Here is a 124,036-nt window from a genome sequence, read left to right as displayed (position 1 = left end):
ACAGCAGTAAGCCGTGAGAGCTGGGTTACCTGCTGTGTCAGAGTCTGATTCTTTTCTTGTACGTCAGTCAGAGCAAGTATTAATGCAGTTACTTGTTGTGTTAATTGTGTCACTTGAGTGGGTAATTCTGCTGAATCCATTTTTATGGTTCGTTCAATCTGTAACGCTCCTGCGTTTTTAGTATAGGCTGGATTTACAGCTGCAAAACCTCCACTCAGTAGTCATGTAGAGATGTGTTGAATACCAGATCCAACTCTCCAGGACTCATCACTGTGGGCCTGTCAGCTTCAACATACAGATATATACACACTCAATGAGATGTTCCTGGAGTGATAGGATGTATATGATAGTATGAAGGTGATGTGCTGAAGGGACAGGTATGAACAGTGACAAGGATGGTAATCACTTGATAGGTTTGTATAGGAGAGTTCAAGATGGTATTTAGGAATGCAGATAGGTTAGTATCGAGTATGCTAACAGGTGGTGAGGACAGCAGATGACAAATACAGGATAGAGTAACCCAGTGCAAGGATAGATAGTAGTAGACAGGAGAGCTAGCAATCTATGCAGCAGTGCAGATGATAGATGGTAGTAGGCTCAAGAGCTAGCAATCTATGTAACAGTGCAGATGATAGGATAGTATGGATAGGTAGTAACAGTCCTTAATGTGCATAGGTAGATAGTGCAATAAGGTTATGGAGGGTTCCCCTGCGGGGTACTTATCACTTGTAATGTTAGTAGTTTAGAGAAGTCCAGTAGATGAGGAATGGTCCGGTAGCGAGTTACAGGGATCAGTAGCGAGGTTCCGGTCTGCTCCAGGTAAAGGGAATAGCTGGAGGTTCCGATCGGGAGACAGGCTTGAAAGCATGTGGATAACAAGGCAGGTTGAACAAACAGTGTGAGTGAGACCGCCGGCGGTTGAAATAGCCGCTCTGCGGCGCTCAGCAGTGACATCATCGTTCTTAAAGTTATATGCGTACCACCTGAAGAGAAAGGTGGGACGCATTACAGAGAAAAGTGGTGATTAAGGGTACCGGAGGTACCGGAATCTTACATTAGCACGGTGTAGAGAAGTTGGGGCGGGGCTATGTTTAGCACGGTGTAGAGAAGTTGGGGCGGGGCTATGTTTAGCACGGTGTAGAGAAGTTGGGGTGAGGTCATGTTTAGCACAGTGTAGAGAAGTTGGGGCGGGGCCATGGTTAGCATGGTGTAGAGAAGTTGGGGCGGGGCTATGTTTAGCACGGTGTAGAGAAGTTGGGGCGGGGTCATGTGTAGCACGGTGTAACCTCCCATCTTCTATAACACTCTGTAAAGGTCGGGAAACTGAGGAGACCGGTTGGTGGAGTTTTGGGACAGGAATGTTGCCCCATTCTTGCCTGATATTAGCAGTCCTGAGTCCTCTTAGTTCTATTTTTGTATTTTCAGTTGGTGAAAGGTCTGGACTTCAGGTTGACCAGTGAGGCCCCAGGACTCTTCTATTAGGAAGCCATGTTGGTGTCACAGATGCAGTATGGGGGTTTAGCATTGTCCTGCTGAAATAAACGTAGTCTGGATGGAAGGATTTGCTGCTCCAACACCAGAATGGATAGAATGATACCGTCACTTTAAGGCGAATAATCTGACTGATTGATGTTTAATGTTCTCTATAGGGTGTAAAATCCATGAATTAGAGGAGCCTCTTACCCATGCAGGTGATTCTGCACAGTGACTGTGCTTTGCCTGTTTATCAGCCTGTCCAGTCGTACAGAATCCCATAGAACATGTGGCCTATCATGTTATTGGTTTTGTCTCAGCAGGGTTACTGGCTACAGATAGCCATAGATTGGCAGGTTTCTCCCTGATGTAGGAAGAGACCTCTGTCCGTCCTTTGTAGTGTTGGGGAGACCTCTGTCCATCCTCTGTAGTGTCAGTGAGACCTCTGTCCATCCTCTGTAGTGTTGGAGAGACCTCTGTCCATCCTCAGTAGTGTTGGGGAGACCTCTGTCCATCCTCTGTAGTGTCAGTGAGACCTCTGTCCACCCTCTGTAGTGTCAGTGAGACCTCTGTCCATCCTCTGTAGTGTTGGGGAGTTCTCTGTCCATCCTCTGTAGTGTAAGGGAGACCAATGTCTAGTCTCTGTACTTTTGGAGAGACCTAAGCCTGCCCTCTGTAGTGTCAAAGAGACCCTTTGTGTGTTTTCTGTGGTGTTGGAAAGACCTCTGTCCGTCCTTTGTAGTGTCAGTGAGACCTCTGTCCATCTTCTGTAGTGTTGGAGAGACTTCTGTCCATCCTCAGTAGTGTTGGGAGACCTCTGTCCATCCTCAGTAGTGTTGGGAGACCTCTGTCCATCCTCTGTAGTGTTGGAGAGACTTCTGTCCATCCTCTGTAGTGTTGGGAGACTTCTGTCCATCCTCTGTAGTGTTGGAGAGACCTCTGTCCATCCTCTGTAGTGTTGGGAGACCTCTGTCCATCTTCTGTAGTGTTGAAGAGACTTCTGTCCATCCTCTGTAGTGTTGGGAGACCTCTGTCCATCTTCTGTAGTGTTGAAGAGACTTCTGTCCATCCTCTGTAGTGTCATAAAGACCATCTGTCTGTCCTCTGTAGTGTTGGGGAGACCTCTGTCCTTCCTCTGTAGTGTCGGAGAGACTCTTTGTGTGTCCTCTTGGGGAGACCTCTGTCCATCCATTGTAGTGTTAGAGAGACCTCTATCCATCCTCTGTCGTGTTGGGGAGAGCTATGTCCGATCTCTGTAGTGTTGGGGAGACCTCTGTCCATCCTATGTTATGTTGGGGAGACCTATGTCCGATCTCTGTAGTGTTGGGGAGACCTATGTCCGATCTCTGTAGTGTTGGGGAGACCTATGTCCGATCTCTGTCGTGTTGTGGAGACCTATGTCCGATCTCTGTAGTGTTGGGGAGACCTATGTCCGATCTCTGTCGTGTTGGGGAGACCTATGTCCGATCTCTGTAGTGTTGGGGAGACCTCTGTCCATCCTATGTTATGTTGGGGAGACCTATGTCCGATCTCTGTCGTGTTGGGGAGACCTATGTCCGATCTCTGTCATGTTGGGGAGACCTATGTCCGATCTCTGTCGTGTTGGGGAGACCTATGTCCGATCTCTGTCGTGTTGGGGAGACCTATGTCCGATCTCTGTCGTGTTGGGGAGACCTATGTCCTATCTCTGTCGTGTTGGGGAGACCTATGTCCTATCTCTGTTGTGTTGGGGAGACCTATGTCCGATCTCTGTCGCGTTGGAGAGACCTATGTCCTATCTCTGTCGTGTTGGGGAGACCTATGTCCTATCTCTGTCGTGTTGGGGAGACCTATGTCCGATCTCTGTATTGTTGGGGAGACCTATGTCCGATCTCTGTCATGTTGGGGAGACCTATGTCCGATCTCTGTCGTGTTGGGAAGACCTATGTCCGATCTCTGTAGTGTTGGGGAGACCTATGTCCGATCTCTGTCGTGTTGGGGAGACCTATGTCCGATCTCTGTTATGTTGGGGAGACCTCTGTCCATCCTCTGTTATGTTGGGGAGACCTATGTCCTATCTGTTGTGTTGGGGAGACCTATGTACGAACTCTGTCGTGTTGGGGAGACCTATGTCCGATCTCTGTATTGTTGGGGAGACCTATGTCCGATCTCTGTCATGTTGTGGAGACCTATGTCCGATCTCTGTCGTGTTGGGGAGACCTATGTCCGATCTCTGTCGTGTTGGGGAGACCTATGTCCGATCTCTGTTATGTTGGGGAGACCTCTGTCCATCCTCTGTTATGTTGGGAGACCTCTGTCCATCTTCTGTAGTGTTGAAGAGACTTCTGTCCATCCTCTGTAGTGTCATAAAGACCATCTGTCTGTCCTCTGTAGTGTTGGGGAGACCTCTGTCCTTCCTCTGTAGTGTCGGAGAGACTCTTTGTGTGTCCTCTTGGGGAGACCTCTGTCCATCCATTGTAGTGTTAGAGAGACCTCTATCCATCCTCTGTCGTGTTGAGGAGAGCTATGTCCGATCTCTGTAGTGTTGGGGAGACCTCTGTCCATCCTATGTTATGTTGGGGAGACCTATGTCCGATCTCTGTAGTGTTGGGGAGACCTCTGTCCATCCTATGTTATGTTGTGGAGACCTATGTCCGATCTCTGTCGTGTTGTGGAGACCTATGTCCGATCTCTGTCGTGTTGTGGAGACCTATGTCCGATCTCTGTAGTGTTGGGGAGACCTATGTCCGATCTCTGTCGTGTTGGGGAGACCTATGTCCGATCTCTGTCGTGTTGGGGAGACCTATGTCCGATCTCTGTCATGTTGGGGAGACCTATGTCTGATCTCTGTCATGTTGGGGAGACCTATGTCCGATCTCTGTCGTGTTGGGGAGACCTATGTCCGATCTCTGTCGTGTTGGGGAGACCTATGTCCGATCTCTGTCATGTTGGGGAGACCTATGTCCGATCTCTGTCATGTTGGGGAGACCTATGTCCGATCTCTGTTATGTTGGGGAGACCTCTGTCCATCCTCTGTTATGTTGGGGAGACCTCTGTCCATCCTCTGTAGTGTTGGGGAGACCTCTGTCCATCCTCTGTTATGTTGGGGCTTGCTGCAGTTTCTTGTGCTGTCCCCCTGATAGACGAAGCCATGTCAATACATCCTTGGGTCCTTCTTGGAGAGAAAAATCTGATTCAATGCATGAAAATCTTCCACCAAGCTGGAAGACTCATGCGTGGAATTCCGCTGCTCTCATATCCGTGCTCAGTATTGTCCCCTGATGTTACCGCGTGCCATCAAATTGAGGATGGGATTGGGCTGTCTATGGCCCCTAATATGCTGATGTCAGTAGGCACCTTTAGGGGGAATATACGAGTCTGTATATAAAATATGATCTAACGGCAAGTGTTTCAAAGTAAAAAAATTCCTTTAAAGTTTATCTAAACACAAGAACAAATCTAGAGGTTTCTCCAGTCCTTCGATGTAGTGGCTGAATTAGTCGACCTTTTCAGGTTTTCTCCATTATTCTCACCTGGTGATCCTGCCAGTAACCCGCTTTCTGTCCTAGGGTGACAACGACCACTGGACTGTATTAATGGAGCTTTGTCACCCTAGGGCAGGACTACAGGGTGTTCTATAGTTCAGAGGTGAATTGGGTAAGACTAAAACAGTGCAAAGTTCTCAGAAACTTGGCAGCTCACGGGATTTCTGGCAGGATCAGCAGGCATTTATTTCACTTTACCAACAGAACACTTTGAATGAGATCCGGAGCATGAAACTAAGCGAATAGGAGGAGTTCATTCACTGTAAGGTAAATGTAATGAGGATTCCTCTTGTGATCTCTGCCAGTGGAAAGTCGATTGTTCAGAATTCTTTGATCCTGTGTGATGGTTTTAGGGGGAAGGGGACTTTGCACCCAGTTTGTACTAACGACCATTGTGCATGCCGCCATCTTTGATTTTCTGTTTCCATCTTGCAGTTCCCACTCGTCTTATTTCTTCATTTTGTTTTTTTTTTCCCATTTTTTTTCTTTCTTCTTTTTAGTTTCCACCCTTCAGATAAATGTGTCCTCCTCTCCTTCCCAGTCTCCTCCTCCTGACTATAGTAACTATGGAGCTGCTTCTGCCTCTGGTGTCTTCCCGCCACCCTCATATGCCAAAGTCATCTCTACGGCTTCTCCCGCTGCTCCCGGAGCTACTTATAAACCCGTTCCAATGCCCCCCAGTGGTGACTCCTCCGAATTCCCGCCCGGAATCGAGCCTTTCCAAGGTTCCGCTTTTTCTCCAGTACGGCCAAGCAATGGGACTCTGTCACGAAGCGTCAAACAGATCTCCTTGTCCCCGCCCCCTGTTTCCGGCACCCATTCCCCATTGACCTCTCATCAGACTGTCAGATCTCCATCTGTGACCTATTCCTCCCGCTCTTCCTCCCCCGCTGTCTCACTGGTGTCACCGGGATTCAACAAAAGTGTGTCTCCGATTCCGACAACGCTTCCTCTGACTCCTGATCCCCAGAATGTCAGGATGAAGGGAGGCTCCGACAAAACAGTCCAAAAACCCTACCTACCTCAACTAGACCTAGATGACCGAGAAGAAGAGCCACAAGCCCCTCAGAATCCAGTGAGCGCCCCAAGACCCCACCTTAGAACCGCTGAGCGTTCCTTTCTATCCTGCTTAGAAACGGTGCCTCTAGCTCAAATGCCCGTCATCGCCACCCCTACCGGAACCCTGACCTCCATCCAACCTTTCCATCCGTCCTCCCTTGCTCCGCACCTCTCCTCACACATTGTCTCACTACCTCCTCCTTACGCTGCTGTATCTGACATCCATTTGTCCAAGAGGACCCCGCATTGCTTGACCTCATCTGCTATTTCCCACTTAAGTAAGTACATGTGTTTCCGTACGTGTTACCACAGCATGCCATGTTTTCTTGGCCTCCTATATAATAGTATAACAAAAACCTATAAGCCTTTGTGTGTCCAGCCAGGCTGATGATATTCTGGAAAAGGACTGAGTGCTTTGAGGAACCTCGGGCATTGGTTTATCATTTATCTGTTGTAAGTACAGTATCTCACAAAAGTAAGTACACCCTCCCATTTTATTCTATCTTTTCATGTGACAACACTGAAGAAATTACAATTTGCTACAATGTAAAGTAGTGAGTGTACAGCTTGTATAACAGTGTAAATTTACTGTCCCCTCAAAATAACTCAACACACAGCCATTAATGTCTAAACCGCTGGCAACAAAAGTCAGTACACCCTAAGTGAAAATGTCCAAATTGGGCCCAATTAGCCATTTTCCCTCCCCTGTGTCATGTGACTCGTTAGTGTTACAAGGTCTCAGGTGTGAATGGGGGAGGTGTGTTCAATTTGGTGTTATCGCTCTCACTCTCTCATACTGGTCACTGGAAGTTCAGCATGGCACCTCATGGCAAAGAACTCTCTGAGGATCTGAAAAAAGAATTGTTGCTCTACATAAAGATGGCCGAGGCCAGTGATGGCGACCTTTTGGCACCCCAGATGTTTTGGAACTCCATTTCCCATGATGGTAAACCACACTGCAGAGTACAGGAGTATCATGTGAAATATAGTCACAACATCTGGGGTACCAAGGTTCACCATCACTGGCCTAGGCTATAAGATTGCCAAGACCCTGAAACTGAGCTGCAGCACGGTGGCCAAGACCATACAGGACAGGTTCCACTCAGAACAGGCCTCACCATGGTCCACCAAAGAAGTTGAGTGCTGTGCTCAGCGTCATATCCTGAGGTTGTCTTTGGAAAATAGACGTATGAGTGCTGCCAGCATTGCTGCAGAGGTTGAAGGGGTGGGGGAGGGGTCAGCCTGTCAGTGCTCAGACCATACGCCGCACACTGCATCAAATTGGTCTGCATGGCTGTCATCCCAGAAGGAAGCCTCTTCTAAAGATGATGCACAAGAAAGCCTGCAAACAGTTTGCTGAAGACAAGCAGACTAAGGACATGGATTACTGGAACCATCTCCTGTGCTCTGATGAGACCAAGATAAACTTATTTGGTGTCAGATGGTGTCAGGCGTGTGTGGGGGCAACCAGGTGAGGAGTACAAAGACAAGTGTGTCTTCCTACAGTCAGGCATGGTGGTGGGAGTGTCATGGTCTGGGGCTGCATGAGTGCTGCCAGCACTGGGGAGCTACAGTTCATTGAGGGAACCATGAATGCCAACATGTACTGTGACATACTGAAGCAGAGCATAATCCCCTCCCTTCAGAGGCTGGGGGGCAGGGCAGTATTCCAACATAACGACCCCAAACACCTCCAAGACCACCACTGCCTTGCTAAAGAAGCTGAGGGTAAAGGTGATGGACTGGCCAAGCATGTCTCCAGATCTAAACCCTATTGATCATCTGTGGGGATCCTCAAACAGAAGGTGGAGGAGCGCAAGGTCTCTAACATCCACCAGCTCTGTGATGTCATCATGGAGGAGGGGAAGAGGACTCCAGTGACAACCTGTGAAGCTCTGGTGAACTCCATGCCCAAGAGGGTTAAGGCAGTGCTGGAAAATAATGGCGGCCACACAAAATATTGACACTTTGGGCCCAATTTGGAGATTGTAACTTAGGGGTGTACTCACTTTTGTTGCCAGCGGTTTAGACATTAATGGCTGTGTGTTGAGTTATTTTGAGGGGACAGTAAATTTACACTGTTATACAAGCTGTACACTCACTACTTTACATTGTAGCAAAGTCTCATTTCTTCAGTGTTGTCACATGAAAAGATAGAATAAAATGTGAGGGGTGTACTTACTTTTGTGAGACACTGTAATTTGGTAGAACTTCTAGATCCGTTTACGTCTCACACCTTTCTATATCTTTTAAAGTCCTTTTCCACCCGCCTGGTAATAATGATTTCTGCAAGGAAATTCCTTAAAATACATTTTTTGCTCATTGGAAATGCTTCTTCCTGCTCTCCCTCTCCAGTGCTCTGTGCTGGCAGAGCTGAGTAGCAGCCACACCCCTCATCACAAGTGTCCTCACTCAGAGAAGGGAAGGGGGCGGGTCTGGCACTGACTAAAGGCCCGTACACACGTACCGATCGTCGGCATACAAACGTCGGTGGACGAAGGATCTGCCGATTGTACGCGTGTTAGTATGGTGCCTCCGACAGATGTCTGCGCACAATCCGCGGACAAAAGTCTTTCGTGCAAACATGAAAATATTTGTATGCCGACACCAGAACGGACGATTGTTCGCCAGTCAGTACACAATTCGGCCGACAGACCGCAGATTTGCAAGACTGGGCATGCTCAGAAAATAGAAAACACAGGGAAAGTTAACCATTACATGACATCACTTCTGCAGTCGGCGGACAAAATTCTTGTGCTGTCCTTGTGCTGTCTTTGCACTTTTCAGCAGACACCGACATCCCGGGGAGAAAAGAGGAACATTTGTAAGCCGACCATCGGTACGTGTGTACGGGCCTTAACTCTGGTAGGACCATCATATTTAGCTGCTGTAACAGGAAAGAGGAGGTGAGACTGAATGGGAGTGGTCTAATTTCATCTCTCTTTTCATTTGGGCTTTAAAATGTATTTTAGTTATCGTTGATGTAAAAGTTTGGCTTCGTTTTTTTGGGCAGAGTAAGGAAAGGGTTAAGTGCTAAGAAGTTATTGCTGGCTGTGCTTCCATTGGAGAGATTTCCCCCCACTTCCTGTCCCAATGACCACAGAGGACCTCAATGAGTAATAAAACTCCAATGAAAAACATTTCCGTAACTTCGAAAACGAAAGATAAAGATCTACTTTTATCCCCACAAATGGTGGCTCTCCGCCGGAGAATGTTCAGACAACACCACCAGGGAAATGTATGCAACACACATCCACTAAAAAGGCTAAAGAGACAGCCCATGATTCAGTGAGTAATAAGAAAGTCCAGCATTGTCCCACATGATCTAGTGATTAATAAGAAAGTCCAGCATTGTCCCACATGATCTAGTGATTAATAAGAAAGTCCAGCATTGTCCTCCATGATCTAGAGATTAATAAGAAAGCCCAGCATTGTCCCCCATGATCTAGTGATTAATAAGAAAGCCCAGCATTGTCCCCCATGATCTAGTGATTAATAAGAAAGCCCAGCATTGTCCCCCATGATCTAGTGATTAATAAGAAAGTCCAGCATTGTCCTCCATGATCTAGTGAGTAATAAGAAAGCCCAGCATTGTCCTCCATGATCTAGTGATTAATAAGAAAGCCCAGCATTGTCCCCCATGATCTAGAGATTAATAAGAAAGCCCAGCATTGTCCTCTATGATCTAGAGATTAATAAGAAAGCCCAGCATTGTCCTCCGTGATCTAGTGAGTAATAAGAAAGTCCAGCATTGTCCCCCATGATCTAGTGAGTAATAGGAAAGCCCAGCATTGTCCCCCATGATCTAGTGATTAATAAGAAAGCCCAGCATTGTCCCCCATGATCTAGTGATTAATAAGAAAGCCCAGCATTGTCCCCCATGATCTAGTGATTAATAGGAAAGCCCAGCATTGTCCTCTATGATCTAGAGATTAATAAGAAAGCCCAGCATCGTCCTCTATGATCTAGAGATTAATAAGAAAGCCCAGCATTGTCCTCCGTGATCTAGTGATTAATAGGAAAGTCCAGCATTGTCCTCCATGATCTAGAGATTAATAAGAAAGTCCAGCATTGTCCCCCATGATCTAGAGATTAATAAGAAAGTCCAGCATTGTCCTCCATGATCTAGAGATTAATAGGAAAGTCCAGCATTGTCCCCCATGATCTAGAGATTAATAAGAAAGTCCAGCATTGTCCTCCATGATCTAGAGATTAATAGGAAAGTCCAGCATTGTCCTCCATGATCTAGAGATTAATAAGAAAGTCCAGCATTGTCCCCCATGATCTAGAGATTAATAAGAAAGTCCAGCATTGTCCTCCATGATCTAGAGATTAATAAGAAAGTCCAGCATTGTCCCCCATGATCTAGTGAGTAATAAGAATGTCCAGCATTGTCCCCCATGATCTAGTGATTAATAAGAAAGTCCAACATTGTCCCCCATGATCTAGTGATTAATAAGAAAGCCCAGCATTGTCCTCCATGATCTAGTGAGTAATAAGAATGTCCAGCATTGTCCCCCATGATCTAGTGATTAATAAGAAAGTCCAGCATTGTCCCCCATGATCTAGTGATTAATAAGAAAGTCCAGCATTGTCCTCCATGATCTAGTGATTAATAAGAAAGCCCAGCATTGTCTTCCATGATCTAGTGATTAATAAGAAAGCCCAGCATTGTCCCCCATGATCTAGTGATTAATAAGAAAGTCCAGCATTGTCCCCCATGATCTAGTGATTAATAAGAAAGCCCAGCATTGTCCCCCATGATCTAGTGATTAATAAGAAAGCCCAGCATTGTCCTCCGTGATCTAGTGATTATTAAGAAAGCCCAGCATTGTCCTCCATGATCCAGAGATTAATAAGAAAGTCCAGCATTGTCCTCCTTGATCTAGTGATTAATAAGAAAGTCCAGCATTGTCCTCCATGATCTAGTGATTAATAAGAAAGTCCAGCATTGTCCCCCATGATCTAGTGATTAATAAGAAAGCCCAGCATTGTCCTCCATGATCTAGTGAGTAATAAGAATGTCCAGCATTGTCCCCCATGATCTAGTGATTAATAAGAAAGTCCAGCATTGTCCTCCATGATCTAGTGATTAATAAGAAAGCCCAGCATTGTCCTCCATGATCTAGTGATTAATAAGAAAGCCCAGCATTGTCCCCCATGATCTAGTGATTAATAAGAAAGCCCAGCATTGTCCCCCATGATCTAGTGATTAATAAGAAAGCCCAGCATTGTCCTCCGTGATCTAGTGATTAATAAGAAAGCCCAGCATTGTCCTCCATGATCCAGAGATTAATAAGAAAGTCCAGCATTGTCCTCCATGATCTAGTGATTAATAAGAAAGCCCAGCATTGTCCCCCATGATCTAGTGATTAATAAGAAAGCCCAGCATTGTCCCCCATGATCTAGTGATTAATAAGAAAGTCCAGCATTGTCCTCCATGATCTAGTGATTAATAGGAAAGCCCAGCATTGTCCTCCATGATCTAGAGATTAATAAGAAAGCCCAGCATTGTCCCCCATGATCTAGTGATTAATAAGAAAGCCCAGCATTGTCCCCCATGATCTAGTGATTAATAGGAAAGCCCAGCATTGTCCTCCATGATCTAGTGATTAATAGGAAAGCCCAGCATTGTCCTCCATGATCTAGAGATTAATAAGAAAGCCCAGCATTGTCCTCCGTGATCTAGTGATTAATAAGAAAGCCCAGCATTGTCCCCCATGATCTAGTGATTAATAAGAAAGCCCAGCATTGTCCCCCATGATCTAGAGATTAATAAGAAAGCCCAGCATTGTCCTCTATGATCTAGAGATTAATAAGAAAGCCCAGCATTGTCCTCCGTGATCTAGTGAGTAATAAGAAAGTCCAGCATTGTCCCCCATGATCTAGTGAGTAATAGGAAAGCCCAGCATTGTCCCCCATGATCTAGTGATTAATAAGAAAGCCCAGCATTGTCCCCCATGATCTAGTGATTAATAAGAAAGCCCAGCATTGTCCCCCATGATCTAGTGATTAATAGGAAAGCCCAGCATTGTCCTCTATGATCTAGAGATTAATAAGAAAGCCCAGCATCGTCCTCTATGATCTAGAGATTAATAAGAAAGCCCAGCATTGTCCTCCGTGATCTAGTGATTAATAGGAAAGTCCAGCATTGTCCTCCATGATCTAGAGATTAATAAGAAAGTCCAGCATTGTCCCCCATGATCTAGAGATTAATAAGAAAGTCCAGCATTGTCCTCCATGATCTAGAGATTAATAGGAAAGTCCAGCATTGTCCCCCATGATCTAGAGATTAATAAGAAAGTCCAGCATTGTCCTCCATGATCTAGAGATTAATAGGAAAGTCCAGCATTGTCCTCCATGATCTAGAGATTAATAAGAAAGTCCAGCATTGTCCCCCATGATCTAGAGATTAATAAGAAAGTCCAGCATTGTCCTCCATGATCTAGAGATTAATAAGAAAGTCCAGCATTGTCCCCCATGATCTAGTGAGTAATAAGAATGTCCAGCATTGTCCCCCATGATCTAGTGATTAATAAGAAAGTCCAACATTGTCCCCCATGATCTAGTGATTAATAAGAAAGCCCAGCATTGTCTTCCATGATCTAGTGAGTAATAAGAATGTCCAGCATTGTCCCCCATGATCTAGTGATTAATAAGAAAGCCCAGCATTGTCCCCCATGATCTAGTGATTAATAAGAAAGCCCAGCATTGTCCTCCGTGATCTAGTGATTAATAAGAAAGCCCAGCATTGTCCTCCATGATCCAGAGATTAATAAGAAAGTCCAGCATTGTCCTCCATGATCTAGTGATTAATAAGAAAGTCCAGCATTGTCCTCCATGATCTAGTGATTAATAAGAAAGTCCAGCATTGTCCCCCATGATCTAGTGATTAATAAGAAAGCCCAGCATTGTCCTCCATGATCTAGTGAGTAATAAGAATGTCCAGCATTGTCCCCCATGATCTAGTGATTAATAAGAAAGCCCAGCATTGTCCTCCATGATCTAGTGATTAATAAGAAAGCCCAGCATTGTCCCCCATGATCTAGTGATTAATAAGAAAGCCCAGCATTGTCCCCCATGATCTAGTGATTAATAAGAAAGCCCAGCATTGTCCTCCGTGATCTAGTGATTAATAAGAAAGCCCAGCATTGTCCCCCATGATCTAGTGATTAATAAGAAAGCCCAGCATTGTCCCCCATGATCTAGTGATTAATAAGAAAGTCCAGCATTGTCCTCCATGATCTAGTGATTAATAGGAAAGCCCAGCATTGTCCTCCATGATCTAGAGATTAATAAGAAAGCCCAGCATTGTCCCCCATGATCTAGTGATTAATAAGAAAGCCCAGCATTGTCCCCCATGATCTAGTGATTAATAAGAAAGCCCAGCATTGTCCCCCATGATCTAGTGATTAATAAGAAAGCCCAGCATTGTCCCCCATGATCTAGTGATTAATAGGAAAGCCCAGCATTGTCCTCCATGATCTAGTGATTAATAGGAAAGCCCAGCATTGTCCTCCATGATCTAGAGATTAATAAGAAAGCCCAGCATTGTCCTCCGTGATCTAGTGATTAATAAGAAAGCCCAGCATTGTCCCCCATGATCTAGTGATTAATAAGAAAGCCCAGCATTGTCCCCCATGATCTAGTGATTAATAGGAAAGCCCAGCATTGTCCTCCATGATCTAGTGATTAATAGGAAAGCCCAGCATTGTCCTCCATGATCTACTGAGTAATAAGAAAGCCCAGCATTGTCCCCCATGATCTAGTGATTAATAAGAAAGCCCAGCATTGTCCTCCATGATCTAGTGATTAATAAGAAAGCCCAGCATTGTCCTCCATGATCTAGTGATTAATAAGAAAGCCCAGCATTGTCCTCCATGATCTAGTGATTAATAGGAAAGTCCATCCAATAAATGCTGTGGGAGACATGAGATGGCACCCACTAAATCATGGGGTGCTGCTGGAAGCATGACCACAACTCACAGCCAGGCCAATCCACTTTGGGGGATGGCCAGCCCTGGCTGTGAGGTTTAGTTATGTTTGTGGTGGACTTCCCTTTCTTCTTATGTCTCCCACAGCATTTAATCGATTACTTATCGTTCATCTTTGAGAAGCCTCTAAAGGAAGTTGGGTTCCCCCAATAAAACCAATCAGGATGTTTCAGCGGCCATTCTTCTTCATCCAGCTGTGATGTCTCCTAAGTCTGGGGATGGAATCTTCCTCACAGATGAGGTTTTGGGGCAGCGAGGGACTTATTTTAGGATCCTTCTCTATGGGTTCCAGAAAATGGGCGGTCCCTTTATACTGCATCTTGCTGGTCCCTGTGGCCGTCTTGGTGGATTTGGGTTTGATGCAAAACATTACAGGAGAAATACTGAGATTTGTCAGCATTTGGAGTTTCAATTACTCCTAAGAGACTTTATATACCTTCAAACATCCGATTTATCCATCCTGATATATGAAACCCCAGAAAACCTTTGGTGGTGATCAACGTCTGGAAGATCTACACTACAGCTAAATTAATAGTTTCCTTCATGATGTCCTCACTACCCAGGGGAGGACTGGGCCAGGGGGCAGGGGGGCAATTGCCCCCTGGACCGCTCTGATGTCCTGTAAAGAGGCTGCACCACTTCTGCCACAGACATGCCTAATGGAGTCCTGGTGAAGAGAAGTAAAAAGTCCCCATCACTGACCTACTGAGTACAGAATGAAGACAAGGTCAGAGCGTAGGTCAGAGCGTAGGTCAGAGCGTAGGTCGGAGCGTAGGACGGAGCGTAGGACGGAGCGTAGGACGGAGCGTAGGACGGAGCGTAGGACAGAACGTAGGTCAGAGCGTAGGACAGAGCGTAGGTCGGAGCGTAGGACAGAGCGTAGGACAGAGGAGCGTAGGTCAGAGCGTAGGACGGAGCGTAGGACGGAGCGTAGGACAGAGCGTAGGTCGGAGCGTAGGACAGAGGAGCGTAGGACGGAGCGTAGGACAGAGCATAGGACAGAGGAGCGTAGGACAGAGGAGCGTAGGACAGAGGAGCGTAGGACAGAGGAGCGTAGGACAGAGGAGCGTAGGACAGAGGAGCGTAGGACAGAGGAGCGTAGGACAGAGGAGCGTAGGACAGAGGAGCGTAGGACAGAGGAGCGTAGGACAGGGCGTAGGACAGAGCGTAGGACAGAACGTAGGACAGAGCGTAGGACAGAGCGTAGGTCAGAGCGTAGGACAGAACGTAGGACGGAGCGTAGGTCGGAGCGTAGGACAGAGGAGCGTAGGACAGAGGAGCGTAGGACAGAGGAGCGTAGGACAGAGGAGCGTAGGACAGAGGAGCGTAGGACGGAGCGTAGGACAGAGCGTAGGTCAGGGCGTAGGACAGGGCATAGGACAGAGCGTAGGTCAGAGCGTAGGACAGAACGTAGGTCAGAGCGTAGGACAGAGCGTAGGACAGAGCGTAGGTCAGAGCGTAGGACAGAACGTAGGACAGAGCGTAGGTCGGAGCGTAGGACAGAGCGTAGGACAGAGGAGCGTAGGTCAGAGCGTAGGACGGAGCGTAGGACAGAGCGTAGGTCGGAGCGTAGGACAGAGCGTAGGTCGGAGCGTAGGACAGGGCGTAGGACAGAGGAGCGTAGGTCAGAGCGTAGGACGGAGCGTAGGACAGAGGAGCGTAGGTCGGAGCGTAGGACAGAGCGTAGGTCGGAGCGTAGGACAGAGGAGCGTAGGACAGAGGAGCGTAGGACAGAGGAGCGTAGGACAGAGGAGCGTAGGACAGAGGAGCGTAGGACAGAGGAGCGTAGGACAGAGCGTAGGTCAGGGCGTAGGTCAGGGCGTAGGACAGGGCGTAGGACAGAGGAGCGTAGGACAGAGGAGCGTAGGACAGAGGAGCGTAGGACAGAGCGTAGGTCGGAGCGTAGGACAGAGCGTAGGTCGGAGCGTAGGACAGAGCGTAGGACAGAGGAGCGTAGGTCAGAGCGTAGGACGGAGCGTAGGACAGAGCGTAGGTCGGAGCGTAGGACAGAGCGTAGGTCGGAGCGTAGGACAGGGCGTAGGACAGAGGAGCGTAGGTCAGAGCGTAGGACGGAGCGTAGGACAGAGGAGCGTAGGTCGGAGCGTAGGACAGAGCGTAGGTCGGAGCGTAGGACAGAGGAGCGTAGGACAGAGGAGCGTAGGACAGAGGAGCGTAGGACAGAGGAGCGTAGGACAGAGGAGCGTAGGTCAGGGCGTAGGTCAGGGCGTAGGACAGGGCGTAGGACAGGGCGTAGGACAGAGGAGCGTAGGACAGAGGAGCGTAGGTCAGAGCGTAGGTCAGAGCGTAGGACAGAGCGTAGGTCAGAGCGTAGGTCAGAGCGTAGGTCGGAGCGTAGGACAGAGCGTAGGACAGAGCGTAGGACAGAGGAGCGTAGGTCGGAGCGTAGGTCGGAGCGTAGGACAGAGCGTAGGACAGAGCGTAGGACAGGGCGTAGGACAGAGCGTAGGACAGAGCGTAGGACAGAGGAGCGTAGGACAGAGCGTAGGACAGAGGAGCGTAGGACAGAGTTTAGCGTAGGTCAGAGCGTATGTCAGAGCGTAGGACAGAGGAGCGTAGGACAGAGCGTAGGTCAGAGCGTAGGACAGAGGAGCGTAGGACAGAGGAGCGTAGGACAGAGGAGCGTAGGACAGAGGAGCGTAGGTCAGAGCGTAGGACAGAACGTAGGACAGAGCGTAGGTCGGAGCGTAGGACAGAGCGTAGGACAGAGGAGCGTAGGTCGGAGCGTAGGACAGAGCGTAGGTCGGAGCGTAGGACAGGGCGTAGGACAGAGGAGCGTAGGTCAGAGCGTAGGTCGGAGCGTAGGACGGAGCGTAGGACAGAGGAGCGTAGGTCGGAGCATAGGACAGAGGAGCGTAGGACAGAGGAGCGTAGGACAGAGGAGCGTAGGACAGAGCGTAGGTCAGGGCGTAGGTCAGGGCGTAGGACAGGGCGTAGGACAGAGCGTAGGACAGAGGAGCGTAGGACAGAGCGTAGGTCGGAGCGTAGGACAGAGCGTAGGTCGGAGCGTAGGACAGAGCGTAGGACAGAGGAGCGTAGGTCAGAGCGTAGGACGGAGCGTAGGACAGAGCGTAGGTCGGAGCGTAGGACAGAGCGTAGGTCGGAGCGTAGGACAGGGCGTAGGACAGAGGAGCGTAGGTCAGAGCGTAGGACGGAGCGTAGGACAGAGGAGCGTAGGTCGGAGCGTAGGACAGAGCGTAGGTCGGAGCGTAGGACAGAGGAGCGTAGGACAGAGGAGCGTAGGACAGAGGAGCGTAGGACAGAGGAGCGTAGGACAGAGGAGCGTAGGTCAGGGCGTAGGACAGGGCGTAGGACAGGGCGTAGGACAGAGGAGCGTAGGACAGAGGAGCGTAGGACAGAGGAGCGTAGGTCAGAGCGTAGGACAGAGCGTAGGACAGAGCGTAGGTCAGAGCGTAGGTCAGAGCGTAGGACAGAGCGTAGGACAGTGCGTAGGACAGGGCGTAGGACAGAGCGTAGGACAGAGGAGCGTAGGACAGAGGAGCGTAGGTCGGAGCGTAGGTCGGAGCGTAGGACAGAGCGTAGGACAGGGCGTAGGACAGGGCGTAGGACAGAGCGTAGGACAGAGCGTAGGACAGAGGAGCGTAGGACAGAGCGTAGGACAGAGGAGCGTAGGACAGAGTTTAGCGTAGGTCAGAGCGTATGTCAGAGCGTAGGACAGAGGAGCGTAGGACAGAGCGTAGGTCAGAGCGTAGGACAGAGCGTAGGACAGAGGAGCGTAGGACAGAGGAGCGTAGGTCAGAGCGTAGGACAGAACGTAGGACAGAGCGTAGGACAGAGCGTAGGACAGAGGAGCGTAGGACGGAGCGTAGGTCGGAGCGTAGGACAGAGCGTAGGTCGGAGCGTAGGTCAGAGCGTAGGTCGGAGCGTAGGACGGAGCGTAGGACAGAGGAGCGTAGGTCGGAGCGTAGGACAGAGCGTAGGTCAGAGGAGTGTAGGACAGAGGAGCGTAGGACAGAGGAGCGTAGGTCAGGGCGTAGGTCAGGGCGTAGGACAGGGCGTAGGACAGAGCGTAGGACAGAGGAGCGTAGGACAGAGCGTAGGTCGGAGCGTAGGTCGGAGCGTAGGACAGTGCGTAGGACAGAGCGTAGGACAGAGCGTAGGACAGAGCGTAGGTCAGAGCGTAGGACAGTGCGTAGGACAGGGCGTAGGACAGAGGAGCGTAGGACAGAGCGTAGGTCGGAGCGTAGGTCGGAGCGTAGGTCGGAGCGTAGGACAGAGCGTAGGACAGAGCGTAGGACAGAGCGTAGGTCAGAGCGTAGGACAGAGGAGCGTAGGACAGTGCGTAGGACAGAGGAGCGTAGGACAGTGCGTAGGACAGAGGAGCGTAGGACAGTGCGTAGGACAGAGGAGCGTAGGACAGTGCGTAGGACAGAGGAGCGTAGGACAGAGCGTAGGACAGAGCGTAGGACAGAGGAGCGTAGGACAGAGCGTAGGACAGAGGAGCGTAGGACAGAGCGTAGGACAGAGGAGCGTAGGACAGAGCGTAGGACAGAGGAGCGTAGGACAGAGCGTAGGACAGAGTTTAGCGTAGGTCAGAGCGTATGTCAGAGCGTAGGACAGAGGAGCGTAGGTCAGAGCGTAGGACAGAGGAGCGTAGGACAGAGGAGCGTAGGACAGAGGAGCGTAGGACAGAGTGTAGGTCTCCTCCCCAGCATGGATGGTGTGAACTGTCTGAGCAGAAGCCGGTTCCATGCCCCAACTGGGCTGTCCCAGTTCCCCCCAACTGCCCCCCTGCTGGCCAAGTTGGGAATCTGAATTCAGCCGGTGAGTAGAGATTACCTGGAGCAGAGCTTCAGCCTGGAATGGGGGTCAGGAAGTGGGGGGAGAAGATGGAGAGTGGGAGGGGCCGAGTCTCTGCACCATGGGCCTCTGGTTTGTACTGGGCTGAAAGTTGCCAGTCGGCCCCTGTCACTACCTGTGGTCCCATAAATGGTGGTCCCTGATGAATGTCAGTCTAATACCCTTCATGGGAAGTTTGGTGTCGGTGATCTTACATGGATTAGCGGTGTCCTGGAAGAAGACTCTGGAAACGCCTCGTTGTACACCGTCCCCCCTTCTTATGGATTCCCCGCACCCCACTATAGAGATCCCCTTCTTATGGATTCCCCGCACCCCACTATAGAGACCCCCTTCTTATGGATTCCCCGCACCCCACTATAGAGATCCCCTTCTTATGGATTCCCCGCACCCCACTATAGAGATCCCCTTCCTATGGATTCCCCGCACCCCACTATAGAGATCCCCTTCTTATGGATTCCCCGCACCCCACTATAGAGATCCCCTTCTTATGGATTCCCCGCACCCCACTATAGAGATCCCCTTCTTATGGATTCCCCGCACCCCACTATAGAGATCCCCTTCTTATGGATTCCCCGCACCCCACTATAGAGACCCCCTTCTTATGGATTCCCCGCACCCCACTATAGAGATCCCCTTCTTATGGATTCCCCGCACCCCACTATAGAGATCCCCTTCCTATGGATTCCCCGCACCCCACTATAGAGATCCCCTTCTTATGGATTCCCCGCACCCCACTATAGAGATCCCCTTCCTATGGATTCCCCGCACCCCACTATAGAGATCCCCTTCTTATGGATTCCCCGCACCCCACTATAGAGATCCCCTTCTTATGGATTCCCCGCACCCCACTATAGAGATCCCCTTCTTATGGATTCCCCGCACCCCACTATAGAGATCCCCTTCTTATGGATTCCCCGCACCCCACTATAGAGATCCCCTTCCTATGGATTCCCCGCACCCCACTATAGAGACCCCCTTCTTATGGATTCCCCGCACCCCACTATAGAGATCCCCTTCTTATGGATTCCCCGCACCCCACTATAGAGATCCCCTTCTTATGGATTCCCCGCACCCCACTATAGAGACCCCCTTCTTATGGATTCCCCGCACCCCACTATAGAGATCCCCTTCTTATGGATTCCCCGCACCCCACTATAGAGATCCCCTTCTTATGGATTCCCCGCACCCCACTATAGAGATCCCCTTCTTATGGATTCCCCGCACCCCACTATAGAGATCCCCTTCTTATGGATTCCCCGCACCCCACTATAGAGATCCCCTTCTTATGGATTCCCCGCACCCCACTATAGAGATCCCCTTCTTATGGATTCCCCGCACCCCACTATAGAGATCCCCTTCTTATGGATTCCCCGCACCCCACTATAGAGATCCCCTTCTTATGGATTCCCCGCACCCCACTATAGAGATCCCCTTCTTATGGATTCCCCGCACCCCACTATAGAGATCCCCTTCTTATGGATTCCCCGCACCCCACTATAGAGATCCCCTTCTTATGGATTCCCCGCACCCCACTATAGAGATCCCCTTCTTATGGATTCCCCGCACCCCACTATAGAGATCCCCTTCTTATGGATTCCCCGCACCCCACTATAGAGATCCCCTTCTTATGGATTCCCCGCACCCCACTATAGAGATCCCCTTCTTATGGATTCCCCGCACCCCACTATAGAGATCCCCTTCTTATGGATTCCCCGCACCCCACTATAGAGATCCCCTTCTTATGGATTCCCCGCACCCCACTATAGAGATCCCCTTCTTATGGATTCCCCGCACCCCACTATAGAGATCCCCTTCTTATGGATTCCCCGCACCCCACTATAGAGATCCCCTTCTTATGGATTCCCCGCACCCCACTATAGAGATCCCCTTCTTATGGATTCCCCGCACCCCACTATAGAGATCCCCTTCTTATGGATTCCCCGCACCCCACTATAGAGATCCCCTTCTTATGGATTCCCCGCACCCCACTATAGAGATCCCCTTCTTATGGATTCCCCGCACCCCACTATAGAGATCCCCTTCTTATGGATTCCCCGCACCCCACTATAGAGACCCCCTTCTTATGGATTCCCCGCACCCCACTATAGAGATCCCCTTCTTATGGATTCCCCGCACCCCACTATAGAGATCCCCTTCTTATGGATTCCCCGCACCCCACTATAGAGATCCCCTTCTTATGGATTCCCCGCACCCCACTATAGAGATCCCCTTCTTATGGATTCCCCGCACCCCACTATAGAGATCCCCTTCTTATGGATTCCCCGCACCCCACTATAGAGATCCCCTTCTTATGGATTCCCCGCACCCCACTATAGAGATCCCCTTCTTATGGATTCCCCGCACCCCACTATAGAGATCCCCTTCTTATGGATTCCCCGCACCCCACTATAGAGATCCCCTTCTTATGGATTCCCCGCACCCCACTATAGAGATCCCCTTCTTATGGATTCCCCGCACCCCACTATAGAGATCCCCTTCTTATGGATTCCCCGCACCCCACTATAGAGATCCCCTTCTTATGGATTCCCCGCACCCCACTATAGAGATCCCCTTCTTATGGATTCCCCGCACCCCACTATAGAGATCCCCTTCTTATGGATTCCCCGCACCCCACTATAGAGATCCCCTTCTTATGGATTCCCCGCACCCCACTATAGAGATCCCCTTCTTATGGATTCCCCGCACCCCACTATAGAGATCCCCTTCTTATGGATTCCCCGCACCCCACTATAGAGATCCCCTTCTTATGGATTCCCCGCACCCCACTATAGAGATCCCCTTCTTATGGATTCCCCGCACCCCACTATAGAGATCCCCTTCTTATGGATTCCCCGCACCCCACTATAGAGATCCCCTTCTTATGGATTCCCCGCACCCCACTATAGAGATCCCCTTCTTATGGATTCCCCGCACCCCACTATAGAGATCCCCTTCTTATGGATTCCCCGCACCCCACTATAGAGATCCCCTTCTTATGGATTCCCCGCACCCCACTATAGAGATCCCCTTCTTATGGATTCCCCGCACCCCACTATAGAGATCCCCTTCTTATGGATTCCCCGCACCCCACTATAGAGATCCCCTTCTTATGGATTCCCCGCACCCCACTATAGAGATCCCCTTCTTATGGATTCCCCGCACCCCACTATAGAGATCCCCTTCTTATGGATTCCCCGCACCCCACTATAGAGACCCCCTTCTTATGGATTCCCCGCACCCCACTATAGAGATCCCCTTCTCAGCCTCGTATTGAGGGGAGTTCTTCGATCTCCATGGGGATCATCTCTAGGAGGTGACGCTTTCTATACCAGATATTCCGAATACAGGGAGGTCCCTAATAATCAATATCCAATCAATATCCAATACTTCACTGCTAGGTTTATCAGATGAGACTTTCCTGTATATTATTTAGGAATGGCTCAGCTGTGCATTATATTACCAAAAGTATTGGGACGCCGGCCTTTACACACACATGACCTTTAATGACCCCCAGTCTTAGTCCGTAGGGTTCAATATTGAGTTGGCTCCGCCCTTTGCAGCTATAACAGCTTCAACTCTTCTGGGAAGGCCGTCCACAAGGTTTAGGAGTGTCTATGGTAATGTTTGACCATTCTTCCAGAAGTGCATTTGTGAGGTCAGGTACTGATGTTGGATGAGAAGGCCTGGCTTGCAGTCTCCAGTCCAATTCATCCAAAGGTGTTCTATGGAGTTGAGGTCAGGACTCTGTGCAGGCAGTCATGTTCCTCCACCCCAAACTCACTCCTCCATGTCTTTATGGACCTTGCTTTGTACACTGGTCCAAATCATTTTTGGTGCAGCGGGGATTATGGTGTGGGGGGAGGGGGATTATGGTGTGGAGGGGGGATTATGGTGTGGGGGAGGGGGATTATGGTGTGGGGGAGGGGGGATTATGGTGTGGGGGAGGGGGGATTATGGTGTGGAGGAGGGGGGATTATGGTGTGGAGGGGGGGATTACGGTGTGGGGGAGGGGGATTATGGTGTGGGGGAGGGGGGATTACGGTGTGGGGGAGGGGGATTATGGTGTGGGGGAGGGGGGATTATGGTGTGGTGGAGGGGGATTATGGTGTGGGGGGAGGGAGGATTATGGTGTGGGGGAGGGGGAATTATGGTGTGGGGGAGGGGGGATTATGGTGTGGTGGAGGGGGGATTATGGTGTGGAGGGGGGATTATGGTGTGGGGGAGGGAGGATTATGGTGTGGAGGGGGGATTATGGTGTGGGGGAGGGGGATTATGGTGTGGGGGAGGGGGGATTATGGTATGGTGGAGGGGGATTATGGTGTGGGGGAGGGGGGATTATGGTGTGGAGGAGGGGGGATTATGGTGTGGGGGAGGGGGATTATGGTGTGGAGGGGGGGATTATGGTGTGGGGGAGGGGGGATTATGGTGTGGAGGAGGGGGATTATGGTGTGGAGGGGGGGATTATGGTGTGGGGGAGGGGGATTATGGTGTGGAGGGGGGGATTATGGTGTGGGGGAGGGGGGATTATGGTGTGGGGGAGGGGGGATTATGGTGTGGAGGAGGGGGATTATGGTGTGGAGGGGGGGATTATGGTGTGGGGGAGGGGGATTATGGTGTGGGGGAGGGGGGATTATGGTGTGGGGGAGGGGGGATTATGGTGTGGAGGAGGGGGGATTATGGTGTGGAGGGGGGGATTACGGTGTGGGGGAGGGGGATTATGGTGTGGGGGAGGGGGGATTACGGTGTGGGGGAGGGGGATTATGGTGTGGGGGAGGGGGGATTATGGTGTGGTGGAGGGGGATTATGGTGTGGGGGGAGGGAGGATTATGGTGTGGGGGAGGGGGAATTATGGTGTGGGGGAGGGGGGATTATGGTGTGGTGGAGGGGGGATTATGGTGTGGAGGGGGGGATTATGGTATGGTGGAGGGGGGATTATGGTGTGGGGGAGGGGGATTATGGTGTGGGGGAGGGGGGATTATGGTGTGGGGGAGGGGGGATTATGGTGTGGTGGAGGGGGATTATGGTGTGGAGGGGGGATTATGGTGTGGGGGTGTTTTTCAGGGGTTGGGCTTGGCCCCTTAGTTCCAGTGAAGTGAGAAAGGTGTAAAGGGTGCGCTGATAAAAGTAAATTTGCTGCAACCAAAGATCCAAATATTGATTGGAAATGAAATATAACTTAAACAATCCGCTGCATACATGCCCCCAATGTAGTGACCAGCATACATGCCCCCAATGCAGTGACCAGCGTACATGCCCCCAATGCAGTGACCAGCGTACATGCCCCCAATGCAGTGACCAGCGTACATGCCCCCAATGCAGTGACCAGCGTACATGCCCCCAATGCAGTGACCAGCATACATGCCCCCAATGCAGTGACCAGCGTACATGCCCCCAATGTAGTGACCAGCATACATGCCCCCAATGCAGTGACCAGCGTACATGCCCCCAATGCAGTGACCAGCGTACATGCCCCCAATGCAGTGACCAGCGTACATGCCCCCAATGCAGTGACCAGCGTACATGCCCCCAATGTAGTGACCAGCGTACATGCCCCCAATGTAGTGACCAGCATACATGCCCCCAATGCAGTGACCAGCGTACATGCCCCCAATGCAGTGACCAGCGTACATGCCCCCAATGCAGTGACCAGCGTACCATTCCCCCAATGCAGTGACCAGCATACATGCCCCCAATGCAGTGACCAGCATACATGCCCCCAATGCAGTGACCAGCGTACATGCCCCCAATGCAGTGACCAGCGTACATGCCCCCAATGTAGTGACCAGCGTACATGCCCCCAATGTAGTGACCAGCGTACATGCCCCCAATGCAGTGACCAGCATACATGCCCCCAATGCAGTGACCAGCGTGCCTGCCCCCAATGTAGTGACCAGCGTTCATGCCCCCAATGCAGTGACCAGCGTACATGCCCCCAATGCAGTGCCAGCATACATGCCCCCAATGCAGTGACCAGCGTACATGCCCCCAATGTAGTGACCAGCGTACATGCCCCCAATGTAGTGACCAGCGTTCATGCCCCCAATGCAGTGACCAGCATACATGCCCCCAATGCAGTGACCAGCGTACATGCCCCCAATGCAGTGACCAGCGTACATGCCCCCAATGCAGTGACCAGCGTACATGCCCCCAATGCAGTGACCAGCGTACATGCCCCCAATGCAGTGACCAGCGTACCATGCCCCCAATGCAGTGACCAGCGTACCATTCCCCCAATGTAGTGACCAGCGTACCATTCCCCCAATGCAGTGACCAGCATACATGCCCCCAATGCAGTGACCAGCGTACATGCCCCCAATGCAGTGACCAGCGTACCATTCCCCCAATGCAGTGACCAGCATACATGCCCCCAATGCAGTGACCAGCATACATGCCCCCAATGCAGTGACCAGCGTACATGCCCCCAATGCAGTGACCAGCGTACATGCCCCCAATGTAGTGACCAGCGTGCCTGCCCCCAATGTAGTGACCAGCGTACATGCCCCCAATGCAGAGATCAGCGTGCGTGCCCCCACGTCACACAATGGGTGGGCTCAGGACACACTGCTCTGCGCCCCGGGTCCACCCTTTGCATCGCCCTATTAGAGCCTCTGGCTATAATCAGGTGATGCCCAAAAAAAAAACCCCATTGAACTCCATGCGTCCGGCGCCCTGCATGTAGATTAGGGGGCCGGACGCATGGATGGGGGGGCGGCGCCCCTAACGAACCGGCCACCACTGGTGTAATCTTCCATAGTCCTTATAGTTCCGTCAGTTGATGGTGTAATCTTCCATAGTCCTTATAGTTTGGTCAGTTGATGGTGTAATCTTCTATAGTCCTTATAGTTGGGTCAGTTGATGGTGTAATCTTCTATAGTCCTTATAGTTGGGTCAGTTGATGGTGTAATCTTCTATAGTCCTTATAGTTGGGTCAGTTGATGGTGTAATCTTCCATAGTCCTTATAGTTCAGTCAGTTGATGGTGTAATCTTCTATAGTCCTTATAGTTGGGTCAGTTGATGGTGTAATCTTCCATAGTCCTTATAGTTTGGTCAGTTGATGGTGTAATCTTCTATAGTCCTTATAGTTGGGTCAGTTGATGGTGTAATCTTCCATAGTCCTTATAGTTCAGTCAGTTGATGGTGTAATCTTCTATAGTCCTTATAGTTTGGTCAGTTGATGGTGTAATCTTCCATAGTCCTTATAGTTCAGTCAGTTGATGGTGTAATCTTCTATAGTCCTTATAGTTTGGTCAGTTGATGGTGTAATCTTCTATAGTCCTTATAGTTGGGTCAGTTGATGGTGTAATCTTCTATAGTCCTTATAGTTCAGTCAGTTGATGGTGTAATCTTCTATAGTCCTTATAGTTCAGTCAGTTGATGGTGTAATCTTCTATAGTCCTTATAGTTGGGTCAGTTGATGGTGTAATCTTCTATAGTCCTTATAGTTGGGTCAGTTAATGGTGTAATCTTCTATAGTCCTTATAGTTTGGTCAGTTGATGGTGTAATCTTCCATAGTCCTCATAGTTTGGTCAGTTGATGGTGTAATCTTCCATAGTCCTTATAGTTCAGTCAGTTGATGGTGTAATCTTCTATAGTCCTTATAGTTTGGTCAGTTGATGGTGTAATCTTCTATAGTCCTTATAGTTTGGTCAGTTGATGGTGTAATCTTCCATAGTCCTTATAGTTCAGTCAGTTGATGGTGTAATCTTCTATAGTCCTTATAGTTGGGTCAGTTGATGGTGTAATCTTCCATAGTCCTTATAGTTTGGTCAGTTGATGGTGTAATCTTCCATAGTCCTTATAGTTTGGTCAGTTGATGGTGTAATCTTCTATAGTCCTCATAGTTTGGTCAGTTGATGGTGTAATCTTCTATAGTCCTTATAGTTGGGTCAGTTGATGGTGTAATCTTCTATAGTCCTTATAGTTGGGTCAGTTGATGGTGTAATCTTCCATAGTCCTCATAGTTTGGTCAGTTGATGGTGTAATCTTCTATAGTCCTTATAGTTTGGTCAGTTGATGGTGTAATCTTCCATAGTCCTTATAGTTCCGTCAGTTGATGGTGTAATCTTCTATACTCATTATAGTTGGGCCAGTTGATGGTGTAATCTTCCATAGTCCTTATAGTTGGGCCAGTTGATGGTGTAATCTTCCATAGTCCTTATAGTTCAGTCAGTTGATGGTGTAATCTTCCATAGTCCTTATAGTTCAGTCAGTTGATGGTGTAATCTTCTATAGTCCTTATAGTTTGGTCAGTTGATGGTGTAATCTTCTATAGTCCTCATAGTTGGGTCAGTTGATGGTGTAATCTTCCATAGTCCTTATAGTTTGGTCAGTTGATGGTGTAATCTTCCATAGTCCTTATAGTTTGGTCAGTTGATGGTGTAATCTTCTATAGTCCTTATAGTTTGGTCAGTTGATGGTGTAATCTTCTATAGTCCTCATAGTTTGGTCAGTTGATGGTGTAATCTTCCATAGTCCTTATAGTTGGGTCAGTTGATGGTGTAATCTTCCATAGTCCTTATAGTTGGGTCAGTTGATGGTGTAATCTTCTATAGTCCCTATAGTTTGGTCAGTTGATGGTGTAATCTTCTATAGTCCTCATAGTTTGGTCAGTTGATGGTGTAATCTTCTATAGTCCTTATAGTTTGGTCAGTTGATGGTGTAATCTTCCATAGTCCTTATAGTTGGGTCAGTTGATGGTGTAATCTTCTATAGTCCTTATAGTTCAGTCAGTTGATGGTTTAATCTTCTATAGTCCTTATAGTTGGGTCAGTTGATGGTGTAATCTTCCATAGTCCTTATAGTTGGGTCAGTTGATGGTGTAATCTTCCATAGTCCTTATAGTTGGGTCAGTTGATGGTGTAATCTTCTATAGTCCTTATAGTTTGGTCAGTTGATGGTGTAATCTTCTATAGTCCTTATAGTTTGGTCAGTTGATGGTGTAATCTTCTATAGTCCTTATAGTTTGGTCAGTTGATGGTGTAATCTTCCATAGTCCTCATAGTTTGGTCAGTTGATGGTGTAATCTTCTATAGTCCTTAGAGTTTGGTCAGTTGATGGTGTAATCTTCCATAGTCCTTATAGTTTGGTCAGTTGATGGTGTAATCTTCTATAGTCCTCATAGTTTGGTCAGTTGATGGTGTAATCTTCCATAGTCCTTATAGTTCAGTCAGTTGATGGTGTAATCTTCTATAGTCCTTATAGTTGGGTCAGTTGATGGTGTAATCTTCTATAGTCCTTATAGTTTGGTCAGTTGATGGTGTAATCTTCTATAGTCCTTATAGTTGGGTCAGTTGATGGTGTAATCTTCTATAGTCCTTATAGTTGGGTCAGTTGATGGTGTAATCTTCCATAGTCCTTATAGTTGGGTCAGTTGATGGTGTAATCTTCTATAGTCCTCATAGTTTGGTCAGTTGATGGTGTAATCTTCCATAGTCCTTATAGTTTGGTCAGTTGATGGTGTAATCTTCTATAGTCCTTATAGTTTGGTCAGTTGATGGTGTAATCTTCCATAGTCCTTATAGTTCAGTCAGTTGATGGTGTAATCTTCTATAGTCCTTATAGTTGGGTCAGTTGATGGTGTAATCTTCTATGGTCCTCATAGTTTGGTCAGTTGATGGTGTAATGTTCTATAGTCCTTATAGTTCAGTCAGTTGATGGTTTAATCTTCCATAGTCCTTATAGTTGGGTCAGTTGATGGTGTAATCTTCTATAGTCCTTATAGTTGGGTCAGTTGATGGTGTAATCTTCCATAGTCCTTATAGTTGGGTCAGTTGATGGTGTAATCTTCTATAGTCCTTATAGTTGGGTCAGTTGATGGTGTAATCTTCTATAGTCCTCATAGTTTGGTCAGTTGATGGTGTAATCTTCTATAGTCCTCATAGTTTGGTCAGTTGATGGTGTAATCTTCTATGGTCCTCATAGTTTGGTCAGTTGATGGTGTAATCTTCTATAGTCCTTATAGTTGGGTCAGTTGATGGTGTAATCTTCCATAGTCCTTATAGTTGGGTCAGTTGATGGTGTAATCTTCCATAGTCCTTATAGTTTGGTCAGTTGATGGTGTAATCTTCCATAGTCCTTATAGTTTGGTCAGTTGATGGTGTAATCTTCCATAGTCCTTATAGTTCAGTCAGTCGATGGTGTAATCTTCTATAGTCCTTATAGTTGGGTCAGTTGATGGTGTAATCTTCTATAGTCCTCATAGTTTGGTCAGTTGATGGTGTAATCTTCCATAGTCCTTATAGTTTGGTCAGTTGATGGTGTAATCTTCTATAGTCCTCATAGTTTGGTCAGTTGATGGTGTAATCTTCTATAGTCCTTATAGTTTGGTCAGTTGATGGTGTAATCTTCTATAGTCCTCATAGTTTGGTCAGTTGATGGTGTAATCTTCTATAGTCCTTATAGTTAGGTCAGTTGATGGTGTAATCTTCCATAGTCCTTATAGTTTGGTCAGTTGATGGTGTAATCTTCTATGGTCCTCATAGTTTGGTCAGTTGATGGTGTAATCTTCCATAGTCCTTATAGTTTGGTCAGTTGATGGTGTAATCTTCTATAGTCCTTATAGTTTGGTCAGTTGATGGTGTAATCTTCTATAGTCCTCATAGTTTGGTCAGTTGATGGTGTAATCTTCTATAGTCCTTATAGTTGGGTCAGTTGATGGTGTAATCTTCTATAGTCCTTATAGTTGGGTCAGTTGATGGTGTAATCTTCTATAGTCCTTATAGTTGGGTCAGTTGATGGTGTAATCTTCTATAGTCCTTAGAGTTCAGTCAGTTGATGGTGTAATCTTCTATAGTCCTCATAGTTTGGTCAGTTGATGGTGTAATCTTCTATAGTCCTTAGAGTTCAGTCAGTTGATGGTGTAATCTTCTATAGTCCTTATAGTTGGGGCAGTTGATGGTGTAATCTTCTATAGTCCTTATAGTTGGGTCAGTTGATGGTGTAATCTTCTATAGTCCTTATAGTTGGGTCAGTTGATGGTGTAATTTTCTATAGTCCTCATAGTTTGGTCAGTTGATGGTGTAATCTTCTATAGTCCTTATAGTTGGGTCAGTTGATGGTGTAATCTTCTATAGTCCTTATAGTTTGGTCAGTTGATGGTGTAATCTTCTATAGTCCTTATAGTTTGGTCAGTTGATGGTGTAATCTTCTATAGTCCTCATAGTTGGGTCAGTTGATGGTGTAATCTTCTATAGTCCTTATAGTTTGGTCAGTTGATGGTGTAATCTTCTATAGTCCTTATAGTTGGGTCAGTTGATGGTGTAATCTTCCATAGTCCTTATAGTTGGGTCAGTTGATGGTGTAATCTTCCATAGTCCTTATAGTTTGGTCAGTTGATGGTGTAATCTTCTATAGTCCTCATAGTTGGGTCAGTTGATGGTGTAATCTTCCATAGTCCTTATAGTTTGGTCAGTTGATGGTGTAATCTTCTATAGTCCTCATAGTTTGGTCAGTTGATGGTGTAATCTTCTATAGTCCTTATAGTTGGGTCAGTTGATGGTGTAATCTTCCATAGTCCTTATAGTTGGGTCAGTTGATGGTGTAATCTTCCATAGTCCTTATAGTTTGGTCAGTTGATGGTGTAATCTTCTATAGTCCTCATAGTTTGGTCAGTTGATGGTGTAATCTTCCATAGTCCTTATAGTTCAGTCAGTTGATGGTGTAATCTTCTATAGTCCTTATAGTTGGGTCAGTTGATGGTGTAATCTTCTATAGTCCTCATAGTTTGGTCAGTTGATGGTGTAATCTTCTATAGTCCTTATAGTTGGGTCAGTTGATGGTGTAATCTTCTATAGTCCTCATAGTTTGGTCAGTTGATGGTGTAATCTTCCATAGTCCTTATAGTTTGGTCAGTTGATGGTGTAATCTTCTATAGTCCTTATAGTTGGGTCAGTTGATGGTGTAATCTTCTATAGTCCTTATAGTTTGGTCAGTTGATGGTGTAATCTTCTATAGTCCTTATAGTTGGGTCAGTTGATGGTGTAATCTTCTATAGTCCTTATAGTTGGGTCAGTTGATGGTGTAATCTTCTATAGTCCTTATAGTTTGGTCAGTTGATGGTGTAATCTTCTATAGTCCTTATAGTTGGGTCAGTTGATGGTGTAATCTTCTATAGTCCTTATAGTTTGGTCAGTTGATGGTGTAATCTTCTATAGTCCTTATAGTTGGGTCAGTTGATGGTGTAATCTTCTATAGTCCCTATAGTTGGGTCAGTTGATGGTGTAATCTTCCATAGTCCTTATAGTTTGGTCAGTTGATGGTGTAATCTTCTATGGTCCTCATAGTTTGGTCAGTTGATGGTGTAATCTTCTATAGTCCTTATAGTTCGGTCAGTTGATGGTTTAATCTTCCATAGTCCTTATAGTTGGGTCAGTTGATGGTGTAATCTTCTATAGTCCTTATAGTTGGGTCAGTTGATGGTGTAATCTTCTATAGTCCTCATAGTTTGGTCAGTTGATGGTGTAATCTTCTATAGTCCTTATAGTTGGGTCAGTTGATGGTGTAATCTTCCATAGTCCTTATAGTTGGGTCAGTTGAAGGTGTAATCTTCTATAGTCCTTATAGTTGGGTCAGTTGATGGTGTAATCTTCTATAGTCCTCATAGTTTGGTCAGTTGATGGTGTAATCTTCTATAGTCCTTATAGTTTGGTCAGTTGATGGTGTAATCTTCCATAGTCCTTATAGTTCAGTCAGTTGATGGTGTAATCTTCTATAGTCCTTATAGTTTGGTCAGTTGATGGTGTAATCTTCTATAGTCCTTATAGTTGGGTCAGTTGATGGTGTAATCTTCCATAGTCCTTATAGTTTGGTCAGTTGATGGTGTAATCTTCTATAGTCCTCATAGTTTGGTCAGTTGATGGTGTAATCTTCTATAGTCCTCATAGTTTGGTCAGTTGATGGTGTAATCTTCCATAGTCCTTATAGTTCAGTCAGTTGATGGTGTAATCTTCTATAGTCCTTATAGTTTGGTCAGTTGATGGTGTAATCTTCTATAGTCCTCATAGTTTGGTCAGTTGATGGTGTAATCTTCTATAGTCCTTATAGTTTGGTCAGTTGATGGTGTAATCTTCTATAGTCCTTATAGTTGGGTCAGTTGATGGTGTAATCTTCTATAGTCCTTATAGTTGGGTCAGTTGATGGTGTAATCTTCTATAGTCCTCATAGTTTGGTCAGTTGATGGTGTAATCTTCCATAGTCCTTATAGTTTGGTCAGTTGATGGTGTAATCTTCTATGGTCCTCATAGTTTGGTCAGTTGATGGTGTAATCTTCCATAGTCCTTATAGTTTGGTCAGTTGATGGTGTAATCTTCTATAGTCCTTATAGTTTGGTCAGTTGATGGTGTAATCTTCTATAGTCCTCATAGTTTGGTCAGTTGATGGTGTAATCTTCTATAGTCCTTATAGTTGGGTCAGTTGATGGTGTAATCTTCTATAGTCCTTATAGTTGGGTCAGTTGATGGTGTAATCTTCTATAGTCCTTATAGTTGGGTCAGTTGATGGTGTAATCTTCCATAGTCCTTATAGTTGGGTCAGTTGATGGTGTAATCTTCCATAGTCCTTATAGTTGGGTCAGTTGATGGTGTAATCTTCTATAGTCCTTATAGTTGGGTCAGTTGATGGTGTAATCTTCTATAGTCCTTATAGTTGGGTCAGTTGATGGTGTAATCTTCTATAGTCCTTATAGTTGGGTCAGTTGATGGTGTAATCTTCCATAGTCCTTATAGTTTGGTCAGTTGATGGTGTAATCTTCCATAGTCCTTATAGTTTGGTCAGTTGATGGTGTAATGTTCTCCGGTCCTCGTACTGAAGAGGTCCTATAACGGTTCCTGTTTTTCTGCTCTTCTTTCCTAAGGTCCCATGGTTCCTCCTGGTCACCCTGCATCAACTGCTATGGTAGCTTCCATCGGGGTAGCACCTCCACCAGCTAGTGGTCCCCCGCCTCCACCGCCACCGGGTCCTCCACCACCAACGGGAGCCACCCCGCCACCTGCCCCTCCCCTCCCAGCCGGAGGAAGCCAAAGCGGGGTGGTGTACGAGGATAGCCCCGCCTCTGGGCTGGCTGCGGCTCTGGCCAGTGCCAAGCTGAGGAAAGTACAACGGGTGAGAATTTCCTCCTTCTTCCATCATTCTGATATGAAATGTAGAATGGCCTGCAGAACCCCATTCCATATCTAGGGGGCGACCTCAGGCAGATCCAGCCAATCAGCAGCTCTGCCTGAGCTATGATCCTCCCCCTAATCTGAGATCACATGATGATGAGGAAGTCATAGAGGTTTGTTGTTTGTCTCCCCTTTTATTATATGCTGGGCAGAGTGACGGGGGGATGGGGATGGGGGGATGGGGGAGGAAATGATCTTATATCTCATTATTTATAACGTTGTTGCTAATAATAAAGTGAGAAACGTAATCCGATTAAATAGATAAAATATTACATATAAATATTTTGTATTTACTAATTGCAGCCAGCAGGGGGGAGGTGCAGGATTACTCAGAGGGACACGCCCCCTTCAGGTGTAGTCAGTTTACACAGTCTGCCACAAAGCATGCATGCAGTGTTCTCTCTATATTTGGAATAAAGTTTTTTAAACTTCTCTTTAACAAGAATGAATCCTGAATGTATCAGATTATAGAACTGGGAGAGGATGGGTTTGTAGTCACTTGTTGGGAGTTGTTGTTCTGGAATCATTCTTGTTGGGAGTTGTTGTTCTGGAATCACGGTTCCTCTTCTTCTATCATCCTTTCTATGTGAAGCCAGAAGACGTTTCCGGCACTTCCAGTCCCTGCGGGGCCAACAAAACCGATGCCAACCGAACAAGCAGCGGGGGAGGGGGAGGAGGACTCATGGAGGAGATGAACAAACTGCTAGCCAGGAGGTGAGTCCAAATCACAGATCATTAAACCATTCTAGATATCATTTACCATGACAGTATAATGAGGCATGAGGTACAGACAATGCTGGGCTTTCTTATAATTCACTATAATATGGAGGACAATGCTGGACTTTCCTATTACTCAGTAGATCATGGAGGACAATGCTGGACTTTCCTATTACTCAGTAGATCATGGAGGGCAATGCTGGACTTTCCTATTACTCAGTAGATCATGGAGGGCAATGCTGGACTTTCTTATTACTCAGTAGATCATGGAGGACAATGCTGGGCTTTCTTATTACTCAGTAGATCATGGAGGACAATGCTGGGCTTTCTTATTACTCAGTAGATCATGGAGGACAATGCTGGGCTTTCTTATTACTCAGTAGATCATGGAGGACAATGCTGGGCTTTCTTATTACTCAGTAGATCATGGAGGACAATGCTGGACTTTCCTATTACTCAGTAGATCATGGAGGACAATGCTGGGCTTTCTTGTTACTCAGTAGATCATGGAGGACAATGCTGGGCTTTCTTATTACTCAGTAGATCATGGAGGACAATACTGGGCTTTCTTATTACTCAGTAGATCATGGAGGACAATGCTGGGCTTTCTTATTACTCAGTAGATCATGGAGGACAATGCTGGGCTTTCTTATTACTCAGTAGATCATGGAGGACAATTCTGGGCTTTCTTATTACTCAGTAGATCATGGAGGACAATGCTGGGCTTTCTTATTACTCAGTAGATCATGGAGGACAATGCTGGGCTTTCTTGTTACTCAGTAGATCATGGAGGACAATGCTGGGCTTTCTTATTACTCAGTAGATCATGGAGGACAATGCTGGGCTTTCTTATTACTCAGTAGATCATGGAGGACAATGCTGGGCTTTCTTATTACTCAGTAGATCATGGAGGAAAATGCTGGGCTTTCTTGTTACTCAGTAGATCATGGAGGACAATGCTGGGCTTTCTTATTACTCAGTAGATCATGGAGGACAATGCTGGGCTTTCTTATTACTCAGTAGATCATGGAGGACAATGCTGGGCTTTCTTAGTACTCAGTAGATCATGGAGGACAATGCTGGGCTTTCTTAGTACTCAGTAGATCATGGAGGACAATGCTGGGCTTTCTTATTACTCAGTAGATCATAGAGGACAATGCTGGACTTTCTTATTACTCAGTAGATCATGGAGGACAATGCTGGGCTTTCTTATTACTCAGTAGATCATGGAGGACAATGCTGAGCTTTCTTATTACTCAGTAGATCAGGGAGGACAATGCTGGACTTTCCTATTACTCAGTAGATCATGGAGGACAATGCTGGGCTTTCTTGTTACTCAGTAGATCATGGAGGACAATGCTGGGCTTTCTTATTACTCAGTAGATCATGGAGGACAATGTTGGGCTTTCCTATTACTCAGTAGATCATGGGGGACAATGCTGGACTTTCCTATTACTGAGTAGATCATGGAGGACAATGCTGTGCTTTCTTATTACTCAGTAGATCATGGAGGACAATGCTGGGCTTTCTTATTACTCAGTAGATCATGGAGGACAATGCTGGGCTTTCTTATTGCTCAGTAGATCATGGAGGACAATGCTGGGCTTTCTTATTACTCAGTAGATCATGGAGGACAATGCTGGACTTTCCTATTACTCAGTAGATCATGGAGGACAATGCTGGGCTTTCTTGTTACTCCGTAGATCATGGAGGACAATGCTGGGCTTTCTTGTTACTCAGTAGATCATGGAGGACAATGCTGGGCTTTATTATTACTCAGTAGATCAGGGAGGACAATGCTGGACTTTCCTATTACTCAGTAGATCATGGAGGACAATGCTGGGCTTTCTTATTACTCAGTAGATCATGGAGGACAATGCTGGGCTTTCTTATTACTCAGTAGATCATGGAGGACAATGCTGGGCTTTCTTATTACTCAGTAGATCATGGAGGACAATGCTGGGCTTTCTTAGTACTCAGTAGATCATGGAGGACAATGCTGGGCTTTCTTATTACTCAGTAGATCATGGAGGACAATGCTGGACTTTCTTATTATTCAGTAGATCATGGAGGACAATGCTGGGCTTTCTTATTACTCAGTAGATCATGGAGGACAATGCTGGGCTTTCTTATTACTCAGTAGATCATGGAGGACAATGCTGGGCTTTCTTAGTACTCAGTAGATCATGGAGGACAATGCTGGGCTTTCTTAGTACTCAGTAGATCATGGAGGACAATGCTGGGCTTTAGTAACATTGAGAATATTGGAAGAATTCCTGATAAAGTCTAACATTCATTGCAGCTTCTGCTCCTTAGATGTGGTGGCTGCAGTGGAATTTATAGTTAATACTTTGGTTGAAGGCCTCGTGTATCGGATGTAGAGGCTGAGACGTCCCGTAGTGTGAGGTCCCCAATGCCATGTCAGTGAATGGCTGTTGGCAGTTGTAAGCTTATCTGTGCATGCGCCTACAGTGAGTTTCTGTGAATACACTTCTCACAGTATGCATTTGAAGCTCTTGGATGTGCAGCATCATCTAGCTCTTTCCTCCCCAGCCTGACTGCCCCTGACCCCACCCCTTTCATTCATTGGACTTCAGTTTAATGTTTGCATTACTCCTCCTAGTGACCACTGAGGGCTCTTGGGAGGAGTACTGAGGTGGGGGCTGGGATGTTTTTAGGAAGCCCCTCCCACCAGCCATGATCTTCCTGCATTGCACTGAGAAGCACAGAGACCCGGTGATGATGTCACTGAGTCTAAAATAAGATATGAAAAAAAAGGGAAAGGTTTGATTTATAAATGTGATTATCGCACGCCAGTGCCTGGCTGGAATACTCCCAACTGCGCCTTTCCATTTCTGCTAATGCCCCCACTGCTGCCCTGACCTGACCCGACCTCTCAGACCAATGCACCCCCCTATCCCACATATACCAAAACCTACTAAAAATTGTCCTACCACAAGACCCTCCATTTATGGCTAAATGGGAACAAGGACTCAATTGTTCTAATAGCGACTTCAACTGGGATAAAATCCCGACATTTCCCATAAGACCTCCATTTCTTCTAGAGCGCCACTATAAGATCCTTGCCAGATGGCATCGATGCCCAACTACTTTACTCACCCCGAATACGTGCTGGAGGTTCCGTGTCACATATCTGATATCCCCGTTCTGGGACAAAATATTTCCACTCTATTATGAATTAATCAGGGACACAATTGATAATTCCCCACTGATCACAATGCTCTCCATGTTACCTACAAAGGGCCGCCTTCCATACTTTTTGACGGCAACATTGAACGGTCATTGCTAGGGCTTGGCGGAAAACGCAGCCCCCGTCCTTCTTGGATTGGGCCAGCAAAATGGACTCCATAGGCCGTATGGAGAGATTTATTTCTTGGGACGCAGGCAAAGATGAGGAAAATACGGTGTCCTGGTCACCTGGTCAGTCTGGAATCACTTTCCGCATTCCCCTGAATTGACTTCCTATCTATGACCTTTTTTGGTACAATAATTAATCCTACTCTCCTTCTTTTCAGACTACGCAGAATACTCCCCATTATTAACGCCTGGGTCTCATACTCCCTTTCACTCTTCTTTTCCCCCCCCCTTTTTTTTTTTTTTTTAATTCTTCCTTTTCCTTACTCCCCTCTTTTGATGCTTACCTTTCTGCGGTCTCAATGCCCGGGACATCAACGTTCTGTTATATATTTACTATAAGGTGCTTAATAGAATTGACTGCTATACCATCCACTTGCTTAAATGGACTCAGGCCTTGGTCGCCTGCATATAAGAAACGCACAGAACCCCATGTCGTTCTAAAGTATTATATCCAATCAGTGGCGGCTGGTGTTGAATATCTTTGGGGGGGGCGCAAACAGAAAAATGTAATAGGTATTGCTTTGCGGCAAAAAACGCTGTAAACAATTACGTGACTTTGAGGTCACAAAAGTGTGAAAGGGGCCTTCAGTAATCAAGGTATAGTGTGCCCCCTTCAATGCAGAGTGACCAGCGTGCCCCCTTCAATGCAGAGTGACCAGCGTGCCCCCTTTCAATGCAGAGAGACCAGCGTGCCCCCTTTCAATGCAGAGTCTGCAGCGTGGCCCCTTTCAATGCAGAGAGACCAGCGTGCCCCCTTTCAATGCAGAGCGACCAGCGTGCCCCCTTTCAATGCAGAGTGACCAGCGTGCCCCCTTTCAATGCAGAGTGACCAGCGTGCCCCCTTTCAATGCAGAGTGACCAGCGTGCCCCCTTTCAATGCAGAGTGACCAGCGTGCCCCCTTTCAATGCAGAGTGACCAGCGTGCCCCCTTTCAATGCAGAGTGACCAGCATGCCCTCTTTCAATTCAATGCAGAGAGACCAGCATGCCCCCTTTCAATGCACAGTATCCAGCGTGCCCCCTTTCAATGCAGAGAGACCATCGTGCCCCCTTTCAATGCAGAGTGTCCAGCGTGCCCCCTTTCAATGCAGAGTGTCCATTGTGCCCCCTTTCAATGCAGAGTGTCCAGCGTGCCCCCTTTCAATCCAGAGTGTCCAGCGTGCCCCCTTTCAATGCAGAGTGTCCAGCGTGCCCCCTTTCAATGCAGAGTGTCCAGCGTGCCCCCTTTCAATGCAGAGTGTCCAGCGTGCCCTCTTTCAATGCAGAGTGTCCAGCGTGCCCCCTTTCAGTTCAATGCAGAGAGACCAGCATGCCCCCTTTCAATGCAGAGTCTCCAGCGTGGTCTTTTTCAATGCAGAGAGACCAGCGTGCCCCCTTTCAATGCAGAGTGACCACAGTATGCTCCCTTTCAATCCAGAAAGACCAGTGTGCCGCCTTTCAATGCAGAGTGACCAGCGTGCCCCCTTTAATGCTGAATGACCAGCGTGCTACCTTTCAATGCAGAGAGACCATTGTGCCCCCTTTCAATGCAGAGTGACCAGCATGCCCCCTTTCAATGCTGAATGACCAGCGTGCTACCTTTCAATGCAGAGAGACCATTGTGCCCCCTTTCAATGCAGAGTGACCAGCGTGCCCCCTTTCAATGCAGAGTGACCAGCATGCCCCCTTTCAATGCAGAGAGACCAGCATGCCCCATTTCAATGCAGAGTGTCCAGCGTGCCCCCTTTCAATGCAGAGTGACCAGCGTGCCCCTTTTAATGCAGAGAGACCATTGTGCCCCCTTTCAATGCAGAGTGACCAGCATGCCCCCTTTCAATGCAGAGAGACCAGCGTGCCCCCTTACAATGCAGAGAGACCAGAGTGCCCCCTTTCAATGCAGAGTGTCCAGCGTGCCCCCTTTCAATGCAGAGTGTCCAGCGTGCCGTGACCCCCCCCCCCCTGGGACCAGTGCGCTTATCTGCAGCGGCAGCTTCTCCTCAGTCCCCCGCGTCTCCTCGAGTCCTCCCGACGACTCCTCGGCCAATGGCATGGGTTTGCCTTTCGGCCAATCAGGAAGCGGGTCTCGGACTGGCCAGGAGGAGGATCCATGTGACAATAGCAAATTTTCATTCGCTATCGTCACACAATGGGTGGGCTCCGGGCGCACTGCTCTGCGCCCCCGGGTCCACCCTTTTATGAAGCCTATTCGAGCCTCTGGCTCTAATCAGGTCATTCAGAAAAAAAAAAACCCCCATTAAACTCCATGCTTCCGGCGCCCCACATGTAGATTAGAGGGCCGGACGCATGGATAGGGGGGGCGGCGCCCCTGCACCCCCAACGTATCAGCCGCCACTGTATCCAATACCGATGACCTATTGTTATTATTGCTATATTTTGTACTGATCACGATTTCTTCCCTTGTTTTTGTTCTACGCACTTTTACATTTCAATAAAAACAGAATAAACATAAAAATTTTCAGATTGCTGATGGGGGAGGGGGGCCGGAGACGGTAAAAGATTTATGTTTTTGTGTTGTGTTCTCGTTGTAGAAGAAAAGCAGCTTCACAATCCGAAAAACCCGGAGACAAAAAAGAAGAGGAATGCCAAAATGTGAGTGAATGAATGGATGAGATCTCGCTGGATGTTGTCACCAGAGCCAATCAAATCAGAGCACTCAATTCAGGCACCGGATTGGTGGCTGCAGAGACATTGAGCCTGGGTTCACACTGATGGGGTGCGGGACACCCCAAGAATCGCAGCACATGCACACCAATCTCGTGCAGGATCCTTTTTTTATGTCGGCAGAGGAATCGGATCGCGTGGCTGTTCACACCCCACACCGCATTTTACAAACCGATTCCGGGGTCTCCCTAATTTGAATAGAATTCTAGGCAAAACCTTTTTTATTTTGGATGGAGTAATGGGGGGTTAGAACCCCCAGTCAGATTTTTTTTCACCATCTGTGTCCCCATTGGGGAGATTTCTCTTCACTTCCTGTCCTATAGCCAAACAGGAAGTTAGAGGAAGTCCCTGCAAATTAAGAGAATTCCTTGGGGACCCCCCATGTCACCAGAACTAGTGTCCCTATTGGAAGATGTCTGGGGGAAACCTAAAATTTGGGATTTTTTTTACTTTCAATGATAATGGTAACCTGGAGAAATAAAGAGGATGAATCTCCCTGTTGGGGACGCAGACAGCAATAAAAACTGACAGAGGGTCTCCCCCCTCCATCCCCTCCATCCCCCTCCATCCAACACTAAAATAAAAGTTTTGCCTTTCGTTACGCTTTAACCACTTCCCTCCCAATCCAATTCTGACACTTTCTACAAATCATCTTTTTTTTTTGTCAGAAAACTCCTCAGAACCCCCAAACATTATATATATATTTTAGCGGAGAAAAAACAGTTTCATGGTTTAAAAAAATGTGAAAGATAAAGTTACGCCGAGTAAATAAATACCAAACATGTCACCCTTTACACCTGCGCACACTCCTGGAATGGCGACAAACTACGGTACTAAAAAATCTCCATAGGCGACGCTTTAACATTTTTTCAGGTTAACATTTTAGAGTTACAGAGAAGGTCCAGGGATAGAATTATTACCCTCACTCTCGCTCTAATCGCAGTCGTGGCGTGATGCAGAGGAAGTGGCGTGACACGGGAGAAGTGGCGTGACACGGTGGAAGTGGCGTGATGCTTGGGGAAGTGGTGTGACGCGGCACAAGTGGCGTGAAGGGGGGGGAAGTGGCGCGGCGGGGGGGGGCAAGTGGTATGATGCGGCAGAAGTGGCGTGACAGGGGGAAAGTGGTGTAACGGAAGGGAAGTGGCGTGACCCAGGGGGAAGTTGCATGACGCAGGGGGAAGTGGCGTGACGGGGGGAAGTAGCGTGACGGGGGGAAGTGGCGTGATGGGGGGGAAGTGGCGTGACGCGGGAGAAGTGGCATGACACGGGGGAAATGGCATGATGGTGGGGAAGTGGCATGACGTAGGGGGAAGTGACGTGACACAGGGGAAGTGAAGTGATGGGGGAAGTGGCGTGATGCGGGAGAAGTGGTGTGGCGGGGGGATGTGGCATTACGCGGCGGAAGTGGCGTGACGCGGGAGAAGTGGCGTGACGGGGAGAAGTGGCGTGGCGGGGGAAGTGGTATGATGTGGGGGAAGTGGCGTGACGGGGGGGGGGAAGTGGTGTGACGGGGGAAGTGGCGTGACGGGGGAAGTGGCGTGACCGGGGGGAAGTGGCGTGACGGGGGGGAAGTGGCGTGACACGGGAGAAGTGGCGTGACACGGGGGAAATGGCATGATGGTGGGGAAGTGGCATGACGTAGGAGGAAGTGACGTGACACAGGGGAAGTGAAGTGACGGGAGAAGTGGCGTGACGGGGGGGGAAGTGACATGACGCAGGAGAAGTGGCGTGACGGGGGGAAGTGGCGTGACGCGTGGGGAAGTGACGAGACGGGGGGGAAGTGGCGTGACACGGGGGGGAAATGGCGTGACGGTGGGGAAGTGGCGTGACACAGGGGAAATGGCGTGATGCCTGGGGAAGTGGCGTGATGTGGAGAAAGTGGCGTGACACGGGGGGAAGTGCTTAGCATAGAGCGGCACGTTTCTGGATAAAATGAGGGTTTTTTGCTTGGAATAACGATGACGATTCTCGGCTGTAAATCTTCTTTCACATTATACAAAAAATTGTCTAACTTTCCGTTTTTTTGTTTTTTATTTATTGGCGAGTTTTTTTTCCCAAATTATTGCGTTTGAAGGACCGCTACGTAAATAGCGTGTGACATGAAATAAAATGTCTCCTGTAACTCTGCAATCGGTGGGGATTTTGATGCAGAATCCGCAGCGAGTTCGGAGTGATTCCAGCCTGATTGTTGTCTTTTGTTTGTTAGAGTATTTGGGAAGATCCAGAGGTGGGGGGAGGGGGGATCTGAAGTGAACCCCACCAATATGGAGGTACGGCTTTACGATGAGAAGTATTTGCCGGGGGGAGGGGCAGTAGTTTGTATTTTTGGGATATAATGGAAGCCGTCCAATCACCAGCGATGTACGCTTCTGGTGACTCCCGGGACCTCGTATATGGAAGACCCCGAAAGGACGGTTTGCGGTGTCAAATCTGATTGTCTCTCATCAGATTTCCCAGATTATGAGTGGCAGAATCTGATTGGTTCCCGTGGGTTCAGCCGTCTCCTCAGACTGATGCAGAAGGAAATACAGCGGGTAAAATAAGTATTGAACCCGTCACCATTTTTCTCAGTAAATCTCTTGCTATGACGGTTTTCCTCATGTCGGTAACAAGCCGTGCAATCCATCCATCCATACAAAGAAACCAAAACCAATCCCTTCATAAATGAAGTTCTGTGCAATAAAATGGAAGGACAGGGAAAAGTTTTGAACACATGAAGAGAGGGAGGTGTAAAAAGGCATGGATAGCCCAGACACCAGCTGCAATCTGTCAGTAATTAGAAGCAATTCTGCCCCTTGCCAGTGCAAATTACTATCATTACCAAGGTGTCACACAAGAAACATCTCATGATGGGTAAAAGCAAGGAGCTCTCTCAATATCTTCGCACCCTTATAGTTCCATACATTCTGATTGCATTGGTTACAGAAGGATTTCTGAATGTGCCAGTGAGCACTGTTGGGGCCATAATCTGGAAGTGGAAAGAACATAATTTAACCATAAACCGACCACGGCCAGGTGCTCCTCCCAAGATTTCTGACAGAGGAGTGAGAAGAAACATCAGAAGAGTTGTCCAAGAGCCAAGGAGCCCTTGTGGAGAGCTTCAGAAAGACCTGGAATTAGTGGACACAATAAGTATTGCAGTCACCCGCCATGGCCTTAGGTTTGCTGCACAACATTTAGACAAGCCGGGGGAAATATGGGGAGAATATCGTCAGCTCCGGGAGAAATATCAACAACCTGAGATATGAAGACAATACCACACTAATGGCAGAAAATGAAGAAGACCTAAAGAGTCTCCTAATGAAGGTGAAAGAGGGGAGCGCAAAAGCTGGCCTGAAATTGGCAACCGGTCCAATCACTCCTTGGCAAATAGAAGGAGAAGAAATGGAAACAGTGACAGATCTCCAAGATCCCGGCAGACGGTGAATGTAGTCATGAAATGAAGACGTTTTCTTCTTGGGAGGAAAGTAATGGAAAACCTAGACAACATTCTATAAAGCAGAGACCTCACCCTACCAACAAAGTGCCGTATAGTCATAGCTATGGTGTGCCCAGTACTAACCTATGGCTGGGAAAGTTGGACCATAAGGAAGGCTGAACACCGAAGAATTCATGCTTTTGAACGATGGTGTTGGAGGGGGGCGCAAAAATATTGGCAGTGTTAGTGATTTTTGCGCCCTCGGGTCAGCCTGCTCCCCAGGCAGCGTGCGGCTCCAATCTCGGCGGCGGCAGTGCTGGGCTCTCCAGAGCTTTGTCTCCGCCCACAGATGCGGCCAGTCAGCGGTCACATGACCGTGACATCATCAATCGGCGGCAGGCTGAATGGGGATGGTGAGTGCACTGGGGCTGTCAGAGGAGCCGCCACTCAGCACGATTATCATTAACAGCTTAACACTCTTTGTCTCCTCTCCACTCCCAGGCCCAAAGGACAGGCTGACCTGGGGACCCCCCCTCTCTCTGTCACCCCCCTGTCACCACACCCTCTCTCTGTCACCCCCCTCTCTCTCTGTCACCCCACCTCTCTCTGTCACCCCCCTCTCTCTCTGTCACCCCCCCTCTCTCTGTCACCCCCCTCTCTCTCTGTCACCCTTCTCTCTCTGTCACCCCCCCTCTCTCTGTCACCACACCCTCTCTCTGTCACCCCCCTCTCTCTCTGTCACCCCCCCCTCTCTCTCTGCCACCCTTCTCTCTCTCTGTCACCCCCCCTCTCTCTCTCTCTGTCACCCCCCTCTCCCTGTCACCCCCCTCTCTCTCTCTGTAAACCCCCCCCTGCTCTCTGTCAAACCCCCCTCTCTCTCTCTCTCTGTCACCCCCCCTCTCTCTGTCACCACACCCTCTCTCTGTCACCCCCCTCTCTCTCTGTCACCCCCTCTCTCTCTCTCTGTCACCCTTCTCTCTCTCTCTCTCTCTCTGTCACCATTCTCTCTCTGTCACCCCCCTCTCTCTCTGCCCCCCCCCTCTCTGTGTCACCACACCCTCTCTCTGTCACCCCCCTCTTTCTCTGTCACCCCCCCTCTCTCTCTGTCACCCCCTCTCTCTCTCTGTCACCGCTCTCTCTCTCTCTCTGTCACCCGCCCTCTCTTTCCCTCTGTCACTCCCCTCTCTCTGTCACCCCCCTCTCTCTCTCTCTGTCACCCCCCTCTCCTTGTCACCCCCTCTCTCTGTAAACCCCCCCTTGCTCTCTGTCAAACCCCCCTCTCTCTCTCTGTCACCCCACCTCTCTCTGTCACCCCCTCTCTCTCTGTCACCCCCTCTCTCTCTGTCACCCCCCCTCTCTCTGTCACCCCACCTCTCTCTCTGTCACCCCCCCTCTCTCTGTCACCCCACCTCTCTCTCTGTCACCCCCCCTCTCTCTGTCACCCCCCCTCTCTCTGTCACCCCCCTCTCTCTCTGTCACCCCCCCTCTCTCTGTCACCCCACCTCTCTCTGTCACCCCACCTCTCTCTGTCACCCCCCTCTCTCTCTGTCACCCCCCCTCTCTCTGTCACCCCCCCCCTCTCTCTGTCACCCCCCCCCTCTCTCTGTCACCCCCCTCTCTCTCTGTCACCCTTCTCTCTCTGTCACCCCCCTCTCTCTCTGTCACCCCCCCTCTCTCTCTCTGTCACCCCCCCTCTCTCTGTCACCCCCCCTCTCTCTGTCACCCCCCCTCTCTCTGTCACCCCCCTCTCTCTCTGTCACCCTTCTCTCTCTGTCACCCCCCTCTCTCTCTGTCACCCCCCCTCTCTCTCTCTGCCACCCTTCTCTCTCTCTGTCACCCCCCCTCTCTCTCTCTGTCACCCCCCTCTCCCTGTCACCCCCCTCTCTCTCTCTCTCTCTCTGTAAACCCCCCCCTGCTCTCTGTCACCCCCCTCTCTCTCTCTGTCACCCCCCCTCTCTCTGTCACCACACCCTCTCTCTGTCACCCCCCCCCCCTCTCTCTCTGTCACCCCCCTCTCTCTCTCTGTCACCCTTCTCTCTCTCTGTCACCGCTCTCTCTCTGTCACCTGCCCTCTCTCTCCCTCTGTCACTCCCCTCTCTCTGTCACCCCCCCCCCCTCTCTCTCTGTCACCCCCCTCTCCCTGTCACCCCCCTCTCTCTCTGTAAACCCCCCCTTGCTCTCTGTCAAACCCCCCTCTCTCTCTCTGTCAAACCCCCCCTCTCTCTCTTTCTCTCTCTGTCAAACCCCCCTCTCTCTCTCTGTCAAACCCCCCCTCTCTCTCTTTCTCTCTCTGTCAAACCCCCCCCTCTCTCTCTCTCTCCCTCTCTGTCAAACCCCCTCTCTCTCTCTCTGTCAAATCCCCCCTCTCCCTGTCACCTCCCCCTCTCTCTCTCTCTCTCTCTCTCTGTAAACCCCCCCCCCCCTGCTCTCTGTCAAACCCCCCTCTCTCTCTGTCAAACCCCCCTCTCTCTTTGTCACCCCCCTCTCCCTCTCTGTCACCCCCCCTCTCTCTCTCTGTCAAACCCTCCCTCTCTTGCTGTTCCCCCCTGGCACAGTGTTTGCCCATTAGAGACCTCTATACTGGGCCAACAAGGGACACCTGAGAAACTTTCAATTCCCTTGTATACATTTTTTTTTTTTATGCAACAGGGAGGATTAGGAAACAAAATATCAGAGGTGGGGGACTCGAGTCACATGACTTGACTTAAGTCACCAGTTTGAGGACTTGAGACTTGCTTGACTAAAATTAATAAGAGACTTGACTTTGACTTGAGACATATGACTCGAAATTACTTTACTTTTTTAAGTTATTAAATATTTGCATTTGCTCAAGAAGTGCTAAAGAAAAATGAATGCCTGTTATGTTTCTGACACCACAGTCACTTAAAACCCCTCAGTGTGTTCTGATTCTTAGGACACTGGCTGTTTAACAATGGAAATACTTAACATGTTTTTAGTGACTGTGGTGTTGATGACCCGACGAAGGATTTTGAGCTGTTTGGGCATTCAAAGTGTTTCTTTAATATGCCAAGAAAAGCACTAAGCAGTTTTGTTAATGTTGAAAATAAAAAAACAAAACCTTTCCTGACCCCTGACCCTGACCACTGACTTTTATCTGATTTAAAGGTGGAAATTGGGGTAGATCAGTATTCTGACTTGATTTGTGACTTCACCAAAATAAATGACTTGACTTTCTTTTCACCACAGTAACTTGGGACTTGCTTGAGACTTGCACATGTGTGACTATAATGCTGCATTTGTTTCTTTAGTTTCCCTTTACATGGTGTAGAACTCATATAGGAACATCGCCTTTTAAAAATGTAGAAGATGATTAAAATTGATCTGAACAAGAAAAAAAAAATGTATTTCTTCATGGGGGGGGGGGGGGGGAGGGGTGCTGATACAGCTCCTCACCAAGGGCGCTGGAGACCCGAGGTACGCCTCTGAAAAGAAGACGGATAGATGGCATCATCCAAGCATTGAACATGAAGTTAAGCAGCTCTGGGGGGCAGTGAGTGGAGGACAGAAGAGCCTGGTGTACTATGGTCCCGGAGGTCACGAAGAGTCGGAGACGACTGAACAACAACAATAATCTGCTCAGATGAGACCAAAATTGAACCCTTTGGATGCCAAAATACACCCCATGTTTGGAGGTCACATCACCCTAAAAACACCCCCACACCAACAGTGAGGTTTGGAGGCGGGAACATCATGGTGTGGGCGGGGCTGTTTTTCAGCAAACTTCATACCATTGAAGGAAGGATGAATGGTGATAGAATGAGGGAGAACACAAAGCCAAGGAAACTCTCCATTGGGTTCAAAGAAAGAAGACAAAGCTGCTAGAATGGCTCAGCCAATCACCTGATTGAACGGACTAAAGATCCGATTCATAGAAGAGACCTTCAAAATCACAGCTGAGCAACGCATTGCGACTTCTCCATCCAGGAGCCTCCAGCTCGAAGGTCTCATCACCAACAAAGGATTTTCCACCAAGTATGAAAGTCAGGGGGTTCAAAACTTTTCCCTGTCCTTCCATTCCATTACACAGAACTTCATTTATAAATGGATTGGGTTTGGTGTCTTTGGATGGATGGATGGATGGATGGATGGATTGCACGGCTTGTGGGGAACTTTTCATGTGACAGAAAGAGATTTACAGAGAAAAATGGTGACGGGTTCAATACTTATTTTACCCGCTGTGTATCCTTTGTCATGGAGAAAGCATGGAGTCTGATTGGTCACTATAAGATATGATGGGCGGAGTTCAGTGTCTGGCTGTATTCTCTGGCAGGAGTCTGATTGGTCACTATAAGATATGATGGGCGGAGTTCAGTGTCTGGCTGTATTCTCTGGCAGGAGTCTGATTGGTCACTATAAGACATGATGGGCGGAGTTCAGTGTCTGGCTGTATTCTCTGGCAGGAGTCTGATTGGTCACTATAAGATATGATGGGCGGAGTTCAGTGTCTGGCTGTATTCTCTGGCAGGAGTCTGATTGGTCACTATAAGATATGATGGGCGGAGTTCAGTGTCTGGCTGTGTTCTCTGGCAGGAGTCTGATTGGTCACTATAAGATATGATGGGCGGAGTTCAGTGTCTGGCTGTGTTCTCTGGCAGGAGTCTGATTGGTCACTATAAGATATGATGGGCGGAGTTCAGTGTCTGGCTGTGTTCTCTGGCAGGAGTCTCCATGTCTCATTCTGTTTTCTCTTCCTGTGTTTAGGACGATTCCAGTCTCTCCTCTTCTCCCAACACTCGGGGCCCCACCCCCCAGAATTCTGCAGGTAAGATCGCACACCATCCCCCCTCTTATATCCATCTGTCCACCTGTCTATCAGTCCTAAATGTATCTGTCCCCTCATCCATCCGTCTGTCCCTCCATCTGTCCCTCCATCCACTTGTCCCTCCATCTGTCCCTCCATCCATCCATCCATCCATCTGTCCCTCCGTCTGTCCCCTCATCCATCCGTCTGTCCCTCCATCCATCCATCCATCCATCTGTCCCTCCATCCATCCATCTGTCCCTCCATCTGTCCCTCCATCTGTCCCTCCATCCATCCCTCCATCCATCCATCTGTCCCCCCATCCATCCGTCTGTCCCTCCATCCATCCACCTATCCATCCATCCGTCTGTCCCCTCATCCATCCTTCTGTCCATCCATCCATCCATCCATCTGTCCCTCCATCTGTCCCTCCATCAATCCATCCATCTGTCCCTCCATCCATCTGTCTCTCTGATGGACGGACAGATGGGGTGAATGATGGGGGATGGAGGATGGACAGACGGATGGATGGAATGAATAATGGGGGATGGACGTACGGATGGATGGATGGGGTGAATGATGGGGGGTGGATGGATGGGGTGAATGATGGGGGATGGACAGACGGAGGGATGGATGGATGGATGGATGGATAGGGTTAAAGATGGGGGATGGACAGATGGATTGATGGGGTGAATGATGGGGTATGGACAGATGGATGGACGGATGGATGGGGTGAATGACGGGGGGTGGATGGATGGATGGGGTGAATGATGGGGTATGAACAGATTAAATTGATTAAATTGATTTTCCTCAAAATTCTACAAACCCCTCCCCCATAATGACAACGTGAGAGAAGTTTGTTTGAAATCTTTGCAAATTTATTAAAAATAAAATAGGAAAAAAACCCATGTACATAAGTATTCACACCCTTTGTCGTGTACATAAGTATTCACTCCCTTTGCCATGACACTCAGAATTGAGCTCAGGTTCCTCCTGTTTCCACTGATCATCCTTGAGATGTTTCTACAACTTGATTGGAGTCCACCTGTGGTAAATTCAGTTGATTGGACATGATTGGGAAAGGCACACACCTGTCTATAGAAGGTCCCACAGGTAACAGTGTATGTCAGAGCACAAACCAAGCCATGAAGTCCAAGGAATTATCTGTAGACCTCGGAGACATGATTGTATGGAGGCACAGATCGGGGGAAGGGTACAGAAACATTTCTGCAGCATTGAAAGTCCCAATGAGCACAGTGGTCTCCATCATCTGTAAATGGAAGAAGTTTGGAACCACCAGGACTCTTCCTAGAGCGGCCGCCCGGCCAAACTGAGTGATCGGGGGAGGGGGGCCTTGGTCAGGGAGGTGACCAAGAACCCGATGGTCACTCTGACAGAGCTCCAGCATTTCTCTGTGGAGAGAGGAGAATCTTCCAGAAGAACAACCATCTCTGCAGAACTCCACCAATCAGGTCTGTATGGGTGTGGCCAGACGGAAGCCACTCCTCAGTAAAAGTCACATGACAGCCCGCCTGGAGTTTCCCAAAAGTCACCTGAAGGACTCTCAGACCATGAGAAACAAAATTCTCTGCTCTGATGGAACAAAAATTGAACTCTTTGGCCTGAATGGCAAGCGTCATGTCTGGAGGAAACCAGGCACCGCCCATCACCTGGCCAATACCATCCCTACTGTGAAGCATGGTGGTGGCAGCATCATGGTGTGGGGAGGAACTGGGAGACTAGTCAGGATGGAGGGAAAGATGAATGCAGCAATGTACAGAGACATCCTTGATGAAAACCTCCTCCAGAGCGCTCTGGACCTCAGACTGGGGCGAAGGTTCATCTTCCAACAGGACAACGACCCTAAGCACACAGCCAAGATAACAAAGGAGTGGCTATGGGACAACTCTGTGAATGTCCTTGAGTGGCCCAGCCAGAGCCCAGACTTGAACCCGATTGAACGTCTCTGGAGAGATCTGAAAATGGCTGAGCACCGACCCTCCCCCATCCAACCTGATGGAGCTTGAGAGGTCCTGCAAAGAAGAATGGGAGAAACTGCCCAAAAATAGGAGTGCCAAGCTTGTAGCATCATACTCAGAAATACTGGAGGCTGGAATTGGTGCCAAAGGAGCTTCACCAAAGTATTGAGCAAAGGGGGTGAATACTTATGTACATGGCAAAGGGGGTGAATACTTATGTACATGGAAGTTTTTCCTTTTTAATAAATTTGCAAAGATTTCAAACAAACTTCTCTCACGTTGTCATTATGGGGGAGGGGTTTGTAGAATTTTGAGGAAAATAATGAATTTAATCCATGTTGGAATAAGGATGTAACATAAAATGTTAAGTTAAGTGAATAAAAAGTGAAGCGCTGTGAGAACTTTCCGGATGCTCTGTATAATTCACATACATCATACATACTGTATATTACATTCTGTATATATCATGCTGTGGAGGAGGGGACTTTGTCTGACGGGGTGTTCTAATAATTCTAGATTATGCTGTAATTGCAGACTTGGGGAAGAAGCCATGGGAAAGGAGTAACTCCGTTGAAAAGCCCGTCCCCTCATTACTCTCCAGGTAAGTGGCCGTCAGCCCAGATGTACTTTTGGTTGCATGAAGCGGATCTTGCAGTGCGCTCTATTCATCTGCTATCTCATTCCATTGCCATAGAACCCCTCCAGTGGTGAAGAGCCCAGAAGCTAAGAGCCCCATACAATCTCAGCCGCCCTCTAGGTACCAAAGCAAAGCCGCAGCCCTTGTTCCGTGCACGCGTCTGTGTCTGTCCCGCACCTCGTACTTCGTATCCCTGTGGTGTCACTCAAGTGTTTGCTCTTTATATGTTCAGACCAACAAGCAGTGGAGGGGGAACCTGCAGAATTTCAGAACCCATCCTTCCATACAGCCCTTCCTTCTTCAGAGCCCGTCCTTCTTCAGGGCCCTTCCTTCTTCAGAGCCCGTCCTTCTTCAGAGCCCATCCTTCTTCAGAGCCCGTCCTTCTTCAGAGCCCGTCCTTCAGAGCCCGTCCTTCAGAGCCCGTCCTTCTTCAGAGCCCGTCCTTCTTCAGAGCCCGTCCTTCTTCAGAGCCCGTCCTTCTTCAGGGCCCTTCCTTCTTCAGAGCCCGTCCTTCAGAGCCCGTCCTTCAGAGCCCGTCCTTCTTCAGAGCCCGTCCTTCTTCAGAGCCCGTCCTTCTTCAGAGCCCGTCCTTCTTCAGAGCCCGTCCTTCTTCAGAGCCCGTCCTTCTTCAGAGCCCGTCCTTCTTCAGAGCCCATCCTTCAGAGCCCGTCCTTCTTCAGAGCCCGTCCTTCTTCAGAGCCCGTCCTTCTTCAGAGCCCGTCCTTCCATAGAACCCATCCTTCCATACAGCCCTTCCTTCTTCAGAGCCCGTCCTTCTTCAGAGCCCGTCCTTCAGAGCCCGTCCTTCTTCAGAGCCCATCCTTCTTCAGAGCCCGTCCTTCTTCAGAGCCCGTCCTTCCATAGAACCCATCCTTCCATGCAGCCCTTCCTTCTTCAGAGCCCGTCCTTCTTCAGAGCCCGTCCTTCTTCAGAGTCCTTCCTTCTTCAGAGCCCTTTCTTCTTCAGAGCCCGTCCTTCTTCAGAGCCCGTCCTTCCATAGAGCCCGTCCTTCCATAGAGCCCGTCCTTCCATAGAGCCCTTCCTTCTTCAGAGCCCGTCCTTCTTCAGAGCCCGTCCTTCCATAGAGCCCGTCCTTCCATAGAGCCCGTCCTTCCATAGAACCCTTCCTTCTTCAGAGCCCGTCCTTCTTCAGAGCCCGTCCTTCCATATTGCCCTTCCTTCTTCAGAGCACGTCCTTCTTCAGATCCGTCCTTCTTCAGAGCCCTTCCTTCTTCAGAGCCCGTCCTTTAATAGAGCCCTTTCTTCTTCAGAGCCCGTCCTTTATTAGGGCCTGTCCTTCATTAGAGATCATCCTTCCTTAGAGCCCGTCCTTCCTTAGAGACCGTCCTTCCATAGAGCTCGTCCTTCCTTAAAGCCAGCCCATCATTAGAGCCAGTCCTTACATAGAGCCCATCCTTACATAGAGCCTGACCTTACATTGAGCCCATCCTTACATAAAGCCCATCCTTTATTAGAGCTTGTCCTTTATTGGAGCTCGTCCTTCCTTACAGCCAGTCCTTCATTAGAGCCCGTCCTTCATTAGAGCCCGTCCTTCATTAGAGCCCGTCCTTCATTAGAGCCCGTCCTTCATTAGAGCCTGTCCTTCATTAGAGCCAGTCCTTCATTAGAGCCAGTCCTTCATTAGAGCCCGTCCTTCATTAGAGCCAGTCCTTCATTAGAGCCCGTCCTTCATTAGAGCCCGTCCTTCATTAGAGCCCGTCCCGTCCTTCATTAGAGCCTGTCCTTCATTAGAGCTTGTCCTTCATTAGAGCCCGTCCCGTCTTTCCTTAGAGCCCGTCCTTCCATAGAGCCCGTCCTTCCATAGAGCCCGTCCTTTCATAGAGCCCTTCCTTCCATGGAGCCTGTCCTTCATTAGAGCCCGTCCTTCATTAGAGCCCGTCCTTCCATAGAGCCCGTCCTTCCATAGAGCCCGTCCTTCCATAGAGCCCGTCCTTCCATACAGCCCGTCCTTCCATGGAGCCTGTCCTTCCATAGAGCCCGTCCTTCCATAGAGCCCGTCCTTTCATAGAGCCCGTCCTTCCATGGAGCCTGTCCTTCATTAGAGCCCGTCCTTCATTAGAGCCCGTCCTTCCATAGAGCCCGTCCTTCCATAGAGCCCGTCCTTCCATAGAGCCCGTCCTTCCATAGAGCCTGTCCTTTCATAAAGCCCGTCCTTTCATAGAGCCCAGCCTCAGGCAGATATAAATGTTCCAGAATACTTTATTAGATAAATGTCGGCAGTGTTCGTTCCTGAATTTGGCTTGGTTACAGCCTCCTGCTGTACAGCAGAGCTCAAACTGAGAGAGAAAGAAGCAGCACATGTTGTTTCATGCACTGACAAAAAGCATGCTGATAGGAGGAGAGAGCAGAGTGGCAGAGAGATGAGCTCATCACTGTGCTATGTCCCCTTTTATTATCCAATCACAGGCTGAGGGAGGGCAAGACCTGAACATGTTACTTAAACAGGATCTGCAAGCTGTATGAAAGAAACTAAAAGTCGTCAGCTACAAATCATCTGCAAATCCCGGAGCTGCTGACTTCTATTAAACGGACACTTACCTGTCCAAGGATCCAGCGGCGTCCTCACCCGGGCTGGTCCTTCCATGGTCATGGGGTCCTTGGAGCTGGCAGGTTTACTGTGGGAAGCCGGCTGTGACTTCTTGTGGCCTCACAGCCCCCTTCCCACTGTGCATGCGCGAGTCGTGCCGTACTATGTGAATGGTCCCGCAGCCTTCTGGGACCTGTGATCTGATTGCAAGTGGGAGTGGTTACCTGACAAGATCAGGTCCCCGCTGCCCCCCCAACAAGAAAACAATGTATCCAAAAGTGATAGAGGAGGGGGAGGAGGCGGAAAAGTGGAAGTTCTCCTTTTGAGTGAAGTTCCACTTTAATTGCAGCACAGAACAATCAGGTCACCTCCCTGGCAGACAAGACTGTGCTGTGTGGCAGAGCTGTATATATTTCAGAACAGGGTGGAAAGAAATGCAAATCCCATATACAGTATATATATATAAATGAAGAAAAAGGTGCGTCAACCAATAACTTAAGTGTAAAAGCGGCACTGTGAAAAATTAGAAATGCATAAAAATGTACCAGATAAATCATAAGTGTGCTAATATAAAACAAAAGAACAAAACTGTCCATAATGTGAAAACAGTTGGGATCAACAACTGAAAAAGTCTTTGCATCCAAAAGAGAGTGTTACATAGTAGGTGAGGGTTAGGGTTACATATATAGTTACATAGTAGGTGAGGTTGAATAAAGACAATAGTCCATCCAGTTCCCCCTGTGTAGGTGTGTGTGGGCGGAGTCCCCTGTGTAGGTGTGTGTGGGCGGAGTTCCCCCTGTGTAGGTGTGTGTGGGCGGAGTCCCCTGTGTAGGTGTGTGTGGGCGGAGTCCCCTGTGTAGGTGTGTGTGGGCGGAGTCCCCTGTGTAGGTGTGTGTGGGCGGAGTTCCCCCTGTGTAGGTGTGTGTGGGCGGAGTCCCCTGTGTAGGTGTGTGTGGGCGGAGTCCCCTGTGTAGGTGTGTGTGGGCGGAGTTCCCCCTGTGTAGGTGTGTGTGGGCGGAGTCCCCTGTGTAGGTGTGTGTGGGCGGAGTCCCCTGTGTAGGTGTGTGTGGGCGGAGTCCCCTGTGTAGGTGTGTGTGGGCGGAGTTCCCCCTGTGTAGGTGTGTGTGGGCGGAGTCCCCTGTGTAGGTGTGTGTGGGCGGAGTCCCCTGTGTAGGTGTGTGTGGGCGGAGTTCCCCCTGTGTAGGTGTGTGTGGGCGGAGTCCCCCTGTGTAGGTGTGTGTGGCTGTAATCATCTCTCATACCCCTGAATGTTCTGATCCTTGAGATGTAAGTCTAAGAGTCTTTTGAAAGCCACCATACTTCCCGCAGAAACCACCTCTTGTGGTAGAGAATTCCACAATCTTGTTGCCCTAACAGTAAAGAACCCCCCACGTTGCCTGAGGTTAAAACGCTTCTCCTCTAATCGCATTGTATGCCCTCGAGTCCTCATGCAATCCCTTCGAATGAATAGCTTTTTTTCTAAGCTGAGATCCCCATTAAGATATTTATAAATTGCTATCATGTCCCCTCTCAGGCGTCTCTTCTCCAGGGAGAATAAATCAAGCGATTGCAGACTCTCTTCATAATTAAGGTCCTCCAATCCCCTAATTAGTTTAGTTGCCCTTCTCTGGACTCTCTCCAGCTCCAACACATCCCTCCTGAGGACTGGCGACCAGAACTGGACAGAATACTCCAGATGCGGTCGGACCAGAGTTTTATAAAGTGGAAGGATTATAGTCTTATCTCTGGAATACATCCCTTTCTTTATGCATGCTAATATTCTGCTGGCTTTGGCTTTGGTGTTCTCAAATAAAGGAAAACCAACTGATGAAGGTAGGTGTAAGGAAATGATGAAGGTTGGTGTAAGGAAATGATGAAGGTGGGTGTAAGGAGATGATGAAGGTTGGTGTAAGGAGATGATGAAGGTGGGTGTAAGGAAATGATGAAGGTGGGTGTAAGGAGATGATGAAGGTGGGTGTAAGGAGATGATGAAGGTGGGTGTAAGGAGATGATGAAGGTGGGTGTAAGGAAATGATGAAGGTGGGTGTAAGGAGATGATGAAGGTGGGTGTAAGGAGATGATGAAGGTTGGTGTAAGGAGATGATGAAGGTGGGTGTAAGGAAATGATGAAGGTGGGTGTAAGGAAATGATGAAGGTGGGTGTAAGGAAATGATGAAGGTGGGTGTAAGGAAATGATGAAGGTGGGTGTAAGGAAATGATGAAGGTGGGTGTAAGGAGATGATGAAGGTGGGTGTAAGGAGATGATGAAGGTGGGTGAAAGGAGATGATGAAGGTGGGTGTAAGGAAATGATGAAGGTGGGTGTAAGGAGATGATGAATGGTAGGTGTAAGGAAATGATGAAGGTGGGTGTAAGGAAATGATGAAGGTGGGTGTAAGGAGATGATGAAGGTGGGTGTAAGGAGATGATGAAGGTGGGTGAAAGGAGATGATGAAGGTGGGTGTAAGGAAATGATGAAGGTGGGTGTAAGGAGATGATGAATGGTAGGTGTAAGGAAATGATGAAGGTGGGTGTAAGGAGATGATGAAGGTGGGTGTAAGGAAATGATGAAGGTGGGTGTAAGGAAATGATGAAGGTAGGTGTAAGGAAATGATGAAGGTGGGTGTAAGGAAATGATGAAGGTGGGTGTAAGGAAATGATGAAGGTGGGTGTAAGGAAATGATGAAGGTGGGTGTAAGGAGATGATGAATGGTAGGTGTAAGGAGATGATGAAGGTGGGTGAAAGGAGATGATGAAGGTGGGTGAAAGGAGATGATGAACATCCACCTTCATCATCTCCTTACACCTACCATTCATCATCTCCTTACACCTACCATTCATCAGTTGGTTTTCCTCTCTTTTGGAAGCAAAGACTTTTTCAGCTGTTGATCCCAACTGTTTTCACACTATGGACAGTTTTGTTCTTTTGTTTTATATTAGCACACTTTTGTAATGTATGATTTATATGGTACATTTTTATGCATATATATATATATAATATATTATATGTATCTCTTCTGTGTATTGAGCGGTTTGCCTGGAGTTCGGCTTTACCTGCAGACACATCTGAGATACGAGACTCATCTTTGTGACGGCATCCTATGCGGAGGTCTGTGCCCGCTCCTATGTTTCCTGCAATGGTACATGCTGGAGGAAGGAGCCACTGAACACTGAAATCCAGAAGACTCTGGGACTGGCCAACCTATGGACCAGTTGTAGGCTAGAAGGTGAGAAGAGGAGGAAGGTACAGCTGGCACACCTGGCACTACATGGATGAGGGACCTACACATCATTAGGGATTGAGCTCCTAGTGTGGTCCAGGCAGAGGGCGTTGGGGCCTTTGAGATTGGCCCCCACTGCTTGGTTGGAACTTTATTTTACCATACCAGGACAATTCCTTTTACAAAGAGAACATCAGTGGGTTCATTTGTGCTTATGATGTCACAAAAAGTGATGGTGGGCAATGATAATGATGGTAATAGGCACTTGGTAGAGATCCGGTTGGCTCTAGATGAATACCATGAAAACATTTATCTGGGGGTAGGCCCACTATACTCAGGGCAGATAGTACCGATGGGTATGGGGGGTATGGTGGGCATGTATATGCCATCACTGCCTCTAACAAAGTGCCAACTAAAACAGAATTCTTACTTTGTCTGGTGGAAGGACCATCCCAGTGATGAGGACTAGGTCCCAGTTTCTAGAGATCTGAAGATACCATAGAAGTCTGAGTGCAGTGCTGAAGTCTCTTACTGCTTTTATAATAAGGAGTGTAGAAGACTAAATGGGTCCAGTACAGACCAGTACATACAACATGGGTCCAGTACAGACCAGTACATACAACATGGGTCCAGTACAGACCAGTTCATACAACATGGGTCCAGTACAGACCAGTACATACAACATGGGTCCAGTACAGACCAGTTCATACAACATGGGTCCAGTACAGACCAGTACATACAACATGGGTCCAGTACAGACCAGTTCATACAACATGGGTCCAGTACAGACCAGTTCATACAACATGGGTCCAGTACAGACCAGTACATACAACATGGGTCCAGTACAGACCAGTTCATACAACATGGGTCCAGTACAGACCAGTACATACAACATGGGTCCAGTACAGACCAGTTCATACAACATGGGTCCAGTACAGACCAGTACATACAACATGGGTCCAGTACAGACCAGTTCATACAACATGGGTCCAGTACAGACCAGTTCATACAACATGGGTCCAGTACAGACCAGTACATACAACATGGGTCCAGTACAGACCAGTACTTACAACATGGGTCCAGTACAGACCAGTACATACAACATGGGTCCAGTACAGACCAGTTCATACAACATGGGTCCAGTACAGACCAGTACATACAACATGGGTCCAGTACAGACCAGTTCATACAACATGGGTCCAGTACAGACCAGTTCATACAACATGGGTCCAGTACAGACCAGTACATACAACATGGGTCCAGTACAGACCAGTTCATACAACATGGGTCCAGTACAGACCAGTTCATACAACATGGCAGCTTCTCGAAAGGTCTAGAGATCCTGCTGGCAGTGACTACCAGTACAGCCCAAAAAGGAGATCCCTCCACTGTATGTTGGCAATGATTGTGTGGTTGTGTACCGTGTTGGTGTTGTCTTGTGGCGCCTCGGTGACCGTTGTAAACCTCAGGAGGACACAGTGGCCTCTGCTCCAATGTCCGTGCTTCATTCAATGAATTCAGAGCCTGTGCTGGCAATCCGTAGAGCTTTTAGCAATGCTGCTTACACTTGGCTGTGCTTCATCGCTTACGGCAGCTGCCATTTGCACACGTGAATGCTGGAGGCATTTTAGGCCCTGAATGGTAATATGACAAAGATGGCAATTTCCAGAAGGGCTGATAAGACTACTGGAGGTTTTGACTTATTTGTACCTCTGGTAGCCAGGACAGTTTTTTTTTACCATGAAGGGGTCCTCTTCCATTGAAGTGACCTTCTGCTGAGGTCGCATCTCCTTCTAGCCGAGCCGTTCCCTGTACAGGGTCAGTCACTTGGATTCTGCTCCCCTCCCCCAGTTACTTCTATTTCTGTATAAGAATGGATTTGGTAAAATGCTTCGGAGGGTCATTGGAGTTGCTGGCAGTAGACAGGTTTGTAGTTGTGCTGTGTGGAAGAAGTTTGCTACTTACCACATTCTACTTACCTTACCTGGCTGTCTCTGGCCTCAGGGGAAAAAAGAAGCATGCAGCTAGTGAAGTCAGAGGAAAGTCAGACCCACTTGATCTCTATACTTGTTTCAGGTTCATGACTTAGAAAATATTGAAGACTTTGATCGGGGAACTTGTAAACTGTGACTGTGAATATCAATAAGGGGGACCCCGCAGACAATATTATGGAGGAATCTACAGTCCTCTACAACACAGCAGTTTATAAATTCCCATTCTCCCGGCCATTCCAGTCCTGGGCTTACTCAACATGAGAACCTCCATTAGGACCTCAGCTAGGGGAAGACACACCATTTGTGCACACAAGGGCCCTCTGTGATTTAGGGGCCCAATTACATGAAATAAGGGTCTGGCAGATGCTGGAACCCCCTTCAATGTCACATACCCCTGAACACTGATGACATATAGGACCAAAGGGATGCTTTATGATGGCCTACGCATGCTTATGGATTGTAATATACTTTTGTTGGTCAGTGAGAAGCTCCTTCACTCCACACCTGACCAGACATTCTGAAAGTTTCTCCCGTGTTCTTGGGATGCCATTTGGGCCGGAGGTGGAAGTTCCAATATCTGACCTCGCTTCCATGATATTCTAAATCATTGAGAAGGAAGGACGTGGCAGAGTCTTCCCTTCACATCTATTTATCTATGCATGTCCACCATAGAGACATCTCTCACCAATGCTGGTGTGCATGCCAGTCTCCGGGATGATCTATCCCTTCATCGAGGGGTCTGAGCCCCCAAACACACTCCCTGAACCATGGGACAATCTTCATGCAGGGCTGGCCCAAGACAATGTGCTGCCTGGGTCCAAAAATTAAATGCTGCCCCCCCCCCCCCCAAAAAAAAAAAAATCACTCCCACCGGAAGGCCCACACAATTTTATTTTATATCATGATAATTAAAACTAAAATTAAATATATCTGGAAGTCAGAATTATATGCAACAGCACCTTGTCTACATGCCCAGTTATATGACAAACCATTCTTTTCAATTCCAAACCGCAAACTCCACTATTATTTAATTTGTCTGAATGTCTGAGGTCATTGCGCACACCCTCCCCCTCCTCATACTCATCAGTGTGCCCTACGGGCGGCAGTATGAGATGGGGAAATGCCGCCCGTAATGCGCTGCAAACTGATGACACAAAACTGCTGGAAAAAAAAATCTATTTGCTGCCCCTCTCAAAGTGCTGCCTGGGTCCAATGGACCCAGTAGGACCCATGGTAGGGCCGGCCCTGTCTTCATGTATCATTATCACCCCAATGACGTCCTCCATTTAGTGACTACCATAGTACGGCACTCTAGTCCTCAATATTTAGTTGGTGCTATGATTCCCCATGCTGTGGCTCCCCATGCCATGGCTCCCCATGCTGTGGCTCCCCATGCTGTGGCTCCCCATGCTGTGGCTCCCCATGCTGTGGCTCCCCATGCTGTGGCTCCCCATGCTGTGGCTCCCCATGCTGTGGCTCCCCATGCCGTGGCTCCCCATGCCGTGGCTCCCCATGCTGTGGCTCCCCATGCTGTGGTTCCCCATGCTGTGGCTCCCCATGTTGTGGCTTCTAATGCCGTGGCTCCCCATGCCGTGGTTCCCCATGCTGTGGCTCCCCATGCTGTGGCTCCCCATGCTGTGGCTCCCCATGCTGTGGTTCCCCATGCTGTGGCTCCCCATGCTGTGGCTCCCCATGCCGTGGCTCCCCATGCCGTGGCTCCCCATGCCGTGGCTCCCCATGCCGTGGCTCCCCATGCTGTGGCTCCCCATGCTGTGGCTCCCCATGCTGTGGCTCCCCATGCTGTGGCTCCCCATGCCGTGGCTCCCCATGCCGTGGCTCCCCATGCTGTGGCTCCCCATGCTGTGGTTCCCCATGCTGTGGCTCCCCATGCTGTGGCTCCCCATGCCGTGGCTCCCCATGCTGTGGCTCCCCATGCTGTGGCTCCCCATGCTGTGGCTCCCCATGCTGTGGCTCCCCATGTTGTGGCTTCTCATGCCGTGACTCCTCACTACGTATTAAGTGACTGCCCCGGAACAAGCTTGCAGCTAATATAGCGTGATGGTGCCCATTGGTGTGGATATATCAGCGAAGGAAGGGTAAGGAGGGTTGCTCTGCGACAACCATCTCTACAATAAAATATTAGCAGTGAAGGTCCCTATAGTCCACCCCTTACAGGTCTACTTTATGGAAAACATTTACTGTCACTATTATCTTCACTAGCCAGAAAAGCTTCCTCTGTGCTCCCCTCTGAAGCTGGTTTCTCTTTTGATTTTCTTCTATTTCCTGCATACTTCTTGTATGCCATGCACAGCCCATGCTCTTCAAGGTCAGAACTTATCTGGTATGAAGGGGGAGGGGTCAGTTCTATGAAGGGGGAGGGGTCAGTTCTATGAAGGGGGAGGGGTCAGTTCTATGAAGGGGGAGGGGTCAGTTCTATGAAGGGGGAGGGGTCAGTTCTATGAAGGTAGAGGGGTCAGTTCTATGAAGGGGGAGGGGTCAGTTCTATGAAGGTGGAGGGGTCAGTTCTATGAAGGTGGAGGGGTCAGTTCTATGAAGGTGGAGGGGTCAGTTCTATGAAGGTAGAGGGGTCAGTTCTATGAAGGGGGAGGGGTCAGTTCTATGAAGGTGGAGGGGTCAGTTCTATGAAGGGGGAGGGGTCAGTTCTATGAAGGGGGAGGGGTCAGTTCTATGAAGGTGGAGGGGTCAGTTCTATGAAGGGGAGGGGTCAGTTCTATGAAGGTGGAGGGGTCAGTTCTATGAAGGGGGAGGGGTCAGTTCTATGAAGGTGGAGGGGTCAGTTCTATGAAGGGGGAGGGGTCAGTTCTATGAAGGGGGAGGGGTCAGTTCTATGAAGGGGGAGGGGTCAGTTCTATGAAGGTGGAGGGGTCAGTTCTATGAAGGGGAGGGGTCAGTTCTATGAAGGGGGAGGGGTCAGTTCTATGAAGGTGGAGGGGTCAGTTCTATGAAGGGGGAGGGGTCAGTTCTATGAAGGTGGAGGGGTCAGTTCTATGAAGGTGGAGGGGTCAGTTCTATGAAGGGGGAGGGGTCAGTTCTATGAAGGTGGAGGGGTCAGTTCTATGAAGGTGGAGGGGTCAGTTCTATGAAGGGGGAGGGGTCAGTTCTATGAAGGTGGAGGGGTCAGTTCTATGAAGGGGGAGGGGTCAGTTCTATGAAGGGGGAGGGGTCAGTTCTATGAAGGTGGAGGGGTCAGTTCTATGAAGGGGGAGGGGTCAGTTCTATGAAGGGGGAGGGGTCAGTTCTATGAAGGTGGAGGGGTCAGTTCTATGAAGGGGGAGGGGTCAGTTCTATGAAGGTGGAGGGGTCAGTTCTATGAAGGTGGAGGGGTCAGTTCTATGAAGGGGGAGGGGTCAGTTCTATGAAGGTGGAGGGGTCAGTTCTATGAAGGGGGAGGGGTCAGTTCTATGAAGGGGGAGGGGTCAGTTCTATGAAGGTGGAGGGGTCAGTTCTATGAAGGGGGAGGGGTCAGTTCTATGAAGGTGGAGGGGTCAGTTCTATGAAGGGGGAGGGGTCAGTTCTATGAAGGTGGAGGGGTCAGTTCTATGAAGGTAGAGGGGTCAGTTCTATGGAGGTAGAGGGGTCAGTTCTATGAAGGGGGAGGGGTCAGTTCTATGAAGGGGGAGGGGTCAGTTCTATGAAGGTGGAGGGGTCAGTTCTATGAAGGGGGAGGGGTCAGTTCTATGAAGGGGGAGGGGTCAGTTCTATGAAGGTGGAGGGGTCAGTTCTATGAAGGTGGAGGGGTCAGTTCTATGAAGGGGGAGGGGTCAGTTCTATGAAGGGGGAGGGGTCAGTTCTATGAAGGGGGAGGGGTCAGTTCTATGAAGGTGGAGGGGTCAGTTCTATGAAGGGGGAGGGGTCAGTTCTATGAAGGTGGAGGGGTCAGTTCTATGAAGGGGGAGGGGTCAGTTCTATGAAGGTGGAGGGGTCAGTTCTATGAAGGTGGAGGGGTCAGTTCTATGAAGGGGGAGGGGTCAGTTCTATGAAGGTGGAGGGGTCAGTTCTATGAAGGGGGAGGGGTCAGTTCTATGAAGGTGGAGGGGTCAGTTCTATGAAGGGGAGGGGTCAGTTCTATGAAGGGGGAGGGGTCAGTTCTATGAAGGTGGAGGGGTCAGTTCTATGAAGGGGGAGGGGTCAGTTCTATGAAGGTGGAGGGGTCAGTTCTATGAAGGTGGAGGGGTCAGTTCTATGGAGGTAGAGGGGTCAGTTCTATGAAGGTAGAGGGGTCAGTTCTATGGAGGTAGAGGGGTCTGTGTTATGGAGAGGGAGGGGTCTGTGTTATGGAGGAGGAGGGGTCTGTCTTATGAAGGGGGAGGGGTCTGTGTTATGGAGGGGGGGTCTGTCTTATGGAGGGGTCCGTGTTATGGAGGGGAAGGGTTCTGTGTTATGGAGAGGAGGGGTCAGTTTCATGTTGGGATAGGGAGGGGTCTGTGTTATGGAGGGGGAAGGGTCCGTGTTATGGAGGGGGAAGGGTCTGTGTTATGGAGGGGGAAGGGTCTGTGTTATGGAGGGGGGATCTATGTTATACAGGGGGAGGGGTCTGTCTTATGAAGGGGAGGGGTCTGTGTTATAGAGGGGGAGGGTTCTGTGTTATACAGGGGGAGGGTTCTGTGTTATAGAGGGGGAGGGGTCTGTGTTATGGAGGGGGAGGGTTCTGTGTTATAGAGGGGGAGGGGTCCTTGTTATGAAGGGGAGGGGTCCGTGTTATGGAGAGGGGGGATCTGTGTTATACAGGGGGAGGGTTCTGTGTTTTGGAGGGGGAGGGTTCTGTGTTTTGGAGGGGGAGGGGTCTGTGTTATAGAGGGGGAGGGGTCTGTGTTATGGAGGGGGGATCTATGTTATACAGGGGGAGGGGTCTGTCTTATGAAGGGGGAGGGTTCTGTGTTATAGAGGGGGAGGGGTCCGTGTTATGAAGGGGAGGGTTCTGTGTTATACAGGGGGAGGGTTCTGTGTTATACAGGGGGAGGGTTCTGTGTTATACAGGGGGAGGGTTCTGTGTTATAGAGGGGGAGGGGTCCTTGTTATGAAGGGGAGGGGTCCGTGTTATGGAGAGGGGGGATCTGTGTTATACAGGGGGAGGGTTCTGTGTTTTGGAGGGGGAGGGGTCTGTGTTATGGAGGGGAAGGGGTCATTGTTATGGAGGGGGAGGGGTCCGTGTTATGGAGGGGAGGGGTCTGTGTTATGGAGGGGGAGGGGTCCGTGTTATGGAGGGGTCCGTGTTATGGAGGGGGAGGGGTCCGTGTTATGGAGGGGAAGGGGTCTGTGTTATGGAGGGGGAGGGGTCCGTGTTATGGAGGGGTCCGTGTTATGGAGGGGGAGGGGTCCGTGTTATGGAGGGGAAGGGGTCTGTGTTATGGAGTGGGAGGGATCTGTGTTTTGGAGGGGGAGGGGCCTGAGTTATGGAGGGGGTGGGGTCTGTGTTGGGGAGGAGGGTCTGTGTAATGGAGGGGGAGGGGTCTTGGTTATGGAGGAAGGGGGGGTCTGTGTTATGGAGGGGGAGGGGTCTGTGTTATGGAGGGGGAGGGGTCAGTTCTGTGTTTGGGGAGGGGGGGTCTTTTTTATGGAAGGGAAGGGGTCAGTTCTGTGCTGGGGGAGGGGGGTGGGTCTGTGTTATGGAGGGGGAGGGGTCAGTTCTGTGTTGGGGGAGGGTGGGTCTGTGTTATGGGGGGGAGGAGTCAGTTCTGTGTTGGGGGAGGGGGGTCTGTGTTATGGAGGGGGAGGGGTCTATGTTATGGAGGGGAGGGGCCTGTGTTATGGAGGGGGAGGGGTCTTTGTTATGGAGATGAGGGGTCTGTGTTATGGAGGGGGAGGGGTCTGTGTTATGGAGGGGGAATGGTCTTTGTTATGGAGGGGAGGGGTCTGTGCTATTTAGGGGGAGGGGTCTGTGCTATGGAGGGGGAATGGTCTTTGTTATGGAGGGGAGGGGTCTGTGTTATGAAGGGGGAGGGGTCTGTGCTGTTGAAGGGTAGGGGTCTGTGTTATGGAGGGGGAGGGGTCTGTGTTATGGAGGGGAGGGGTCTGTGTTATGGAGGGGGAGGGGTCTGTGCTATGGAGGGGGAATGGTCTTTGTTATGGAGGGGGAGGGGTCTGTGTTATGGAGGGGGAGGGGTCTGTGTTATGGAGGGGGAGGGGTCTGTGTTATGGAGGGGGAGGGGTCTGTGTTATGGAGGGGAGGGGTCTGTGTTATGGAGGGGGAGGGGTCTGTGTTATGGAGGGGGAGGGGTCTGTGCTATTGAGGGGGAGGGGTCTGTGTTATTGAGGAGGAGGGGTCTGTGTTATGGAGGGGGAGGGGTCTGTGTTTTTGAGGAGGAGGGGTCTGTGCTATTGAGGGGAGGGGGTCTGTGTTACGGAGGGGAGGGGGTCTGTGTTACAGAGGGGGAGGGGTCTGTGTTACAGAGGGGGAGGGGTCTGTTCCATGCAGATTCGATGTCTTCTCACTGTTGTCTCAGCAGGATGAAGCCGGTGAACAGCAGCAATGACGTATCATCAGACGCCTTAGACTTCGACAGAATGAAACAAGTGAGTGTCTGTCTCTTTAATAGTGCGAGGGAGGGAATCATGGCGGTTCAGCATCACATATGGGCGTTACCTATGTAAATCCAGCATACCTAGGACTGCCCACTCCACCAGACTGGCACCCACCTGTCAAAATATTTTGATAATTGCATAACCCCTCCCAAGAGCCCGCCCACTTCTGGCATCAGGACTAGGGTTGCCACTCGTTCCGGATTCACCGGGACAGTCCGGGATTTGAATCGTGTGTCTGACCACCTGACACCCGGAGACATTACTGAGACCCGAAGGGTGCGGCTTCCCCCCTATCCTCTCCTTCTGACTGCTGTGGGGGATGTTTTGGGATGGAGAGAGGAGGACACAGCGAGTGACACCGTCCACTGCTCTACTGACACCATCCACTGCCCTACTGACACCGTCCACTGCCCTACTGACACCGTCCACTGCCCTACTGACACCGTCCACTGCCCTACTGACACCATCCACTGCTCTACTGACACCGTCCACTGCTCTACTGACACCGTCCACTGCTCTACTGACACCGTCCACTGCTCTACTGACACCGTCCACTACTCTACTGACACCGTCCACTGCTCTACTGACACCGTCCACTGCTCTACTGATACCATCCACTGCCCTACTGACACCGTCCACTGCTCTACTGACACCGTCCACTGCTCTACTGACACCGTCCACTGCTCTACTGACACCGTCCACTGCTCTACTGACACCGTCCACTACTCTACTGACACCGTCCACTGCTCTACTGACACCGTCCACTGCTCTACTGATACCATCCACTGCCCTACTGACACCGTCCACTGCTCTACTGACACCATCCACTGCCCTACTGACACCATCCACTGCCCTACTGACACCATCTACTGCTCTACTGACACCATCCACTGCCCTACTGACACCGTCCACTGCTCTACTGACACCGTCCACTGCTCTACTGACACCGTCCACTTCTCTACTGACACCGTCCACTGCTCTACTGACACCATCCACTGCCCTACTGACACCGTCCACTGCTCTACTGACACCGTCCACTGCCCTACTGACACCATCCACTGCTCTACTGACACCATCTACTGCTCTACTGACACCGTCCACTGCCCTACTGACACCATCCACTGCCCTACTGACACCATCTACTGCTCTACTGACACCGTCCACTGCCCTACTGACACCATCCACTGCCCTACTGACACCATCTACTGCTCTACTGACACCGTCCACTGCTCTACTGACACCATCCACTGCTCTACTGACACCGTCCACTGCTCTACTGACACCGTCCACTGCTCTACTGACACCATCCACTGCTCTACTGACACCATCCACTGCACTACTGACACCGTCCACTGCACTACTGACACCGTCCACTGCTCTACTGACACCCTCCACTGCTCTACTGACACCATCCACTGCACTACTGACACCGTCCACTGCACTACTGACACCGTCCACTGCTCTACTGACACCGTCCACTGCTCTACTGACACCGTTCACTGCTCTACTGACACCGTCCACTGCTCTACTGATACCATCCACTGCCCTACCGACATCATCCACTGCTCTACTGACACCGTCCACTGCTCTACTGACACCATCCACTTCCCTACTGACACCGTCCCCTGCTCTACTGACACCGTCCACTGCCCTACTGACACCGTCCCCTGCTCTACTGACACCATCCACTGCTCTACTGACACCGTCCACTGCTCTACTGACACCGTCCACTGCCCTACTGACACCGTCCACTGCTCTACTGACACCATCCACTGCTCTACTGACACCATCCACTGCCCTACTGACACCGTCCACTGCCTTACTGACACCGTCCACTGCTCTACTGACACCGTCCACTGCTCTACTGACACCGTCCACTGCTCTACTGACACCATCCACTGCACTACTGACACCGTCCACTGCTCTACTGACACCGTCCACTGCTCTACTGACACCGTCCACTGCTCTACTGACACCGTCCACTGCCCTACTGACACTGTCCACTGCTCTACTGACACCGTTCACTGCTCTACTGACACCGTCCACTGCTCTACTGATACCATCCACTGCCCTACCGACATCATCCACTGCCCTACTGACACCGTCCACTGCTCTACTGACACCGTCCACTGCCCTACTGACACCGTCCGCTGCACTACTGACACCGTCCGCTGCTCTACTGACACCGTCCACTGCTCTACTGACACCGTCCACTGCCCTACTGACACCATCTACTGCCCTACTGACACCGTCCACTGTTCTACTGACACCGTCCACTGCCCTACTGACACCTTCTACTGCTCTACTGACACCGTCCACTGCTCTATTGACACCATCTACTGCCCTACTGACACCGTCCACTGCCCTACTGACACCGTCCACTTCTCTACTGACACCATCTACTGCCCTACTGACACCATCCACTGCCCTACTGACACCATTCACTGTTCTACTGACACCGTCCACTGTTCTACTGACACCGTTCACTGCCCAACTGACACCGTCCACTGCCCTACTGACACGTTCACTGCCCTACTGACACCGTTCACTGCCCTACTGACACCGTCCACTGCCCTACTGACACCGTCCACTGTTCTACTGACACCATCCACTGTTCTACTGACACCGTCCACTGCCCTACTGACACCGTCCACTGCCCTACTGACACCGTCCACTGCCCTGCTGACACCGTCCACTGCCCTGCTGACACCATCCACTGCCCTACTGACACCATCCACTGCTCTACTGACACCGTCCACTGCACTACTGACACCGTCCACTGCTCTACTGACACCGTCCACTGCTCTACTGACACCGTCCACTGCCCTGCTGACACCATCCACTGCCCTACTGACACCATCCACTGCTCTACTGACACCGTCCACTGCTCTACTGACACCGTCCACTGCTCTACTGACACCGTCCACTGCTCTACTGACACCGTCCACTGCTCTACTGACACCATCCACTGCCCTACTGACACCCTCCACTGTTCTACTGACACCGCCCACTGCCCTACTGACACCATCCACTGCTCTACTGACACCGTCCACTGCTCTACTGACACCGTCCACTGCTCTACTGACACCGTCCACTGCTCTACTGACACCGTCCACTGCTCTACTGACACCGTCCACTGCTCTACTGACACCATCCACTGCCCTACTGACACCCTCCACTGTTCTACTGACACCGCCCACTGCCCTACTGACACCGTCCACTGCCCTACTGACACCCTCCACTGTTCTACTGACACCGCCCACTGCCCTACTGACACCGCCCACTGCCCTACTGACACCGCCCACTGCCCTACTGACACCGCCCACTGCCCTACTGACACCGTCCACTGCTCTACTGACACCGTCCACTGCTCTACTGACACCGTCCACTGCTCTACTGACACCGCCCACTGCTCTACTGACACCGTCCACTGCTCTACTGACACCGCCCACTGCTCTACTGACACCGTCCACTGCCCTACTAACACTATAGAGTGCTCTACTGACACCGTCCTCTACTCTACTGACACCAACCAACTCATCTCTGAGAAGAAGAGTTTTCAGAGATTGCCTAAAGGCAGCCAGAGTGGGAGATAGATGGATAGATTTGGGTAGGGAGTTACAGAGCATGGGAGAGGCTCTGGAGAAGTCGTAAAGGGAGGGAGAACATGTTAGGAGACAAGAGAGTTAGAAAGCAGGAGGTCTTGGGATGAGTGGAGAGGATGGTTTGGGTGATATTTGGAGACGAGGAGTGATGCAGCTCGGGGCATGTTAGTATTTTAAATTCAATTCACCGAACAATCTGAAGCCAATGGAGGAATTGGCATAGAGGAATGGAGGACACTGAATGAAGGCCAGTGGAGGGATTGGCAGAGAGGAATGGAGGACACTGGATGAAGGCCAGTGGAGGGATTGGCAGAGAGGGTGGAGGACACTGAATGGAGGCCAGTGGAGGGATTGGCAGAGAGGGGTGGAGGACACTGAATGGAGGCCAGTGGAGGGATTGGCAGAGAGGGGTGGAGGACACTGAATGGAGGCCAGTTGAGGGGTTGGCAGAGAGGGGTGGAGGACACTGAATAGAGGTCAGTGGAAGGATTGGCAGAGAGGAATGGAGGACACTGAATGGAGGCCAGTGGAGGGATCGGTAGAGAGGAATGGAGGACACTGAATGGAGGCCAGTGGAGGGATTGGCAGAGAGGGGTGGAGGACACTGAATGGAGGCCAGTTGAGGGGTTGGCAGAGAGGAGTGGAGGACACTGAATAGAGGTCAGTGGAAGGATTGGCAGAGAGGAATGGAGGACACTGAATGGAGAGCAGTGGAGGGATTGGCAGAGAGGGGTGGAGGACACTGAATGGAGGCCAGTGGAGGGATTGGCAGAGAGGGGTGGAGGACACTGAATGGAGGCCAGTGGAGGGATTGGCAGAGAAGAATAGAGGAAACTGAATGGAGAGCAGTGGAGGGATTGGCAGAGAATAGAGGACACTGAATGGAGAGCAGTGGAGGGATTGGCAGAGAGGGGTGGAGGACACTGAATGGAGGCCAGTGGAGGGATTGGCAGAGAGGGGTGGAGGACACTGGATGAAGGCCAGTGGAGGGATTGGCAGAGAGGAATGGAGGACACTGAATGGAGGCCAGTGGAGGGATTGGCAGAGAGGGGTGGAGGACACTGAATGGAAGGATGGAGTAGTGCGGGGGTGGAGTAGGAGTATGGAGTAGTGTGGGGGTGGAGTATGAGGATGGAGTAGTGCGGGTGTAGTGTGGGGGTGGAGTAGGAGCATGGAGTAGTGCGGGGGTGGAGTAGGAGGGTGGAGTAGTGCGGGGGTGGAGTAGGAGCATGGAGTAGTACGGGGGTGGAGTAGGAGGATGGAGTAGTGCGGGGGTGGAGTAGGAGGATTGAGTAGTGCAGGGGTGGAGTAGGAGGATGGAGTAGTGCGGGGGCGGAGTAGGAGGATGGAGTAGTGCGGGGGTGGAGTAGGAGGATGGAGTAGTGCGGGGGTGGAGTAGGAGGATGGCGTAGTGCGGGGGTGGAGTAGGGAGATGGTGTAGTGCGGGGGTGGAGTAGGAGGATGGAGTAGTGCAGGGGTGGAGTAGGAGGATGGCGTAGTACGGGGGTGGAGTAGGAGGATGGCGTAGTACGGGGGTGGAGTAGGAGGATGGCGTAGTACGGGGGTGGAGTAGGAGGATGGAGTAGTGCGGGGGTGGATTAGGAGGATGGAGTAGTGCGGGGGTGGAGTAGGAGGATGGCGTAGTAAAGGGGGGTGGAGTAGGAGGATGGAGTAGTTTGGGGGTGGGGGAGGAGGATGGAGTAGTGCGGGGGTGGGGGAGGAAGATGGAGTAGTGCGGGGGAGGAGTAGGAGGATGGCGTAGTAAAGGGGGTGGAGTAGGAGGATGGAGTAGTGGGGGGGTGGGGGAGGAGGATGGAGTAGTGGGGGGGTGGGGGAGGACGATGGAGTAGTGCGGGGGAGGAGTAGGAGGGTGGAGTAATGTGGGGGTGGGGGAGGAGGATGGAGTAGCGCGGGGGAGGAGTAGGAGGGTGGAGTAGTAAAGGGGGTGGAGTAGGAGGATGGCGTAGTAAAGGGGGTGGAGTAGGAGGATGGAATAGTGCGGGGGTGGAGTAGGAGGATGGCGTAGTAAAGGGGGTGGAGTAGGAGGATGGAGTAGTGTGGGGGAGGAGTAGGAGGGTGGAGTAATGCGGGGTCGGGGGAGGAGGATGGAGTAGCGCGGGGGAGGAGTAGGAGGGTGGAGTAGTGGGGGGTGGGGGAGGAGGATGGAGTAGTGCGGGGGTGGGGGAGGAGGATGGAGTAGTGGGGGGTGGGGGAGGATGATGGAGTAGTGTGGGGGAGGAGTAGGAGGGTGGAGTAAAGCGGGGGTGGGGGAGGAGGATGGAGTAGCGCAGGGGAGGAGTAGGAGTAGGAGGATGGAGTAGTGCGGGGGAGGAGTAGGAGGATGGAGTAGTGGGGGGTGGGGGAGGATGATGGAGTAGTGCGGGGGAGGAGTAGGAGGGTGGAGTAATGCGGGGGTGGGGGAGGAGGATGGAGTAGCGCAGGGGAGGAGTAGGAGTAGGAGGGTGGAGTAGTGGGGGGGTGGGGGAGGAGGATGGAGTAGTGCGGGGGTGGGGGAGGAAGATGGAGTAGTGCGGGGGTGGGGGAGGAGGATGGAGTAGCGCGGGGGAGGAGTAGGAGTAGGAGGGTGGAGTAGTGGGGGGGTGGGGGAGGAGGGTTGAGTAGTGCGGGGGAGGGGGGACCAGAAAAGGCAAAGTATAAGCAGATAAAACAGCTGTCTGTGATGCTTGGCCCCTCCCCCTCCTCTACATTCACCAATCATCTTCTTCCTCTCCAGGAAATATTAGAGGAAGTCGTTAGAGAGTTACATAAAGTGAAAGAAGAAATCATCGATGGTAAGTCTGCCTCTCCCCTCCTCCACTCACCATTCCAATGTCTTTGATTTATTCATCAGAAATGATACATGGTGATCAAGTGACTGATTAATTAATTGGTTGAGTGACTGATTGATTGATTGAGGGAAGTAACGTCTCAGCTGTGACAGGAGAAACAATGAGTTCAATAATAAAGCAGAGAATTCTGGGGGTTTATTGGCGCTGTCTATAGTCCCATGTATGTGTAGGTGGGACATTAGAGTGTCAGCTCCTGGGGTCAGGGGCGGCTGTGAATGTGCAGTATGTCGATCGCTGCGTATATTGTCAGCGGTGATAATACAACGGTGTAGAGAAGTTGGGGTGGGGCCATGTGTAGCACGGTGTAGAGAAGTTGGGGTGGGGCTATGTTTAGCACGGTGTAGAGAAGTTGGGGCGGGGCTATGTTTAGCACGGTGTAGAGAAGTTGGGGCGGGGCTATGTTTAGCACGGTGTAGAGAAGTTGGGGTGGGGCCATGTTTAGCACGGTGTAGAGAAGTTGGGGTGGGGCTATGTTTAGCACGGTGTAGAGAAGTTGGGGCGGGGCTATGTTTAGCACGGTGTAGAGAAGTTGGGGCGGGGCTATGTTTAGCACGGTGTAGAGAAGTTGGGACGGGGCTATGTTTAGCACGGTGTAGAGAAGTTGGGGCGGGGCTATGTTTAGCACGGTGTAGAGAAGTTGGGACGGGGCTATGTTTAGCACAGTGTAGAGAAGTTGGGGCGGGGCTATGTTTAGCACGGTGTAGAGAAGTTGGGGCGGGGCTATGTTTAGCACGGTGTAGAGAAGTTGGGGTGGGGCCATGTTTAGCACGGTGTAGAGAAGTTGGGGTGGGGCCATGTTTAGCACGGTGTAGAGAAGTTGGGGAGGGGCTATGTTTAGCACGGTGTAGAGAAGTTGGGGTGGGGCTATGTTTAGCACGGTGTAGAGAAGTTGGGGTGGGGCTATGTTTAGCACGGTGTAGAGAAGTTGGGGTGGGGCCATGTTTAGCACAGTGTAGAGAAGTTGGGGTGGGGCTATGTTTAGCACGGTGTAGAGAAGTTGGGGTGGGGCCATGTTTAGCACGGTGTAGAGAAGTTGGGGAGGGGCTATGTTTAGCACAGTGTAGAGAAGTTGGGGAGGGGCCATGTTTAGCACGGTGTAGAGAAGTTGGGGAGGGGCTATGTTTAGCACGGTGTAGAGAAGTTGGGGTGGGGCCATGTTTAGCACGGTGTAGAGAAGTTGGGGTGGGGCCATGTTTAGCACGGTGTAGAGAAGTTGGGGCGGGGCCATGTTTAGCACGGTGTAGAGAAGTTGGGGTGGGGCCATGTTTAGCACGGTGTAGAGAAGTTGGGGTGGGGCCATGTTTAGCACGGTATAGAGAAGTTGGGGTGGGGCTATGTTTAGCACAGTGTAGAGAAGTTGGGGTGGGGCTATGTTTAGCACGGTGTAGAGAAGTTGGGGTGAGGCCATGTTTAGCACGGTGTAGAGAAGTTGGGGTGGGGCCATGTTTAGCACGGTATAGAGAAGTTGGGGTGGGGCCATGTTTAGCACGGTGTAGAGAAGTTGGGGTGGGGCTATGTTTAGCACGGTATAGAGAAGTTGGGGTGGGGCTATGTTTAGCACAGTGTAGAGAAGTTGGGGTGAGGCCTTGTTTAGCACGGTGTAGAGAAGTTGGGGTGGGGCCATGTTTAGCACGGTGTAGAGAAGTTGGGGTGGGGCCATGTTTAGCACGGTATAGAGAAGTTGGGGTGGGGCTATGTTTAGCACAGTGTAGAGAAGTTGGGGTGGGGCTATGTTTAGCACGGTGTAGAGAAGTTGGGGAGGGGCCATGTTTAGCACGGTGTAGAGAAGTTGGGACAGGGTCATGTTTAGCACGGTGTAGAGAAGTTGGGGCGGGGCTATGTTTAGCACGGTGTAGAGAAGTTGGGGTGGGGCTATGTTTAGCACGGTGTAGAGAAGTTGGGGAGGGGCCATGTTTAGCACGGTGTAGAGAAGTTGGGGTGGGGCCATGTTTAGCACGGTGTAGAGAAGTTGGGGTGGGGCTATGTTTAGCACGGTGTAGAGAAGTTGGGGAGGGGCTATGTTTAGCACGGTGTCGAGAAGTTGGGGTGGGGCTATGTTTAGCACGGTGTCGAGAAGTTGGGGTGGGGCTATGTTTAGCACGGTGTAGAGAAGTTGGGGTGGGGTCATGTTTAGCACGGTGTAGAGAAGTTGGGGTGGGGCTATGTTTAGCACGGTGTAGAGAAGTTTGGGGCGGGGTCATGTTTAGCACGGTGTAGAGAAGTTGGGACAGGGTCATGTTTAGCATAGTGTAGCCTCCCATCCTCTATAACACTCTGTAAAGGGCGGGGAAGTGAGGAGAAGGGTTGGTGGAATTTCGGGAAGGGTCCCATTCTTGCCTGATATCAGAAGTCCTGAGTCTTTCATATTTTTCAAATTTTCAATTCAGTTGGTGAAAGGTCCGGACTGCAGGCAGCCAGTGAAGCCCCCGGACTGTTCTGCTAGGAAGCCATGCTGATGTCATAGATGCTGTATGGGGTTTAGCATTGTCCTGCTGAAATATGAAATACCTACCCTGAAAGACATAATTTGGTTGGGAGGATTTGCTGCTCTAACACCTGTAGATATCTTTCAGCATTGATGGTGCCTTTCCAGATGTGCAAGCTGCCCATTCCATACACACTAATGCCCCCCCCACCCCAATACCATCAGAGATGCCGGCTTCTAAACGCAGTGCTCATAGAGCCGTAATGTTCTTCTTCTCTTTAGTCTGGAGGACGTGGCACCCATAGTGGCTAAAAAGAATGTCAAATTTCCATTTCTCTGACCACAGAACAGTTTTCCACTTTGCATCAGACCATTTATAATGAGCTTTGGGCCAGAGAACAGTTTTCCACTTTGCAAAAGACCATTTACAATGAGCTTTGGGCCAGAGAACAGTTTTCCACTTTGTAGCAGCCCATTTATAATGAGCTTTGGGCCAGAGAACAGTTTTCCACTTTGCAACAGACCATTTATAATGAGCTTTGGCCCAGAGAACAGTTCTCCACTTTGCAGCAGACCATTTATAATGAGCTTTGGACCAGAGAACAGTTTTCCACTTTGAAACAGACCATTTATAATGAGCTTTGGACCAGAGAACAGTTCTCCACTTTGCAGCAGACCATTTATAATGAGCTTTGGCCCAGAGAACAAATTTCCACTTTTCATCAGACTGTTTATAATGAGCTATGTCAAGAGAACAGTTTTCCACTTTGCAGCAGGCCATTTATAATGAACTTTGGCCCAGAGAACAGTTTTCCACTTTGCAAAAGACCATTTACAGTGAGCTTTGGGCCAGAGAACAGTTTTCCACTTTGTAGCAGCCCATTTATAATGAGCTTTGGCCCAGAGAACAGTTTTCCACTTTGCAGCAGACCATTTATTATGAACTTTGGCCCAGAGAACAGTTTTCCACTTTGCAGCAGACTATTTATAATGAGCTTTGTCAAGAGAATAGTTCTCCACTTTGCAGCAGACCATTTTTAATGAGCTTTGGCCCATAGAACAATTTTCCATTTTTTATTTGTAGCGCCCCCCCCAACCTCCAGAGGCCTGGTGGTGACCCCCAGAGACAGGGAGGGCCGACATCCCCTCTCAGGGTGCAGATTACTAGGCATGGTGGGTGGTGAACAAGATAGAAAGATGGGCACCAGTCATTTGTATGCTTAAACAGAGAGAAGTTTATTTCTCACAACAGGAACAAAAATGGGAGATTGGGGGAAGGGCACAGGACACCCTTAGTGAAAAAAACAGCAGATTGGCAGACTCCTTAGACAAAATGAAGAATAGGCAGACAGCAGTACAGAAAAAGAACCTTTAAGCTTGAACTGACCTGGGAGGCAACTCCTCTCCCCTGGGTCCAGTCTCCTCTCCCCTGGGTCCAGTCTCCTCTCCCCTGGATCTAATTTCCTCTCCCCTGGGTCCAGCCTCCTCTCCCCTGGGTCCAGCCTCCTCTCCCCTGGGTCCAGCCTCCTCTCCCCTGGGTCCAGTCTCCTCTCCCCTGGGTCCAGTCTCCTCTCCCCTGGGTCCAGCCTCCTCTCCCCTGGGTCCAGCCTCCTCTCCCCTGGGTCCAGCCTCCTCTCCCCTGGGTCCAGTCTCCTCTTCCCTGGGTCCAGTCTCCTCTCCCCTGGGTCCAGTCTCCTCTCCCCTGGGTCCAGTCTCCTCTCCCCTGGATCTAGTCTCCTCTCCCCTGGATCTAGTCTCCTCTCCCCTGGATCTAGTCTCCTCTCCCCTGGGTCTAGTCTCCTCTCCCCTGGGTCCAGTCTCCTCTCCCCTGGGTCCAGTCTCCTCTCCCCTGGATCTAGTCTCCTCTCCCCTGGGTCCAGTCTCCTCTCCCCTGGGTCCAGTCTCCTCTCCCCTGGGTCCAGTCTCCTCTCCCCTGGGTCCAGTCTCCTCTCCCCTGGGTCCAGTCTCCTCTCCCCTGGGTCCAGTCTCCTCTCCCCTGGGTCCAGTCTCCTCTCCCCTGGGTCCAGTCTCCTCTCCCCTGGGTCCAGTCTCCTCTCCCCTGGGTCCAGCCTCCTCTGCCCTGGGTCCAGTCTCCTCTCCCCTGGGTCCAGTCTCCTCTCCCCTGGATCTAGTCTCCTCTCCCCTGGGTCCAGTCTCCTCTCCCCTGGATCTAGTCTCCTCTGCCCTGGATCTAGTCTCCTCTGCCCTGGGTCCAGTCTCCTCTCCCCTGGATCTAGTCTCCTCTCCCCTGGGTCCAGTCTCCTCTCCCCTGGATCTAGTCTCCTCTCCCCTGGATCTAGTCTCCTCTCCCCTGGATCTAGTCTCCTCTCCCCTGGGTCCAGCCTCCTCTCCCCTGGGTCCAGTCTCCTCTTCCCTGGGTCCAGTCTCCTCTCCCCTGGATCTAGTCTCCTCTCCCCTGGGTCCAGTCTCCTCTCCCCTGGATCTAGTCTCCTCTCCCCTGGGTCCAGCCTCCTCTGCCCTGGGTCCAGTCTCCTCTCCCCTGGGTCCAGTCTCCTCTCCCCTGGGTCCAGTCTCCTCTCCCCTGGGTCCAGTCTCCTCTCCCCTGGGTCCAGCCTCCTCTGCCCTGGGTCCAGTCTCCTCTCCCCTGGGTCCAGTCTCCTCTCCCCTGGGTCCAGTCTCCTCTCCCCTGGGTCCCGTCTCCTCTCCCCTGGGTCCCGTCTCCTCTCCCCTGGATCCAGTCTCCTCTCCCCTGGGTCCAGTCTCCTCTCCCCTGGGTCCAGTCTCCTCTCCCCTGGGTCCAGTCTCCTCTCCCCTGGGTCCAGTCTCCTCTCCCCTGGGTCCAGTCTCCTCTCCCCTGGATCTAGTCTCCTCTCCCCTGGGTCCAGTCTCCTCTCCCCTGGATCTAGTCTCCTCTCCCCTGGGTCCAGTCTCCTCTCCCCTGGGTCCAGTCTCCTCTCCCCTGGGTCCAGTCTCCTCTCCCCTGGATCTAGTCTCCTCTCCCCTGGGTCCAGCCTCCTCTGCCCTGGGTCCAGTCTCCTCTGCCCTGGGTCCAGTCTCCTCTCCCCTGGGTCCAGTCTCCTCTCCCCTGGGTCCAGTCTCCTCTCCCCTGGATCTAGTCTCCTCTCCCCTGGGTCCAGTCTCCTCTCCCCTGGATCTAGTCTCCTCTCCCCTGGGTCCAGTCTCCTCTCCCCTGGATCTAGTCTCCTCTCCCCTGGATCTAGTCTCCTCTCCCCTGGGTCCAGCCTCCTCTGCCCTGGGTCCAGTCTCCTCTCCCCTGGGTCCAGTCTCCTCTCCCCTGGGTCCAGTCTCCTCTCCCCTGGGTCCAGCCTCCTCTGCCCTGGGTCCAGTCTCCTCTCCCCTGGGTCCAGTCTCCTCTCCCCTGGGTCCAGTCTCCTCTCCCCTGGGTCCCGTCTCCTCTCCCCTGGATCCAGTCTCCTCTCCCCTGGGTCCAGTCTCCTCTCCCCTGGATCCAGTCTCCTCTCCCCTGGGTCCAGTCTCCTCTCCCCTGGATCTAGTCTCCTCTTCCCTGGGTCCAGTCTCCTCTCCCCTGGGTCCAGTCTCCTCTCCCCTGGGTCCAGTCTCCTCTCCCCTGGGTCCAGTCTCCTCTCCCCTGGATCTAGTCTCCTCTCCCCTGGGTCCAGTCTCCTCTCCCCTGGGTCCAGTCTCCTCTCCCCTGGGTCCAGCCTCCTCTGCCCTGGGTCCAGTCTCCTCTCCCCTGGGTCCAGTCTCCTCTCCCCTGGATCTAGTCTCCTCTCCCCTGGATCTAGTCTCCTCTCCCCTGGGTCCAGTCTCCTCTCCCCTAGGTCCAGTCTCCTCTCCCCTGGGTCCAGTCTCCTCTCCCCTGGATCTAGTCTCCTCTCCCCTGGATCTAGTCTCCTCTCCCCTGGATCTAGTCTCCTCTCCCCTGGGTCCAGTCTCCTCTTCCCTGGGTCCAGTCTCCTCTCCCCTGTATCTAGTCTCCTCTCCCCTGGGTCCAGTCTCCTCTCCCCTGGGTCCAGTCTCCTCTCCCCTGGGTCCAGTCTCCTCTCCCCTGGGTCCAGTCTCCTCTGCCCTGGGTCCAGTCTCCTCTGCCCTGGGTCCAGTCTCCTCTGCCCTGGGTCCAGTCTCCTCTCCCCTGGGTCCAGTCTCCTCTCCCCTGGATCTAGTCTCCTCTCCCCTGGATCTAGTCTCCTCTGCCCTGGGTCCAGTCTCCTCTCCCCTGGGTCCAGTCTCCTCTCCCCTGGATCTAGTCTCCTCTCCCCTGGATCTAGTCTCCTCTCCCCTGGGTCCAGCCTCCTCTCCCCTGGGTCCAGTCTCCTCTTCCCTGGGTCCAGTCTCCTCTCCCCTGGATCTAGTCTCCTCTCCCCTGGGTCCAGTCTCCTCTCCCCTGGATCTAGTCTCCTCTCCCCTGGATCTAGTCTCCTCTCCCCTGGGTCCAGCCTCCTCTCCCCTGGGTCCAGTCTCCTCTCCCCTGGATCTAGTCTCCTCTCCCCTGGATCTAGTCTCCTCTCCCCTGGGTCCAGTCTCCTCTCCCCTGGGTCCAGCCTCCTCTGCCCTGGGTCCAGTCTCCTCTCCCCTGGGTCCAGTCTCCTCTCCCCTGGGTCCCGTCTCCTCTCCCCTGGATCTAGTCTCCTCTCCCCTGGGTCCAGTCTCCTCTCCCCTGGGTCCAGTCTCCTCTCCCCTGGGTCCAGTCTCCTCTCCCCTGGATCTAGTCTCCTCTCCCCTGGGTCCCGTCTCCTCTCCCCTGGATCTAGTCTCCTCTCCCCTGGGTCCAGTCTCCTCTCCCCTGGGTCCAGTCTCCTCTCCCCTGGGTCCAGTCTCCTCTCCCCTGGATCTAGTCTCCTCTTCCCTGGGTCCAGTCTCCTCTTCCCTGGGTCCAGTCTCCTCTCCCCTGGGTCCAGTCTCCTCTCCCCTGGATCCAGTCTCCTCTCCCCTGGGTCCAGCCTCCTCTCCCCTGGGTCCAGTCTCCTCTCCCCTGGGTCCAGTCTCCTCTCCCCTGGGTCCAGTCTCCTCTCCCCTGGGTCCAGTCTCCTCTCCCCTGGGTCCAGCCTCCTCTGCCCTGGGTCCAGTCTCCTCTCCCCTGGGTCCAGTCTCCTCTCCCCTGGATCTAGTCTCCTCTCCCCTGGATCTAGTCTCCTCTCCCCTGGGTCCAGTCTCCTCTCCCCTGGGTCCAGTCTCCTCTCCCCTGGGTCCAGTCTCCTCTCCCCTGGATCTAGTCTCCTCTCCCCTGGATCTAGTCTCCTCTCCCCTGGGTCCAGTCTCCTCTTCCCTGGGTCCAGTCTCCTCTCCCCTGGATCTAGTCTCCTCTCCCCTGGGTCCAGTCTCCTCTCCCCTGGGTCCAGTCTCCTCTCCCCTGGGTCCAGTCTCCTCTCCCCTGGGTCCAGTCTCCTCTCCCCTGGGTCCAGTCTCCTCTCCCCTGGGTCCAGTCTCCTCTGCCCTGGGTCCAGTCTCCTCTCCCCTGGGTCCAGCCTCCTCTCCCCTGGATCTAGTCTCCTCTCCCCTGGATCTAGTCTCCTCTCCCCTGGGTCCAGCCTCCTCTCCCCTGGGTCCAGTCTCCTCTTCCCTGGGTCCAGTCTCCTCTCCCCTGGATCTAGTCTCCTCTCCCCTGGGTCCAGTCTCCTCTCCCCTGGATCTAGTCTCCTCTCCCCTGGGTCCAGCCTCCTCTGCCCTGGGTCCAGTCTCCTCTCCCCTGGGTCCAGTCTCCTCTCCCCTGGATCCAGTCTCCTCTCCCCTGGGTCCAGTCTCCTCTCCCCTGGGTCCAGTCTCCTCTCCCCTGGGTCCAGTCTCCTCTCCCCTGGGTCCCGTCTCCTCTCCCCTGGGTCCCGTCTCCTCTCCCCTGGATCTAGTCTCCTCTCCCCTGGATCTAGTCTCCTCTCCCCTGGGTCCAGTCTCCTCTCCCCTGGGTCCAGTCTCCTCTCCCCTGGATCTAGTCTCCTCTTCCCTGGGTCCAGTCTCCTCTCCCCTGGGTCCAGTCTCCTCTCCCCTGGATCTAGTCTCCTCTCCCCTGGGTCCAGTCTCCTCTCCCCTGGGTCCAGTCTCCTCTCCCCTGGATCTAATTTCCTCTCCCCTGGGTCCAGCCTCCTCTCCCCTGGGTCCAGTCTCCTCTCCCCTGGGTCCAGTCTCCTCTCCCCTGGATCTAGTCTCCTCTCCCCTGGGTCCAGTCTCCTCTCCCCTGGGTCCAGTCTCCTCTCCCCTGGGTCCAGTCTCCTCTCCCCTGGGTCCAGTCTCCTCTCCCCCGGATCTAGTCTCCTCTCCCCTGGGTCCAGTCTCCTCTCCCCTGGGTCCAGTCTCCTCTCCCCTGGATCTAGTCTCCTCTCCCCTGGGTCCAGCCTCCTCTCCCCTGGGTCCAGCCTCCTCTCCCCTGGGTCCAGCCTCCTCTCCCCTGGGTCCAGTCTCCTCTCCCCTGGGTCCAGTCTCCTCTCCCCTGGGTCCAGCCTCCTCTCCCCTGGGTCCAGCCTCCTCTCCCCTGGGTCCAGCCTCCTCTCCCCTGGGTCCAGTCTCCTCTCCCCTGGGTCCAGTCTCCTCTCCCCTGGGTCCAGTCTCCTCTCCCTTGGGTCCAGTCTCCTCTCCCCTGGGTCCAGTCTCCTCTCCCCTGGGTCCAGCCTCCTCTCCCCTGGGTCCAGTCTCCTGTAGCTAACTGTACTTTGTAGCTTCAGCTGTCTCCTATAGCAAGAACAAGTAACTCACAGAAGATACAGGAACTCTGAGGATGATTCTCTCTGGATGCTTTCCCAGCCTCTCCAACACCTCTGGTACTCCATCTCAGGTCTTCCTCTTTTCCATTAATCTTCCTAGCAGTGTGCAGGCTCTCCCTTGCAGAGCCCCGAGCACATGGTTAGGCCTCAGACTTCAGGCCTACCTAGCAGCAGCTATTCCTCACACACCCACCCCAGACAGGGATCTGGTAAGAGACAGATCACCTGACTTCCTCCAAATCAATAGCCTCTCCCAGCATCCCCCACTACCAGTGTGATTGGCTGAGAGAAACATACATATTCATAAACTGACTGTAATTTATCACTCTAATGTCAAAGGCGACAGTGCCACCTACTGACAGAACGGAGAACCACAGCCAAACCAGGATTAAGAGGGAAATCCAATGACCACAGAACTATCAATCAGCCAGGCTTGTTACCACCTAGCACAAATACATTTACTAGCAACCCTGCTTATGACAAGGGGGCTACATCACAGACCATTTATAATGAGCTATGGCCCAACTAAAGTTTTTTCACTTTGCAACAGACCATTTATAATGACCTTTGTCACAGAGAACAGTTTTCCACTTTGCAACAGACCATTTATCATGAGGTTTGGCCCAGAGAACAATTTTCCATTTTTCAACAGACCATTTATAATAAGCTTTGGCCCAGAGAAAGGTTTTTCACTTTGCAACAGACCATTTATAATGAGCTTTGGTCCAGATAACAGTTTTCCACATTGCAACAGACCATTTATAATGAGCTTTTATCCAGAGAACAGTTTTCCACTTTGCAACAGACCATTTATAATGAGCTTTGGCCCAGAGAACGGGTTTCCATTTGCAACAGACCATTTATCATGAGGTTTGGCCCAGAGAACAATTTTCCATTTTTCAACAGACCATTTATAATAAGCTTTGGCCCAGAGAAAGGTTTTTCACTTTCCAACAGACCATTTATAATGAGCTTTTATCCAGAGAACAGTTTTCCACTTTGCAACAGACCATTTAGAATGAGCTTTGGCCCAGAGAACGGGTTTCCATTTTGCAACAGATCATTTATAATGAGCTTTGGCCCAGAGAATGGTTTTCCATTTTGCAACAAACCATTTATAACGAGCTTTGGCCCAGAGAGCAGTTTTCCATTTTGCAACAGACCATTTATAATGAGCTTTGGCCTGTAGAACAGTTTTCCACTTTGCATCAGACCATTTATAATGAGCTTTTGTCCAGAGAACAGAGGATGTTCTCCACTTTGCAAAGACCATTTATAATAAGCTTTGGCCCAGAGAACAGTTTTTCACTTTGCAGCAGACCATTTATAATGAGATTTGACTCAGAGAAGATGGCTGTGTTTCTGGATCATGTTCAGATCTGGCTTCTTCTTTCTATGATATGTTTCTGGATGCCGCAGCGAGCTGTGATCACAGACAGTGATTGGTGGAAGTATTTCAGAGCCCATCCAGTGATGACCTCACACAGTCACACCTGATTGTATTGCAGTGCCAACTGGGGGCCTGAAGATCACCACCATCCAATATTTTAGGCCTTGTCCCTTCACAGAGAGATTTCTCCAGATTCTCAGAATCGTTTGATGATATTGTGTACTGTAGATGATGGGAGATTTATAGCGGGGGTGTCCAACCTGCAGCCCCAGGTGGCTATGAATGCGGCCCAACACATTATCATAAACTTACTTAAAAATGTGGATTTTTTTTTAATAATGTTCTTACATGAAGCGAAGAAAACGATGACGGGGTCTCTTTACTGACGTTTTATAGGTTTTCTCTTCTCCCACTCTTCACTATCACTCCTCATTCATGTCATCAGTTTCTAGCTTCACCGAGATTTCTGAGCGACTATTTTCCAGGGTGAAGAACACCAAGGACAGAATTTAAACCCAAATATCTAATGCGCACCCTGAGAATTCATTGAGAATCACTCCTCCATCCATCCATCCAGATATCGATAGATTATCACTAGGGATGAGCCGAACACCCCCCTGTTTGGTTTGCAGCAGAACTCCCGAACGGGGGAAATGTTCTGACCCGAATGGTGAATCCGATTGAAGTCTATGGGAGCCAAAGAGGAAAAATGTAAAAGTACCCATTATGAAGGCTTATATGCAAGTATCTGGCCATAAAAGGGGTATGGGGGTTCGAGTATGGGGTTTGGGGGTCTGGGTATGAAGGTTCAGGTATGGGGGTCCGGGTACTCCCCTGGGGACATGTTTCAATAAAAAAGCAATTTTGTAAAAACAATTGTTTTTTCAGGAGCAGAGATTTTAATAAAGCTTAAAGTGCAACAATAAAAATTAAAAATTCCTTTAAATTTTGTGGTTGGGGGGGGGGGGGTTGGGGTCCCCTGATGTGCCCCTGTAAAGTGGCGCATCTGTAGCATGCATGTGACATCAGGAAGGGGCGGTGCTACCAGGTAATGTAGCTGGGTGGCCCCATCCCTTGCCTATATAACAAATGTCAAAGCGCAGACGACGGGACGCCTCCTAGGAGGCGGAGCGTTTTTACTTTTTTCCTCTTTTTCAGCGGGCGCCGTGATTGACGATGGATTTACATCGGGGGACACTTTTTTTTTTAATTTTTTAATAAAGGAATTGTCAAAAACTGTTTCCTGTAGTTATTGCTTTTGTACACTTTTATAGGTAATGGGTAGGGGTATGATGTACCCGATAACCCATTCACATGGAAGGGGAGGGGGCTGGGATCTGGGGGCCCCCTTGTTGAAGGGATCTTCCAGATTCTGATAAGCCCCCTGCCGGCAGATCCTGACAACCACAGCCCAGAGTTGTTGGGAAGAGGCCCTTGTCCCCATTAACATGGGGACATGGTGCTTTGGGCCGAGGGAGAAGAGCCTTCCCTGCCCCAAAGCACCCACCCCCCCATGTTAAGGGCATGTGGGCTGGTATGTTTCAGGAGGGGAGGGTGCTCACTCATTCACTCGCTTGGATAAGGGTCTGGTATGGATCTGGGGGGGGGGGGGCAAGCCATTTTTTTTTTAAATGTTGGCGTGGGCCCTGAATGGCCTAGTATGGACTGGGGAGACCCTACGCCATTTTTTTTCTATATTTTTTTTACCGCCACTTTATTTTTTTATGACTTTTTGATGACTCATCAGTTGTTAAGAACGCCACAGCCGACCCCACTCCATAACAACCAGCTTACACTGCGCCCTGATTGGGCAAAGCCGTGCCCAATCAGGGCGCAGAATGCACTGTGCAGCGCTCAGTGTATTGGAGGGTGTTCATCAGGGGAACACACTACATATTTTGGCAAACGGCTGAACAGGTAAATGTTCGGCCCAATCCCTTGCTCAGGCCGACCCGTTTCCCATTCCTAATTATCACACACAGCGTCCGATATCGCGCTCGCTTTATCTTCCTTCTTTTACTATAAAAATGATTACAAAGAAATGAAGTTTTATTCCTCAGATGGCTCCGTTATCTCGGAACTCTTCATCTGCTCTTCAGCTCTCCTCATCCTGTATTTTACATCTGACCCAAGACGGGTCCTCTTCTTCCAATGTGGCCCAGGAAGGTCCGAAGGCTGGACTCCTCTTGGCAGTTTCACATTGAGGAACATTATTCTGAAATTGTTGGATCATTTTTAGACATGATTTTAACAGATTGCCGAACTTGGGCCCATCTTTACTTTTCACACACTCTGACTCTCTAACATGCTCTTTTTATACCCAATCATGTGACTGTCACCAAGCCCTCAGGTACCCCATCCTCAGCCCTAGGTACCTCATCCTCAGCCCTCAGTTACCCCCATCCTCAGTCCTCAGGTTCCCCATCCTCAGCCCTAAGTACCCCATCCTAAGCCCTCAGGTAATCCCTTCCTCAGCCCTAAGTACCCCATCCTAAGCTCTCAGGTACCCCCATCCTCAGCCCACAGGTACCCCCATCCTCAGCCCTAGGTACCCCCATCCTCAGCCCTTCAGTACCCCCATCCTCAGCCCTTCAGTACCCCCATCCTCAGCCCTTCGGTACCCCCATCATCAGCCCTCCGGTACCCCATCCTCAGCCCTAGGTACCCCATTCTCAGCCCTAGGTACCCCATCCTCAGCCCTAGGTACCCCATCCTCAGCCCTCAGGTACCCCATCCACAGACCACAGGTACCCCATCCTCAGTCCTCAGGTGCCCCCATCCTCAGCCCTCTGGTGCCCCCATCCTCAGCCCTCTGGTGCCCCCATCCTCAGCCCTCTGGTGCCCCCATCCTCAGCCCTCAGGTACCCCATCCTCAGCCCTAGGTATCCCATCCTCAGCTCTCAGGTACCCCCATCCTCAGGCGTCCAGTACCCCATCCTCAGCCCTCAGGTACCCCATCTTCAGCCCACGGGTACCCCCATCCGCCATGTTCTGGGAACTTCGCTCAGATAATACATCTGGCATAAGACATCGATGTACAGTATCTGTGCAAGGTGAAGGATGTCCTGAAAACATGACCTGCTCGGGGTACGTGAGGACTGGGATTGGAAATCCATGCTCTATAGTATTCTACTTCATCCCTCTCCAGGCAGCTGTCTAAAAGGTAATTTAGGGAGGGACACAGGAGCTGGGCCAGCACAAAAGTAATAAGACACTTCCAGAAGAGGAGGGGTTATGTGTAATAAGGGAGGGGCTGTGCTCTGGAATTGATACAATGTAAGCGATAAAAGTCAGATAGGAGGAACACTGCCAATAAGAATGAATGTACCAGTGATGGGGACGGTGTCTGTGTGTCCGGGCCGGTGATGGTGTCTGTGTGTCCGGGCCAGTGATGGTGATGGTGTCTGTGTGTCCGGGCCAGTGATGGGGACGGTGTCTGTGTGTCCGGGCCGGTGATGGGGACGGTGTCTGTGTGTCCGGGCCGGTGATGGGGACGGTGTCTGTGTGTCCGGGCCAGTGATGTGGACGGTGTCTGTGTGTCCGGGCCGGTGATGGGGACGGTGTCTGTGTGTCCGGGCCAGTGATGGGGACGGTGTCTGTGTGTCCGGGCCAGTGATGTGGACGGTGTCTGTGTGTCCGGGCCGGTGATGGTGTCTGTGTGTCCGGGCCAGTGATGTGGACGGTGTCTGTGTGTCCGGGCCGGTGATGGGGATGGTGTCTGTGTGTCCGGGCCGGTGATGAGGATGGTGTCTGTGTGTCTGGGCCGGTGATGGTGTCTGTGTGTCCGGGCCGGTGATGGAGACGGTGTTTGTGTGTCCGGGCCGGTGATGGTGTCTGTGTGTCCGGGCCGGTGATGGGGACAGTGTCTGTGTGTCCGGGCCAGTGATGGGGACGGTGTTTGTGTGTCCGGGCCGGTGATGGTGTCTGTGTGTCCGGGCCGGTGATGGGGACGGTGTCTGTGTGTCCGGGCCAGTGATGTGGACGGTGTCTGTGTGTCCGGGCCGGTGATGGTGTCTGTGTGTCCGGGCCGGTGATGGGGACGGTGTCTGTGTGTCCGGGCCAGTGATGTGGACGGTGTTTGTGTGTCCGGGCCGGTGATGGTGTCTGTGTGTCCGGGCCAGTGATGTGGACGGTGTCTGTGTGTCCGGGCCGGTGATGGGGACGGTGTCTGTGTGTCCGGGCCGGTGATGGAGACGGTGTCTGTGTGTCCGGGCCGGTGATGGGGACGGTGTCTGTGTGTCCGGGCCGGTGATGGAGACGGTGTCTGTGTTTCCGGGCCGGTGATGGGGACGGTGTCTGTGTGTCCGGGCCGGTGATGGAGACGGTGTCTGTGTGTCCGGGCCGGTGATGGGGACGGTGTCTGTGTAAAGAAAATATCACCCGCGCCCCTCTGTAACTGAAGCTGCACACTCCTAACACTCCTAAAGACATAAATACAAAAAAGGGAGTTGCGCTAAAGTAAAATTCAAAACAAAATCCCCACTGACTGAGAGAGTTTGAGAGCACACAACAATAGGAAGACGGTTGTGCAACGTGTAGGTAGGTATCCCAATCCAGTGCAATCAAAACTGGAAGCGACAGTCCAAACGCAAATATTGTAAAGAAATATCTTCACATTATTGTGGAACAATGGTGCAAAAACAGTTCAAGCAAATCTGTAGCAAATTTCATCCACCCAGGTGAAACAATGGATATGACAGACGATGTGAGATCCCAGCCACCATACACAGCCTCTTACCAATAAGCGGAGAGACAAACGCCTCGGGTAGTTCAGGACTACTCCAGCCTATTCCAAGCAAAGCAGCTCCTAAAATGATCAAGCCACCTGAAGATATCGGCTCGCACTTCACTCCAAGATCTCACTCAAGTTGTCTGCAGCCGACCTCTAAGCCTGATACAGGAAGACTACGGTAGTTTTTGGGAGCTGCTTTGCTTGGAATAGGCTGGAGTAGTCCTGAACTACCCGAGGCGTTTGTCTCTCCGCTTATTGGTAAGAGGCTGTGTATGGTGGCTGGGATCTCACATCGTCTGTCATATCCATTGTTTCACCTGGGTGGATGAAATTTGCTACAGATTTGCTTGAACTGTTTTTGCACCATTGTTCCACAATAATGTGAAGATATTTCTTTACAATATTTGCGTTTGGACTGTCGCTTCCAGTTTTGATTGCACTGGATTGGGATACCTACCTACACGTTGCACAACCGTCTTCCTATTGTTGTGTGTTCTACCATTGTTGTGTGCTCTCAAACTCTCTCTCAGTCAGTGGTGATGGGGACGGTGTCTGTGTGTCCGGGCCGGTAATGGAGATAGTCTCTGTGTGTCCGGGCCAGTGATGGAGACGGTGTCTGTGTGTCCAGGCCAGTGATGGAGACAGTGTCTGTGTGTCCGGGCCAGTGATGGAGACGGTGTCTGTGAGTCTGGGCCGGTGATGGTGTCTGTGTGTCCGGGCCGGTGATGGAGACGGTGTCTGTGTGTCCGGGCCGGTGATGGTGTCTGTGTGTCCGGGCCAGTGATGGAGACGGTGTCTGTGTGTCCGGGCCAGTGACGGTGATGGTGTCTGTGTGTCCGGGCCGGTGACGGTGTCTGAGTGTCCGGGCCGGTGATGGTGTCTGTGTGTCCGGGCCGGTGATGGAGACGGTGTCTGTGTGTCCGGGCCAGTGATGGAGATGGTGTCTGTGTGTCCGGGCCAGTGATGGAGACGGTGTCTGTGTGTCCGGGCCAGTGATGGAGACGGTGTCTGTGAGTCCGGGCCGGTGATGGTGTCTGTGTGTCCGGGCCGGTGATGGAGACGGTGTCTGTGTGTCCGGGCCTGGGATGGTGTCTGTGTGTCCGGGCCAGTGATGGGGACGGTGTCTGTGTGTCCGGGCCGGTGATGTGGACGGTGTCTGTGTGTCCGGGCCGGTGATGGAGACGGTGTCTATGAGTCTGGACCGGTGATGGTGTCTGTGTGTCCGGGCCGGTGATGGAGACGGTGTCTGTGTGTCCGGGCCAGTGATGGAGACGGTGTCTGTGTGTCCGGGCCAGTGATGGAGATGGTGTCTGTGTGTCCGGGCCAGTGATGGTGTCTGTGTGTCCGGGCCGGTGACGGTGATGGTGTCTGTGTGTCCAGGCCAGTGATGGAGACAGTGTCTGTGTGTCCGGGCCAGTGATGGAGATGGTGTCTGTGTGTCCGGGCCAGTGATGGAGACGGTGTCTGTGTGTCCGGGCCAGTGATGGAGATGGTGTCTGTGTGTCCGGGCCAGTGATGGAGACGGTGTCTGTGAGTCTGGGCCGGTGATGGTGTCTGTGTGTCCGGGCCGGTGATGGAGATGGTGTCTGTGTGTCCGGGCTGGTGATGGTGTCTGTGTGTCCGGGCCAGTGATGGAGACGGTGTCTGTGTGTCCGGGCCAGTGACGGTGATGGTGTCTGTGTGTCCGGGCCGGTGACGGTGTCTGAGTGTCCGGGCCGGTGATGGTTTCTGTGTGTCCGGGCCGGTGATGGAGACGGTGTCTGTGAGTCTGGGCCGGTGATGGTGTCTGTGTGTCCGGGCCGGTGATGGAGACGGTGTCTGTGTGTCCGGGCCGGTGATGGTGTCTGTGTGTCCGGGCCGGTGATGGAGACGGTGTCTGTGTGTCCGGGCCAGTGATGGAGATGGTGTCTGTGTGTCCGGGCCAGTGATGGAGATGGTGTCTGTGTGTCCGGGCCAGTGATGGAGACGGTGTCTGTGAGTCCGGGCCGGTGATGATGTCTGTGTGTCCGGGCCGGTGATGGAGACGGTGTCTGTGTGTCCAGTCCGGTGATGGTGTCTGTGTGTCTGGGCCAGTGATGGGGACGGTGTCTGTGTGTCCGGGCCGGTGATGTGGACGGTGTCTGTGTGTCCGGGCCGGTGATGTGGACGGTGTCTGTGTGTCCGGGCCGGTGATGTGGACGGTGTCTGTGTGTCCGGGCCGGTGATGTGGACGGTGTCTGTGTGTCCGGGCCGGTGATGGGGACGGTGTCTGTGTGTCCGGGCCACTGATGGAGACGGTGTCTGTGAGTCTGGGCCGGTGATGGTGTCTGTGTGTCCGGGCCGGTGATGGAGACGGTGTCTGTGTGTCCGGGCCAGTGATGTGGACGGTGTCTGTGTGTCCGGGCCGGTGATGTGGACGGTGTCTGTGTGTCCGGGCCGGTGATGGGGACGGTGTCTGTGTGTCCGGGCCAGTGATGTGGACGGTGTCTGTGTGTCCGGGCCGGTGATGGTGTCTGTGTGTCCGGGCCGGTGATGGAGACGGTGTCTGTGTGTCCGGGCCAGTGATGGAGATGGTGTCTGTGTGTCCGGGCCAGTGATGGTGTCTGTGTGTCCGGGCCGGTGATGGAGACGGTGTCTGTGAGTCTGGGCCGGTGATGGTGTCTGTGTGTCCGGGCCGGTGATGGAGACGGTGTCTGTGTGTCCGGGCCAGTGATGGAGACGGTGTCTGTGTGTCCGGGCCAGTGATGGAGATGGTGTCTGTGTGTCCGGGCCAGTGATGGAGACGGTGTCTGTGAGTCCGGGCCGGTGATGGTGTCTGTGTGTCCGGGCCAGTGATGGAGACGGTGTCTGTGTGTCTGGGCCGGTGATGGGGATGGTGTCTGTGTGTCTGGGCCGGTGATGGTGTCTGTGTGTCCGGGCCAGTGATGGGGACGGTGTCTGTGTGCCCGGGCCGGTGATGGTGTCTGTGTGTCTGGGCCAGTGATGGGGACGGTGTCTGTGTGTCCGGGCCGGTGATGGTGTCTGTGTGTCTGGGCCGGTGATGGTGTCTGTGTGTCCGGGCCGGTGATGGGGACGGTGTCTGTGTGTCTGGGCCGGTGATGGTGTCTGTGTGTCCGGGCCAGTGATGGGGACGGTGTCTGTGTGTCCGGGCCGGTGATGGTGTCTGTGTGTCTGGGCCGGTGATGGTGTCTGTGTGTCCGGGCCGGTGATGGGGACGGTGTCTGTGTGTCTGGGCCGGTGATGGTGTCTGTGTGTCCGGGCCGGTGATGGGGACGGTGTCTGTGTGTCCGGGCCGGTGATGGTGTCTGTGTGTCCGGGCCGGTGATGGAGACGGTGTCTGTGTGTCTGGGCCGGTGATGGTGTCTGTGTGTCTGGGCCGGTGATGGTGTCTGTGTGTCCGGGCCGGTGATGGGGACGGTGTCTGTGTGTCTGGGCCGGTGATGGTGTCTGTGTGTCTGGGCCGGTGATGGTGTCTGTGTGTCTGGGCCGGTGATGGTGTCTGTGTGTCCGGGCCGGTGATGGAGACGGTGTCTGTGAGTCTGGGCCGGTGATGGTGTCTGTGTGTCCGGGCCAGTGATGGAGACGGTGTCTGTGAGTCCGGACCGGTGATGGTGTCTGTGTGTCCGGGCCGGTGATGGGGACGGTGTCTGTGTGTCCGGGCCGGTGATGGTGTCTGTGTGTCCGGGCCAGTGATGGAGACGGTGTCTGTGAGTCTGGGCCGGTGATGGTGTCTGTGTGTCCGGGCCGGTGATGGAGACGGTGTCTGTGTGTCCGGGCCGGTGATGGGGACGGTGTCTGTGTGTCCGGGCCGGTGATGGGACGGTGTCTGTGTGTCCGGGCCGGTGATGGAGACGGTGTCTGTGAGTCTGGGCCGGTGATGGTGTCTGTGTGTCCGGGCCAGTGATGGGGACGGTGTCTGTGTGTCCGGGCCAGTGATGGGGACGGTGTCTGTGTGTCCGGGCCGGTAATGCAGATAGTCTATGTGTGTCCGGGCCGGTGATGGTGTCTGTGTGTCCGGGCCGGTGATGGTGTCTGTGTGTCCGGGCCGGTGATGGAGACGGTGTCTGTGTGTCCGGGCCGGTGATGGTGTCTGTGAGTCCGGGCCAGTGATGGTGTCTGTGTGTCCGGGCCGGTGATGGAGACGGTGTCTGTGTGTCCGGGCCGGTGATGGTGTCTGTGTGTCCGGGCCGGTGATGGTGTCTGTGTGTCCGGGCCGGTGATGGTGTCTGTGTGTCCGGGCCGGTGATGGAGACGGTGTCTGTGTGTCCGGGCCGGTGATGGTGTCTGTGTGTCCGGGCCGGTGATGGTGTCTGTGTGTCCGGGCCGGTGATGGTGTCTGTGTGTCCGGGCCAGTGATGGGGACGGTGTCTGTGTGTCCGGGCCGGTGATGGTGTCTGTGTGTCCGGGCCGGTGATGGTGTCTGTGTGTCTGGGCCGGTGATGGGGACGGTGTCTGTGTGTCTGGACCGGTGTCCTGGTAAGTGACGGTGTCTCTTTCCCTTGCAGCGATACGGCAGGAGCTGAGCCGGATCAGTACGACATAATGATGGCGGAGAAGGACGCGTTGTGGGAATGTACAGAGAAGTCGGAGAGCCTCCGATGAGCCGAGTCTTGGATGGTCGAAGGACAGCACTTCCACTCTGACCCTTTAGCAGACACTTCGAAGCTTGCCGCCTTGGATTCGCTTATAAGTCTTACCATGAGAGAAAACCTTCAAACATTGTTTAATTTTCCGCCTCCATCTGGCATCGCACACACAGAGCCGGCAGCCTTTTTTTTGTATGATATATTTGCTTATTTAATGTCTTCTTTTTTCATTTGGTAGAAGAAGAGAAGTGCGCCATTTGCTTTCTCTTAGGATGACCTCCCGGTAGCCCGCAGTGTTAGGACCCTTTTTTTTTTTTTTTTTTTTTTTTTTTTTTTAATTTTATTATTTTTTTTTGCCAACGGAATTTTATTTCAGAATCACAAGAGAATCCGCCACGTTCCGGAAATCGTACGGTGACAAAATAATAATAATATATATAAAAATAATAAAGGAGAGTTCCACGTCATCACAATATTACAATGGTACATCGGTGCACCTGCGTAGCTGTATTCATATTGGTAATAAATGGTTTATTGTCCAAGCTGCTGCCTTTCTTCTTTCCTCATCGGACATAAACCTGTGTGAGAAGGAGCCGATGGAAGCTCCACAAACTGCATACTAGATCTAAGGGTGGGGAGTCAGTAAAATAAAAAGAGTTGGTGGACATTTGATTTTCCTCAAACTAGGAGAAGTATCGGGGGAGGAGGCCTCCATCGGTGGTTTCTCACATAGGGATTGGGAGCCAAGACAACGTCACTGGTGCTGGGGGTGCGGTGGGAGATTTTGTACCTCTCGGGGTCTGCTCTGCACTGAAATCAAACCTGCAATATAGAACAACATCCTTCTAGGAGAGGGGGGCGCTCTCCCCGCTTCAGCCGGGGTCACTTCATCCTAATGCAGAATGTACTACGCAAGGAGGGACCTCGGGGGAGGTGCCAATCATTGACTGTCACCTGACACAAGTCATCGACCATCCATACCGGCTACATTGTGTCTGAGCAGTGGTGTCACTAGAGCTGGTGCGGTACAACATGGTGTCACCCCAGCCCCCACACAGACATTGGGCTTTCTGGTGTCACACTGACCGCCCACCCTGTCAGGCTCTCTGGTGTCACACACAGGGTTGCCACCTTTTCTTCAAGTCATACCCGATCACTTCCACATCGCACAGCAATTATTTTTTATAGCATAAACTATACATATATAAATAACATTTCTAATCATAGAAAATTAATCCTAAGGGTCCCCGTTTACATCAGAGTCCACAGAGTTCCCATTTTATATCTGAATCTGCAGAGTTCCCATTTTACATCTGGATTCACAGAGTTCCCATTTTACATCTGGATTCACAGAGTTCCCATTTTACATCTGGATCCCCAGAGTTCCCATTTTACATCTGGATTCGCAGAGTTCCCATTTTACATCTGGATTCGCAGAGTTCCCATTTTACATCTGGATCTGCAGAGTTCCCATTTTACATCTGGATCCGCAGAGTTCCCATTTTATATCTGGATTCGCAGAATTCCCGTTTTATATCTGAATTTGCAGAGTTCCCATTTTACATATGGATCTGCAGAGTTCCCATTTTACATCTGGATCCCCAGAGTTCCCATTTTACATCTGGATCTGCAGAGTTCCCATTTTATATCTGGATCCGCAGAGTTCCCATTTTATATCTGGATTCGCAGAATTCCCATTTTATATCTGAATTTGCAGAGTTCCCATTTTATATCTGAATTTGCAGAGTTCCCATTTTATATCTGGATCCCCAGAGTTCCCATTTTACATCTGGATCCCCAGAGTTCCCATTTTACATCTGGATCCGCAGAGTTCCCATTTTACATCTGGATCTGCAGAGTTCCCATTTTACATCTGGATCCGCAGAGTTCCCATTTTGCATCTGGGTCTGCAGAATTCCCATTTTACATCTGGATCTGCAGAGTTCCCATTTTATATCTGAATCCACACAGTTCCCATTTTACATCTGGATCCGCAGAGTTCCCATTTCACATCTGGATCTGCAGAGTTCCCATTTTACATCTGAATTTGCAGAGTTCCCATTTTACATCTGGATTCGCAGAGTTCCCATTTTACATCTGAATCCACACAGTTCCCATTTTACATCTGGATCCGCAGAGTTCCCATTTTACATCTGAATCCGCAGAGTTCCCTTACACTGTAAGGGGGGACTCTGCAGACTCTGATGTAAGGGGCGAGCTCTGACTTAAAGGATGCTCTGGGAACCCTGATTTAAGGGGGAACTCTGATGTACGGAGAGGACCCTCATGTAAGGGGGAACACTGTGGCCTCTGGTGTAAAGGGGAACTCTGATGTAGGGGGTGCTCTGAAAACCCTGATTTACCTTAGTGTACTCAGAGGCAGGAGAGAAAAGGGGGGAGGGGGGAGTCACAGACAGGGATGGATGGTGAGCTCACCCACCCCTTGGCAGTTAGCACTTCTCATCCAGATGTATCTACAGCTTATGGGTTCAAATTTCCTGCCCCCACTTTCCTTTTCTGAGGCACAGTGCTGGGGTCTAGAGTGCGGGCAGACACAGAGGGGTAGGGGTGGGAGGAAGAGGAGCCGATAGAATCCCCCCCTCCTCTCCCTTTTATGTGTGTGGTGGGGCGGTAAGTGCTGCCATTGGGCAGTGTGGAAGAGATTGTAATGGACAACCCTGCTGGGAAGTCATGGACGGCTCTGAATAAAGTGTCCGGGTGTCAGGCAGTCTGAGATCGGACACATGATTCAAAACCCGAACAGTCCAGGTGAATCCCGGACAGGTGGAAACCCTAGTCACACCGCCCACCCCAATCCCCCCCCCCTTTCAGGCTCTCTGATGTCACACTGACCACCCCCCACCCACCCCGTTGGGCTCTCTAGTGTCACACCGCCCACCCCAATCCCCCCCCCCTTTCAGGCTCTCTGATGTCACACAGACCACCCCCCACCCACCCCGTTGGGCTCTCTAGTGTCACACCGCCCACCCCAATCCCCCCAACGTTCTCTGGTGTCACACTGACAACCACGGCCCCCCTTCCCCACACCGGGCTCTCTCCTGTCTAGCCTGCCACAGTGCCATGACCAGGGCTGCCGCTAGAAATCCTGGGGCCCCATACAGCCTACCTGACAGGGCCCCCCCCCCCTTCCACCGAAAATATCAAAATTATATTATCACCCCCTCCCCCAATCCCTCTTCCTCGCAGAAATCCCTCCCAATCACCCCTCATAGCGCAACCCCCCAAATCCCTCCACAAATTCACAACCCCATCCCCGGCCCGTACAGAGTGCAGGGGTCAGGAATACGTTCAGGAGAATGCAGGGTTCTGGAGTGCATTATGTACAGAGTGCAGGGGTCAGGAATACGTTCAGGAGAATGCAGGGTTCTGGAGTGCATTATGTACAGAGTGCAGGGGTCAGGAATACGTTCAGGAGAATGCAGGGTTCTGGAGTGCATTATGTACAGAGTGCAGGGGTCAGGAATACGTTCAGGAGAATGCAGGGTTCTGGAGTGCATTATGCACAGGGTTCAGGAGAGTGCTAGATAGGGAGTAGTGCCTTACTAAGCTGACTAAGATTCTCCATTGAGGCCAATGTTAAAAATCGGGAGCAGTGCCATACCAAGCTGTCCATAGTAGGGAATGTATGTAAATGCCTCTGTACTGCCCCTCTTCCCAGCTGCTACAACCTCTGCAACACACACACCTCTCCTCTGCCCTCATCTTCCCCAAAGGTCCCCCATCTTCCACATGATTTCCTTTCTGTTGCTGGCTGCCATATCTTCCTTCTTCCCTATGCATGTGTTGCCTGACACAGGGGGGCGGGTCTGAGTAGCAGCCCCGCCCATTACTGACATCACAGCATGAATGTGACAGGTGCAGTCTCTCATTGTGGCTGCATAGTGCACACCCAGCTGGTTTGTTAGCCAATCCCTGGCTGTTCTAAATCTTCCCACTGCTGCCGGTCCTTCTGAGCTAGAAGATAACATTTATCACCAGAATTATGCGGGACAAAGCCTCTGTACAGAGGGACAGCCCTGCCCAGGTTGGGAGGTATGCGGTCATCCTACCGATCTTACTGCTGTCCGGGCCCCCCTGTGTGCCGGGGCCCCATACAGGAGTACTGGCAGTACCCTGGCCATGACCAGCTAGTTTCGGTGTCACGGATGGGGGTGACACCATTGCTGTTCGATATCAGTTCCTACTTGATGGTGTCACCCGGGTGCGGTCCGCACCCCCATTGTGATGTCACTGTGTCTGAGGGAGGGGCAGCTGTGTGTTTTTGCTGTGATTGGATGCATAATGCATTAGGCAAAAATTGAAGATGAAGGGTTCACCTCCCCCAACGCACAGGAGGGGGCCGGCCCTTACAGCAGGGAATGCTTCGGGTTCGGGTAGATCTGTGTGTTGCAATGCACGTCGCATGCGTTGTCATTCATTTTAACATGCGGTGCGGAGAGTTCATTTTTGGGATGGCTTCCTTCATGTAACGCACGTTATACTATATACATTAACACACAAATGTCCGGGGGCCCCAAAACCCAGCAGAACCCTTCTGTGATGTCACTTCCTGTCCCGGAGACACCGCCCAATAGAGGTGGAAATCCTCAGAAAGGTGTCCCCAGTGGACGAAGTTCTATAAATCTTTTTGCTGGGACATCTGTCCAACGTTGGAGGTCCGGTCTCCTTCTGTCTGACAATATCCAGCAGAACCTCCGCCGACTACAATAAAAACCTCTCAGGGGTTCTAGGCATTCCTACAATGTGAAAAGATCTGACCAATCACATGACGCGGGGCGCTGACCGATCGCTCAGACATCTCCTAAAAATGAAGGGGAAGTCACACTTTAATCATATTTAGAGGAAGAAACTTTAATTCAAAAATCATTCCTATTCTCCTCCAGGGAAAGCTTTTGTGAACCCCCCAGGCACAAAATTAGCGCCAGGGCTTTTTTTTTTCCTCACGGAATAGATGCAGGTGGTCCCCCCTTCCAAATCACTCCTTGTCTCCGCCCCCCTCTCCCCCCCTCCAAGCACTGTCCCTTGGTTACACCCCAACCTACCTCCCAGTACCGCCCCTTGGTTACACCCCCTACCCACCTCCCAGTACCGCCCCTTGGTTATGCCCCCTACCCACCTCCCAGTACCGCCCCTTGGTTATGCCCCCTACCCACCTCCCAGTACCGCCCCTTGGTTACACCCCCTACCCACCTCCCAGTACCGCCTCTTGGTTACACCCACCTCCCAGTACCGCCCCGTGGTTACGCCCTCTACCCACCTCCCAGTACCGCCCCTTGGTTACGCCCCCTACCCACCTCCCAGTACCGCCCCTTGGTTACGCCCTCTACTCACCTCCCAGTACCGCCCCTTGGTTACACCCCAACCTACCTCCCAGTACCGCCCCTTGGTTACACCCCCTACCCACCTCCCAGTACCGCCCCTTGGTTACGCCCCCTACCCACCTCCCAGTACCGCCTCTTGGTTACACCCCCTAACCTCCTCCCATTACCGCCCTTTGGTTACGCCCCCTACCCACCTCCTAGTACCGCCCCTTGGTTACGCCCTCTACCCACCCCCCAGTACCGACCCCTTGGTTACGCCCCCTACCCACCTCCCAGTACTGCCCCTTGGATATGCCCCCTACCCACCTCCCAGTACCGCCACTTGGTTACACCCCCTACCCAACTCCCAGTACCGCCCCTTGGTTACACCCGCTACCCACCTGCCAATACCACCTCTTGGTTACACCTCCTACCCACCTCCCAGTACCGCCCCTTGTTTACACCCTTTACCCACCTCCCAGTACCGCCCCTTGGTTACACCCCCTACCCACCTCCCAGTACTGCCCCTTGGATAGACCCCCTACCCACCTGCCAGTACTGTCCCTTGGTTACACCCCATGGGGCGGTACTGGGAGGTGGGCAGGGGGTGTATCCAAGTATGGATTTTGATACTAACAAGAAAAGCAATACAATAGATACCCTGCAGCCAACAACAATAGACCCCCCACATTAACCATAGACCCTCCCCCCAGCAAAAATATAGCTGCCACAAACAATAAACCCCCACTACCAACAATAGTATCCCCAGCAGCCAGCATAAATAGACCTCTCCCTTGACAGTAGATCCCTCCCAGCAACAATTGACCCCTCCCTTGACAGTAGATCCCTCCCAGCAACAATTGACCCCTCCCTTGACAGTAGATCTCTCCCAGCAACAATTGACCCCTACCTTAACAGTGGATCCCTCCCAGCAACAATTGACCCCTACCTTGACAGTAGATCCCTCCCAGCAACAATTGACCCCTACCTTGACAGTAGATCCTTCCCAGCAACAATTGACCCCCTTCAAGCAACAGTAGATCCTCCACCAGCAACAATAAGGCTCCTCAGCAACACTAGACTCCCCACAACAATAGATCCCTCCATAGATTAAGGTGACCAGATTTTTAAAATGAAATCGGGGGACATATTTTTTTTGTACTAGTAATGGCGGCGATCAGCGACTTATAGCGGGACTGCGATATTGTGGTGGACAATCGGACACTAACTGACACTTTTGACACTTTGTGGGAAACAGTGAAACTAATACAGTGATCAGTGCTAATAATATGCACTGTCACTGTAATCAAACTGTCTGGGAAGGGCAATGAAAGGGTTAAATGTGTGCCTAGCCAGTGCTTTCTCACTGTGGGGGAGGTGCTTTTACTACAGGAAGGCATAGATATAGGTGTCTAGTGAGGACAGGTGATGGTAATATGCTGACATGGATGTGGGCTCATGTGAAGGTGACAATTCTCCTAGGATTTATCTTAATTATAAATGTATATCCTTCTGTGGGTATTGATTGCACTAGGGAAGGGGGGAGGGGGGAAGGGAAAAGGGGGGGGGGGATTATTAAGGCTCTTTTATTGATTTTTCTTTGTACCTGGCTGTGCTTTTTTGTTTGGAGGTGTTTTTTGATTCGATGTTTTGTGTGTTTTATACATAAATACATAAAAATAATTTCCAAAAAGGGAAGGCATGGATTGGTGTCTCTGCTTTGCAGGAACACAGGATCAATGCCTTCCATAGTGACAGATCGATCGGACGGTACTGCTGCTCTCTGAAACCCTTATGGTAGAGAAATGAACATTCAATTCACGGGGAACGGCTCTGGTGGACATTCCTGCAGACAGCCAATCGCACGCTCCCTCAAAACCTGCGTCATCTGTGGCAGGGGCGTAACTGCAGGGGTTGCAGGGGTTGCAATTGCAGCCGGGCCCCATGCTCCGGTCCTGTGCGGCTCCCCTGTACACCTGGATAGGAGGGGCGGCGGGGGCAGCATGTAGATAAATCACTGTCCTCATCTCTCTTCTTGTAGCTGCAGGAGGAAAATGGAGGAGATTGGTTCCTCTGTATGCTGCCCCCCCCCTCCTCCTATCCATTCACTTGTGTTCTGCTGTCTCTGGGCCCCTGTGTGCTCCCCTGGTCCCCCCCCCCCCCCATTGTGCTGTGGGATAAAACTGCACATTTTAGAGCGGCCTTTTATTGTGGGCAGCCTAAGGCACACCTGTGCAATAATCATGCCGTCCAATCAGCATCTATATATGCCACACCTGTGAGGGGGACGGATTATCTCGGCAAAGGAGAAGCGATCACTAACACAGATTTACACAGATTTGTGAAGAATATTGGAGAGAAATCGGCCTTTTCTGTCCATAGAAAAAGTCTGAGATCTCTGAGTTCAGCTCATGGGAAATGGGGGAAAACGGAAGTGTTGTGTTTATCATTGTGTTCGGTGTATATGTAGGGGGTCAGCCCCTTGAATGACTAACTCCATTACACTGTAGTTCTATTGAGAAATTCCCACAGACTGTCAAGCATCTTCCAGCCACAAGAGGTCACTGTTGTTGCTTTAGGTGAAGGGAGGAAGCAGGAAGTTCCAGGAAGTGTGTGGTGTTCGGGTCTCTATGGCTGTGCTGAGCTGAGGAAAGGTACTGCATGCTGTGGCCTTGAGAGGGATATAGACTGTATAATCCTGGGACAGAACAACAGGATCTTGCCAGAGGAGACAGAACTGAACTGTGATACAACGGACAGTAGCTGAGAACCAGAGAAAGAGAGGAGAGAACATCCCAGAGCACCTCAAGCAAATTACAGAGCAAGGGGCCAGACTGCAGTGACCTCCAAGTGACAGAACAAGATAAACTACTTGCAAAGAAACCCAGACCAGTGCATAAGAGACTGCAGCTACAGACAGCAAGGGACGGATCCAGAGACCTGACTGCATCCACCATCACAGAGACTGAGATAAAGCAGCTGTACCTACAGAACTGTGAGTTGCACCGGTGCTAACCTGTGGTAGGGCATAGAGCAGGTTTCTGTAGACAGAGCGTTGCAGCAACGTGTCCCGGTTAGCGGGAATCAGATAGGATCATATAGCAGAGTAGCCTGTATCTCTGTGTGCGTTGGCGGGAGCGCCATTTTAAGTATCACGTTGCAGTTAACTTTGCTGTAAACCTATGTAATCTGTTTTTACTGTTAACATCATTCTCCGGCCATTATACTCTGTTGGTTAATAAAGCCGGTATCTGCTTCAGCCTCATTGTCTGCTGTACCGTACTTGAATTCTGCATTGCGGTCCCCTACTCCTCTGACCGCTACAAGTGGCGCTGCGAGCAGGGTACGGTTACAGAGATGGAGGCGGCTGAAGGAAATGTGCATGATGCTAATGTGAGTACCTCAGGCAATGGTGGAACCCCTGCAAGGGCCCTCCCTATGGGCATGCTGTTTAACTTGCTGCCAAAATTTGATGGCAAGAACATGTCACTGTCAGACTGGGTGACAAGATTACAGAGCGCTGCAAGAATTTACAATGTCAGCCCAGAGTTACAGGTAGAAATCGCTTTGGCTGCCCTGGAGGGTGAGGCCCGAAAGAATGTGTTTCTACAATCAGAAGCCACACGCAGCACCTTGCAAGAGATTGTGCGATTTCTGGAAGAAATATACGGTGAAACAGCTAGTGCGGGCCACCTCCGGGCGAAATTCTTCTACCGGGTTCAGCAAGAAAATGAAGGGGTCTCACAATATGCGATGACTCTACAAGAAGTATTGGCTGAGGTACAGAAAAAGGAGGCAGACGGAGTATCTGGCATGGGATCTGCCGACCGAATATTGCGAGAACAGTTTATTCTGGGACTCTTCAGCTCTCCCCTGAGACAGGTTCTGCGGGAGCGAGTCAGGGTGGACCCTACTCTGAACTTTCGGCAAATATTGGCGGAGGCTGTGGCACGCAGTAAAGAAGAAAGTTATGCCTCCGGAGTGATACGGACCCAGACCGCCACACCCTTTGGGGTTGTGGGGAAGGAAGAGGTCCTAGTTAAAGTGGTACAAGACCTACAAAGCTCCCTGAGTGCTATGCACGAAAAATTGACACAAATGGAAAGGCGAATGGAGTCGAGCTATTCCCCTGGGGCTGCCTATCCGGCCCAACAACCGCCCTATCAGATTGCCCCACTGGTTCCTACACCACAGCATCCTTACCCGAGTTCACCGTCACACCAAGTTCCTCAATATCTTCCAACAAGGCCAGCGTTTGCAAGAGAGAATTCATACTGACCGTCCTCCCCTCCAGGAGGTTCCGCTGCAACCTGGAGACCGGGTATTGGTGCGGGAGAAACGTCCCAAAGGCAAGTTGAGTGAGCGTTGGGAGGTACAACCTTACAAAGTGATCAGGAGAGTGTACCCCAATGGCCCGGTCTACGAAGTACGGGTGGAAAATGAGGAGTTTGCCTCAAGGATCCTACATAGGAATATGTTACGGCCATGTCGGTCTGAAGATCCCAAACCTGCTGAAGAGACAACACTTTCTGTCCCATCCTCAGAACTCATTATCTCCAATGAAAACAATGATGAAGACTGGTGGATTGTTCCTGACACTACGGAAGGTCCCCAGGCCACAGGGGATGAAGCTTATGCTACAGAACCACCACCGGCTCGCAATGAGGAGGAACCCAGGTTGGCAGCTCCCAATGAGGAAAGTCAGTCCCTCACAGATAGTCAAGACCTCCGGAGATCCAATAGGTCTACTGCAGGGGTTCCACCAAACAGGTACAATGCTGATCAGTTCGTTTGGTCCACCTGTATGTGTTGTGGACAATGTTGTGCTGCTGTTAGAGATTGTAATAATCACTTTCTTCCCCATGGACTATATAGGATGGCCGAGGACGACCATCGTTAAGTGGGGAGGCATGTAGGGGGTCAGCCCCTTGAATGACTAACTCCATTACACTGTAGTTCTATTGAGAAATTCCCACAGACTGTCAAGCATCTTCCAGCCACAAGAGGTCACTGTTGTTGCTTTAGGTGAAGGGAGGAAGCAGGAAGTTCCAGGAAGTGTGTGGTGTTCGGGTCTCTATGGCTGTGCTGAGCTGAGGAAAGGTACTGCATGCTGTGGCCTTGAGAGGGATATAGACTGTATAATCCTGGGACAGAACAACAGGATCTTGCCAGAGGGGACAGAGCTGAACTGTGATACAACGGACAGTAGCTGAGAACCAGAGAAGGAGAAGAGAGAACATCCCAGAGCACCTCAAGCAAATTACAGAGCAAGGGGCCAGACTGCAGTGACCTCCAAGTGACAGAACAAGATAAACTACTTGCAAAGAAACCCAGACCAGTGCATAAGAGACTGCAGCTACAGACAGCAAGGGACAGATCCAGAGACCTGACTGCATCCACCATCACAGAGACTGAGATAAAGCAGCTGTACCTACAGAACTGTGAGTTGCACCGGTGCTAACCTGTGGTAGGGCATAGAGCAGGTTTCTGTAGACAGAGCGTTGCAGCAACGTGTCCCGGTTAGCGGGAATCAGAAAGGATCATATAACAGAGTAGCCTGTATTCCTGTGTGTGCGTTGGCGGGAGCGACATTTTAAGTATCACGTTGCAGTTAACTTTGCTGTAAACCTATGTAATCTGTTTTTACTGTTAACATCATTCTCCGGCCATTATACTCTGTTGGTTAATAAAGCCGGTATCTGCTTCAGCCTCTCTGTCTGCTGTACCGTACTTGAATTCTGCATTGCGGTCCCCTACTCCTCTCCCCGCTACATATATACAGGTCAGGATCCTGTGCAGCGTGACCACCCTGTAGCAGTAAATCTTCAGCATTATGATACCTCACAGGCAGGGGGCGCTCTATCATGGCTCTGTCACAGGCATACTTCCCAACAGTCCCGGATTGGGCGGGACTTTCCCGCATTTATACTTCTGTCCCGCTGTACAAGGGCTTTGTAAATTTGTTAATTTACATAATAACTTCCAGTGTGAACATGGAGCAGAACAAGAGACTGGGGGGTAAATCCGCTGGGAGTGCTCTCTGCAGAGAGTGAAGCGGTCAAATTCAAGCTGTGATGTGGGGATGGGCGGGACTACTACCCAGACCCGCCCATTTGTCAAGCAACCAGCGTATGGGGAAACAGCCGGCAATTATACATTGCTGGGGAAAAGATGCCAAGGTTTAGAATCCATTATTCACATTCTGTACCCAGAGGGTTCCCAGCCTTGGGGTCGCCCCGCAATCACAGCCCGGCTTCTGCACTTAGATCCAGGATAAATGCTGCTGGTCCAAGGACAGGAGAGGGATGAGCTGCACTGCAATCCTCATCTCCTTCCTCCCTCCGGGAAATTGGGAGCTGAAAATGAGGTGAGAGCCAACTACAGAAAGGGGCTTTTACAGAGGTTACCATGGGGGGGATGATAGAGCTTTGGGGAAGAGGCAGAGGAGAGGTGTGTGTACATGTCTGTTGTAAATATGTGGTTTGTGCATGTGTGTGTCTGTACATGTGTGCGTATGTATTGCTGTGTGTGTGTTTGTACATGTGTGTATGTGTGTGTGTGTGTGTGTGTGTTTGTACATGTGTGTGTGTGTGTGTGTTTGTACATGTGTGTATGTGTGTGTGTTTGTATGTGTGTGTGTGTGTTTGTACATGTGTGTGTTTGTACATGTGTGTATGTGTGTGTGTATGTGTTTGTACATGTGTGTATGTATGTGTGTGTGTGTGTATGTATGTGTGTGTGTTTGTGTGTGTGTGTTTGTACATGTGTGTGTGTGTTTGTACATGTGTGTATGTGTGTGTGTGTTTGTACATGTGTGTGTGTGTGTTTGTACGTGTGTGTGTGTTTGTACATGTGTGTATGTATGTGTGTGTGTGTGTGTTTGTACATGTGTGTATGTATGTGTGTGTGTGTGTGTCTGTACATGTGTGTATGTATGTGTGTGTGTGTGTTTGTACATGTGTGTATGTATGTGTGTGTGTTTGTGTGTGTGTGTTTGTACATGTGTGTATGTGTGTGTGTGTGTGTGTTTGTACATGTGTGTGTGTGTGTGTTTGTACATGTGTGTGTGTGTTTGTACATGTGTGTATGTGTGTGTGTGTGTGTTTGTACGTGTGTGTGTGTTTGTACATGTGTGTGTGTGTGTGTGTTTGTACATGTGTGTATGTATGTGTGTGTGTGTGTGTTTGTACATGTGTGTATGTATGTGTGTGTGTGTGTGTTTGTACATGTGTGTATGTATGTGTGTGTGTTTGTGTGTGTGTGTTTGTACATGTGTGTATGTGTGTGTGTGTGTTTGTACATATGTGTTTGTACATGTGTGTATGTGTGTGTGTGTTTGTACATGTGTGTATGTATGTGTGTGTGTTTGTACATGTGTGTGTGTGTTTGTACATGTGTGTGTGTATGTGTGTGTGTGTGTATTTGTACATGTGTGTGTGTGTGTGTGTGTGTGTATGTGTGTGTGTGTGTGTGTGTTTGTACATGTGTGTGTGTGTGTTTGTATGTGTGTGTGTTTGTATGTGTGTGTGTGTGTGTGTGTGTTTGTATGTGTGTGTGTGTGTGTGTGTGTGTTTGTATGTGTGTGTGTGTGTGTGTTTGTATGTGTGTGTTTGTATGTGTGTGTGTGTGTGTTTGTATGTGTGTGTGTGTGTGTGTGTTTGTATGTGTGTGTGTGTGTGTTTGTACGTGTGTGTGTGTTTGTACGTGTGTGTGTGTGTTTGTACGTGTGTGTGTGTGTTTGTATGTGTGTGTGTGTGTGTGTGTGTGTGTGTGTGTGTTTGTATGTGTGTGTGTGTGTGTGTGTTTGTACGTGTGTGTGTGTTTGTACGTGTGTGTGTGTGTTTGTACGTGTGTGTGTGTGTTTGTATGTGTGTGTGTGTGTGTTTGTATGTGTGTGTGTGTGTGTGTGTGTGTGTGTGTTTGTACGTGTGTATGTGTATGTGTAGATGTTATAGCTGACAAGAGGTGCAATAGTGAGATATGAATAGATGAATAGACTTTGTACCGACCGCTCTCTTGAACCCTGCACCTTGTACATAAGGGTCCTTTCCCACAGAGCGGACCGTATTTTGATCTGCTTCGGCACTTTTTTTTTTTTACGGACACGGATAACATTTGTGTCATCCGTATGTCAGTTTTTCATCCCATCCGTTTGCGGATGATAAACGGAGATAATGTAAGTCTATGGGCATTGCGGATGACACCACTGACATCCGTTTTTGCATCCGTTCCATTTTTTTAAACGGAAGAAAAATAAGGTTCTGTTCTGTTCCAAAAAAACGGAACTGATAGGAAAGGACGCAAATCGGATGCCAGCGGATGGTCATCAGCTAACCTCCGCAATCCCATTGACATGCATTATGTCCGTTTTTCATCCACAAAAGGATGGGATGATATACGGACATACGGACCGTCCATGTGAAAGGACCCTTACTTACTTTAGAACCCACCTTCCTGTACATAACACACTCCAGAATTCTGCACTCTGTACATAATGCATTACAAAACCCTGCACCCTGTGCATAACATACTCAAGAGCCCTGCACTTTGTACATAGCACACTCCAATATCTACCTTCCTGTACAAAACGCACTTCAGAACCCTGCACTCTGTACCTAAAATGATCATAAACCTTACACCCTGTGCATAAGGCACTCCAGAACCCTGCACCCTCTGCATACCAAACTCCTGAACCCTCTTCTCTGTATGTAGCGCATTCCTGAACCTTGCATTCTGTGTGTAATGCACTCCTGAATTCTTCCACACTTTCATAGTTTATTGAAAACCGTTTGTAATGGAAGTTTTTTATTTTATTTTTTAAAATAATTGTGCTGTGGTTTGTATGTTTCCGTGAGACTTTTGTTAGTGGCGCAGCAGTAGCCAAACCAACTTTTGCCTTGGTGCGCTTAGCACGCCACTGGATGCTTCCTCCCTTAAGTATCCCTCATTCTGAAGTTCAAAAGTTGGGAGGTATGTAAATATACAGTCACATGAGAGGCCACATAGGTGGGGGCCTGAATATACAGTCACATGAGAGGCCTCGTAGGTGGGGGGCCTGAATATACAGTCACATGAGAGGCCGCGTAGGTGGGGGGCCTGAATATACAGTCACATGAGAGGCCGCGTAGGTGGGGGGCTGAATATACAGTCACATGAGAGGCCACGTAGGTGGGGGGCCTGAATATACAGTCACATGAGAGGCCGCGTAGGTGGGGGGCCTGAATATACAGTCACATGAGAGGCCGCATAGGTGGGAGGCCTGAATATACAGTCACATGAGAGGCCACGTAGGTGGGGGGCCTGAATATACAGTCACATGAGAGGCCGAGTAGGTGGGGGGCCTGAATATACAGTCACATGAGAGGCCACGTAGGTGGAGGGTCTGAATATACAGTCACATGAGAGGCCGCATAGGTGGGGGGCCTGAATATACAGTCACATGAGAGGCCACGTAGGTGGGGGGCCTGAATATACAGTCACATGAGAGGCCGCGTAGGTGGGGGGCCTGAATATACAGTCACATGAGAGGCCGCATAGGTGGGAGGCCTGAATATACAGTCACATGAGAGGCCACGTAGGTGGGGGGCCTGAATATACAGTCACATGAGAGGCCACGTAGGTGGGGGGCCTGAATATACAGTCACATGAGAGGCCACGTAGGTGGGGGCCTGAATATACAGTCACATGAGAGGCCGCATAGGTGGGAGGCCTGAATATACAGTCACATGAGAGGCCACGTAGGTGGGGGGCCTGAATATACAGTCACATGAGAGGCCGCATAGGTGGGGGGCTGAATATACAGTCACATGAGAGGCCGCGTAGGTGGGGGGCCTGAATATACAGTCACATGAGAGGCCGCATAGGTGGGAGGCCTGAATATACAGTCACATGAGAGGCCGCGTAGGTGGGGGGCCTGAATATACAGTCACATGAGAGGCCGCGTAGGTGGGGGGTCTGAATATACAGTCACATGAGAGGCCGCGTAGGTGGGAGGCCTGAATATACAGTCACATGAGAGGCCGCGTAGGTGGGGGGCTGAATATACAGTCACATGAGAGGCCGCGTAGGTGGGAGGCCTGAATATACAGTCACATGAGAGGCCACGTAGGTGGGGGGCCTGAATATACAGTCACATGAGAGGCCACGTAGGTGGGGGGCCTGAATATACAGTCACATGAGAGGCCGCGTAGGTGGGGGGCTGAATATACAGTCACATGAGAGGCCACGTAGGTGGGGGGCCTGAATATACAGTCACATGAGAGGCCGCATAGGTGGGAGGCCTGAATATACAGTCACATGAGAGGCCACGTAGGTGGGGGGCCTGAATATACAGTCACATGAGAGGCCGAGTAGGTGGGGGGCCTGAATATACAGTCACATGAGAGGCCACGTAGGTGGGGGCCTGAATATACAGTCACATGAGAGGCCACGTAGGTGGGGGGCTGAATATACAGTCACATGAGAGGCCGTGTAGGTGGGGGGCCTGAATATACAGTCACATGAGAGGCCGCGTAGGTGGGGGCCTGAATATACAGTCACATGAGAGGCCACGTAGGTGGGGGGCCTGAATATACAGTCACATGAGAGGCCACATAGGTGGGGGGCTGAATATACAGTCACATGAGAGGCCGCGTAGGTGGGGGGCTGAATATACAGTCACATGAGAGGCCGAGTAGGTGGGGGGCCTGAATATACAGTCACATGAGAGGCCGTGTAGGTGGGGGGCCTGAATATACAGTCACATGAGAGGCCGCGTAGGTGGGGGGCCTGAATATACAGTCACATGAGAGGCCACATAGGTGGGGGGCTGAATATACAGTCACATGAGAGGCCGCGTAGGTGGGGGGCTGAATATACAGTCACATGAGAGGCCGAGTAGGTGGGGGGCCTGAATATACAGTCACATGAGAGGCCACGTAGGTGGGGGCCTGAATATACAGTCACATGAGAGGCCGCGTAGGTGGGGGGCCTGAATATACAGTCACATGAGAGGCCACGTAGGTGGGGGGCCTGAATATACAGTCACATGAGAGGCCACGTAGGTGGGGGTCTGAATATACAGTCACATGAGAGGCCACGTAGGTGGGGGGCCTGAATATACAGTCACATGAGAGGCCGCATAGGTGGGGGGTCTGAATATACAGTCACATGAGAGGCCGCGTAGGTGGGAGGCCTGAATATACAGTCACATGAGAGGCCGCGTAGGTGGGGGGCCTGAATATACAGTCACATGAGAGGCCGCGTAGGTGGGGGGCCTGAATATACAGTCACATGAGAGGCCGCGTAGGTGGGGGGCTGAATATACAGTCACATGAGAGGCCGCGTAGGTGGGAGGCCTGAATATACAGTCACATGAGAGGCCGCGTAGGTGGGGGGCCTGAATATACAGTCACATGAGAGGCCGCGTAGGTGGGGGGCCTGAATATACAGTCACATGAGAGGCCACGTAGGTGGGGGGTCTGAATATACAGTCACATGAGAGGCCGCGTAGGTGGGAGGCCTGAATATACAGTCACATGAGAGGCCGCGTAGGTGGGGGGCCTGAATATACAGTCACATGAGAGGCCGCGTAGGTGGGGGGCCTGAATATACAGTCACATGAGAGGCCGCGTAGGTGGGGGCCTGAATATACAGTCACATGAGAGGCCTCGTAGGTGGGGGGCCGGAATATACAGTCACATGAGAGGCCACGTAGGTGGGGGCCTGAATATACAGTCACATGAGAGGCCGTGTAGGAGGGAGGCCTGAATATACAGTCACATAAGAGGCCACGTAGGTGGAGGCCTGAATATACAGTCACATGAGAGGCCGCGTAGGTGGGGGGCCTGAATATACAGTCACATGGGAGGCCGCGTAGGTGGGGGGTGAATATACAGTCACATGAGAGGCCGCGTAGGTGGGGGGCCTGAATATACAGTCACATGAGAGGCCTCGTAGGTGGGGGCCTGAATATACAGTCACATGAGAGGCCACGTAGGTGGGGGCCTGAATATACAGTCACATGAGAGGCCGCTTAGGTGGGGGGCCTGAATATACAGTCACATGAGAGGCATCGTAGGTGGGGGGCCTGAATATACAGTCACATGAGAGGCCGCGTAGGTGGGGGGCCTGAATATACAGTCACATGAGAGGCCGCGTAGGTGGGGGGCCTGAATATACAGTCACATGGGAGGCCGCGTAGGTGGGGGGCCTGAATATACAGTCACATGAGAGGCCGCGTAGGTGGGGGGCCTGAATATACAGTCACATGAGAGGCCGCGTAGGTGGGGGGCCTGAATATACAGTCACATGAGAGGCCGCGTAGGTGGGGGGCCTGAATATCCAGTCACATGAGAGGCCGCGTAGGTGGGGGGCTGAATATACAGTCACATGGGAGGCCGCGTAGGTGGGGGGCCTGAATATACAGTCACATGAGAGGCCGTGTAGGTGGGGGGCCTGAATATACAGTCACATGAGAGGCCGCGTAGGTGGGGGGCCTGAATATACAGTCACATGAGAGGCCGTGTAGGAGGGAGACCTGAATATACAGTCACATGAGAGGCCGCGTAGGTGGGGGGCCTGAATATACAGTCACATGAGAGGCCGCGTAGGTGGGGGGCCTGAATATACAGTCACATGAGAGGCTGCGTAGGTGGGGGGCCTGAATATACAGTCACATGAGAGGCCGCGTAGGTGGGGGCCTGAATATACAGTCACATGAGAGGCCGCGTAGGTGGGGGGCCTGAATATACAGTCACATGAGAGGCCGCGTAGGTGGGGGGCTGAATATACAGTCACATGAGAGGCCGCGTAGGTGGGGGGCCTGAATATACAGTCACATGAGAGGCCGCGTAGGTGGGGGGCTGAATATACAGTCACATGAGAGGCCACGTAGGTGGGGGGCCTGAATATACAGTCACATGAGAGGCCACGTAGGTGGGGGGCCTGAATATACAGTCACATGAGAGGCATCGTAGGTGGGGGGCCTGAATATACAGTCACATGAGAGGCCACGTAGGTGGGGGGCCTGAATATACAGTCACATGAGAGGCCGCGTAGGTGGGGGGCTGAATATACAGTCACATGAGAGGCCACGTAGGTGGGGGGCCTGAATATACAGTCACATGAGAGGCCGCGTAGGTGGGGGGCCTGAATATACAGTCACATGAGAGGCCGCGTAGGTGGGGGGTCTGAATATACAGTCACATGAGAGGCCGCGTAGGTGGGGGGCCTGAATATACAGTCACATGGGAGGCCGCGTAGGTGGGGGCCTGAATATACAGTCACATGAGAGGCCGCGTAGGTGGGGGGCCTGAATATACAGTCACATGAGAGGCCGCGTAGGTGGGGGGCTGAATATACAGTCACATGAGAGGCCACGTTGGTGGGGGGCCTGAATATACAGTCACATGAGAGGCCGCGTAGGTGGGGGGCCTGAATATACAGTCACATGAGAGGCCACGTAGGTGGGGGGTCTGAATATACAGTCACATGAGAGGCGGCGTAGGTGGGGGGCTGAATATACAGTCACATGAGAGGCCACGTAGGTGGGGGGTCTGAATATACAGTCACATGAGAGGCCGCGTAGGTGGGGGGCCTGAATATACAGTCACATGAGAGGCCACGTAGGTGGGGGGTCTGAATATACAGTCACATGAGAGGCCACGTAGGTGGGGGGCTGAATATACAGTCACATGAGAGGCCACGTAGGTGGGGGGCCTGAATATACAGTCACATGAGAGGCCACGTAGGTGGGAGGCCTGAATATACAGTCACATGGGAGGCCGCGTAGGTGGGGGGCCTGAATATACAGTCACATGAGAGGCCACGTAGGTGGGGGGCCTGAATATACAGTCACATGAGAGGCCACGTAGGTGGGGGGCCTGAATATACAGTCACATGAGAGGCCACGTAGGTGGGGGCCTGAATATACAGTCACATGAGAGGCCACGTAGGTGGGTACGATCATATATCAAGCTAGCGGAAATTGTTAGGATCTCTCAGAATAGAAAATCGTTTTTCTCCATAGAGGTCGGTTTGGCGGTTATCCTGCATTCGCCAGTTTGCATTTTCTTTTGATCCGGGAATACGGTCCAATCTCCTCACTGAAGATGAAATCCCAGATCACCCGGGCCCAGGACTGGTGCTGGGGAAGACCATCATAATATTCTGAGGCAATCCGCCGAACCTGAGGGGGAAGAAAGACATCAAATCTGAGTTATGGGACCACCAAGCCGCTAATCATCCGGAATGTATAGAAGGTCTGGAGACCGATCTATGGACCGCCACCTCCCCCAACCCACCAAATAAAGAAAACCAAAGACCATATGGATTGGCAGTCACAAATCACATGACCTGAGGCTACACCGATTGGCTCCTGGCCATGAAGCCTAATGAAATGGACATGCAATGGTGCTACTGGCTGGTCCGTGTGTTTAGATACTTGAAAGTAGAACTCTGGGCAAAGTAAAAAAGTATAAACATTGACAGAAATATTGATTTGATCCCTGCAGATTGTGTTACATAGAAATGGCGGGTGTATAATTTTTATCATCGGTGTATTTTATATGATAGAGACAGAATATCAACCAAAAATCCAGAAAAATCACATGATACAAATGTTATAAATGGAGTTGCAGTTCAGGGAGTAAAATAAGTATTTGATCCCCTTAGTAGTTGGTGGGGAAACCCTTGTTGGAAGCACAGAGGTCAGACGTTTCCTGTAGTTGGGAAGCACAGAGGTCAGACGTTTCTTGTAGAGGGAAGCACAGAGGTCAGACGTTTCTTGTAGATGGAAGCACAGAGGTCAGACGTTTCTTGTAGATGGAAGCACAGAGGTCAGACGTTTCTTGTAGTTGGAAGCACAGAGGTCAGACGTTTCTTGTAGTTGGGAAGCACAGAGGTCAGACGTTTCTTGTAGATGGAAGCACAGAGGTCAGACGTTTCTTGTAGGTGGAAGCACAGAGGTCAGACGTTTCTTGTAGATGGAAGCACAGAGGTCAGACGTTTCTTGTAGTTGGAAGCACAGAGGTCAGACGTTTCTTGTAGTTGGGAAGCACAGAGGTCAGACGTTTCTTGTAGTTGGGAAGCACAGAGGTCAGACGTTTCTTGTAGATGGAAGCACAGAGGTCAGACGTTTCTTGTAGATGGAAGCACAGAGGTCAGACATTTCTTGTAGTTGGAAGCACAGAGGTCAGACGTTTCTTGTAGTTGGAAGCACAGAGGTCAGACGTTTCTTGTAGATGGAAGCACAGAGGTCAGACGTTTCTTGTAGATGGAAGCACAGAGGTCAGACGTTTCTTGTAGATGGAAGCACAGAGGTCAGACGTTTCTTGTAGTTGGGAAGCACAGAGGTCAGACGTTTCTTGTAGTTGGGGTCACAGAGGTCAGACGTTTCTTGTAGATGGAAGCACAGAGGTCAGACGTTTCTTGTAGATGGAAGCACAGAGGTCAGACGTTTCTTGTAGATGGAAGCACAGAGGTCAGACGTTTCTTGTAGTTGGAAGCACAGAGGTCAGACGTTTCTTGTAGTTGGGAAGCACAGAGGTCAGACGTTTCTTGTAGTTGGAAGCACAGAGGTCAGACGTTTCTTGTAGTTGGGAAGCACAGAGGTCAGACGTTTCTTGTAGATGGAAGCACAGAGGTCAGACGTTTCTTGTAGATGGAAGCACAGAGGTCAGACGTTTCTTGTAGATGGAAGCACAGAGGTCAGACGTTTCTTGTAGATGGAAGCACAGAGGTCAGACGTTTCTTGTAGATGGAAGTACAGAGGTCAGACGTTTCTTGTAGTTGGAAGCACAGAGGTCAGACGTTTCTTGTAGTTGGGAAGCACAGAGGTCAGACGTTTCTTGTAGTTGGGAGCACAGAGGTCAGACGTTTCTTGTAGATGGAAGCACAGAGGTCAGACGTTTCTTGTAGTTGGGAAGCACAGAGGTCAGACGTTTCTTGTAGATGGAAGCACAGAGGTCAGACGTTTCTTGTAGTTGGAAGCACAGAGGTCAGACGTTTCTTGTAGTTGGGAAGCACAGAGGTCAGACGTTTCTTGTAGTTGGGAAGCACAGAGGTCAGACGTTTCTTGTAGATGGAAGCACAGAGGTCAGACGTTTCTTGTAGATGGAAGCACAGAGGTCAGACGTTTCTTGTAGGTGGAAGCACAGAGGTCAGACGTTTCTTGTAGTTGGGAAGCACAGAGGTCAGACGTTTCTTGTAGATGGAAGCACAGAGGTCAGACGTTTCTTGTAGTTGGAAGCACAGAGGTCAGACGTTTCTTGTAGATGGAAGCACAGAGGTCAGACGTTTCTTGTAGTTGGAAGCACAGAGGTCAGACGTTTCTTGTAGATGGGAGCACAGAGGTCAGACGTTTCTTGTAGATGGGAGCACAGAGGTCAGACGTTTCTTGTAGATGGGAGCACAGAGGTCAGACGTTTCTTGTAGTTGGGAAGCACAGAGGTCAGACGTTTCTTGTAGTTGGGAAGCACAGAGGTCAGACGTTTCCTGTAGTTGGGAAGCACAGAGGTCAGACGTTTCTTGTAGATGGAAGCACAGAGGTCAGACGTTTCTTGTAGATGGAAGCACAGAGGTCAGACGTTTCTTGTAGATGGAAGCACAGAGGTCAGACGTTTCTTGTAGATGGAAGCACAGAGGTCAGAGGTTTCTTGTAGTTGGAAGCACAGAGGTCAGAGGTTTCTTGTAGTTGGCCCCCAGGTTTGCACACATCTCAGGAGGGATTTTGGTCCACTCTTCTTTACAGATCTTCTCTAAATCCTTAAGGTTTCTTGGCTGTCTCTTGGCAACTCAAAGTTTCAGCTCCCTCCATAAATTTTCTATAGGATGAAGGTCTGGAGACTGACTGGGCCACTCCATGACCTTAATGTGCTTCTTCTTGAGCCACTTCTTTGTTGCCTGTAGGGAAGGTGACTGTAGGGAAGGGGACTGTAGGGAAGGTGACTGTAGGGATGGTGACTGTAGGGATGGTGACTGTAGGGAGGGTGACTGTAGGGACGTCGACTGTAGGGACGGTGACTGTAGGGATGGTGACTGTAGGGAGGGTGACTGTAGGGAGGGTGACTGTAGGGAGGGTGACTGTAGGGAGGGTGACTGTAGGGATGGTGACTGTAGGGATGGTGACTGTAGGGGCGGTGACTGTAGGGGCGGTGACTGTAGGGAGGGTGACTGTAGGGAAGGTGACTGTAGGGAGGGTGACTGTAGGGATGGTGACTGTAGGGACGTCGACTGTAGGGACGGTGACTGTAGGGAAGGTGACTGTAGGGATGGTGACTATAGGGATGGCATTCTTAGGGTCAAAGTCAGAATTTTTCTTCCTCCAAACACGGCAAGTTGAGTTAATGCCAAAGAGCTCAATTTTGGTCTCAACTGACCACAGCACTTTCTTCCAATCCTCCTCTGAATCATTTAGATGTTCTTTGGCATGACTGTACATGTTCCTTCTTGAGAAGGGGGGTCTCGTTGTGTTTGGAGGAAGAAAAAATGCTGACTGTGACCCTAAGAACACCATCCCTACAGTCACCATCCCTACAGTCAGGCACGGAGGTGGAAACATGATGCTTTGGGGCTGTTTCTCTGATAAAGGTACAGGACAACTTTGCCACATTGAGGGGCCAATGGACGGGACCATGGATTGTAAGATTGTGGCTGAGAACCTTCTTCCCTCAGCCAGAACACTGAAGATGGGTCATGGATGGGTCTTCCAGCATGACAACGATCCAAAACATATCGCCAAGGCAACCTAACCAGTCTCCGGACCTTAATCCTATAGAGAATTTATGGAGGGAGCTGAAACTTCGAGTTTCCAAACGACAGCCAAGAAACCTTAAGGATTTAGAGAAGATCTGTAAATAAGAGTGGAGCAAAATCCCTCCTGAGATGTGTGGAAACCTGGGGGCCAACTACAAGAAACGTCTGACCTCTGTGCTTCCAACAAGGGTTTCTCCACCAACTACTAAGGGGATCAAATACTTATTTTACTCACTGAACTGCATCTCCATTTATAACATTTGTATCATTTTTGGTTGATATTCTGTCTCTATCATATAAAATACACCGATGATAAAAATTATACACCCCCCATTTCTTTGTAAGTGGGCAAACTTACGCATGTGAGGGATCAAATCATTATTTCCCCCACTATACTGTATATGAGGCAGTCTGGCAACAACACAGCAGTTGTTGTTTTTTTCGCCATTGAAGTCGTTCTATTTCCAGTAGATCCCGCCAGTACATCCATCTTTTCCCACTTCCATAAAGTCCCTCTCCAGGCTGCTGGTAAATGTACACATGCCATAGGGGAAAACACACACTATTTTCTGCGGGGGTCCAAGTAAGTGCCCAAGGGCCACATGCTGCCCCCGGCCTGCAGGTTGGGCACCAGGACTCTGGAAGAAAAGATAAGCACCTACCGCAGGCAGTTTGCTCCCGGGAACGCTGGGAAAGTCGTGGTGCTCCATGTGGTAGCCTACATTAAAAGTAATCAGATTCAGAGCCCCGTAGTAGGAATAGGTCTCGTGTCCCTTCATGAACATGTAATGTTCTGCAATGAAATGTCCTGATATCGGGTGGAAACCCAAACAAAACACTGAACCCGCCACCAAGTAGACAACCGGCTTCAGACCAAATGTGTGATAGAGAAGAAGATCCACCGTGAACTGCACCAGGGCGTTACAGATCTCCATCTTTGTGATGGGCTTGGGATTCACGTATAGCGGACGCAAGACGTAAAAAAGCGGCTGAAGGATGAGCCATACCACTTTACGGATGGGAGTGCAGAAGAACCATCCTTCAAAGTCTGTAGGGATGTCCACATCCAGGTTGTCTCCTCCCAGATAGCGATGGTGGTCAATGTGGTATTTCTTAAATGAGGCAGAGTATGGCATGCCAATCGGCAGGTTGGCAATCATAGCGAACCACCTGTTCCATTTCGCCTGGCGGTTACCGAAGGCCACGTTGTGTGATATGTCATGAATGGCCAGAGTCAGCGAGTGGTTCACACAGCCGCCGAAAGCAAAGGCCCAAAACAGGACCCATTTCCAGGCCAAGTCTTTCACCAGGCGGCAGGCCACAAGCTGAGCAAATACCATCACCAAGACGATCCATTTAAGGTGGCGGTCGGGTCCCATCAAAGATTTGATCTCCGGATATTTGGCTGTAAAAAGAAGAAACGTTTATGAAATGTTCAGCCAAGAGACGACCAATCCCCCTGGACTGAAAGCAAGAACATAAACCCGATATTCAGAAAATGCAGAAACCCTTCAATTAAAACATTCTCCAAATTGTGGCCCATTGCTAGCTGGCCCCTGGGGCACTATTCCTCCCACTGACACCAATGATGGGGCACTATTCCTCCCACTGACACCAATGATGGGACACTATTCCTCCCACTGACACCAATGATGGGACACTATTCCTCCCACTGACACCAATGATGGGACACTATTCCTCCCACTGACACCAATGATGGGACACTATTCCTCCCACTGACACCAATGATGGGACACTATTCCTCCCACTGACACCAATGATGGGACACTATTCCTCCCACTGACACCGATGATGGGACACTATTCCTCCCACTGACACCAATGATGGGGCAACTGTTCCTCCCACTGACACCTCCTACTGACGCCAATGATGGGGCACTGTTCCCAACCCCACTTATGTCAATGATGGGGCACTGTTCCCACCCCCCCACTGACGCCAATGATGTGGCACTGCCCCCCCCACTGACGCCAATGATGGGGCACTGTTCCCCCCTAACTGATGCCAATGATGGGGCACTGTCCCCCACCCACTGACACCAATGATGAGGCACGGTTTTTCCCACTGATGGGGCACTATTCCTCCTACTGACACAAACGATGAGGCGCTATTCCTCCCACTGACACCAAGAGGATAAAATACTGGCCACCACCCCGTTCTGATGCCAATGATGGGGCACTGCCCTCCCCCCCCCCCTCACACACGCTGACACCAAGACACTATTCCTCCCACTAACACCCAGAAGTAATTTTTAAAGGCCACTGACGCCAATGATGGGGCACAGTTCTTCCCACTTATGGGGTACTATTCCTACCACTGACACCAATGATGGGACACTATTCCTCCCACTGACACCAATGATGGGGCACTATTCCTCCCACTGACACCAATGATGGGGCACTATTCCTCCCACTGACACCAATGATGGGGCACTATTCCTCCCACTGACACCAATGATGGGACACTATTCCTCCCACTGTCACCAATGATGGGACACTATTCCTCCCACTGTCACCAATGATGGGACACTATTCCTCCCACTGTCACCAAGAAGATAAAATACTGGCCACCACCCCAACCCCACCATCCCCCCACCACAGTACAGTGACCTCCACTTACTTCTTGGGTAGTAACGGTGTCTACTTCAGTCATTTTCAAAGGCAAACAGCGCTGATTTATAGAAAATTGGTCTAAATTGTGACTATGTATAAAATATCCATCCCTGGAATTCTTCATGAAGTGGCAGGATGGGACCAGGGTGGCAGGATAGGGCCAGGATAGGGCCAGTTTGGCAGGATAGGGCCAGGATAGCAGGATAGGGCCAGGATAGCAGGATAGGACCAGGGTTGCAGGATAGGGAGATTGTGGCAGGATAGGGCCAGGATAGGTCCAGGATGGAAGGATAGGGCCAGGATAAGGCCAGAGTGGCAGAATAGGGCCAGAGTGGCAGGATAGGGCCATGGCGGCAGGATAGGGCAGGATAAGCCAGGGTGGCAGGATAGGGCCATGGCGGCAGGATAGGGCCATGGCGGCAGGATAGGGCCATGGCAGCAGGATAGGGCAGGATAAGGCCAGGGTGGCAGGATAGGGCCAGAGTGGCAGGATAGGGCCATGGCGGCAGGATAGGGCCATGGCGGCAGGATAGGGCAGGATAAGCCAGGGTGGCCGGATAAGGCAGGATAGGAGGAGATCTTCAGCTACATTCACACAGGTGACCAGCTCCATAGCGAATGGCAGTGGAAAAAATCTACAGATTCCCACAGTGGCTTCTGCCCCTCTGAGCAGCTCGCTGCAGTCGCTGAGCCCAGCACACTTCACTGTGTGTCCGACAGCCCCCATCGCAGGAAACCACAGAAATCTTACAAACAGTAACTTATATACCATAAAACCATAATAAATAAATAAAACATATTTATAAAATAATTGAATATAACTATACAAAACCAAAACCAAACAAGAACATAATAAATAAACCAAATTGCGCACAGCATAAACCCTACGAGAGAGCCAGACTAAGGAACATCACCGTCACCATGCATGGAGCCTTTTATCAAAAATATATTTTATCTGAAAATCTAGGGAAGTGAAGCAAGGACAGAAAGAAAAGCCGCACACCCCGAGATCAACAGGCAGCAGTTACAGAGTCCTGATATTCCTCCACGCCTCCGCACAGTTTTTCATGGAAAGCGAGCCAAGTCTGATCCCTAAACTTCATTGGGATTCTCTCCAAATTAATCAAACGCAAACCCTCCCCCAAAACCAGGCTTGGGCAATCCCTTAAGGCCAGTGGTTCGCAAAAAAACAGAGCTCATGATCCGCTTCTCAAAACGTTTCCTTGGAAGAGATCTGATCTCCCCTGCCGTTACTTGCCACTGCCAAAGTATTTTCAAACACGGGGCAACATAAGTCGGGAGCTTATCATGCTTGACCCTCAGGCTTTTCACTGGCCCACCATTTTCCCAGTTTCGCAGAAAAGGGCCTAAACCAGGACTGGAAAATACCCACCCAGGCGGTCTCTCTGCCAAAATGTTACCCAGGTTGTACTTTACAAACATCAGAGAGAAAAAGACTACAGGGTTGATCATTCCTAGACCACCCTCCCGCCTAGGAAGATAAGTCACACTCCTTTTGACAAGGTTTATTCTGTTCCCCCATAACAGCTGGAAGAAACAACTATAGATCCTGGTATAGAGAGACACTGGCAAAATGCAGACAAAACTGACATACAGAAAAATTGGAATCAGGTAAGCTTTGATCAGATCAACCTTTTCCCTTAAGGAAAACCGCCAACTTTTCCAGCTCGCCCCCTTGGCATTGGCATCCTCCAGCCTGTTCACCCAATTTGCATGACCATAGTCACCTGTGCCAAATTTAATGCCTAGAACTCTAATTTTTTGTTGGGGCTTCGGGAAGTCATCCGGGAGAACAAAGCTCTCACCTTCCACGCCCATCCAGAAAACTTCACACTTGTCCTGGTTGTCCTTTGAACCTGATGCTTCTGTATACTGCCTTATCACTGAAACCACCTCCTGCGCTTCCCCAGTCCCAGAGACGAAAACAGAAACGTCATCAGCATAAGCCACAACCTTCAAAGGAGGCTCACCAGCGATGCCTAAAGGTACCCCACACAATGGTCCACTCTCTAGCCTTCTAATGAAGGGGTTGATTGCAAATGCATATAGCAGAGGACTCAAAGGACAGACCTGACGCACACCTGAGCCAACCACAAAGGGCTGCCCAACCCAACCATTAACCAGAGGAAAGCATTCAGCCCCTTTGTACAAAATCTTGAGCCAATCAATGAAACCCCCCTCCAGGCCATACTTGCCAAGAAGGAGCCATAGGTATTAATGATTGACCCTATCAAAGGCCTTAGCCTGATCCAATGTCAGCAGAAATTTACCCCAACCAGCAGCCCTACAACTCTCCAAGGCCTCCTGGACAGCTAATACAGCTGAGAAAGTGCTTCTACCCTGGACCGAGCAGTGCTGGTGATGGGATAACAAATCGCCTGCCACTGATGATAATCGCCAGAAAAAAATCTTTGCCAGTATCTTTCTATCGACATTAAGAAGGCTAATGGGGCGCCAATTCTCAATCATCGAAGGATCTTTTCCCTTTGACAGAAGAACCACTGCAGATTGCCTCATGGAGGGAGGGAGAGAACCCTCATGCAAACAGCCATTAAAAACCTCTGCAAGGTGTGAAGCCAGGATCGTCTTATGAGGGGTTCCCACCATCCATGTGCTGAGTTCCCGAGTCTGTACACCTGCTGTGCCCATTATGAGGGGTTCCCTCCATCCCTGTGCTGAGTTCCTGGGTCTGTACACCCACTGTGCCCATTATGAGGGGTTCCCACCATCCCTGTGCTGAGTTCCCGGGTTTGTACACTCGCTGTGCCCATTATGAGGGGTTCCCACCATCCCTGTGCTGAGTTCCCGGGTCTGTACACCTGCTTTGCCCATTATGAGGGGTTCTCACCATTCCTGTGCTGAACTCCCGGGTCTGTACACCCTCTAAGCCCATTATGAGGGGTTCCCACCATTCCTGTGCTGAACTCCCGGGTCTGTACACCCGCTGTGCTCATTATGAGGGGTTCACTCCATCCCTGTGCTGAGTTCCTGGGTCTGTACACCCGCTGTGCTCATTATGAGGGGTTCACTCCATCCCTGTGCTGAGTTCCTGGGTCTGTACACCCGCTGTGCCCATTATGAGGGGTTCACTCCATCCCTGTGCTGAGTTCCTGGGTCTGTACACCCGCTGTGCCCATTATGAGGGGTTCACTCCATCCCTGTGCTGAGTTCCTGGGTCTGTACACCCGCTGTGCCCATTATGAGGGGTTCCCTCCATCCCTGTGCTGAGTTCCTGGGTCTGTACACCCGCTGTACCCATTATGAGGGGTTCCCTCCATCCCTGTGCTGAGTTCCTGGGTCTGTACACCCACTGTGCCCATTATGAGGGGTTCCCACCATCCCTGTGCTGAGTTCCTGGGTCTGTACACCCGCTGTGCCCATTATGAGGGGTTCCACCATCCCTGTGCTGAGTTCCTGGGTCTGTACACCTGCTTTGCCCATTATGAGGGGTTCCCACCATCCCTGTGCTGAGTTCCCGGGTCTGTACACCTGCTTTGCCCATTATGAGGGGTTCCCACCATTCCTGTGCTGAACTCCCGGGTCTGTACACCCTCTAAGCCCATTATGAGGGGTTCCCACCATTCCTGTGCTGAACTCCCGGGTCTGTACACCCGTTGTGCCCATTATGAGGGGTTCCACCATCCCTGTGCTGAGTTCCTGGGTCTGTACACCCGCTGTGCTCATTATGAGGGGTTCCACCATCCCTGTGCTGAGTTCCTGGGTCTGTACACCCGCTGTGCCCATTATGGAGCTCCTCTCCTCATGTCACCCCCCCACCTCAGGATGTACCTAAAATCTCCTGCCGGCGTTGGGTGTGCGGCTGGTCGCTGTACATCCATTCGAAGTCTTCTCGGGACACTTTGTTCCCCATTGTCTTCTCACCTCGGTTGTCCCCTCCGGACTGTGCCGCCACATATATTAACTTTGCTGAGCCAAGAGGGCGGGGCCTCCAACATCCTCTCTGACAACCAGCAGGACTTCTCCCATTTCCTCCAATCTGTCCGATAAATGTTCATCGCCAAGGAGATCTTCCCTGGGAAACTCCCAATGGAGCACCGGAGAAAAGGAAAACTTTTTTATTTTTTTTATTTTGGATAGAGTGATGAGGAGAGGGGAGAGTGATGGGGGAGGGGTGAGAGTGATGGGGAGAGTGATTGGGGGGAGGTGAGAGTGATTGGGGGGGTGAGAGTGATGGGGGAGAGTGATTGGGGGGGGGGGTGAGAGTGATCAGTGAGAGTGATTGGGGGGGGGGGTGAGAGTGATCAGTGAGAGTGATTGGGGGGGGGGTGAGAGTGATGGGGGAGAGTGATTGGGGGGGTGAAAGTGATTTGGGGGGGGGGTGAGGGGAGAGTGATGGGGGGAGGGGGGAGAGTGATGGGGAGAGTGATTAGGGGGGTGAGAGTGATTGGAGGGTGTGAGGGGAGAGTGATGGGGGGGAGTGATTGGGGGGGTGAAAGTGATTGGGGGGTGAGGGGAGAGTGATGGGGGGGTGAGAGTGATGAGTGAGAGTGATTGGGGGGCGGGGGTAAAAGTGATTGGGGGGTGAGGGGAGAGTGATGGGGGGGAGTGATTGGGGGGTGAAAGTGATTGGGGGGTGAGGGGAGAGTGATGGGGGGGGGGTGAGAGTGATGAGTGAGAGTGATTGGGGGGGGGGTAAAAGTGATTGGGGGGGTGAGGGGAGAGTGATGGGGGGTGAGAGTGATTGGGGGGGGAAGTGATGGTGGAGAGTGATTGGTGGGCGGGGGAGAGTGATGGGGGAGAGTGATTGGGGTGGGGAGGGGAGAGTGATTGGGGTTGGGGGAGAGTGATGGGGGGGGGTGATTGGGGGGGGGGTGAGGGGAGAGGGATTGGGGTGGGGGGAAAGTGATGAGGGGAGAGAGTGATGGGGGAGAGTGATTGGGGGGTGAGGGGAGAGTGATTGGGGTGGGGGGGAAAGTGATGGGGGGAAAGTGATTGGGGGGGTGAGGGGAGAGTGATTGGGGTGGGGGGAGAGAGTGATGGGGAGAGAGAGTGATGGGGGAGAGTGATTGGGGGGGGTGAGGGGAGAGTGATGGGGAAAGAGAGTGATGGGGGGAGAGTGATTGGGGTGGGGGGAAAGTGATGGGGGAGAGTGATGGGGGGGTGAGGGGAGAGTGATTGGGGTGGGGGGAAAGTGATGAGGGGAGAGAGTGATGGGGGAGAGTGATTGGGGGGTGAGGGGAGAGTGATTGGGGGGGAGGGGAGAGTGATTGGGGGGGGGGGTGAGGGGAGAGTGATTGGGGTGGGGGGGAAGTGATGGGGTGAGAGTGATTGGGGGGGTGAGGGGATGAGGATGAAGATGCCGAGTGGTGGCCGGGATCAAGGTCCTGAATAGGGAGAGAGACCAGCTCTACAAACTGAGAGCAGAGTTGAATCGTCTGCGAAAGCAACGTGAAGGTTTGTATAGCCGCAACCGTGGATCTATGGATTCGGAAATCCAGTTGGCAAAGGTCCGGGTTCAACACCAGGAAACCATTGTGGCCATGATGGAAGGCATAGAGGGGCCCTTTAAGGAGAAGTTCTGCAATGACCGGAGATTTGCAAGGATGGCAAAGATGGAGGTGGAGGAGACCCCCAGTTCTGACCCCCTGCCCCCCTAAGGTGAGGTGAGCAACCCATTGCCATCTCAGGGCTCAGGAGGCATGCTGAGAGTGATCCAGGCAGTGGAGTCTCCAGTACGGGCGGATCAGCTGGTGTTTGGTGAGGAGAACTTTCCTGATAATGTGCCTGATAAGGTAAAACCTAGCAAGTCACAAGTGACTGATAAAACTATTTTTGTGCCATTTAACACCTTGGCTAATGCGGATGTTTTGCCCAATGACACCCAGGCTGGTAATTCCATATCCAGCAATATTTCAGCTGCTGATGTTTCCTTGCAGGAAAAACTGCGTTTAAAAAATGACATTGCAGCAAAGGAACTACAAGAGCCTGAGCAACCCATTAACCCCCCTTTTGCTGAGCCTAAGGCTGTTTGTCCAGTCACAGCTGTTGTTCAGGACTCTACAGTGCAGCATCAGGACACCTGTGGTACTACAGCAGACACTGTGATAATGAATGGTGATTGTAACGATTCTTCTAACGATTCTTCTATTTCAGGTGCTCTGAATAATGCTGCCAATATGTGTGCAATGGACAATCCTGCTGGCTCAGTAGAAGCAATTAATAATAAGGATAGTAATATTAATGTACCGGCTAAAGTTACATCGGTGTGTTGCCTTGGCTCTGATAAGCCTTCTTTTGCTCAGGTGGTACACTCTGCACCTGGTAATATTATTAAGCCAGGGCTGCAGCCAATGAGGAACCCTGCTTCCAAGCAGAGATTTACACCACAGACTGCCACTTTGAGCACCCCTGGTTCTGGTCTTGGGTCTCTGGCTTCTGCTGGGGGTCCAAGGCGTAATGTAGTCATTCTTAAATGGGAAGGTGGTGCAGTCTCTCCAGCACGGCATGTGGTGGTGGATATGATTTTGGAGATGGGCTTTGGGGCGAATGACCTTTATGCCCTGATACATGTAGCTGGGAGCCGGGAGTACACAATCAGCTTCACCAGGCCAGAGGGTCTTGACCTGTTCTGGGAACGATATGAGGCTCGGTGCAGGTCAAGACCCGAATGGTAAGGTTTGGCACCAGTTGCTGTTTCGCAAAGGTCAACTGTTAAAAAAATAACCATTATCCTAACTAATGAGAGTGTTCCTGCTCGGGACTTGGAGGTCTGGTTAAGGAACTATGGTGAGGTTTTGACAACACCAAATAAAATCCTTGATGAACGTGGCATCTGGACTGGGGGTTGGTCAGTAACGGTCAGGTTGGCCAGGGATGGGAATGTTGTCCGTCACCTGCCCTCCTCGGCTTTCATAGGGAGGGATAGGATGACTATTTTCTATCCTGGTCAGCCAAAGCTGTGTCACCGCTGTGGAGAAAAGGGGCATTTTAGCTCCTCCTGTTCAGCTTTAATATGTTCGGTATGTTCGGTATGTCGGGGACAGGGTCATGTGGCCAGGGACTGTACCCAGGCAATAAGGTGCAACCTGTGCCTGCGCCTTGGCCACCCCTACAGCCGATGTCCGGAGGCCTGGCACAATATGGAGAAGGAGGTAATAGATGAACTGTTGAGGCTGGACAGGATGGAGGATGAGGCCCCTGGTTTACCATCCTCCTCTGCGGTGACTGACCCCCCAGGTCCTGTTCAGGATACCTCCCCAGTTTCTGT

The 124,036-nt window shown here is 51.0% G+C and overlaps 2 protein-coding genes across 2 annotated transcripts; one reads left to right on the top strand and one right to left on the bottom strand.

Annotated features, from left to right (window-relative positions):
* Positions 1-5,497: 5,497 nt before the first annotated feature.
* Positions 5,498-91,645, top strand: LOC309543692 (ena/VASP-like protein; the record flags this gene model as incomplete). The annotated part of the gene is made up of 10 exons (XM_082276142.1): positions 5,498-6,334; positions 32,741-32,988; positions 33,640-33,761; positions 39,670-39,730; positions 47,943-48,003; positions 50,496-50,562; positions 50,656-50,718; positions 64,827-64,893; positions 71,242-71,299; positions 91,023-91,645. Coding segments are annotated over 10 exons (1,622 nt in total), but the record flags the coding sequence as incomplete, so codon positions are not given.
* An 18,769-nt stretch (positions 91,646-110,414) lies between these two features.
* LOC309543693 (sphingolipid delta(4)-desaturase/C4-monooxygenase DES2-like) lies at positions 110,415-120,679 on the bottom strand (the record flags this gene model as incomplete). Its single annotated transcript, XM_082276143.1, has 3 exons — positions 110,415-110,591; positions 114,820-115,562; positions 120,598-120,679. The coding sequence occupies 3 exons, from the start codon at positions 120,677-120,679 to the stop codon at positions 110,448-110,450; spliced, it is 969 nt and encodes a 322-aa protein (XP_082132269.1). The 3' UTR covers positions 110,415-110,447.
* Positions 120,680-124,036: the final 3,357 nt, after the last annotated feature.

This window comes from Pelophylax lessonae (assembly GCF_965119305.1).
Source record: "Pelophylax lessonae genome assembly, contig: HAP1_SCAFFOLD_313, whole genome shotgun sequence".
In the NCBI taxonomy this organism is placed as follows: Eukaryota; Metazoa; Chordata; class Amphibia; order Anura; family Ranidae; genus Pelophylax; species Pelophylax lessonae.
This window is presented reverse-complemented; position numbering and strand designations above follow the sequence as displayed.